The sequence below is a fragment of the Urocampus carinirostris genome, chromosome 1 (genome assembly GCF_059441175.1).
Source record: "Urocampus carinirostris isolate Australia breed hairy pipefish chromosome 1, RoL_Ucar_1.0, whole genome shotgun sequence".
In the NCBI taxonomy this organism is placed as follows: domain Eukaryota; kingdom Metazoa; phylum Chordata; class Actinopteri; order Syngnathiformes; family Syngnathidae; genus Urocampus; species Urocampus carinirostris.
In genome coordinates, this window is record NC_142349.1 from 48,691,220 (window position 1) to 48,810,674 (window position 119,455).

Genomic DNA, 119,455 nt, shown 5'->3' on the forward strand with positions numbered 1-119,455 from the left:
CTCAGCCAAAACTATATGGACACTGACGGTGGACTCACACCAGAGCAGTTATTCTCAATTATTTTCTGTCACGCCCCCCCCCCCGATAGAAGAAATCCTCTCGCGTTTTTCGGGACACTTGAGAACCTGCTACGCTTCGTGTCTACACTTCATATTCAATGCTTATACTCTGTGTTTAATGTCCTACGTGGAGGCTAAATGTAAACAAAACACTCGGCCAGTCAGAACGCCACAACCCCCTTGTGTAGTGGAGGTGCAATTGCACTTTATTGCAGGAAGAGTTGAAAAAAAGTACCCTGAAGTTCAAAGTGCCGCGCCCCCCTTGAAGGAGCCTCGCACCCTACATAGGAGGGCCCGCCCCTCTATTTGAGAAGTAGAGCCATTTCATTCATGCTGTGCCGAAACCTGACTTTCTTCCCTCCTTCGACCTGCACTCTCATTAATCCACCAAACCGTGCCCAGGGCTAGTTGCCTCAAAAATATACATCATCGAACACTTGTTTTGCACTTATTTTTTTAGTCCTGATCACTTGCTATATACATCACTTGTGAAGTCATGGCTACATTTCACGTGGCAACTGCTTTGTGGCTATGCATATGTGCAGGCAATCTGGCCCACCCCCTCAAGCATGCCCATCTGCGGATCGATTGTCTTCACATCACCTCTAAAATCTGTACCTTAGCTGCAAACGTTCTTGGGCACAGTACAATTGCCCTGCTGTGAGTTTGCCCTGGATCTAACTTTATAATTAACCAGCAGATTTCAGGATTCCAAGCGGCAATTCAAGAGCTGTGATGGGTTGTTGATCTTCAAGAACTATCACCCTTGATTAACTGTGATTTTCCAAGCTTAATTTTCGCCAATATCTTTGCAAATGACAGTTGGACCAAGCCAGTCTCCCATGCTTCTTGAGTCGCAGAGCTCTAAAACCAAACGGCTTTCCCATCGCAAATGGGGAAGAGGGAAATTACATATGAAAACACCAGTTAATTATTTAAACAGACTCTTTGGTAAGTAGTTAAAACTTATCAAAAAGTTTAATTTCCACATTTGAGGTCACCATTAAAGTTGATTTTTGAATACTACAGCGGAAAAAAACTCAGACACTCTACTTCAACTCTTGCGGTGCTTTAAAACAAATGTTCAAGAAAACGTAACAGTATATGAACACATCCATTTGGTGTGATGGTGTTAGCGCACCATTCCTAGGTTAGCCTGCTGGGTCGAAGCTATGTTAAGTTGGAAGTCTCCCCAGAGCAAATGTGGATGCAACTGCAGGCTTATTATGGACAGAAATTGCTTATGACGGGGATGAATGAAACACTATAACCAGGGGCCGGGAACGTATTGCTCTCGACCCACGTATGGCTCTGTCCATGATTACGATCGAGCCAAAATTCACTTTTTCAAGGCTAAAAGTGCAACACCATGTTTTTTCCTGTACCGGCAGGAGCACTGTAGTGCTTTTCTACCACTAACACTGGTATAAATTGGTGCAAATTGTATCTTTGAGTGGTCTGGTTAAAACTCAACCCAGTCTTTTTCTCTCTCTCTGCTTGGTTTGGAAGCTTCTAAATAAGCTCAAATGCTGGAAAGTTCACAAAAAAATTCTTATACCTTTACAGCAGATAAATAAAACCTGAAATTGAATAGTGCCTTTTTACTGTAAATAATTGCTGCATCGTTGACTTACAGAAAGAATTAATTGTGATTATTGTATGATTTGTTTGCTGTTGGAATTGTTCAAATTGTAATTGTTGATTTCAACGGTTTTCTGATAATAGGGTAATATTCAGAATCTAAAATGCGCCATCCTAGAAATTTTACTCTGATGATTGTGCTAATTTGTTCACATAAAAAAACCAAGTAGACACAAAAAGCAAAATATGAAAAACACAAAACAAAAACAAATCTCGGGCAACGCATTTCACATCTCACATCCCGCCTTGACTACTGCAATGCTCTCCTCTTCGGCCTTCCTCAAAAGTCCCTCTATAAAATTCAGCTGGTTCAAAACGCCTCTGCTCGCATCATCACAAAAACATCTTCCCAGCAGCACATCACCCCCGTTCTCCAACAGCTACACTGGCTTCCTGTTCAGCATCGCATCAGCTACAAACTCATCTTATATACATATATGGCCATTCACAACCTGGCTCCTCCTTACCTGTCCGACCTTCTCCAGGTGCACGTCCCCACTCGCTCCCTCAGATCCTCGTCCTCCCTCCGACTGTCAGTGCCCCCTGCCCATCTGAGCACCATGGGAGCCAGAGCCTTCAGTCGCGCTGCTCCCAAGCTTTGGAACAATCTACCTCCGGACCTCCAAAACTGCACACCTCTCTCCACTTTTAAGTCCCGTCTAAAAACACACCTGTTCAGGACTGCCTACAACACATAGCTTCTCCATTTCTTATGTTTTTATGATTTTATGTCTTGTTTTTATTTATTATTTCGTTTACAACTTTTTAAATTGTATTTTTCTCTTTCATTGTTTGTACAGTGTCCTTGGGTGGCCTGAAAGGCCCTTTTAAATAAAATGCATTATTATTATTATATTATTTCAGAATGCAATACATCCATTTTTTTCAGTCAGACCATACCACTTTAGATTTTTGCTTCAATGAATTGAATATGTTTACATGTAGTAAACTTTTGTATTAACGTGACTCGATTGTACATGCAGTTCAAAGAACTGGTCAGTCATATACAGTACCTGTACAAGACATTCTACTGAGGAGAAACAAGTTTGAAATTTGCCAGGATTAAAAAAGTTATAGACATACCGACAACTGCGTGAATGCTTTTTCAAACACTAAATCTCACTATAGGTCAGCGTTTTGTTTTCCCACAACTTCTGTCTCACACTCGACCCAGAACTGTCTGCGAGCTTCTCAGGGCTCCATGGACGAGCGAGAGCAAAGAGGTGGGGGAGAAATGGCAATTGAAAAAGTGATTGTGAAATGTGGGAGCGAGAAGTGTTTGGCAGTGGTCTTCTTGTTTGCTCAGTAAACTCCAAATCCTGTGTGTGTGTGTTTTTTTTTCTGCTGAGGGAAATGCCCGCATTGTTGGGCCTGTAGACCGTGGTTACAGGCCAGCCTCAGACCTGGCCAGCCACATTGCGACAAAGAACAAGATGAAGGTCAGCTAATATAGCAGTTAATTCCACTTCCTGGTCCCCATGACACCCGGGCCGTCTCTATTTGAAGATCCCAGACCCCAAAGTCACTCTTGGGGTTTGTTTTTGTCCGTGAGCAATGCAGATATGAACGAGTCCGATGAAGAGTGGATGGCAGAGAGGCAGCGAGGTGGGAGGAGAGTCAAGCATTTAGGAGGGAAATTCCATGGCTGCTTTTTTCCCCATCTTTTGTCATCGATTTAGCAAAAATTAGATATAGTCACTTGGACTCTTCCTTTTGAATTTTAGGTTTAAGGAACAGTGGGGACGTAACTATGCACTTGCTAAACTGAAGAGAGCAGATACATTCTATTTCTACATCAAGTCAAGTCAAGTCATTTTTATTTGTTTTGCCCTTAAGAACAAGAAGTGTCTCAGGGCTGTACAGAGTATTATTACACCATCCCCTTATCCAAAATCTACATGAGGACCAGGAAGAGGATTTAACTGCTATATTAGCTGACCTTCATCTTGTTCTTTGTCGCAAAGTGGCTTGCAAGGTCTGAGGCTGGTCTGTAACCACCGTCCACGAGCCTATCAATGCGCGTTTTCCTACTTCTTTGAGCTGGGCATAAGAAGAAGAAGAAGAAGAAATTACTTTTATTGTCATTCTTTGTAACCATGCACACAGAACGAAATGTCGATACACCTGACCCGTACAGTTAAACTATAGCAGCCAAACAGGGCGCAGGCACTTTCGACCCAACTGCTGTGTTGGGAGTCATTAGGTGACCAAACCCCCCAATTCCAACCCTTAATGCCGAGCGTCAAGTAGGCAGGCAATGAGTACCAATTTTGTAAGTCTTAGGTATGACTCGGCCGAGGCTTGAACCAGCGACCTCCCAGTCTCGGAGCGGGCGCCCTACCATCTAGGCTACCCGTTTGTTATGATTTCACCATCTCAATATGGACTTCTTTTCAGGTGTCTCCTTCCAAGATTTCTGCAAAATATACCCGTGACAACAGTGTACAGTTTTTGCAAATTCAAGCACACAAAACGCCTTTTGTGGTTGAGTGAAAGCCATTATTGGGTCTGAAAATAAATTGAAAAAAAAGATCAATAGCCTTACAAAAATTCTTGATGTAATTATTTTCAAAATGGCACAACTTTTATCTTACTACCACTCAGCGTTAAGAAGACTGTAAATGTGCTCGAAACGTTTGGAACAATCTGTATTTTAAATTAAACAAAATATCAATAGAAATACAGAGCTTCTCAAAACTGATCTAATCCTCAAGAAATGTTTACTTAAAAAAACGACCAATGTTTTATTATGCATGGTGGAGCGAGAGAGCGCCCCGGAGGGAGATGAATGACAGTTTCTTCAAAAAGCCTGGACAGACATGAAAAAGGACAATTTCACGAGCCGGTCGTCTCACTGCGCATTTAAGTGAGCGCCAGAGAATGCACATGGGAGTCGGGGAGGGTTAAAATATACTACACGAGATCCAAAAGCCAAGTGGCTTAATCCTGTATGCAAATGCTAATGAGGAGAAAGCGCTATGTCTGTGTGCACTCCCCTATCTGAGATGGGATGGAGGCCTCTCTTGTGTGCTTTCTCCAGGATGCAGAAGAAGAGCTTTTGTGGCCCCGTGTAGTAAGCCAGAAATACAGCTTTTGAACCGCGAGCATTGAAAGAGACAGAGGAATGGAGAGGTTTTGTGAATTGGCGATTGAAAGAAGAGTCGGGGGTTGGGTGGACTCGAAGGTGTTAGTGTCAAATGCAGTGGGTGGAATGCATTGGGTTTATGTGTGTGTGTTCTGGATCGGGCCTATACGTATCGTGCACGTCCGATATCAAGTGCCTCTTTAGGCTTCCATTACATTCAGTTCCCACTCCTCTACTCTGCATAGAATGACTGCTAACAAAGGTTCGGGAAAGAAACAGCCACCCAAACGTAACTTCCGAGCGAGGTTTTGGGGATTTTTCCACTCACGTATTTAGAGTAAAAGTAATACATTTTTACAAATGTATTTCACATGAATCTCTTTGACGTAATATTATAACAACTTTCCCTTTATTTTCCTTATAATATTAAGCTTGGATAGCTTGAGAAAGAGAAAAATGTGGCGAATCAGCTCAAAAGTATTGCAATTTGTCTTTGTATACTGTACAGATGCTGCCCTACTGACGAACAAGATAGGTTCCGGACAATCGTTCGTAAGTTAGTGCTATATTTTGTATTGAATTTATTTAAGGTTTATACAAGTTTGTTTAAGGTTCGTGTAAGTAAACTATTGTCTCATCTCATCTCATCTCATTAGCTGCATTGCTTATCCTCAGTAGGGTCGTGGGGGTGCTGGAGCCCATCCCAACAATCATCGGGCAGTAGGCAGGGGACACCCTGAACTGGTTGCCAGCTAATCGCAGGGCACACAGGGACAGACAACTCGCTCATTCACACCTAGGGACAAATTGGACCGGCCAATCCACCTGAAATGCATGTCTTTGGAATGTGGGAGGAAACCGGAGTGCCCGGAGGAAACCCACGCAAGCACGGGGAGAACATACAAACTCCGCACAGGAAGTCCGGTAGCTGGATTTGAACCCACACAGGAGGTTCCCAAGACCTTAGAACTGTACCGCACATGCGCTAACCACTGCGCCGCGGTGCTGCCCGTAAACTACTGTTTTGTACTAAAAAATAAACATCTGATAAAATAATATGCTCTTTAAAGATGAATAAAGTTAAGTTTAACTTACTTTTGGAATATGAGCTTCAAGAGTAAAGAGACATCCTCCTCAGAGGTAGAAAGTGGAAACGTTTTCTCAACAGCATCAAGTTTTCTTATTCTACTTTCATTTGAAAAGAAAAGGCTCGCCTCTTCTTTACAATTTACATCAACCATATTGAATGGATGCACGAGATATTAAACAATAAAAATGTCAAAGATAATAATAATAATAATTTCCTTTGTATTGTCATTCTTTGTAACAATGTACACAGAACGATATGTCGATACACCTGACCCGTTGTAGCGGGTCGATGCAGCCGCAGCCAGAGGGCGCCCCCATTATACCAATTAGGTATGTCTCGGTTGAGGCGCGAACCAGCGACCTCCCAGTCTCAAAGCGGGCACACTACCATCTAGGCTACTGAGCTGGTCTTAGTGCGCTGGAGATACAATATAGAATGTTTACACACGAACTAGGAAGAAGAAGCCGAATTTGTTCTTCGGTGTGGACTCTCACAGCGCCACATACAGAGTATGTATACATAGAGTGGCAGAAAGAAGGACTTCAGTACTGTCCTTTACTCGGAATAAGGTGCACAATACATAATCTAACTTCAATATCCGGAAATTTTTCGACATACCAAGATTTTTTTTTTTTTTTGAATGGTCGTAAGTTGGGGAACGTATATTAATGTGTTTTGTGTACAAGGATAAGAAGGGACTTTTTTTGGGGGGGGGTCTCAAACTCACTTCATCTCTGGGGGCCGCTGCAGCTAGGGGATGCGTGAGGTTAGGCCAAATCAGGTTTTCCACCAAAAAGTTCAGATAAAAAGAGTTTAATGTTTTCATATAGCTTTTTTTCCTACACAAAAAAGATCTAAAATTATAAGTAAAAAGAATTCATATGAATATATATATATATATATATATATATATATATATATATATATATTTTTTTTATTTTTTATTTATTTTTTTACTTTGTCGGGTATTTTCTTTTGTATTTTGTCATGTATTTCCGGGTGTATTTTGACATTATTTTCTTTTGTATTTTGTCTTTTGTTGGGTATTTTGTTGAGTATTTAGTTGTGCATTTGGTCATGTATTTCGTCGTGTATTTTTTCGTGTATTTCTTCATGTATTCTGTCGTATGTTTTCATTTATCTTCAATGTATTCTGTTATGTATTTTTTTCATGAATTTTGTCTTGTATTTTGTCACAACAATCAAAATTATTCCAATGAGAGAGTTGCCCAGTTACCTGCGTTTTTCACCTTTAGGTTGATCTGCGATGAACGAATAGGTTACTACACCTTTTAACCAATCGTTGAAAAGATCAGCCTCAACATTTTAAGAACATTTAGTTGTGACAAAATATATGAGAAAATACACGACCAAATACATGACAAAAAACATGACAAAATAAATACAATAAACCAATAAACAATATGGATACTTATATTAAAAATAGCATTTATGTAATACGTTTTGGTATTACATGATTTATTTATGTGTTTATTTATTTATATAGCACATATTTGTTGAACTTTATCTATTTATACATTAATTCCTTTATATTTTCAGGATTGGTTCTCCAAGAAAATGGTGCTAACTCCACTTCTGAACGCGTTAGCGACGTCACGTTTTGGCGAGCAAGGATTAACTCCGGCGCCGCATAAGGCCGATGATGCAAATCAGCCTCTGTGATCCTCTCGGGTGTTCCCTCATTCTTCTTCCCAAACAACTCATCGACTTAAGTGTCTTGGGCCTCTCAACTCTGGGCAAATTCATTTGGGTAGGTTTCCATTATTTATTGCTCTCTGAGTGTAATTTCAATCAAAAACGTAATACAATATGGGTGTATGCAGTATTAGAACGTGCTTTGGTTTTTCTGTTCATTTTAATGTTTTTTTTTAAAAAGGTGAATATATTTTATGATCTGCTATCAATTACTATCTAAACTGCACAATCCTTTTATAAGGTACATTTGAGAAGGGACATTTTCTTTTTGCTTTGGGTAGCAGGTTCTTTTGGGTGGAATGGTGGGTCCTTAAAGGAGTTGAGAACCTGAGAAAAAAAACTGAAATGGGCTCTGTGCTAATGTTTTATTCCCCATTTCAGTGTTTGAGCCAGAAAATAAGCATTACTGTTAGATTTTAGGGTCCATTTTTTAAAAAATTCCTTGTTTTCACTTTGCATTAGTGCTGTGGCATGACTTGTAACCACTGCAGCAAATATTATTGCTACTGCTTTGAAAGAAGAGCCAAGTTGGCCTTTTTTGAAATGTTCTCTTTTAACCACACATACTTGACAGTGCAATGCAATAAATAAAATCAAAAGATTCACGACAAGTGTATCACTAAACAAAATAGCATTATATTTGCCAATCCGCCACATCATGAATGATTTATACAAGATGTGAAGATTCTACAAACCATAACACTTGATCAAAACAGCCGCCCGGCACCCATCCTACTCCATGTCGTTTGCTTCCCCACATAAAACAGAAAGTATAAGTATCCATGGATACCAGTAGCAGGAGAAACCTCCTGATCTGATACACCTTCATCGTCATATCGCTGTTGTTTTCAGTGAGTCCTGCTGCTCCTCAAAGATGAGCGTTGATTAATAGGGAAAAAGGCTTGATTCTGTTCCAAATCTTTGAATAGTTTTTTTTCCACATTCACATTGCACAATACATTATTCTAAATATAATTGGTTACAGTTGGATACATTTCATTTTGATAATTCAATATTGATTCATAAGCCCAGATGCAATTTTTTGGATGCTTTTATTAAAAATAATTGTAAAGGGACATAGTGTATTATTGAATGCCTCATAAAAAAAACTTTATTATTTTTTAAAAACAAGATTTATTTGAAAAATAAACAAAATACGTGAACTGTCATATAAACATGCATTTTTGTTGGTAACATTTGTATTTATATTGCAGAACATGATCCTCACCTAGAGGGAGTTGACATAATTGTCAAAGGTTTATTCTGCACATTCTACAAAATAGTATTGAAAACGTGCTCTTTCCTGGCAACTAGAAGAGCATGAAACACACCTCATCTTTCCCTTCTTATGACATCCCTCTGCTATAGCCCTGCATTTGCCTAGCACGCAAAATGTCCTGAGTTTGAGACTGGGTGGAAATATATTTTGGCGTGGAGAGGGATGGGTACCACCAGGCTTTACTTGCCTAAGACACACCACAGGTGCCCCCATGACCCTAATGGTTAAGTTATCCAACCAACCAACCTACCAATCAACCAATAAGGAGAAACGATGGATGCCAGTGTACATACACGAACGTTTCCTTCCAGTTGTCGGCAAAGCACAGAAAGGGCACGAAGGCCGTTGTGCCTGGGAGAACCTCATTGTTCCCCTTAATGGCAACCGTGAAACAGGAAAGCACAATTTGTTTTGTCCTTATTCTGAAGCGTCAGGTCTGGGTTTAACAGGAAGGCAATGGCAAACGCAACACTGAAAATTTCAAAACTGATGTATTTGATAAGTCCATTGTACGCTTTTTGGACATCATCCTGAAGTGGAAAGGTGTCATATGTTATCTCCCTGTGCACACTTTAAAACAGTGGTTCTCACATTTCCAACTAAATGGACCTCCTGAGACCTTTAAGCATCTCTTATTCGATTGCCATCATATCACGGCTAAGCGGAAGAGGACGTGTGACATCAGAATGAATTGTTAGCAGACGTGCTCACGGATGCTAATGTCGTAGCGTATCTAGCAATTTGAAAGTTATCTTGCAACCGGAGGCTGAAGAGAGTTTTTCCCCCTAAATATGAACGAAAACCAAAACCTCACTTTCCCTCTAATTAATGTGTTCTGTGTTTTCGTCCGAAGTGGTCTGTTGATTTCGATGTTACGCGGATAACGTGGAAACCGAGCATCCTCGAAGGAAATGAAGATGAATGAATTGACAGTTCGCAAGCGGAGGAAGCTGATAAACGAACTCGGACAAGTTTTTATCCGAGTGTTTTACTTTGTAATCAATACTTAAGTAAACCACAACCAAACTCAGTTTTGCAATTCACGCAGGGGGGTTAGCATTTTTCAACACATCAGCAGCTGCAGAAGATGGCGTGCTGTGCGCCGTGTGCATGTGTTAAATAAAGAAATAGAACAAGCTATGGAGACTGTGTCTATTAACACACTGTGCCCTGTGGTCATTAAAATATGGTCATGCTAAGAAGAAGAAAAAAACGGTGGTTCAATTACACTCCTTTAACAGAAGATGGCGATAATGCCCAACTCGATTTCTTCCTTTTCATTCAACCGACCCAGTCTCAATTGTGTTTGAGAAGGCCCATATTTAATTATTATTATTATTTTTTTATTACATTTCCCCGTTTTTCCTATATTAATGCGTCCCAAGAAAGTTAGTGATAAGGGAAAGGAAAAATGGGAAACAGAACCAACAATGATCAAGTAGAATAAGGAAATGATTGTGAAATACTACAATATTGTATGAGTGTCTACCATTGAAAGTACTCATTAAAGGTACCATAAATGGTTTAAAATGTTATATTTCTAGCCTTTTTACCAGTATATTGATCTTTGTTATCGATATCAATTAAGGAATTATAGTTGTTTGGGTAGACAATTTGTATTATATTACTTGGCATATGTGGCTATTTTGAAGCTGTGAAGGGGGAGATCTGGGAGACCCTCTACAGCACATGTTCAACCTGGGCCTGGAACAGGGGAGGGTCCCCCAGCTGTGGAAAACATCCTGCATCCCCCCAGTCCCAAAGAAATCAAGACCTGAGGAACTCAACGACTTCAGGGCGGTCGCCCTGACATCACATGTGATGAAAACCAGGGAGCGGTAACTATCAGAGGAGAATGTGTAGAATTTGTCCAGACCTACAAATACCTGGGTGTGCAGCTGGACAATAAACTGGACTGGACTGCCAACACAGAAGCCCTATGCAGGAAAGGTCAAAGCCGACTGTACTTCCTCAGAAGGCTGGCGTCCTTCAACATCTGCAAAAAGCTCCTGCAAATGTTCTATGAGACTGTCGTGGTAAGCGCCCTCTTCTATGCAGCAGCGTGTTGGGGAGGCAGCGCCAGGAAAAAGGATGCCTCTCGTCTTAATAAACTGGTGAGGAAAAACGGGCTCTGTTGTGGGCACAGAGCTGGACAGCCTGACAACTCTAGCTGAGAGACGGGCACTGAAAAAGCTGCGGTCAATCATGAACAATTCATCACATCCACTATACAGCATCATCTCCAAATGGAAATACACCTTCAGTGACAGACTGCTGTCACAGTCTTGCTCCACAGACAGACTGAGGAGATCATTTATTCCCCATGCCATGAGGCTCTTTAACTCCACCCGTATTTATGTATTATATTCCTTTTACTTATTATTGTTTTGTTTTCAACACAAGGATACTGCTGGAAGTGTGAATTTCCCTATGGGGATGAAAAAAGTATATATCTATCAGATTCAGATTCAAATTCAGATATACTTTATTGTCATTCGTGTGCACGTGTATACAGAACGATAATGTCGATAAATCTGACCCGGAGTTTCCTTGAGCGTCAGCCGGGATAGATAAATTAACCATGTCCTCGTCAGAATTATAGCCAACCTCATCCTTTTTAATATATATGAAAAAATAGAAATAAGAACAATAATGAGTATAAAAACGGATACAATTTACCTGCAGATGAAATGAGTCACAACATTAGCTTTTCTGCTGGCTTTGATCGCTTTCATCTCTACAAGGAGAATTAACATTTTAGTAAAACAGAAACAAAACAAAAATAAATCCAAACAGCTTGACAACATCAATCACATTACTGTGCATGTTGAGAGATTTGTCAGCTGGGGTTATAATGTTTAAAATTAACTTCTTTTGTGGAGCACCAAAAGATGTGTCTTACCATTAGCAGCTCTCTCTGTAGACTGCCAACAAAACCCGCCTATCTTTCTAATAATATGAGATGTAGGCTTATATGCGAATATATATGGTACTTGAAGTCTTTTTGGTTTTGCTGGACACTTTGTTTAATGAAAAAATATTTTACCATCTCTGCTTAAATCTCTAAATTCTTTCATAAGTTTAATTGGATATTTTTTATTTACTGGACTTGGGTCATCAGGATGTTATGGTGGGTCCTCAAGTCAGACTAGTAGAGAACCACTGGGCAAACCTTTGGATTGGGTTAAACTAAATAAGCAATAGAGCCCGGCGAGGAGTTTTGGAAATCTTGGTTGAACTTTTTTACCAAATACAGTCTGCAATCCAACACCTCGACAATACATGAGGAAAAAAAACAATGTTGGCCAGGCAGATACCCAGTCCGTTGGATTATTGAATCCGCTATAAAATTCTGAGTGTGTCAAAAAGAGAAGCGAGCCTCTTAGTCATTTCTATCAAAGTTTATGATGTTTCCTTAATAAATGCAAACAAAATTCTCCTTCTGGACACTAAAGGGCAGTACAAGATATACTATCAGGTTTAGGAGGCCAAGCCTAGTAGATTGATTTGATATGGGCTAGTTTTATTGCCTACGCATGGCTAAAACCTTTCATTTCATTTTTATTCATTTAAAACCAGTACAAATATTAAGGCAAAAAAATATATTTTTCAATAGCTCCTACCTGAGTTTGTATAGCTCGGTGAGCTAGTTCAGGTGTAAAACTTGGCCCGCGGGCTGTAGTTTGGTATAATTAGGGACAGGTGTGTGTTGAATCGGCTCAGGTGTGTTGTGTTCCTAATCCCATTGGTGCCCTCTGGGGGTAGACGGCGTGCCAGATTGTGATAGAATAGGGAGATAAATGATGCAGTTTGGTCACTTTGGGTCTCCGTAGTTTGTTTTCCTAATACAGCGACATGTAGTGGTCAAATAATACCCAAACTGTCCCTTTAACAAAAAAAAAATCTCTACAAACATCACAACTCCTGATGATTGGAAAGAGAGGCTAAACTTATATTGTGCCATTTCTATGAAAACCAATAATGTTGGCTAAGTTGACATGTTTCACACTGCCAGTAGGAGCAATGAGCCAAAGTTAATGGCAAACGCAGCTTCTAGTTTCAAGGTATCACTGCTGACTTACCAGGTTGGTTGCTTGAGTATTTTGTGCCAAATATCGCAGGAAGACTCCATCACCATCCTGTCTATTCAGACCGACTCGCGTTAGAAACATGCTCACAAAGTAGTATTTTGTTTTAAAATCCCCAAATGAATAGTGACTGTTTGCCTCCCTACCTTAGTAACATCTGCAGTTTAGATTCAACTTCCAGGTGACAAAAGGCTTTTTAGATTCCTTTATTACTTATTGATTTTGTTCACGTGTCATTTGTAAGTTAATTTATTGGTTATTAGAGGATCCATATTATAAATTTATAGTAAGTAAAAGGCTCATTGCCCATAAATAACAACTATTGTAGCATTTACCGGTAATTGATTATTTTCAAGGTTGAAGTTGACAAATGTAGTCGAGATGACCTTGTGTATTTCAGTGCTTAAAGGGACATTGGAGATTTTTCAGAATTCAGCGCATCCTAGTGGTAAAAAACGCCATTCGTCAAAAAATACAATATCGTTAAAAAAAAGCATAGAACACTAACTATCAAATACACAAGAAAAAGTATTGTTTTTCTGAGGTGAAACCAACTGACGTTTTTTCAAATGAAAGTAGGTTCATTTTTAAACAACAGATTCGTAATTATAAATTGGGGTGAAGATTCATCAGGTCACAAACGACCAAAGTAAAAAAGTATAAAAATTGGTCAAAGCACAGTGAGAAGCAGACCATTGTTCGTAAACTGCTTCAGTGCTATATTTTGTATGTTTAAGGTTTATACACGTATGTTTAAGGCTTGTATAAGTAATCTGTATTGTTTTGTACTAAAAAATAAACATTTCATAAAATAATATGCTCTATAAAGATAAATAAAGTTAAGTTTAACTTCCTTTATGAAGATGAGCTTCAAGACTTCCTCCGTGGTAGAAAGTGGCCAAAAAAAGTGATCCAACCATTTTTTCAACCACATCAAGCTTTCTTATTCCATTTTCATTTAGAAAGAAACAGCTCGCCTCTTCTTTACACCAACCATATTGAATGGATGCACGATATATTAAACAATTAAAATGTCAAAATGAAAACATATTTCATGGGTATTTAATCGATGCAGTTATTTTGCATTGTAAAAAGACACAAATTGTACATTTTTCCAGCACAAGTTCTATTTTTTTTCCAAAGAGCTTTATTTCTGTTGAAATTACTTTCATTACATCAAGCGGTTCAACTAGCAACGACAAGTCAATACTTTTCATTTCAGCCATCTATTATAATCCAATGTCAACGTAATAAAAGTAAAAAAAGAAATAGAATGAAAACAAAGAAAAAAATGCGCACAAAAAGCGGCGGTGATTCACACATCATTAAATATATTCCTCTGATAGACATGATATATTAGTATTAAAAGATATTTAACCACCTTTTCAATTTTCCACCAGTGTTCGCCGAAGAATGAAAATGAATACATGGAAACTTTTAGTCCGCATTTTCAAAGAAAAAGTGACCCCTTTTGAGAAAAATGTTCAATAACGGAAGTTAAACTTATTTTGCAAGAAAAGAAGTCTTAAATTAGGGGGTGGTGGGGGAGTCATTACATTCTTCACATGTGCATGCTGCTCTTCGGTGATGCACTGCGTAAAATCTGTTAATTTATTACTCCACATATAAAACCAAATAAAAATACAGCCAGCAGTCACCCATCTTCATTTTACTGTAGTGTTTTGTTCGATCCTTGATAGTTTATTTTAGATTGTGTTTCCTAGAAATACAAGGGACCCTACTTATTTTAAAGAGTTTTCTTTTGTGTGTATTTGGTTTGGCTTACGACTTCGGCGGATGGAGAACAAATATTAAAGGGACAATGTTTATATTTTAGAATATCCTAGTGGTAATAAATTGAATCCATTAAAAAAAAAGAATACAGACGCTCCCCTACTTACGACCGTTCGACATGTGAAAAACGGTCGATACGATCATTTTATTTGAGATGTCGAAAAATCTCCGGACATTGCTATAAGTTACATTTTGTATTGTGTGCACCTTTTTCAGGGTACAGGACATTACTCTAGTGCTTCATTCCGCCACTACCGGTGTATGGCGCTGTGAGAGGTCAGCCAGCATCCACTCTGAAGAAGAAATCCTCTTCCTAGTTCATGTGTAAACATACTATACTGTATCTCCAGCGCGCTAAGACATTTTTGTTGTTTAATATGTCGTGCATCCATTCAATATGGTTGGTGTAAAGTGTAGAGAAGAGGTGAGTCGCTTCTTTTGAAAAGAAATTGGAATAAGAAAGCTTGATGCTGTTGAGAAAATGGTTGGATCACTTTTTTTCAGCCACTTTTTAACACGGAGGGGGAAGTCGCCTAAGTTGAAGCTCATCTTCCAAAAGTAAGTTAAACTTAACTTTATTTATCTTTATAGAGCATATTATTTTATGAAACATTTATTTTTAGTACAAAACAAACAGGTTACGTATACAAGCTTTTAACATACTTATATAAACCATAAACATACAAAATATAGCACTGAAGCAACATACGAACAAATTCAACTTACCAACGATCTCGTTCGTAAGTAGGGCAGTGTCTGTATTGTTTAAAAAGTTGAATCAGAGAAACTTCTAAGGCCCTTGAGGACCAGGTTGCCAACCCTTGATATAAAATCATAGAAGTACATTTTTAAAATACTCTTACATCGAGGCTTTTGCATTTATTTAACTTATTCATACTATAGAGGGAGCTAACATAATTGAAACCGAAAACCTCGTGAAAGTCTGGAAAAAAATATAAAAAATTTAAATCGAGTTTGGTCGCTCAGAATCTCCATCGTATGTATTTTTCCTTGTGCTTTATAGCACTCGTTTTCTGTTGCACGACATAATATAGTGACAACTTGCGGTGAAATGATTCTTACAGTCCCTGTAAAAAAGAAGCATCAACTACAGAACAACAACTGTATTTGAAGTTTCAATTTAAAAGAACAGTCTTCAGCAGGTCAAGGTCATTTAGACTCCCATCCCAAAAATAATACAACTTTTATTCACTGTATGAAGCGTGTGCAGCGGTGCACCTAACACAATGTTAAAACACTTGTTTTGTGAAATAAATACAGTAAGAAAGATCGAAGGGGCTTTATCTCACTACACACTTATGTCACAAATTGGTTACTTGTTGTGTGATTTGATTATATCATTATACAACTAAAAAACAGGTTAGGTGATAATAAAGTTAACAGGTTGGTTTCTCATAAAAAAGTAATACACACATACATTCAAAACAATTTATCAGGGAAAGAAAAATTATTATCTGTACAAGTGGCACGTTCCAATAGTTAATATCACACACGCATTATAAGTAACTATACATGTTTTTTGCATCAAATGGCAAATAGGGTTTAAAAGCCATTTAAGAAGGAATATGAACATATCTCATATGCTCTAAAAAGTCCACTAGTCAAAGTAAGTGCAGGGTTGCCGTGTCTGTTCTATATCTAGTTGATGCTAGCACATCTATCTTGGGTCTATGTATGCACATCACATTACTTTACACTGCAGAGTTCACAAGGAAACCTGTTGTTCATAAGAGAGGGCCTGTGGTAGCATGTTTTGCATTTTTTTTGCAACATTTGAGGAACTAGAGGTGTTTATCAATTGACTCTAGGAGGATAACATCAATTTAGGACATTTTCTTGAGAGCAAAATCACAGAGGTTTAAAGGATTTGAATGTATTACGATGTAACATCAGGTGCAAACTCTGCAAACAGACACTCAGGAACAGAATGACCATATTATAAGCTCCTTCACATTTTTCTTTTTATGAAGTCACCCTCAGTCACCCCTCCTACTTTTCTAGCACTGCTTCTTCCAGTTCTTTACAAATCAGATTTTTCATCCACCATCTAGCATTTCCCTCTCTTGTCGCGCTGCTGGAACTTCCGAAGTCGGCGCCCCCAAAGGTCCTTCCAAGGGATGAGCAGGCTCCCCTTGTCCGCCACCACTCCGCTTTGCCCGGGGGAGTCGTCCTCATCCGAACCCATGAGGAGATATTTCCTGCCAGGTTTGATTTTGGGACACTTGCAGGCCAAGTCCTTGGCACGCACCCACAGAAGCTGGTCCCCGCGCCGGATGCGCTGCTCGCCCTGTTTGTAGACTGATATGATGTTGACGGTGAACTTCCACCACTCGCCTGCCTTGTCCCCTTTCAGAACGTGGACTTGAACAGCTGAGAGAAGACAGCAAAACAAGTATTTAAGGATGGAAAAGACACTGGACTGTAGATTTGCCATTACAGGTCAAATCGGGCCTAAAAAAATCCGTCCCAACCCAACTCGGGCGCGAAGGTATTCTAGCCCGAAACAGCCGGAGCCCGGCCAATTTACTTGATTTGAGGGACAGAGCCCGAAGCAAATATTTAATATATATATTTGGTTTTAATGACTCTGCATTTTTCCACCTAGAAAGACTTTTCTAATGTCGCACAGCCATTCTAGTTCATTCATTCATTTTATTGTTTCATTCTTCGGTAGTTTCTATTTTTTGTAATCGTTTGACTTGAGTTTTTGCTGTGTCGGCAGTATGTCATTCAACAATTGTCAATCGAATGCCGTTTTGACTGTGGCGTACCGATGTACAGTATGAAGCACTGTAAAAAATGCTCCATTCAATGTTCAGTACATGTACCTTGGATGACTTCAATTCTCCGTGCCATCTGACTGTCTACTGGTAGAATCAAACATTCTCGAACATTTGAAGTTTTCTGTTGTGGTTTCTGTGGTAGAACTCCAGACTAAGCTTCAGGCTTAGGTCTTCAATCGTGAACTTCAGATACTGTAACATACCTTTTTCTTTATTGCCCTCTTTTGATTTTCACAGCAATTCAAATGACAACATGCGGTAACTTTTTTTATACTGAAAGAACAAAACTAAGTCATCTGTGTTGTCCGTTAATTTACAAGAAAGGCTCTCCTGCCAAGAACTATGAACATCTGTCAGGCATTTCTTCAAAAGGTTTTATGTTGAACACAATTTCGTTTATGAATTTACTCATATGTTTGCTTTGGAAAATGTTGACTTGACCAAACATCGATTAATCTCTGTTTTCCAGGACAAGACATTTGAATTACAGAAGCATAGTTTTGAGGTTTGAGGTTTTCATTTTGCCAAGGTTTTTCTAAACCACATGAGTCAAACTCATGGCTCGCGGGCAAAATGTGGGCCACCACATCATTTTTTTTCATTTGCGAGAGCTTAAAATGTCGGCGCATTTAAAAATAAACAGGTCAAAAGAGTGCTTCGACAAAACACTACAATTTACACATAGCTTGTTGACTGTGATTTCCTCAAAGTGACGGGCCAGTGTCACTAAACGGCAGTATTTTGTTTTGATGCCAATGGGTGGGATTGAGAAATAAATAATCCTAAAAATGTTTCCTGATCGTGCTTGTATCTAGACTTGCTCATATTTCAAGCAAACGTTCCGCATACGAAAAACTGTAAATAAATTAGTCTGTTCCCAGCCTCCTAAAAGCATCCTAGTATAACATAAACAGCTGAAAAACACATTCAAATAGTACCAACTCAACAATAATATATATAAGATGATGATGAAATGACTGTAATGAATGAGGAGTTAAATTTACTTTACATAACTATTGCATTTAGATACATTTATAAGCTACATCAGGCCCTTTGAGGACAGCCATTACGCTGAGGTGGTGCTTGATGAAAATGAGTTGGACACCCCTCCGCTAAATAATAATTTTCCAAATAGGAAGTTCATTAAAATATTATATTTAGGTTGATCGTGTGTAAGTACCCTAAGGTTACTGAAACAGTATTCTCGTTTGCCCACGTCCCTGCGTGCTAGACGCATCATTTTTGCTGGGGACGGATAGTGTCAAATCAACGTGCATCCCCGGGACGCAACTTTTTGGACACAAAATTGTCATTATTACCCGATTACTTTTTTTTAACAACAATTTACCGCACTCCAAACTTTTTGTCAGGCAGATCCGCCATTGTTGTTTTGGTCTCGTGGTTCGAGTTTTCGTCTGCACGCCGATCTCGGCAAACGAGATCTCATTGCTTCGAGATTACGTCATTGTTGTGGTGGTTGTCGTCGAGTGAATGTGAAGGTTAAGTATTCCTCCGAAAAAACAATTAGTATTAGGTGAAAATCAACACAAAATTGGTAATTTATTCAGTGTCAGTAATAAGTCGAAACATAATGCAGAAAGTGCTAACAACAGCAAAAATTCCGGCACGAAAAAACGTCGGAGAAATTCTTCGGAAGATCACGGAGGCAAGGAAAACATGTGTGTTGAAGCGAATGATTCGACGAAAGAAAATAAACAAATGAATACTCCTAGCAAGTAAAGGACTTTTCTGCCAAAATGGACTAAATTATATTCCTGGTTACGCTATGAGGAGGATGATAATGGAGGCTACATGTACCCAGCGTGACAAAAAAAAATGGATTGCATAAATCATTTCGCAATACAAACTCCCAGAAAAGCACATTGGATCGGCAAAACGACAATGAAAAACCACAAATTAGCTATGGAAATTCCGTTGCTGCAGGAAGAGAGAGGCACGTATGAACGGATACAACATCAAACTGCTTTGTATTACCAATTAACTGTGATGATTAAAACTGAATGAAAATATACATTAATATTTCAGCAATATTGTTTTGTATAATGTACAATATTGTGAACTGAAAAATCTGAAGTGATAACTGCTTTGTATTACCAATTAACCGTGATGATTAAAACTGAATGAAAATATAGATTACGATAATTATTTCAGCAATATTATTTTGTATAATGTACATTATTGTTGTGAACTGAAAAGTCTTAAAGTGATAACTGATTTGTATTACCAATAAACTGTGATGATTAAAACTGAATGAATATATAGATTTATATTATATATTTGTCGCCGATTTACAATTTCAACCTCGATAACACTAAATTTTGGGGACCCATAGATCTCTGTTGGGACCCATAGATTTTTGAGCACGCGAGTCCCTGGGACCCATCACTTTTCAGAGGTAAAATGAACACTGCTGAAAGCATTTTAACTACAAGACAAACAAACATTGATTGGCAGCACAACTGTCTGCTGAAGTTTAACTTCTCGTGAGAGAAGAGTTACAGCTTCTTTGCCGCCGGAGCCAAACAGAATGTTTCTTCTCATTACTTTAATTGCGGCAACAGAGATGCGTCTCTGCAGCGGATCTGGCCTTCATGTGCCTCCAAATATGGCTTTCATTTCAGCTGTGTAATTCATATTTATTTAAAAGAGTGCGAACAATTCTCATCTTAAGAACACTGGCTGGACTGACAAGAAAATTCTTAAAAAAACAGATGAATGTGCTTGGAATCATGTTATTGCTTCATTTGCGTTCCATGTAACCAGTCTTGGGGAATAACAGAATACATGTAACGGTGTTACGCAATTAGGATACAAAAAAGTTTTAATTGTTTTCCGTTACAGTAAAAGAAAAAAAGACCTAATCAAATAACAGGTATACATGTTTCAAATAAGGATTATTTTGCAGGATTACAATTTTTAAAAAAAAGTATATATACACATACATAATGCGATAGACAAATTGTAGTTAACGTAATTTCAATTACGGGCACTAGAGAGACAGAGAAGTACTTGGATTACGTTACTGGTTACATTTTTAATCAGGTAACTAGTAACTGTATCTGATTACATTTTTAAGGTAACCCTGTCAACCTTGAGTATCATAAACAGTGTGCTATGTTACTCCATTCGCACCACGCATAAACCTCGGTTTGCAACAGCAGACTCCCTCCAAGATAAGTGTTCATGAAGGAAATCGCATTTTATTTTGTTAACATCGTCTTATTTATCTTATTACTGTATTTCGATGTTCAATCTCTATTTGAATCGGTTACTAGTGACCGTGAAAATGTGTTTTATAGCTATTTAGGGTAATTTTGGATGCTTTTAGAAGGCCGGGAACAAATCACAGTAATCACTTGCTGTATAGTGGTTTACTTACTGTGTTTTTGCTACTTCGCGGATTTTCATAGTGCATTGTGGTCTGCATCGTGATTGGCTAAACAGTGGAAGATGTTTTCTATTGCCAAAAAAGTTGTAAAAAAAAGTCGGACCTTTCTCCCTGCTGAACTTGCACTGCAGCCACAGGCACTGCCTAGTGGCTCCCTAGCCTTTTTTCAAAAATGTTCGATAATGAAAAACATACGGTTTCTGTAGGACAGAAGTGGAAGGTAAGTATAGTTTTCCATAACGTCCACATGATGCCAGGAAAGTATCATGTAAATTAAAGTGTAACAGGTAGTTAATCCACACAGTTGAGCAATAAAACAGTAAGAGAATTTTAAAATGATAATTTGACAGAAGATAATTCTGTGGTAAAAAAATATATCATTAAGTACAGTACTTCTATTTGTTAAACAAATACTGTAGATTGGGTTCATTCTTGAGTAATACCTAATTGCATAATTAAATAAATAAGTAAAGATTTCTACTTGGCGGTTCTGGCTATCACAGGTCGTTTTTGGAACCTAGGAAGAATAAGGGATTACTGTAAATGGTTTTAAATGAATTCATATCGGGAACATTTGTTGGTTACATGAGCAATTCGAGATACTGGCACGATCTTGGAAGAAATTAAGCTTGCATGTGTAGGTATCACTGTAATATGCATTTTTGCGTCTTCGTAACTCTTATCTGATTATTGCATGACACATTCCAAGATCTTTGCATCTCTGGCTCAACAAAATGACTTTTTGGAGATGATGGCCAGCTGATTCGAATGAGGCAAACAGGACGGAGTGGGGCCAACGGCCGCATATGTGTGAATGCACAATATCGCACACAATATCAGAAGAAAGAAGGTTTGTTGGGCACAGGAAATCAAGCTCTCACAGCCCTGCCATTCAGTCGCGGCCCTCTCCTTCATCCGCACACATAAAGGCCGCGTGAAGAGGGAGGGTCGGGAGGAGAGGCCACTGTTTGTCTTCCCAGCCACAGAATAACTTCTAGGACGATCAGAACCTAGTGAACGATCCCCGTTCTGCTCCCAGAGCCCTATCCAACTCCCCAGCGTGAGAATCTACTGGAGACAGCGCCCTCTCCTCCGCCGCGTCCTTGTCTCGCTTCCTCTTCGTATCCTTCACCTTTCTTCCTCTTGAGTATCTTCTCACTTTGTGTTCAAACAGGCACAAATCCCCACACGTCCAGCCACTCGCCCGGAAACTAAATAGCCGCCGGCAAAAGAGGCTCACTCAGCGGCGGGTCAAAGACTGTGTATGGCAAAATAGGAATTGGGGAGGAAAAACAAAAGTTTTGTGAGAGGGACCCATAAATGCGAAATCGCACCACGGCTGCCAAATGAGACGAGCCGGCGGCCAAAGCTCCCGCCAGATTAAACTGTCTCAACTATGGCACTTCGGCTCGACACGGCGTGCCATCAACGGGCTAATGACATCGAGGCTCACTCCACGGCAACTAAGGGTGGGCGTAACGATCCGAATATCGATATTATCGATACTGAGCAACAGAATTGGGGATAACAGCCTTATGAGTAACGCCCTCACTTAATGGCGTTATTTTTTTCCAACGAAGTTGTCTGACTAATGTTTTTTTATTTTGAGTTTGCAATGACGTTAACTTTACTGACGGTCAAAAGCGGTGCATCACGTACGTTTTTTGTGAGTATTTATGTACATTTTTTGTGTTTACGTACGTTTTCACAAATGGTTTTGGGTGTGTTCACGTACAGGCTGATTGTTATTTTATTATACTGTTTTCTGTTTTTGTTGCACTTGTTACTGTTGTTGGTGAGGTTCAATAAATATTACAAGGTTATATTTCACAACTATCTTTCTGACCATATACTTCTTTATCAATCGATGAATTACTTTTTTTCATGTAAAAAAGTTTTTAATTTCCTCGATTTAATTCAACTATTGACGTTTTGGAAAGATAGAAAAATATTGCACATGGCAACAGAATTGTCTATATTATGGAACAATAAAAAAAATCCAAGTGTTTTTTTCAAATAGTTTGACAATAAATAAAAATACATACAAATTTATGCTATACACCTGCAAATATGTAAGATCCAGAAAACATCGTATTTTGTCGATGCTTTTTTTTTACGTTTTTAGCCTTTTGGACATGTTTAGCTTTTTAATTTGTTTTAATTGCACTAAAAAGAGAAGCCCTCCAATTTCATTATACTTGTATAATGACAATTAAGGCCATTCATTCATTCTTGCATCAAAATACGACTTGAGGCGCACTTTGTCCGGTCAAAGTGCCACTAGAGGTTCGTCGCTAACCCAGAAGAAGGTTGCACGATAAAATGTGGTCTTGAGTCGCCCTCTGCTGGATTTAAGTGACACTACAAGCAGTTCCTCGCAATGTGACAATTCAATTCACTCTTATTTGCAATGATTTTAACGAGCTGATTGGTGAATTAATCACATGACATCGAATCGATGAAGAAAATCATTGCCAACGCTTTTAATGATGGATTTTATCAGTTTGTTTTTGCAGCCCTGATCAGTATTGGGTAAGTATCAATCAATACTACCTTGTATTTGCCTACTTGAATCGGATCGCTACGCAAAATTCCTTTATCGTCTCCCCCTAGTGAAGACCACCATCTCATCCGGTTATCAGCTGAGAGCACCACAAGACACCTGCTAGCTTGGACGAAGTCACCAAGGGGGTTCCTGCGCCTTTGACCGCAACCCCGGCACGTCGGTAAACACGCGAGGCTTTGATTCATTGTTCTCCAGGCTGTGCACGAGGGAGGGAACGTATGTTCCGAGGAGGACGTCAGGCGAGAAAATAATCCCTTTGTGGCGGCCGTCTCCGTAGCGACGGCAGCGTTGAAAACCAAAGATGGAATCAACAAAACATATTTCTTTCTCTCCAAAGCGGCCATCCGTCACGTCTGCTTAATTTAACACCTGTTTGCGCCCCGAGGAATGTTCACTGACGGCAGAACGCGCAACTGTGTTTAAACAGAAGGCCCCTTCCCGTGACCCCTGGGGTTGTCGGCATGGCCGTGCAACCCCCGCCTGCTAATCGGGGCCAGAGCAATAAAAGTAAGGCGACAGGCCTGAGAAATGAATTAAACCCAAAAGAAAATGAGATGGCACTATAGGAAAAAAGGCTCCAGGAGGAATCATCTCCTTCTACAGAAATTTCAGGGGGACAACCAGCAGGAATTGTCTGACTTGTTTGACTCTGCCTGACTTGAAGGGGTCCTCCCATACAAAAACAACAAATGAGTCATAAACTGCAAGGGTCCTAAACTTTTTCCAGTGAGGGCTACATAACTTTTCCCTTCTCTGTTGAGGGGCTGGGTCGGTTCGTCACAGAAAATGTGTGACGATTGTGAGAACATCTAATTCTAAACTTTTTTACAAATCGTGATTTGTCCGTGTGTGTGTGGGTGTGTGTGTGTGTGTGTGTTTGTATGTGACGTATAGGCTTCAAAACAGCTGGACCGATTTGTATTAAAAAAAAGGTACACAGTTGTACACTCGCCTCCGCGAGTGTATTTCGTTAGGTTTAGTGTCAAGGCACTTCCAAAAAATACCAACAAAATCCTTTGATTCCACAATAGAAAAGTACTTTATAAGATACATTCAGCAACATTTTTGGCTATGATATATTTTTCTAAATATTAAGTGAAATATATATTATATAAAAACTATAGTTGCAATTTTCATGGCCAAATTCGATTCGATATTACAAAATAATGACAGATTCAAAGTGGAATAACATTCTTTTTAATGAAATTTTATCAATTCACAAGGGCAAAATGAAATTATTTTTGTTATTTTATTAAAATCTAATCTAAGATCCAAATATCCATAGTATCGACAGTAAGCAATTGGATCAATTCTACTGTCCTGGAACTGATACTTCACTTCTTCAACAGTGTCCTCAAAGCGCCGCTTCGATATGTACAGAGCACAGTCCTTCTCTCTCATCCAATGCCCTTGGCCGCTCTCTAAGTTCATGCCTGTTAGTGTGACTGACAAGCTAAATATGACAGAGGAAAATAAGAAATACAGCGCGGTGTGGACTTTTTTTTCAACAACAGAAAAGGAACATGTAAGGCGTCATTTGTGTGGTAAAGTTTTCTGCTACTGTGGCAAATTACAAACACATGAAAAAGTTGACACTACAGAAAGCAACCAAATATGTAAACATCTTACTGTCCCTGAACAAAAAACCTGTAAATCCGTTGTCAATCTGGAAAAAGAGCCAAAAGCGCTTGTTCGTTACATTGCAGTTATTTTGTTTTGACTTTTGCCCTGTAGCAACTATTGTAGTGTAGAAGCATTTCTTATTTATACTGTTAACGGGTTTTTAAGATTGTATTGTTAACACTATTTGTACTTTACGACTTTATTTTTAAAATATTGTGCAACGGCAAGTGTAGTTGACATGTTTGCATTGTTATTTTTGTATTTTTGTTACATTGCTTCTTTTTTATTAGACTCTCCTGTTTTTTGTCTTTGTCTTTTGTTTTTTTCTTACACTGTTAACGTTTGAATTGTAGTTGTTTAATAAAAACTGGAACATTTTCAATGCCTGATAAATTTGTGCTATGCTAGTTGTAATTATAAACTAACTGAAGCGGGAGGGTTCAACTATTTAATGATCATGACATTTCCAAACAAAAAGTATTGGTATCGGATCGGTATCGATTGGTACTTCCATGTATTCCCTTGGATCAGATCAATACTAAAACTCTCAGTATCGCCCAACCCTACAGTGTGGCGTTTTCTGAAGTACTACAGAGGTTTTGGTTGTAAAATCCAGAAATAATGTTTCCCTGTCTCTCTAAATTCCAAACAATAATTCTTTTCAGGAGCGAATGTCATCACTTCAAAAGAAAGGACCATAGCAAAGCAGAACAAAGCAATTGCGTGACACAACTACCGCAAACTTCTGCTTGAGGTTGTTGAATGCAGAAGCTCATCAAAACATCTTGGAAGAATAGGAGGAGACCCACAAATCATTTGGAGAGGTTTTGATTGGGCCCTAAAGTATTTTCAGGAAATCCATTTGGTTGTATTTTTATCAAATTTCGATAAGTTGCTTAAGGAAATGTTGTTGTTTGTTGCATTTGAAGAAGGATTGTGTTTGTTTACATACATTTGTGGGAATTACCGGTAATGCATATACTTAGAGTTCATATAGTGCCAATTAAAAATGATCTCTTATTAAATATAAAACTTTAATAACGATTTCTAAGATAAACCAAGGGTTGATTCATCTTTTGCGTTTAAAGCAACAAGAATCTGTTTCACATATGTGGGTTGGCTAGCCCCGTGCTGCATCTCTGGGCTGGGGGTTGTTGGTTGTCCTGGTGGCGTTGCTTCGGTCCCTGGGGCCAGCTCTCGGTGGGTGCTGTTCCCGGGGGTTGGATTGCCGTGCCCGGGTGCCACTAGCGGCTCAAGGGGTTGGTGGAGTGGGGCGGGGGGATGAGAGGGGATACTGCCATGTTAGAACCTCCATCCTTTTTGATTATGATGTGGGTTTTTTGTATGTTCAACTCTACTGTCGCCTACCATAATTCGTGAGAAAAATCCCCTTTAAGATTATTCAGATGATACTGGTATCTGCTGCTTACAATTTTCCTATGATAATTAATGCTCATCCCTCCTTTACTCTTCTTCAGAAGATAGGCACTAGCCTCTGTGAAACAAAATCTGGTGAAGGAAAGTGGCAAATAGAGGAAGACCATGTGCTTGTCAGACCTACCACCCCAGCCTACCCAATTATGTTTGCTTTCTGTTTCAGCCTGCTGAGTTTATGAAGTCAGGTATCACAATGCTTCATCTGCTATTCACCTCTGTGGGTTTCTTGTCTGCTTGAACCAGCTAGTCAAAGATACGTAGGAATTGCCAGAGTATTATGAAGAAATATACTGAAGAGCACAATTTCATGAACACATATACACGCACATAAAAAAGCAGCAATGATGCCATAATGTATCATCTCACCTCAGATACTCTGAGCTCCTGAAAAAAATATATTAAGTAAGCAATCCCTAGTAATCACTACTTTTAACGCGTTTTACTTTTCAAGGTTTTGCTAGTTCACGTATCTGCATAATGCATTGTGTTCTGCTTTATGGTTGGCTAAACAGTCTCACCGCTTATTTTTATTTGATGGCACGGTAGTTATTTGTAAAAAGAGAAATAATATAAAACGTTTATACAGTACTTTTATTCGTTAAAGAAATGCTTGAGCCTGTAAGGAACCTCAGTCCAGAAGAGTGCAGTCCCAAGAACAGCTAAGGTACTGCCCAGAACCCTCAAACACCCAGGCCTCTGGTAGAGCGAACTGAATGTAAATACAACTCTATCCTACTCTGCTAAAGTACTTAGTCACATTTTTACTTAAGAACTCTGTCCACACCTTTTTTTTAACCAGTATTGGTGACAAAAATGGATCTTATGTGACTGCACAATGGAGACCAACTTTAGGTTGTATGTGAATAGTATGGGGCAGTGATCTGAACAGTTTTTTTGTCCTGATAAAGTAGCAATATACGCACATAAGAATCTTCCACCGGCAAGTAATGACATGAGGCCTGATGAAAGTACATCACTGTTGAAGTCATCAGATGCAGAGAAGTTCATGGTGTGGATGCTCCGCGCCTCTAACTATTTGAGACATTTGCTCCATGCATGAAATGAAATGATCTGCATTTGTATAGCGCTTTTCAAGTCAATGACTTCCCAAAGCGCTTTACAATGGGCTCCACATTTCCCAATAGCGGCCTTGCAGCCATGTAAGGCGCTAACCTGCTTATTGGGGGTATTAGGCGTTCAGTGTCTTACCCAAGGACACTTCGACATGTAACACGGACGAGCCGGGATTCGAACTGGGATCCCTTGATCCCAAGACGAGCGCTCTACCTCCCGAGCTACTGCCGCCCTGGGCAAAATTTTGCATTATAGAATCACTCACCAAAGTCTTTTTTGCAGTACTTCTTCATGGTGATCTTCATTTTCCCTTTGAACGCTTTACAGTGGGATTCACAATCTGGAAAATACAGGAAATATGCATTTGGCAATGTATTTATATAGTGCAGCAAATGAAATCACACAGTGGTTCATAGCAGGGGTTGGCAACCCAAAATGTTAAAAGAGCCGCCGTATTGGACTAAAAAACAAACATGTTTGGAGCCGGTAACAATTAAAAGCTTTATATAAGCCTTATAAAGAAGGCAACACATACGCTATTACATATATACAGTGTACACTATATTCATTGGAAAACGTTAAGAGTGTTTGTGTCATGTTTGTCCTCCTACAGAAACCATATAGTTTTCCATTATTAAACATTTTTTAAAAAGCGCCAGGAAGCGAAGGTGGACCAAAAAGCCACAAATGGCTTTGTTGCCACTTTTTGTTGACCCTTGGTTCATAGCAATTTTTTTATTTGATGGGTCATAAAAAAAGGAAAGTGGGAAATGAGAGTATCCATTTAATTTTGTTCGCATTTTTAACAGGCAGTGATTATGTTCCCGCTTAATTTAGTTTCAAATGAATGCTGCATATCAAGCGGTAGACAATTCTTTTTTTAAAGGACTAAATACTTAAATGTTTTTTTATAAAATGGCACGATCTAATTAAAATGAGGTCACATGATAAAATGTGTGTTCATTTGAAAATTGGACAGTACCTTCATCATTGTATCTCTATTGAATGTTCTGCTTGACATTCAAATTTAATTCACCCTAAAATCCAATTACAGTTCAACATACCCAGCATATTTGCACTGGACATTAATAATTGATTGACAGAATAGATTATGTGTTTATTTTTTGACTAGTGATCCCCAAAAATAAATGAATGAATATAAAATATTCAACATTCAAATTATTGTTTTTAGGTAATATTATAAGAATGTCCAGTGTGTAAGTTGCAGGACATTTATTTAATTCTAATTGAGTCTGCCTACCTCAAAAATACTGGTGCTCACTCTGAAAATGCCAAAAATGCAGATCTTAAACTTAACAATTGTACACAACTACTGCTTGCCTTCCTCTATTCCTGAGCCACTATTTTTACTTTGGGTCCGTTATCTGGATAGCGAACCATCAGGGATATGCTAGTCATTCGGAGGTACACAAGGTCAATGCATACCCCAATAACAGTTAACCGTTGACAGATCCCTTAACCATCTGGGATGTCAGGGCTCCACTGAGGATGCAACTCTGATGGTTCCTAGCCCAAGTCAAGTCAAGTCATTTTTATTTGTATAGCCCTTAATCACAAAGAGTCTCAAAGGGCTTCACAGGTTATTACACATAAGCAGTTTAGGTTATTCATATGCTATAGATTAAGATCAGCACCTCCAAGTCCACAACCATGGTGCACGGCCAAAAAACAGTGGCATGCTCTTTCCATGCTGGGGAGGAGATCATGCCTCAAATGGAAGAGATCAAGTACCTCGAGTAAGGGTAGGATGATACGGGAGATCAACGGACTGATTGGTGCAGCGTTTGTCATTATGTAGTACCAGTAACGTTGTGTTGAGGTGAAAAAGAAGCTGAGCCAAAAGTCAAAGCACTTGATTTACCGATCCAACTTTGTTTCTACCCTCACCTACGGTCACGAACGGAGGCCAATTGGAGTTTGACCGAACTAAGACTTTGCTAAACATTGCTAAACCTTTTTAAGACTGCCTATCAGTTGTCACTATGGAGTATATTGTTGAGCTATAATTTGAAATACCTTATAAACCTCCCGCAAGCCCATGATTGGGATTCCCAATGTCCCACTTTCTTGCATCCGTTGTCCAAAGTAAGCTGGCCACAGTGGAGGTTAGGTTAATCTTAAGATAATCTTCATGAGGTTTGGAAGTCAACGGCTAAGGCTATATGTTCTATCCTACAGCACAGAATATTTTGAATAGTCGTCAATTTATTACATTTAGTGACAGGATGGAGAGAGACGACTGCTTTTAGTTTCATAATGAGGGAACTGGTGGTGAGACCAGAGGTCTAAAAAAAATCAAAATTGAAATCATTTGTTCTTTCCACTTTCCACTGACTGACACAAATTGGAAGCAGATCATCATTTTGTGTTGAGCGAGCTCGATCTGCGCGGTAGACTTGTGCTGCTTTTAGTGGAGGGTGGGAAAGCTGGGCTGGGCTGTTTTAAAACAGGAAGGTGGGAGGAGTTGAGCGAGGGAGGGGAAGTTTCTGCTCCCCTGAATATGGACAAACTTCATTATATCTTCCAACTCTTCGTCCAGTCGCCCCCTTTCTTCCCCATTATACTCTGTGTGAATGAGGTTGCCTGGGTAATCATGGAAGAAGAAAAAACGCCCCCCCTTCTCCCTCTTAAAAAAAGAGACGTTTGGTTTGCGCTTTGAAGAGGATTGAATTCATGTATCTCAGGAAAACATTTTTTTTGCATGAAATGCTTTGCAGTGAGATTGAGGCGATGTAACATCAAAAAAAAAAAAGAAAAAACGGAAATTCCCAAGTAAATAAAATTGACGAGTCCATATTAAGCATGCCGAATTTCCATGTGAATGTGGAAGGAGGCTGGTTGGGCCTCTATTTGCCTCTGGGGGCCTCCATTACACCCTCCTCCTTTGATAGGCGACTCTGACATTGCGCCCCTCCGAGAAATTGCCGCGCGCTCAGAAGCATTACACCCGCGGCGCTCATTAAGGTCCGATCTCCCGTCGGGAAGACAAACGCCCCCATTGTGGCGCCGTGCAGGAGCGCCACGCTCATTCTTCGGGGTCGTCGGAGGACCACACGGCTTCTAATTTGGAGGGTGGTGCCCACACACAATCCTTCACAATGTCGGGCCGTAAGTCTTTATTTGTCGTCGGGAATTGCAAATGAGTCACCCCGCGCAGGAATAAAAAAGCGAGACTGAACGGCATGACTTGGGGAGTCCCAGCTTCTAATGTGGGGGGGCTCCTACTTGAGAAATGCCTGATTGCTCATCATCAGTGGTGTGCACAGGTAGGTGGTGCTAGAGCTCCTGCCCTTCTGCTAAAGAAAGTGAAATGTTATCTCTTCTAACAGTAATTAGGAAGTGGTTCAGACATCAATGATGACTTCCCCAAACTTGATTGTAAAATGTTTAAAAAGGTGTTAAAAGGATTTCATAAATCAAATTTAAATTGACTTCAACATACGTGCATATTTAAATATTCAATGCATAAAACTTAGACTTTAGTTATATTTTTTATGAATGGGATAAAAGATAGCATAGAGTAAAAGGATAACGCCCTTGTTTTTAACACAAAGTGAAGATTTAAAATTTTGTACTTTTGGTAAAACTTGCTCTCTCTGATTTTCATGACTGGTGATTAAGACCTCTGTTTTGTCCCGGTTAAGCTGTGGGAAGTCCTCTGCCATCAATGCCTTAATGTAAGATCCTCTTCCTCCCTCCATCTCACAGTACCTGTTGCCCATCTCAGCTCCATGGGGAACAGAGCTTTCAGCTGATCTGCCCCCTAACTCCGGGATTCATTACCAGCTGACTTTCGAAATTATTCTACCCTGTCCATCTTCTAATTGGGACCCAAAACCCATCTCTTCCAACGTGCCTAGCCATAGAAAACTACCTCACATGCCTCCCTTTTTAATTGTACACGGTCTTTATTTTTGTATGTATCGCTTGTTAGTTTAATTCTAGGTTTTATACTCTGTGTACAGTGACCTTGGGTGTCCTCAAAGACACTTTGAAATAAAATGTATATCCATTATTATTATCATTATCTAAAGTACTTGTTAAAAGTATCTTCTATGACTTGTGTCATTAGGGGATACGGCAATATACAGCTTTGTGTCATTTGTGTAACTATGAAATCTGACCAAATATCTCCTGATGACATCCCAGATTATACACTGATTAAAAAGTCCAGGGCCAAATCCAATCCTGTGGTGATCCTAAAACAAGGAGAGGGGTAAAAGAGTACAGGGGTTTATATTGACTTGAAACCTAAATGCTCCAACCCTAAAATAATTCAAAAGGATATCCTTTTAAGGGGGGCTTAAAACGCATAAGCAAAAAGTAAGTCAACATATTCTAAATATATGAACAAAACACTTGGTAATCCAAAGGTATCATCCCTCATGGTGTTTATTAAGAGTGGGGCAACCAGTTGCAAACTTTCGGCCCATTTTAAATCTGACTCAGCCTAATTGAGGGAACTCTCTAAACAACAAGTTCAGAGAGGGCCTGTACCTAATGAGCCGTAAAGGAAACATACTCCCCCCCCAAAAAAATGACACCAAAGCGATGGGTAAACACTGCCGTGGCACACCGTCTTTTGCAGCCCCATGGTGACTCTTGTAGGAGCAAAGGCACAATAGTGTCAGCCTGGGTTGCACAGTCGGCCTTGATTGAAATACAAACTGGTGCAAATGAAGCATGTAATCAGATTAAGGGTGAAAGCTTAGAGGGGTTGCTATGCAGGCGAGGAATACAGGCAATGACGCCACAGGGGGGGCACAAATAAACGGAGCATGCTGATGTGGTTAAAGGATTACAAATAAAACATATGATAGTTGCCATGTTTTATTAACAATATTTATGCAATGTCCATTTTTGAATAATGTGAGGGATTTTATTTGAATCACCATTTAATCAGAATGTAATATATTTCCAAACGTTTAAGATTACCATTAGGTGTATTCCTCATTGTGTAAAATACCGTCCTTTGTAACTTTGTATTTAATTTAATGTTATGTTGTGTTATTTTATTTCTAATTTATTCTATTCTATTCTGTTCTATTCTATTCTATTGTATCTAAATTTCAATTAGCTTTTTATGGGGATATTTTTTAAAGTTTTATTTCATTGAACATACCTTCGAGGCGCTGTTTTCTACTTGCTGACGCCATCCTTCTGCTTAAATCATATTAATAGCCTCTGTCAAGCTCATTGTGTGAAAGTATGTGCATTTCAGAGACACTCTTAAATAAAAGTTTCTTTTTTCATATGTTTTGGGTTTGGGTTGGCAATGGTCTTTTTTTGAAATAGGTATTTTCTCACTTTCACCACTTCCATGCTACACTGACAAAATACTACAAGGAAGAGAATGAAATCATTAACCCCAGGTGTGCCATATACAAGTTTGGCTCAAAAGCTGTAGTTCCACATTCGGCCAGAGTCGGAAGCATATGCTCATTTTTCCAATTCAATGTTTGGCACTCCAGCGCGTAGCAGCCCGGCAGCACACACAACAATTTTGGCAGCCAACGATCCACCCCTACACTCAGAAAATGAATACCATCTTGGCAGCAGATGGTGCCACCGTAATAGATTTATGACCGGTTGATAGAATCGGTTCGTATAGTAGGTTGCACGTTACCTGTAATTGAAAAGTTCCAAAAGGCTATTACGTTTTTTTGGTTTTCAGATGCTAAGAAGGAAAAAATACTCATGTAACAACTAGTTATGAAAAAGTAACTTTAAAACCAGCTAGAATAATCCAGTGAAAACATCCTTCGGTCCATTATCTGCACCACTTGACCTCATTAGGGTCTCCAAGCTATCTTCAGGCAGTGGGCAGGGGACAACCTGAAGTGGTGGCCAGCCAGTTGCAGGGGACACTGGAAGCTGGATTTGATCCCATGACCTCAGAACTGTGCCGCGTACGCGCTAACCACTCAGCTGCCGTGCCACCCGGATGAAAACAGACTTTTGATAATTGTAATGTTTGATAAGAAGGTAAATACATAAATACAGGCTATTGGATAGTAAACATGACCATATGCACATGAAATCCATAAATAAGAAAACAACAAATTTCTCTGTGTAAGGAAAAAAAAATGGAAGTTGAATGTTTGCCTGGTTACTGACCTGACGTGTCATCGTAGCTGCTGTAAGTCGATGTAGGGGATGCAACTGGGATCTCTGCAGCACAGAGAGGAAGCGTGTCATTCATCGTCATTTAAAGAGAAATGTCAACATGTGTTTTGTTCATCAGGGCTCTTTTTCCAGCCCTGGACCATAAGTAACATATCTCCGATCGTGCATAAATTACACCATTGTGGTTAAACTTGAGTTTGTCTTCATGGCCAGGCCCAAGCGTCTGTTGTAAATGAATTTTGTTTAAAAGCTGTAACTGTTGTCGAATGGCAGGGCCACGAGAGAATCGAATTTACAGTGGTAACTCTTGAAACGAGCACCTATAAAACACGCAAATATCAGTTTACAGGTTTTTTTTTTAACCAAAATCTATCACTGTATACCAATGAGAATACAATTCACGAGCAGTTCTAGAGGCGACCACTACAGACCGCTTGTGACTGCTTATCGCAAGCGTCAGCTCGTTCAGTTCGCGCATGCAAACTGCTACAAGCAAAAGTAAATAAATAAATTGTGCTGTAATTTTTTGCGTTGATTTAAAGTTATAGTTACTTCAAAGTGTATGAATACAGTCAGTGCTTACGTATCATCAACAGTCTCTTAATCTCGTACCTGTCAACCTATTAATGATTGGAAGTCCTCCTTACAAAGCGATAATAAACTGTACACAGACAAAACAGTACCTACTCGCAGTAAGACAGACTAAGGATATACGGCGACATTTTTTTTTTTTTTTGGACTATCCACCTGTCATTGTTCTGTGTATGTTTTCTATTGTTTTGCCCGGTGGAGGATTAATTCAATCCCCCTCTTGCGCAGAGCAGCCCAGAGACACGCTCTGCGAGGCACTCTGCCCCGTGCTAGGTAGCGCACTCAGTGCTGTGCGGGTGGGGCACTGAATTTATTTCGCAACACAAATAAAAAGAAGCACAGAACAATAACAGGTGGATTATTGTTTTTTTTTTTTAAATCAGCGAAATGAAATGTGAAAATTCGGGTTGATTTAATTGGAAGAACTGTATAAGTATATGAACTCATAATTAGAGCATACTGTGGTTTCAGAAGGTTTTGATTTGTGAATCTATTTTTAAGAAAAACAAGGCCCAACAAAAGGCCATGCTTTTACTGGGCGGAAAAATATTTACAATTCGATGAAGCACTGTGATTTATTTAGTACATAATATGTATTTATGAAGTCCAGATGTCTTCACAAGTGTGATAAAATCCACAGTGCGGGGGATTTTGACAATAGCACCATTAAACCACAATGCAAACCACAATAGTAATTTGTTCCATTTACAAGTTTGAACGTTTTCTTTTGAATGAAGGGAAAAGGCAATTCTGTAATGCTTATATTTTGTTTTGCTCAGTCATACTACATATGATGTATTTATTTACTCTAATTGTACTTTTTCACAACACATTTTGCATTTTTCCAGTAAAATTCAAGACAGTGACATTTTTTTAATCAAACTCTTTTGCCAAAAGAACCATTTTACCTGGGATGTTAATATTTTACTTTAATTTTCTTACTGTCATTTTTCAATTTAAAAAGAAAAACAATTTGCAATATTCTAAGTGGAATAATACAGTTAAAAGGTAATTTTCTCAATTGAAAAAAAAAATATTTCAATGGCATATTAAGTAAAATAAAGCAGTTATAAAGGTTCATTTGGTAGCATTCAGTGATATCCGGTGAGTAAAATTTACAATGCAATTATTTTCAAGAACTCTTAGGGAAAGGACATGTGGCAAGCTCATTATCGATTACTTTGCAGTATTATTTACAGTGGGTGAAAAAATAAGTGAACAGTCAAGTTCAGAGGAACTAGCATGGGCCCCAGACAAGAATAGCTAGTTATAGCTAGCTAAAGCATCTTACATGAGTAACTATCAGAAGAAACTAGCTAAATTTAGCAAGAGCAAAGCAGAGGGAGCAATGTTTCTTCATTTACTACATGTATGACAAACATACAGCCCGCGGGCTAGATGCGGCCCGTTGAATGTATAATCCGGGCTGCCATAAATTTCTGATTATGTGGTCTATCTGATGAGAAATTGGACATTAAATAAATAGCTTGTGAACATTATTCAGGTATTGTGTTCATAGTTGTCAATAACTTTTTTTGGTCCATGGCCCGGTGGTTGCACTGGACTAGGGGTCACGAGCCAGATATGGCTCTTTCCAAGAGTACATCTGACTCTGAGATAAAGTTGTGTCATTTCAAATTTAGTTGGTGTGAAAAGCATGTATGCACATGCAAAGCCAAATCTAAACTAAAAGGCCTTTTAGTTCGGACAAGTATATACGGGGCATACATTGCTATAGATCCTTTATATGGGAGCTCATTATGTTCACTGTTTAGATACTTTATGATGAAAACCAACAGAACAAACTGTAAACATCCATTAATGCCAGCAGAGCATCCAGAGCAATTTGATTGGGTAAGTCATAGAGATATTGGCAATGCACACGTAGAGTAACCACTCCCTTCTCTGGCTATAAATATGTCAGTATACTTCTCTTTGCAGTATTTTGTAACATTTTTACAAAAAACATACCTCGCACTGTGTTTTTAAACCATTATTTACGACAATAACGAACTTTTAATCATTTGGCCCTTCCATCCATTGGACTATGAAACCCCTGATCTACTCCAACTGTATGTCTTACTCTGTTGTTGATGATGTTAAAAAATATAACCAGTGAATGTTATAGAATATCCTTACAGGCATTTCTCCACAATTTGTGTATAAATATTGAAAACTTGAATAATTGAGAAGCACTGCAATAGCATAAGGTGCTCCTCTGGTGGTAAATGCAAACTATGAATGGTGGGTCTGAGCCTAGATCCAAACCAAAATGGTCCAACCATAAGTGGCTGCCTGTTATTAATAATATTTCAGGGGAAATTAAAATAAGGGGGAAATTATCAAATTAATCATTCAATACTGGTCGGTTTTTAGCTGGAACAAGACTTTTTGATCCCAAAATTGGATCATTTAGTCATTAATCAAGTTATTACAGGGTGAGATCTCAAACCACAGATCCTTGTAACAGTGAGAGACCACACTCAAAGTTTTAATAAATGTATTAGTATCTGCAGACTGTTTGCATTTTGTAAGATGACCACTTAATGCTTTGCCCTATTCCTGCACGTTTTAGGCACTCGTGAGCGCACAAAATGATCTTGAAAAGAAGGGAAGGCTGACTGTAATTGGAGGTTCTCTGACATTTCAAAGCTTTCATCTGACTGGTGTTTTAAAAAGAAGTATGTGAAGTCATTATACAAGTATTCTTTCAGTACTTGTGTAGATGGCTTTCTGTAAATTTGACTTCTGTAGAAAGACACCAGCTGATTTTTCAGGCATCTATCTGGTGGTCTATCTGATTCATGGATTTCTTGTGTTTTAATGGCTTTTATTTTGTTTTTGGGCTCACCGCCTTTTTAAAATTTTTAATTTCTTCAGTACCATTTGAAGAAAAAATCCAATGTTAGTTAGGTATTTTGCAGATCGAAAAAATATCTGCGATTTGTATACTTGATTTTTAATCTTGGGTGTGCATTTGCCAAGACATGATGTTTAGATCTGAAATAATTCGCAAATATATTTGTGGATATGTAAAACGCATATTTATATACTTTTGAGACAAACGTCTCCCCATATGAGTGTTTCGTAATATTATGATAATATGTAGCTTACATTTTCAGTTGCAGGTAGTTTTTCTCATTAACATTTACCTCTGGGAAAACGCTACCTTGTTTTTTGCATGGCCCATAATAAATGTCCATATTTGATACATAATCCTTGCACTAATACGCATTTCATAGTGCCCTGTTTAGGTGTAGCATGCACTTGTCCTGTAGGAAAATGTCATAGAAACCAATGTAAGCTGCCGTTAATCTTGAGGCAGGAAGAAATTAAATAGCAAATGGAAACCCCCATAGTGTCAGCGTCATTTATAAGCAGACTTGTTAAAACACATGGCACTAATTTCAAGCATTTAAAAGCACTTCACCCAAAATTGAAACACTTTTCAATCCTCGAAAACACGTCATTAAAATTCAAGCATTTTCAAGTACTTCAAGCAACCCTTAGCTTTAAACTTGTTCAGTCAGTAATGAAAATGATAAAACGAAAAGCATTATAAAATGCAGTGCATTTACTATACATCTATCGAAGCTTGTGTCAGTAGAGAAACGGGCTTACTTATGCAGGGTGCAATGGGAGAGCGACTTTGCTGGTATCCCTTGGCGCATCGGTTACAGGTGATTCCGGCAACCCCGTCCTTGCAAGGACACTGACCAGTCGTCTGGTTGCATGTCTTCCCTGCGGCTCCGACAGGATGACAGTCGCACGCTGGAGAGAAAGAATATAGACAGGAATTTCTTATTTAAGGTGCAACAATAAGTAAGCCTGAGTAATAGAAACGCGACTCTTCTTGTCACTGCAATTTCCGTAAAGCTGGACTACAAGCCACTCATTTCTAACTCCATTTTAAACACTGCAGCTTTTAAATGCAGTGCGGCTTGTTCTTTGTTTTTTCGCAAGCCGCATGGTTGCAAATGTGTAGGCAGCGACTCCAGGCGCATGCCGGGCCCTTCCCAATAGACAAGATGGCTTTCTTTCTTCCTTTCTTTTTAATTCTTAGGTCTGCTGATACTATGAGCACTGGGTGCAAATTCAAGTTAACATCATGTCTTCTTAATCATTTTTAAAATCAAACAATAAAGCCATTGAAACTGTAAAACGAACACTCAATATTCTTCCATATAATGGAAATTTAATGAAATATACTATTATAATTGAACAGCTCCTCACCTTTGACCAGTTGAAGAAAAAATACAGATACAAAAAAAGAGATATGAATACTGTAATAATTTTCCACGCTTTGCATTTATTTGATCAAGTGTTCCGGCATCCCAGCATCTGCAGGTATCAGCCTGTTTTTAAACATCTCTTGCACACACGAATGTGGTCAGGCACGTCTGACGCTTTTCAGATTGAGTTTCATTGCGAAGCTTTTTGGCGTAGACGTCCTCGAAAACACTGGTTGAATAATGCGTCTCGTGAATGCTTAAGTGGAATTCGCTTCAAAGTCATATTCGGCGGTTAGCTTGGAAGACTGCATATGTTCCATGTAAGAAATGTTGCTCTTTTTATTACCGAGACGCAGAGTTTTATGTGCAGATCCAGCTTTATTATAAGCATTGAAAGTGTTGCGCTCTACTTCAATTTTTATAAGATGATTTAAAGAGATCACCGTCTCAGTATTATGATTAAACGTGGTACTGCAAACCCCCCACCCCTCCCCAAAGAAATTTAATCCGGTATGTTAACATGCAGGGAATAGTCAGATTGAGTCAGGATTTACGTTTTTCGACTAATCAGTTTACATCAGTGTTCTTCAACTGCTGGGCCGGGACCCAAATGTGTGTCGAGGACCCGTTTTCAGTGCTTTGGCAAAATTACGCCATTAAGGAAAGAAAAAACAGAGGGTCAATTACACTCCTTAACGCTAGATAGCGACATGGCCCTCCGCAATCTCTTCTTCCTGGTCAATCAAATGGCGCTTTCCCAATTGTTTGTAAGAGCGACCACATCTCATTTTATTGTGAGTGAGTTGGTTTTATTTCCCCTTTCTGCTCATAATAATGGTTCCCAAAAAAGTTAGGGATAATGGGAAAGGAAATGAACAGTGACAGCAACGATCAAGTCCAATAAGGATATGATTATGTACAAAATGGTATATGAATGTTTGCCATGGAAGCGCTACTGGAAGGTACAGTAAATACTTAAAAAATGTGTTTAAAGCTTTTTATCAGTATATTTATCTTTATTATCGACATGATTAATTAATTATCATTGTTTATGTTCACCCTTTATTAATATTTTGAATTTGTTTAGTATTTTAAAGCAGTTTCAGAGAGTCGGCGTATACGAGATCTAGGCTTATGCCAGTATCTACAGTACATTTTGGTTTTGCTGTTCATTTTGTTTTTGGAAAAAAAGGGCAATATATTCTGCAATCTCTGTTTTTAACTGCACAATCTTGTCATTCGTTACGTTTGAGAAGTGGATTTTTTTTTCTTGATTTGGGTTGCAGCTTGTCATTAGGGTGGAATGGTGGGTACTCATGTCAGACCAGTTGAGAAACACTGGTTTACATGACCAGTGACCAATTGGAAGGGTTGACAGCACGAATAACGCAGCATCGTTAGCCATTGTTTCCACAACAACGTTTTGGTACTAAAGGTGTCTTAAAAAGTTAAAAGTAGAATACTTTCTCGATTAAGTATGCATTAAAAATGCCAAACTGAGTTCAAAGAGCCCTGATGCTTTTTTTTACTACTTTTTTGACTATTTCTATCTTACTTTTACCAAAGTTGTTTGGGGCAGATCACATTGGGAAGGGGTGGGGGGGGGGGGGGGTTTGGTGAGTGATATTAATCTTTGTCCCTTTGTTTTTTGTTAGTGTAGCATGAAAATGGGAAACGTAAGAGTAGGTTTGTTTCAAGTATACTACAAATACCAACCCAAATCCCCCAAAATATGAAAAAGGAGAATTCATTCAAACGTGTTTAAGAAATGCATGTGCAACATGAGAAACTTGACAGAGACTGCAATGATGATTTAAGCCAGGAGATGACGGCAGTGTTTAAGAAATTGTAAGCCCCTTTGATTAGCACATAATTTAATTAATGTCACTCATCACAATAAATAAAGTACCGGTGTTGTATCCTCCATACTAAAAACCTTTGTTGTGCTTGTATATTTTCTTGCCAGAGACTTGGCCTTATAGATATTGACCAATTTATGTGAATATTATTTAGCGAGTTAACCAATATAAGTGCACATTTGTTTCTGAACAAAAGGCCTAGAGTTCTTAGTGGCACAAACAGTAAAAGAAGAAATTGAGCAGGTGCATAAGTCATCAGGGGAGCTGAATGGGTTAAGGTGAACAATTAATCTGACAATGAACAGATGTACTCAACCATAGTCAGAAAAAATCATTAATACACATAGAAAAAAATGATACTGTAAACAAATGATCAAATCAATAAACAAAAAGTCTGGACGAAAATATATGATAAAGAAACTGGTTAAAAGCTAAACCAAACAGGTGACTCTTGAGCCTCCATTTCTAATCAACATCAGTTTCTGAAGTCCTGATGCCATCTGGCAGGCTATTATTGAGGCGCCAGCCATAATAGCAGACAGCAGCCCATCTGTAAATTTTTGTAGCAGCTCTTGGAATTTAAAAGGGCCGCTGCCAGAAGATCTCCGGCCTCCTGAGGGTTGATTATGAAAACCATATCTGTCTGATATGATAGCCCGGGTAACAAAGGGGTAACAAATGGTAAATCTGTCGTAAAAGACATGATTATATTTGGAAGGAACAAGAAAAACAAAGAAGAAGTTAGATCCTAAACCCAAGCCCAAGTTCTGACCCTTATTTCCGGCTAGGTCAGGGCTAAAATGTCAATCATTACGTTCAGGTCGGGCCAGGCTTCTCTCTGGCTAACTTTAAGAAACAAAACGAATATATGTTTAATAATTTGTACACTAAAACGAAGTGAGGATACAAAAAAAAATAAAAAAAATTGACGTGTCGTCATCGTTCTTCTTTGTCTCGCTGCCTCTCTCTCTCTCTCTCTCTCTCTCTCTCTCTCTCTCTCTCTCTTTCTCTCTCGAAGTGCTGCGCTTGATTCTTAAGGACATACTGCTGCTGTGGTTTAGTATCTAATTTTCAACCTGTCGAAAATGACGGACGGCCTTAATATTTTCCCTTCAACTCTTAAAAAAATCCATCATTTTGAAAAATTTGCGGTAATGTAACCTCTGCAGACACACATAAAACCATTTATCTATTCATTGCGTCACTTATCCTCACTAGGGTTGTGGGGGGTGCTGGAGCCCATCTCAGCCATTTTCGGGCAGTGGGCAGAGGAAACCCTGAATTGGTTGCAGGCCAGTCGCAGGGCACAAAGGGACAGACAACTCACTTGCTCAGTCACACCTAGGGAGAATTTGGACCGGCCAATCCACCTGAAATGCATGTCTTTGGAATGTGGGAGGAAACTGGAGTTGCCCGGAGGGAACCCACGCACGCACGGGGAGAACATGCAAACTCCGCACCGTGGGGCTGCGCACTAACCACAAAGCTGCCGGGCCGCCACATAGATAAAATAAAAGAAGCAAATGTTTATACCGTCTTGTTTGATATAGATCTCATTACAAATGACGGGCTTTGATTTGTAATAATAAATCACCTCTCCTCCTCCTGAGTCCTCATAAATAGAATATGAAATTTCAGGTTTTCTTCGCACTCAGTCTAGCATATGAAGTTAAATGGTCAGGCTCAGGCTGGGTGTTCTTTAATACTGTGAGCCTCGGTTGGGTTGGGATGGATTTTTGTGGACTAGATCTTACCTCTAATTCTCCGAGAGTCCATTCGTCACAATTCGACCAGTGCGGATGATTGGGGAGTAAACTAGACTGTATTTGACAAAAGCGGAACGGGATGAGTGACAAAAGTGAATAATAAATAGCAGTAGTTTAACTAAGTTGGCCTGTTTTTGGTCACCTCAGGAGAAAATTCAGTTTGGCTTTAATACAAAAGCAGCCAGCTGGCTTCAGAAAGATGAGGGTCTCGGAGCAAGTCTGGTTACTGATCCTGCTGTTTAGAGAGATTTTGCAAACATCAATGGATGTCGCTTCATCATCAGGCTGAGGAAAAACTCACCTCACATTAACCTGACGCCAGATTCAATAATTAATTAAGTCCTCTCCAAATGTGTGAAAATGTTTAGACTGGTGGCTTTAAACAATGCTCCAAGGGCCCATTGATAAGTGTGGGGAAGGGGGCTGTTAAGGCTTCGCTCTGTTTTTATAAGAGCTTTGACTTAAGCTGTGGGTAATATTTATTTTTAGCATGACTGGTGGTAGTGGAACCCGAAACGGGCTCTTTACAGCCTGAAATGGTAGCCAACAATAAATGATCAATTGAACCACCTTTTGGTTCAGGGGTCTCAACACACAATTCCACACTAGTTTAAAATGTATTTATTTTTGCACATTAGTAAATTAATTGTCAATTAGTAATCATAAGAGTGTGATTAAAATGCGAGACATGTGTCCAAAATGGGCATTTTTTTGCACCCAATAAATGCACTGTGTAAAAATTGACCACCAGATGTGCTGTATTTTGTGGTGCACCCAAAACTAATGCAACAAGGCACAAAGAAGATTACAAACTCAGGGACTCAAAGTGACTAAACCGCACCATTTTTCTAATCTTTTTTTTTTTGCCCAGTATTTCACAAGGTTTTTGTTACCAGGCGGACAATCATGTCAGCTCCCTCTAGGTGAGTCTCGTGTTATGTGTTAAACTTAAATTGTAGTAGACATTTAAAAAATGGAAAGAAGACATCAATAGACTTTGAACTTGCAAGGAGGACCAGGAGATAATTACATCCCATTCCCAAGCCCTCCTCTGAGCCCCCTCTTAGTAGTAAATCTTACAAAGATTACAAAAAAAAAACCATAGGGGTGTGGAATTCAAAGAACAGCGACATGATTGAGTGATAGGATAATTATGCAATTTCCAAAACAACGAACAACATTGGACCCTAACAGTCAAAAAAAAGGAACTAACATCCTACGAAATCTGCTTTGTGATTTTCCAATATCAAAAACCGAAAAGAATGTTCTTATATGTGAAATAAATACATATTTCTTGACCTATGATCCATTACCCGTGAAACGGATGACCTGAAGCTACCACTGGTGGGCAACCGCTACATTTAGGACGGTCGTATTTTAATCATCCTGGAGACCTGGCTTAACCCGAATCCAGACGCTCTCTAACTGCTTTCTAACAACGAAAGGAGAAGCCCTCTTATTTCTATGTTTTTTTGTAAAATGACAACAAAGACCCTTCATTTGACTGAACTTTTGTGTTCGCTGTTTTTATTTGTAGGTCTATCGTTGTTATTTTGTTACAGTCGTAGATTCTCTTTTGGTAAGGTTGACCCTCGATGCTTCTATGAAGGTGTGACGATTTTGTGTGTTCTGGCATTCAAGATGGCGACTGCGCATGGATACATGCTTGCGGCGAGCTCTCCAGCTAATCTTCTATTTATTGCCGTTCTCTTGTCTTTTTTGCTTTCACTTTTGGACACATGTGTGGCCAAAAACACTTACAGTAGGGACGAACTTATTCGGTTGGGTGGGCGTCTAAATTTCGATTATTCGGGCACTTTTTATACCGCCCATGATATACCGAGCGAACTTAAAAGAGACCCGGCATCCTTGTGGACAGCTATTCCTCTTAAAAAACGGCGGCGGCGGCCCCGTAAAGAAAGAAAACAGAAACGTGGTTGCCGTGCAGCTAGATGTGTGAAGCGTGTGAAGTCCAAGCAGCAAGATGGACGCGAGGATGTAACTAATTCCACCATTCATTCCTCGCCGGACAACCGACGCTTTGAACTCAGCGCTCACGAGCGGCCACAACGCCGGGAGCTTTTGAAGATCTCGACAAAGACTACAAAGAGTTCAGCTAAGTCAAATGATTCAGCAAAGCTGAAATTTGGTCTGTTAAATATTAGATCGCTTGCTCCAAAAGCTTTACTTGTTGATAACATTATTCGTGATTATAAACTTAACTGTATGGGTCTTTGTGAAACGTGGTTACGCCCGGATGAGCACTTAGCGCTAAATTATGCCTCTCCCCCAGACTACGAGAGTAGTCATATAGCACGCACACTGAAAAGGGGTGGTGGTGTTGCGCTAATCTCTGAAAAATCGCTCAAATTTAATACACGTACCTCTAATAATTACAAAACGTTTGAGGCTCTTGTGATGCGGTCCCCTCAATTGTCAATTGATGTAATAACTATCTATCGTGCACCTGGGCCATACACAACTTTCTTAGACGAATTTGCTGAACTTTTGTCTGAACTAGTAACCTATGCAGACAAAATTATAATTATGGGAGACTTTAACATTCATATGAACTCCCCACACAGTTCACTTACTATTGCGTTTAGTTCTCTAATTGATGCATTTGGTTTTACTCAACTGGTTGATTTGCCAACCCATAAAAATGGGAACACGCTAGACTTGATTCTGACTCGAGGAGTTTTAACCTCAAACATTATGGTGCTACCGTGTACTACTGTTATCTCTGATCATTATTTAGTGACATTTGAGGTGCTAACTAAATGTAAAGTTAATAAAGCTGAGGGATCTAGCGGACGCAATATAAGCACTGGCACAGTTTCTGAGCTCTTTGAACTCCTTCCTGGAGCAGTTGCGTCCTTTCCTAAATACAATGGCTCGATTGACTCACTCATGAATGAGTTCAATACCACCCTGACTAGTGTGCTGGATTCAATAGCGCCCATAAAACTAAAATCACGTCCTAAAAGACGCACACCTTGGTTTACTGATGAAACTAGAACCCTTAAAAAAGAATGCAGGAAGTGGGAGAGAAAATGGCGCGCTACCAAGCTTGAGGTTTTCCATCAAACCTGGTGTGACAGCTTGTTAAAGTATAAAGCGGCCCTTGCCTCTGCAAAATCGGCCTACCTTGCGAAGGTGATTGCGTCTCAAAAGAACAACCCCAAAGCCCTTTTTGACACTGTAGCATCGCTTACAAGGCAACAGCCTATCGCAGACAGTTCGACACACTCTGCTCAGGACTTAATGGTCTTCTTCACTAAGAAGATTCAATGCATACAGGAAGAAATTGCAAAAGATATTGTTAGTACCACACGTATTAAAGGACTGAAATTTACAGATGCACGACAGGGTGGCTGCCCTGGGAAAATGGCCGGTTTTAGTGAACTGTCACTTGATGATCTCAAACAAGTGGTGAATGCGGCCAAACCGACAACTTGCCAGTTCGACCCGCTCCCAGGTTCACTTATTAAAAGTCTTTTTAGCGTCCTTGGGCCTTCAGTTCTAAATATTATAAATACATCACTCTCCTCAGGTGTAGTTCCAGCAGCTTTTAAGTCCGCCGTTATTAAACCCACACTGAAACGACCCAACCTTGATCCAGAAATATTAAGTAATTACAGACCTGTGTCAAACCTACCTTTCCTCTCTAAAGTACTCGAAAGAGTAGTGGCACAGCAGCTGAATGCTTTCATATCGGAGAATAACCTTTTTGAATCCATGCAATCAGGATTCAGGGCTAACCACTCTACTGAGACAGCTCTGATCAAGGTAACAAATGATCTCCTAATGTCAATGGATTCTGGCGCTTCATCACTTTTGCTGCTGCTGGATCTTAGTGCTGCTTTTGACACAGTGCGCCACAATATCCTACTAGAACGGTTGGAAAAATGGATTGGTCTCTCAGGAGCTGTCCTCTCGTGGTTCAAATCCTACCTCTCAGATAGGACACACTGTGTTAAATATGGTGAAACGACATCTGAGCCCTTTAATGTTACCTGCGGTGTTCCGCAGGGTTCAGTGCTCGGCCCCCTACTTTTCAACATTTACATGCTTCCGTTAGGTGATATTATTCGCAAGTACAATATCAGCTTCCATTGCTATGCAGACGACACTCAACTATATCTTCCGTTGGAGGAATCTTCCACACTAAACTGTGGAAATTTGGAGGCCTGTCTCACTGAGATAAAAGAGTGGATGTCACTCAACTTCTTGCGTCTTAACTCTGAAAAGACTGAAATGTTAGTCATTGGTCCTTCTAAATGCCGGGACTTATTCTCAAAAACTGCTGTGAACATTGACAAATGTCACATCACACAGAGTGACTCAGTTAAAAATTTAGGTGTCATATTTGACCCTGAACTATCCTTTGAGATGCATGTAAAACAAATTACTAGAACTGCCTTCTTCCATCTTCGCAACATTGCTAAAATCCGTTCAATACTGTCTCAGTCTGATGCGGAAACAATAATTCATGCATTTGTTACCTCCCGTCTCGATTACTGCAATGCACTACTCTCCGGTCTCCCGAAGTCCAGAATCAAGTCTCTTCAGCTAGTACAAAATGCCGCAGCGAGGCTCTTAACCAGGACAAAAAAGTACGATCACATAACACCGATTTTGGCTAACCTGCATTGGCTCCCAGTTAGCCAAAGATGTGACTTCAAAGTTCTCTTAGTATTGTACAAAATCATACATGGACTTGCTCCCTCTTATCTTTCAGATCTGATCTGCCACTATGTCCCGGGCCGAAGCCTACGATCTGAGAGTGCTGGTCTTCTGATGATCCCGAGAGCAAAGAAGTCTTCTGCTGGTTCGAGAGCGTTCTCCATCCGGGCACCGGTGCTGTGGAATGCTCTTCCCCCTGAGATTCGATCTGCAACCTCAGTGGAAATGTTTAAATCTAAACTTAAAACTCACTTCTACTCCATTGCATACGAATAACCTACTCCTCTTGTCGGTTGAAAATAGTTTGTGTAATATAGTGTAACAATCTGTGAAGCCCTTTGAGACTCTTCGTGATTTAGGGCTATACAAATAAAAATGACTTGACTTGACTTGACTTGGTCCCCATTAACCGCGATTACCAAGGGATTACTGTAATCCTCTGTAGTTTGGCCTTGAGTTAAAGGTATGTGCTCTCCTTGCACGTATGTAACTGTGTTGTGTGGCTTCACACGTTCACACGTGCTACAGGCACAGATCAGTGACCCGCTCACACCTCAGCTTGTGTTTGTTATCTTTGTCTTGTCAGTCATTCACAGCGGACCCCAAATAGCTTCATGGGTGTACGGGTCAGTTCACCAGTGCAGAGACAGGTGCTTCCTTTATTCCAAACGTTCCAAAGAATTCCTTTAATACCTCAAGCATGACGCTATGGTATTGACTGGTAACAGTGTGTGAATAAAGGGATTATTTTACTGGAATTTTTCACGAATTTTCAAATCAATGTCTACGGTCTGGTGGCAACCTTACTTGTTCTCTTTAAAAGAATGACAAAAAATGAGCTAACATTATGGGAACAGCAACTACCATATGCAGTTATGAATAAATAAGCATGCAGATATCTACATGTACATGTTAAATTTAATCATTTGTTTTTCCAAAATTGAACGTTTATTCTGGTTTAGTTCATAATTAATAATTAAAATAAATAATAAACAATGATAAATAATAATAAATAATGAAAACAAATAATAATAATAAATAAAATAAATAAATAAACATATTATATTGTGTCCCATTTTTAAGCTCTAAATTTGACAATACTAATTTAATAACTCTAACAAGAGCTAGCCCATTTTTTTTGCATGACATTTGATAAATATTGAGATAAATAAATAGATAACAAAAATAGTTGGTACTGAAAAATGTAGCAGGCTATTTGAGCACAGTACACATTAATGCTTTATGCTTTTTTATGAGGGGAATACACACTTAAGGACACTGGGACAAGAGTGGCACCACATCAACATTTCTTAAAATGACCATTTTCTATTAGATATAGACATTTTTAATGGCGGCCCATCCTGATGGGCTGCATGCGACTCACTTTCTGTAGTTTGTGCATTCCCAATTTAGACGAAGATCTGTTATCTTCCCAAATAAAACATGATAATAACAACAGTAATAACATGCTTGGTGGTACGAGGACACCGACAAGGACAATAAAGACTGTTAAATGGAATTCATGATGTTACTTTTGGGGCCATTCGCTTCTCTAATTTGTATTTTTATGCTTTCTGACAAGTACTATTAAGAAAAACTTGGATTTGGATCACGTGTTTCTCAACTAGTGGGTTAAGACCTACAAGTGGGTCGCAGACCCATTTTCAGTGGGTCACGGGCCTTTGCCACGGAAAAATATTGCTAAGAACAGAAAAAAAACTGAGGGTCATTTAAACCCCTTAACAATAAATGGTGATAATTCCCTGGAAATGTGAGCTGACCCCCGCCATTTTACACAACGGAAAAATAATGTATGAGCTATGGATTTTATTATTTCAAAAACAAAGCCAAAGACATAAAGTCTTATAGATTTCATTAAAAGTGATACTAATTGAACATAAGAGGGAATACAGTATTAATACTTGAAGTCGTTTTAGTTTTTCTGGTCATATTTTTTATATAAAAACTGTATTTGGGGATTGTATGAGAGTGTGCCGACTGTGTTGTATGGTGCCGAGACTTGGAGTCTGAAGGCAGATTTGAGAAGGAAATTAAATGTTTTTGAGAAGTGTTTGAGGAGTATGTTAGGAGTGACAAGATTGGATAGATTGAGAAATGAAATTGTGAGAGACAGAACTGGAGTCGTGGAACCGAGCAAGCGTGTTGATAAGAGAGTACTCTGTTGGTTTGGGCACATGGAGAGGATGGATGAGGAGCGAATGTTGAAGAGGATCTACAGAGCAGAAGTAAATGGAAAGAGGAGGGCCACGATTGACGTGGATGGATGGTGTTATGAGTGCACTGCAGGAAAGAGGTCGAAATATAGTGGAAGGTAGAGCTCTTGTTGGTGATAGAAATGAGTGGAGAGGTGTTGTAAAAGGATAGTGGGATGTTTAGACGTGTTCTAAGGGATGGGCAGGGCACCCGTATGATCCGGCAGGGGTAAACCAGTGAAAGCTGTCAGGTCCTGCTGTTGGACAGAAGAGTGTGTCATGTCACCATGACCCGAGAGACATGGCCACTTTCGTGTGTCCCGTTTTATCTGGAGAGACGAAAGCATGACCAACTTGGGTGCCGAGGTGCTTAACTTGTTTGGGGCTTTTGGGTTGGCCATGGTCAAAAACAAAATTGTGTGTGTTTCTTGCTACCTTTTCCTTTTTCTTTTTCATTTTCTTTGTTTTAGTGTATGTGTTTGTCTTGCTGTCAGTCACCCCTCTCGAGGGATGTGACCAGGGTAGATAGATAGATAGATAGATAGATAGATAGATAGATAGATAGATAGATAGATAGATAGATAGATAGATAGATAGATAGATAGATAGATAGATAGATAGATAGATAGATAGATAGATAGATAGATAGATAGATAGATAGATAGATAGATAGATAGATAGATAGATAGATAGATAGATAGATAGATAGATAGATAGATAGATAGATAGATAGAATTGTATATTGTACTATGAAAGCTTTAAAATGCATCGTTTCATTTAATAAATTTAGGAAGTAGAATTATTTTCTTTATTGCGATCGGAGATTGTTAGTAAAGTAAGATGGTGGGTTCTTAAGTCAGACCAGTTGAGAACCACTGTTCAGTGGAAGTTTTTTAAATCTAGACCTAAGACCCACTTCTATTCAATGGCTTATAATTGATGCCCACCTTATATTTTTCTGTTCCTGTCTTTTTCCGACTGCCTGGCTGGTGGTGATACGAGGGAAAAGGACGATTTGAGATGAATCAGCGGACCAGCGTCTGGACCTGAATCATGTAAATGCCTGCATTGACCAGCCGGCAGACATGAGAAGCTGTGTCGTTGCTGTTATGGACTTTTTAGACAAACTTCAACATATTACCTATTTATTTCTTTTATTGATGTCCACTATGTTTTGTGAACTGTTACCCAATGCTAAATCTAGTGCACCCTGGTCATCCTGAAAAGGGGATTACCCCTTGTGAGGCCCCTTCTCAAGGTTTCTTTTTTCCCCAAGCTGAGGTTTTGAGTTTTTCCTAGCCTGCATGTTGGTTTAAGATCAGGCGATGGTGTAACTGTAACTGTAATCCTATGCAGTACAACATGGCGACTGCGCATGGATACATGCTTGCGGCTCGTAGCTCTCCAGCTAACCTTCTATTTATTGCTGTTCTCTTGTCTTTTTTGCTTTCACTTTTGGACACATGTGTGGCTAAAACCACTTACAGTAGGGACGAACTTATTCGGTTGGGTGAGCGTCTAAATTTCGACTTTTCGGGCACTTTTTATACCGCTCATGATATACCGAGCGAACTTCAAAGAGACCCGGCTTCGTTGTGGACATCCATCCCTCTTAATAAGCGGCGACGGCGGAGACGGCGTTCGGAAAGGAAACGCGGCTGCCGTGCAGGTAGATGTGTGAAGCGTGTGAAGTCTAAGCAGCAAGATGGACACGAGGATGGACGCGAGGATGTAACTAATTCCACCATTCATTCCTCGCCGGACAACCGAAGCTTTAAACTCAGCGCTCACGAACGGCCACAACGCCGGGAGCTTTTGAAGATCTCGACAAAGACTACAAAGAGTTCAGCTAAGTCAAATGATTCAGCAAAGCTAAAATTTGGTCTTTTGAATGTTAGATCCCTCGCCCCTAAAGCTTTACTTGTAGATAATATTATTCGTGATTATAAACTGAATTGTATGGGTCTTTGTGAAACGTGGTTACGCCCGGATGAGTACTTAGCGCTTAATTATGCTTCTCCCCCAGACTACCAGAGTAGTCATACAGCACGCACGCTGAAAAGGGGTGGTGGTGTTGCGCTAATCTCCGAAAAATCGCTTAAATTTAATCCACGGACCGCTAATAATTACAAAACGTTTGAGGCTCTTGTGACGCGGTCCCCTCAATTGTCAATTGATGTAATAACTATCTATCGTGCTCCTGGGCCATACACAACTTTCTTAGACGAATTCGCTGAACTTTTGTCTGAACTAGTAACCTATGCAGACAAAATTATAATTATGGGAGACTTTAATATTCATATGAATGACCCACACAGTTCACTCACTATTGCGTTTAGTTCTTTACTTGATGGATTTGGTTTTACTCAACTAGTTGATTTGCCAACCCATAAAAATGGGAACACGCTAGACTTGATTCTGACTCGAGGAGTTTTAACCTCAAACATTATGGTGCTACCGTGTACTACCGTTATCTCCGATCATTATTTAGTGACATTTGAGGTGCTAACTAAATGTAGTGTTAAAAAAGCTGAAGGATTTAGCGGACGCAATATAAGCACTGGCACAGTTTCTGAGCTCCTTGAACTCCTTCCTGAAGCAGTTGCGTCCTTTCCTAAATACACTGGCTCGATTGACTCACTCACGAATGAGTTCAATACCACCCTGACTAGTGTGATGGATACCATAGCGCCCTTAAAACTAAAATCACGTCCTAAAAGACGCACACCTTGGTTTACTGATGAAACTAGAACCCTTAAAAAAGAATGCAGGAAATGGGAGAGAAAATGGCGCGCTACCAAGCTTGAGGTTTTCCATCAAACCTGGTGTGATAGCTTGTTAAAGTATAAAGCGGCCCTTGCCTCTGCAAAATCGGCCTACCTTTCGAAGGTGATTGCGTCTCAAAAGAACAACCCCAAAGCCCTTTTTGACACTGTAGCATCGCTTACAAGGCAACAGACTACCGCTGATAGTTCGACACACTCTGCTCAGGACTTAATGGTCTTCTTCACTAAAAAGATTCAATGCATACAGGAAGAAATTGCTAAAGATACTATTAGTACCACTCATATTAAAGAACTGAAACTTACAGATGCACGACAGGGTGGCTGCCCAGGGAAAATGGCCGGTTTTAGTGAACTGTCACTTGATGATCTCAAACAAGTGGTGACTGCGGCCAAACCGACAACTTGCCAGTTCGACCCGCTCCCAGGTTCACTTATTAAAAGTCTTTTTAGCGTCATTGGGCCTTCAGTTCTAAATATTATAAATACATCACTCTCCTCAGGTGTAGTTCCAGCAGCTTTTAAGTCCGCCGTTATTAAACCCACACTAAAACGACCCAACCTTGATCCAGAAATCTTAAGTAATTACAGACCTGTGTCAAACCTACCTTTCCTCTCTAAAGTACTCGAAAGAGTAGTGGCACAGCAGCTGAATGCTTTCATATCTGAGAACAACCTTTTTGAATCGATGCAATCAGGATTCAGGGCTAACCACTCTACTGAGACAGCGCTGATCAAGGTAACAAATGATCTCCTAATGTCAATGGATTCTGGCGCTTCATCACTTTTGCTGCTGCTGGATCTTAGTGCTGCTTTTGACACAGTGCGCCACAATATCCTACTAGAACGGTTGGAAAAATGGATTGGTCTCTCAGGAACCGTCCTCTCGTGGTTCAGATCCTACCTCTCAGATAGGACGCACTGTGTGAAATATGGTGAAACGACATCTGAGCCCTTTAATGTTACCTGCGGTGTTCCGCAGGGTTCTGTGCTCGGCCCCCTACTTTTCAACATTTACATGCTTCCATTAGGTGATATTATCCGCAAGTACAATATCAGCTTCCACTGCTACGCAGACGACACTCAACTATATCTTCCGTTGGAGGAATCTTCCACACTAAACTGTGGAAATTTGGAGGCCTGTCTCACTGAGATAAAAGAGTGGATGTCACTCAATTTCTTGCGTCTTAACCCTGAAAAGACCGAAATGTTAGTCATTGGTCCTTCTAAATGCCGTGACTTCTTCTCAAAAACTGCTGTGAACCTTGACAAATGTCACATCACACAGAGTGACTCAGTTAAAAATTTAGGTGTCATATTTGACCCTGATCTATCATTTGAGATGCATGTAAAGCAAATTACTAGAACTGCCTTCTTCCATCTTCGCAACATTGCTAAAATCCGTTCAATACTGTCTCAGTCTGATGCGGAAACAATAATTCATGCATTTGTTACCTCCCGTCTCGACTACTGTAATGCACTACTTTCCGGTCTCCCGAAGTCCAGAATCAAGTCTCTTCAGCTAGTACAAAATGCCGCAGCGAGGCTTTTAACTAGGACAAAAAAGTACGATCACATAACACCGATTTTGGCTAACCTGCATTGGCTCCCAGTTAGCCAAAGATGTGACTTCAAAGTTCTCTTAGTACTGTACAAAATCATACATGGACTTGCTCCCTCTTATCTTTCAGATCTGATCTGCCGCTATGTCCCGGTCCGAAGCCTGCGATCTGAGAGTGCCGGTCTTCTGGTGATCCCGAGAGCAAAGAAGTCTTCTGCTGGTTCGAGAGCGTTCTCCATCCGGGCACCGGTGCTGTGGAATGCTCTTCCCCCTGAGATCCGATCTGCAACCTCAGTGGAAATGTTTAAATCTAAACTTAAAACTCACCTCTACTCTATTGCATACGAATAACCTACTCCTCTTGTCGGTTGACAATAGTCTGTGTAATATAGTGTAACAATCTGTGAAGCCCTTTGAGACTCTTCGTGATTTAGGGCTATACAAAAATAAATGACTTGACTTGACTTGACTTGACTACTTTGAGACATTTTTGTAATTAAGGGCTATACAAATAAATGTGATTTGACTGACTTCCAGATCACCTCATGCATCAAAATTCGGTCTCAAAGCGCCCTCTGCTGGACCAAAGTTCTACTACAGGTTTATCGCCAGATCAAGGGGAAATTCAATCCACTCTCTCATTTGCTTTGAATCAACGTGCTGCATAAATTGCGCGACACAACGCGTCGATGATAAAAATCCGTTATGCACGCTTTTAATAATTGATTTTATCGATTTGTTGTTGCCGCCCTATTCGGGAGTGCTTTTCGTTTACCTTTGCAAGCTCTTCGGTGCGAGATGGACTTGCTCATGTCCCTGTAGAAACCTTCCTTGCAGTAGTGGCAGTGTCGTCCAGCAGTGTTGTGTCGACAGTTGAGGCAAACACCGCCACTTCTGCGGCCCGAAAGCTTGTACAGCTCCATGTTAAAGCGGCAGCGGCGTGCATGGAGGTTGCAGTGACAGGCTGAACAAAAGAAATGAACATGCCACTTTTAGACAAGTACCATATTTTCTTGACTATAGGTCGCAGTTTTTTTTTCACAGTTTGACCAGTGAGGCTTACCTGTGAAATTATTGACACATTTTTATCAGACATGTTATTTTACATGTTATTTTCACACTAAACTGCAACAGAGCGCTCTGTGTTGCTTATTTTAACTTTGCTCTGTTGTACCTTTTAAGATGACATTTCTGTTTTCAGTGTTGGGTTTTATTGAATAAATCTCCCCTAAAATGCAACTTAAACCACTGTAGTGTGACTTATATATGTTTTTTTCTTCCTAAGAATGCATTTTTTGGGCTGGTGCAACTTATACTTCGGCACAACTTACAGTCCAGAAAATAAAATATCTTCATTTCGACACCCTTTGCCGTTCATAAATGACACGCCAAGCAGTCGAAGGATCTCACTTTGTTTTTGCTAAATGTCACAAATCTCCAGACATTGCTATATACCAGCTCAGTAGCCTAGATGGTAAGGCGCCCGCTTTGAGACTGGGAGGTTCGGGTTCGCGCCCCGGCCGAGTCATTCCTAAGACTTAAAAAGTGGTCGGCGGCGCCCTCTCTTGGCTGCGGCTGCATCGGGTCAGGTGCAATCGACGTTTCGTTCTGTGTACATTGTTACACAGAATGACAATACAAGGAAATTATTATTATTATATTATTATTATAAGGTACATTTTGTATTGTGTGCACCTTTTTCTGAGTACAGGACAATACTGTAGTGCTTTTTTCCACCGCTACCGGCGTTTGGCGCTGTAAGAGGTCACCCAGGATCCACCCGGAAGAAGAAATCCACTTCCTCTTGGTTCATGTGTAAACACATTGTACCGAATCTCCAGTGCGCATTTTTTCACAATTTAATTGTTTAATATCTCGTGCATCCATTCAATATGGTTGGTGTCTAGTGTAAAGAATTGGGCCGACAACATTCGAGAATGGACTAGTGCTAACTTTGCCCTGACCCAGGAACACATTTTTGAATATGTAGGGCAATTCATTCATTCATTCATTCATTCATTCATTCATTCATTCATTATCTGCACCGCTTATCCTCAGTAGATTTGCGGGGGTGCTGGAGCCCATCCCAGATATCTTCAGGCAGTGGGCAGGGGACACATTGAACTGGTTGCCAGCCAGTCGCAGGGCACACAGAGACAGACAACTCACTCCCTTATTCACACCTAGGGACAATTTGGACCAAACAACCTGACATGCCTGTTTTTTTGGCAATGTGGGAGGGGGTTTACGTTGTCAATAAATGATTTTGATCATGGTCACACTTATTTGACAATGTGGTAAAAATAATGTGATAATAAGATAAAAGCTAAAGCCTTTCCCTATGTCATCAATACCCTAATACCCTCAGGAGCCGCATGCGGCTCTTTAGCAAAAATGTTTCAACTTGAAAAAGATGGGAGAGGGAAATGTAAACGTATAAACATGACAAAAACACTTTTAGCATTTCCTAATTCTGTAAAAATGCGTAGAATAAATGTTATACTTTAACTAGGGGTCTAACTATAAGGTGAGAGGAAAGATCAGCTGGTGCGAGTTCAACGGTGGGAAGTAATTGCTGCTTTCTCACCGGCATCGGGTTGTAAAAAGACGGGATAGTTTTCGCTTCAAATGCAGCAAACTCAAATATTGTGACGTGAAGTCGCGACTCTCAGGCTTAAACTGGTGCCCGGAGAACTCAAATGAAATGCAAAACTGCGGCACATCTCTCTTTTGTTTTTTTTTTCTCTCTCTCCCGTCTCGCCTGTGTTAGAGCTGAGTTATGTGAGCCCAAGTTCCGCCCCTTTAAACGGAGGAGCCTCACAAGCCAGGCAGGTCTGAAGGGCCATGGTCTACGAGGGTAAAAAGGGAAAAGTAATTGCACAGAAATCATACTCAAAGTGAAAAAATTTGATTTTATTGACTTTTCCTTTTAAAAGGCTGCAATTTTATCTTAATAAACGTATGCCGCGTTTATTGGACTCTTTTTGTTGCCAATTACGCACGTTCCATTTTTTCCCCAAACCCTTAAAATAAAATGACAAAAAAGAAAGGATTTCTTTATGGCATATTTTTAATTTTATAAAAGCAATGAAACATACTGTAATTCAATAACATTGTAATGAAATTAAACTTGAGGCTGTAACCTTCAACAGAAAAGTCACGTGGTGCATCATTCTCAACAGGATGTGCTGCATCCAATTTAGTCATTTGATGGTAGGCTATTATTGCTCATCTAAATACATACAGCATGTGCTGTATTTTTTCACAGTTCACGTTTCCCAGGTCCCATAACCGCATGGGTTGTCAGGGTATCGATGAGGAGGCAACTCTGGACAGCTTTCTCCACTGTTAACGGTTCTTGGGTTGTGGCAAAGTTGGCACCAGTTCATTCTTTAATGTGGTACACCCAATTATTTTTCGGTCTTCCTCTCCTCCCACTCCTGTTTTTCTGTGCTGTTTTCCTTCCTACTCTGGTCTCATGCTTTCACCAGGCGATTGACCTGATCTCTAAGTTCCTGATTATTTCCTGCCAATCCAGCAATATTTTCAGCAAAACAGAGGTTAATGATGTTGTGCTCCCCAATCCTGCCTGTAGTTGTATTCATAATAAGGTTTTGAATTTTGCGGCTCCAGAAAATTTTGTTATTAGCCTTTTTGGTCCAATATGGTTCTTTCAATATTTTGGGTTGCTGACCCCTAGTCTAATGGGTATTAATCACCGGCAAAATATGGTAATGTACTAGGCAAACTTTAAGTCCTTTTTGTGTCACGGTTGCCATGGCGCCCAATTGGCCCCGCCTGTGAGGCGCCAGCTGAGGCTTGTTGACCGATTGGCTTCCCTGCTTTTTAAACCCAGTCCTGTCACTCTCCTTTTGTCAGTCCGTCTGCGAATCTTCGTGTATACTAGGCTAGCCTTTTTCTGACCCTGACTCTCACCTGTCCGGTTTTTGCTCCTGTTTGTTTCCAGCTACGACCTGTTTGGATCCTGACCACGTCTACTCTCCCGTCCCGGCTTACGACCCATTTTTGATCCCGACTACGTCTACTCTCCCGTTCTGGCTTATGTCTCGATTCCGACCCCGATCACGTCTTGCTCTCGCTGTCCCAGCTACCGACCAGTTTTCCGCCCCTGACACCGCCATCGCTTGCGACAGAAGATCCACTTCCGTGTTCGGATCACAATCCGAGTACGAGAGCGACTTGCTTCCCGTGCACAGCGAACACCGGATCGTGGGCGCAGCCCTTCCTCTCTCTTTTCAATAAAACCTGTGGTAAACGTCACGCAAGTGGGTCCTGTTTCCGTTCTGGTCCTGACATTTTTGGGTACAATAAAAGTTCACGTCATACATCAATAAATACGGTGCATTTAAACTTTCTATCTTTTTGGTCCTAGTGCCTGTTCTCACAACTTTGTATTCCTAATTAGTTTGTTCACGTTCAACATACATTAGTGATATTTTCTATCATTTCTATGTGATTTCCACGTTTTACTATGGGCCCAAATCCGGTGTTTACAGTTCATTTGGGCACCGCTCACGTTTCCTCATGCTTCACTAATCCCCCCCATTGGAGTTTCTCACATCCTAATGTTATTGCACAGAGATGAAGGCTTCTGATAACACTGCCGCATATGCTGCAATAGCGTCAGGGCTCAGAATCGCATACAAACGAAATCACACCTGCCAGAAGGGACTCGGGCCGGCAGGTGGCGGGGATTCGTGCACACACCCCTCATAAATAGGGGAGCCCATTACTAAAGAACACACACACACTGGGTCACTCACACAGAGGTGTTTGGCAGCTGTCATGAGCTTATCTCCAATGGTTTCCCTCCCTGGGGCTGATGGAAGGCACAAACTCACATATACACAAGCACTCGTTTCCTTGTCCCAATCCCTCTTTGCTTTTTACTGCTTTCTTATCTCCGATGTTATCTCTACTTAAGGGAAGTGTGTGAGAGGGAAATTAAATTAGGGGTTGGAGGTGGGGTGGGTTTTGTATTTTTCATATGGAACAATCGGAATTCTCCTGGCTCACTAATGAAGATGGCATGTATTAAAATTGTATCTAAGTCAGCCATATCAAACATGTAGCCTTTTGGATGATTTGATTCAGTCAGCCATCAATTTCTGAGTAAAAGTAATAATTTAAAAAATAAAATGCTCCTTTTCACCGCTAGAGGGCAGTAAAGGTGTAAAAGAGAAGACGTCCAGTCTCATTTTATTGTTCTTCTTCTTCTTCGGGTTTAATGGCAGTTGGCATCCATCTCTTTGGTGCATTACCGCCCCCTGGCTTTATATTAAAGACAATATTGTGCCATATATTCTCAGCGTCAGTAGGCCCAGCCGAGTAGTTTGATATGATGTTATTGCTCTTTTACTGTTAAACGCTCATTGTGTAATTCCTTTTCATTTATCTTAAAGCCATATGACAATCAAGGCAAGCATATCTTCTACCTGAGTTTTGGTTTGTGATGTTGTGATAAGTTGCATTTACTTAACCGTGAAACAAATTGTTAACACATTCAATGCCAAACATGAAAATTAATTTGTCCATTGTTTAGTACTGGAAAAAAACCTTAAAAATTTGGCGTTGACAAAGCCAAACTAAGTTTGACAGGCCTGCTCTATGTCATTCATATTTAAAGTATGATTTTGAAAATACCCAAATGATTCATCTGGTCGCAAGAGGGCAGTAAAGGATATATAGTAAGCTTTAGTTGGCCCATTCTTGTAGTTAGACCTGATGTATTCTAATCCTATTGCCAATGCACTGCTATTTTTCTTATTTTGTATACTGTGTTTTTTTATTCATTTCAACCTAGTAAAATAATTGGGGCAAAAATGTCATATTTTTTCAAAGCTCCTACTCGAGTTTGTATAGCGTGGTGACTGGTATCAGGTGTAAAACGGCATTCACTGAACTGTTAAAATAAACCCGTTAACACATTCAATGCCAAACATGAAAATCATATTTTTCTTAGTGTTTGTGATGTGTTATGCTCAGAAAATGTCCCCTGTCATCCATGAATAAAATATGTTGAGTAGAATACTAAAGTTGACTGAATGAAAAAGGATAATATTGAAAAACTACGGTAAACTAAATATATTAAGTTGACATTCTTTTATTAATCCGGCCCGCTTGAGAACATGAAGTCTGGATCCGGCCCCAGAACAAAACTGAGTTTGACATCCCTAATCTTAGCGAACAGTCAGAGACACCCGATCACAGAAGATTATTAGCATGTAATTGATTTCCTACAGGAAACGTTACTTTTAAAGAAGAACATTCTTTGATAAATGGTGTCAGGGGATGAATAAAGATTATCTGTACAACTGTCCCCAGGCCCTTGTAGTAAATGCTGGGCTATCTCACTCACACTTTTCCAGCAACAGCAATAACGTGAACGTTGATAAGCCAGATGCCACCTTTGAGCATGTGCCACCCAAATATACAAACTGTCAAATGTCGCTTCGTGTATGATCCAGTTTTTCTGGGTTTCCGCATTGGGGATTTTTTTTTGAGTAATATTTTGTTCTGGGCTTAGAACATTCATTTTGTTTTAGGTTTATTTGTTTGGTTAGGTTGTGACCATCTATTTTAAATTGGAGCAAGAAAATAAATAATCCTCAACATAGGCTTTAGTTTTTTCACAATGCATGGGTTTAATTCCCTCTATTTGTATGCTTTCTTACTCTATGTGGGTAGAGGGACGTTTTTAGAAGGTTTGTATTCAGGTTTATACTCAGTGCTCTTTTTTGTTAGCCTGTCTATGGATTGTTTTTTTTGTGTCAGCCTCAAGATAATCATATTTGCCGTTATGAATTTGTTACATTTTTCCTATCTTAGTCATATGTGGTGTGAAATCATTTTTCATCCGTCACTTTAGGGTCTTGAATGTGTAGTATAGCTGCCAGAATAAAAAGAGCTTCACTATAGACTGTAGTAGCTTTTAAAAGTTATGTAGGTGAAGAGAAATTTACAACGCAGCGCAAATGTCTTGCAGTTATGCTTTGATTTTTGTGAAAAGGGCCCACTTGGAATGATGTTCTCCACTTCTATTTATGTTCAAGGGTCATCTATCAGGCTTAGTGGATGAACCACTTGGGTGGGTGTGCATACGGGATGGAAATTAAATTCCACATTTTGACAGAGGTGGGTTTTTTTCCCTTCTTTTGCCTCCTAGTGCTGAGAGAACAATAATGGAGAGTAATATCATTACATGATGATCTGTGACATGAGCAATGTATTTTCAAGAACAAACGACTGAATGGAACTATGTTTTTACTGCGGCCATTGTTCATCCAACGTGAACAATCGGATAACGCCGCTCTCTGTGTGGATGAGAGGCTTAAATCAAACCGAACACCTGAATGAAGACATCCCTACTTTTTGAAACAATAATGACAGGGTTGGATAATTCCAAGATGATTGATCTGAGGATTTATAAACAGCTTTTCTAGTGCCAATGTTTGGCTTGTGTACTTAGCATTTTTTTGAGCAAACCTTGATGTAAAATCCTCTCACGTGTACCCAGAAAAGGACTTCGTTGGCCATCTCATGGAACTTCCAACATGCTTACATAATAGCAGTCAAGTACACATGGGTGGTTGCTTTAGAGTAGGAGTGGGCATATATTTTGTGTGATAGGTTGCATCGGGTTAAATTATGGTACAGGGGCAGGGTCAAGATGGCATGTAATGATCTTTTTTATCAATGCAATCTCAAACCACATACCTCAAAAATATACCAGGAAAAAGTATAATATAAACCTATCCAGTTTTTCTCATATTGTTCCTGCCTTTTTAAAAAGACATATGTCTGATTTTTGGCCATTTGACTTTCTTCATCGTAAGCACTCCATTTATGCATTCTTAAAAAAATGTAGAAATTCTTAAACAACAGCAACAATACACATGTATGAATAAATAAATGTGCATATATCTACATGTACATGTCACGGTTGCCCATGGCGCGCAATTGGACAGACCCGTTTGGCGCCAGCTGCAGTTCGTTGACTGATTGGCTTCCCTCCTATTTAAGCTCACTGCTCTCACTCACCCTTTGTCAGTCTGTCAACAAACCTCTGCACCCACAAGACCTGTGTTCTGACTCTGTCTGGTATCTTGTTTGTGTATCCTGTCCGGTATCGATCCCGTCTATTAGGTTTCTTCTTACACCCAGCAATCGCCAAATCACTGGCGTTTGTGTTAATGTGCATGACTGCCACATTACCGTAAAATAAGGCTTGTGTGAGAAACGTAATGCATCTGGGTCCTTCTCCTGTTCCGGTTCTTGACAGTACTGTACAAGGTATATTTTATTTTTTGTGGTTCTTATAGACTATTTGATTGGTTTGGAAACACTCGTAATAAAAGCAAAGTAATATTATATGTCCAATTTTTAAGCATTACATTTGATTATATGCATTGACTAACTCAAGGGCTAGCTCCAATTTTTGCATGGACTGATAAACATCTTGAAAAATAAACTAAATAGCTAATAACAAAAATAGCACATACAGATACATTTTTCCAATGTTGAATGTTAAAGTGCAATCTGGATGTGGTTTTCAACACAGGGAATCAATTAATCTAGCACTTATGGCTCAGGAAAACATGACATTATCATATTATTGCTTTTTCTGCATTTTCAGGAAGAGCAAAGCACATTTTTGCCTGTTTTGACAGTCGGGTCAGACTTTTTATAACAGCGCACAACTGAAAAATGTGCACTTTTTTCAACAAATATTTTCTTGAATGCAGTACGCATCAATGCTTCATGAAAAACGTATTTTTCATTGGAAGAAAGACACACAAAGGGCCACTGGGGACAAGAGTGGCACCAAGTCAACAATAAATTTAAAAAAAACTATTTTACATAAAATCATATTAAATATTTCATTCAGCGGACCAGATTAAAAAGCCTAGTGGCCCATATGTGTAGTTAGCCCTCAACTTATTTTTAATTTTTAAATTTTTTTCAATGTAGCAGCAAGTCAATTTTAAATGTAGGAATCCAATGTGAGTTTGTAAGATCACCTAAGTGACAACATTTTTAATTTCATTTTTCATTCATTTTCTTATTAGTGGCATTAGTAAATATGATTTGACCATTTAAAATAGGAGGCGGGATGTGTGCTCAAAGAGGTGGTATAATAATCAAAAGAAAAAGAGGTATACAGACAAAATCCCAAATCAAGCACAAAAGAAATAAAAAAAAAAAAAACTAAAAAAATGTATCTCAGCTGGCGTGTAGTCGACATGGAGCGACAGCAGCAGCAAAAAGCAACCGGGGGAACTGAATAAACACTCTTTCACAAAGGCAACATCACACTTATAAAACAGACAAGAAGTTGCAAGAGATGATTGGCTCACACGAGTGAGTAGAGCAAGACACATATGAACAAGATAAGGACAGATGAGACAAAGGCACAAGACAAGAAAACAGACACAAGAAAACAGAACGGGACAGCTAGGATTGTAAGGCAATATAATCACGGGTTTCTATGACATAACTGTGAACCTTTATGTTTTCCATGTATTTTATTACATTATTTGTGATCAATTCAAATTGAGTAAGCCGTATAACAATTGGACCGAGCTCTAGTTTGAATTGTCTCGGGTCACAGACGACAACGTCATCGGAGATTGCTAACATGTATCCTGCTTTGTCTGACTTGTGAGTAAATAGGTGGTGCGTGTTAGGAAGGTTGATTGTCTCTTAATGTTGGCAATTGCAATTATTAAAGGGGGGAAATTGGCTGAGGTTGAAAGGTATGCTTTAAATAAGACGAATTTTCAAATAACCCAAAAATCAAATAGGATATAAATAAATACAAGTATAAATGGTTAATCATCAACCAAAAATAAGAGCAAAGCAAATTAAATTGATAACAATGTAATATTATACAACAGAGGTGTCAAAGTCAAATGGCCCAAGAGCCAAATCAGAAATTAAGCTAAAAGCCGAGGGCCAGACTGATTAGATGTTGACAAATTTTAGTCTTGTAAACCTAATGGTACTTACTGAAAACCTAACAAATATTTTCTTATGGCTTCGACAGTGAACTTTAAATGTCACCAAGCACAAAAGACAAATATATTCCCTATAAAATCTCTATTTATTTTTATTTATTTTTAATTTGTATTCTATATAAAGACCTAAAATGAACACTATATCAAAGTACTACATCAGTAGTCTATGGTTTTTATTTTAGCAAAAGTGTGCTAATTGTAAATCAAAGAAGGAAAAAAAGTATTTTTTGTCATTCATTCAACTGAAATATTTTGGGAAATATAACTGGAGGTAATTGGAATAAAAAGGGCAAAAATCTGTTATCCGAAAAATGAATCAAGATTATCTGAGGGGCCTGCAAAACCTTCTTGCAGGCCGGCTGTGGCCTGCGGGCCTTGAATTTGACATATGTTATACACCTTTTAAAAAAAATCCATCCATCCATTTTCTGTGCCTCTTATCCTCACTAGGGTTGCAGGGGTGCTGGAGCCCATCCCAGCCATGTCCGGGCAGAGGGCAAGGGACACCATGAACTGGTTGCCAGCCAGTCGCAGGGCACACAGAGATAGAAAACTCACTAGCTCATTCACACCTAGGGACAATTTGGACCGGCCAATTAACCTGACATGCATATTTTTGGAATATGAGAGAAAACCGGAGTGGCCGGAGGAAACCCACGCAGGCACGGGAAGAACATGCAAACTCCGTTCCGTTCGGGTAGGCTGCGGTAGCTGGAATTAAACGCTAGACCTAACCACTCAGCTGCCCCTTAAAGCAAATCATTTAATTAAAAAAATCTTAGTATGGATGTTTAATCCTTGACAGATTATACCCTGCCTATGGAGAATTTGGGGTCGCGAGGACAACAAAGGAGCAACATGCTCTACTGAGAACGATTGGTTTTACAAACTGATTTGAGTGATTTCACTGCAGACAGAAATGTAAACTTTGTAGGGGAAAAACGTTTGATTCCAATCCTGGCTGAATATGTTGCCGCTCAAATTGAGCTCAGGCAATTGCCTTACTAAGAATACACGCTGTCAGCATGGTATCTCTGAAACAAATAAAGCCCGTGCCAGTCCAAAATGTATCATTTATCGATAGAAATACGTCAGTGGTGGGCCGTCAGGGCCTGCAAGGCCTCCCTAAAAAATATTGGAATCATGTGATGTTAATTATATTTTGTCCACTTATACTTAATGAATAGTTCCAAATGTCTGTCAGCTTCCTTTCATCGCGTTTCCCTGGTTGCGCTGCTTCCTGATGCTTTCATATTCAAGCATTAACCAGTCACATTTCAGCCATTAATCGTTGCTAGGCTCAGAAATCTACCTTGGGGCCTTTACAAAAAATACTGAAGGGCGTGTACCATTATATTGGGCTTCTAGAAGGCGCAACGAAACGTCAGCGATTGGACAAACTACAATTGGCTAGAGAGGGCAGTTATCCACCAAAGCGATCACACCCACAAACTTACTTGAAGAGAACGAGCTGCACAAGGGAATATATTGTTTTGGTGTCAACCCAAAATGGCTGAAGGAGGAGAAAAAAGGGATTTGCTCGCAGATTCACTTTCAACGCCATTTTCAAAACAGATTTTTCGAGAAATGCTCGACATCATTAAGAAAGGTCTGACAAATCCGAAGAGAGCAAGTGGGAAATGGCTTTGTCCGCCACTTTCAGAAAAGAGATCTTGATCCCTAGCCAACCTGAAGTTTGGGCCAGGTAAGACCATGCTAGGCTTATTTTTTAAACAATACTTTCTAAGTTTGATTCTTCAGAAGACATCATTTTAATTCTATTGACCTTATTTATCTAAAAGTTCACACCACAACCAGCACAAAAGGGCAAGGACTAACCTGGAGGTTAAAGAGCAACTACTTGTCTCCCAAGGGAAAGATGCTATCAATCTAATGACACCACTATTGCCAATTACACTGTGACATCTTTCTTTCTAGTACAAGAGTACACGGACAAATGTTATGAGCTCCACTCCACTCCGAATAATTCTTTTTTCCTATTGAAAAGGTTCAACTTGGAATATTGAATGAAACCAACAAAATCCATCTTAACTTTATGGTGACTAGTCCCCCTAAATGCTTTTTTGGATAAATCACAGATGTTGGTGGTTTGAAAAGTAGTCCACCGACTAAAGCCTGGTAATTCAATACAGGTAACCTGAAAACTTTTAATGTGACGGGGAGCGTTTCCCGTACCTTATGTCTTGTTTGAGATCAATAATTGGAGTAATTAAGAGACCTGCATTTGCGGAATGCGCTACCTTAACAGACAGTGAATATCATGTACCCAAATGGCATCATTACACAATGATGCCATTTAAGTTTGGCAGACACAAATGTTTGAAGGGCATGATAAAAAGCTGCTTGTTAACAGAAAGTCAAACAATAGGTCAACTTTATCTTCACATGAGATAAATGGAAACATAAATGTGTTGTTGAGAATTATTCAGAGAACTTTTAAGGGTTTTCTTTTAATTTGTTCGCGTGAGTTTCTTTTTGAAGTTTTCCTCTTTATGAATGACCTTTAGCTTCTTTCCGTGTAGGGTATAATAGCCCATGGGAACAGTTGTGTTTTCCTTCCTCAGTTTTTTTTAAGTTTATTTTTTTCATTCATGAGAAAGCTGATGAAAAGTCTGATCCCCCTTCTTCTGACTGTCATTGTTCCAAACTGTGAATGCAGTCATATTTTCTTCAAGTAAAATATTGACTGGTTGATTGTTTTTTTTTTTTTGTGCCTAAATTATCGTATTTCAAATCCAAAAATGAACGGCCCCTCGAAACTTTTTGTGATTAAGATTCAGACAAATAACTATGACTTGACTTCCCTGTAGACAGACTGTAAATGATCTATCGACTAGCATGAGGCAACTTAAATTGATGCAAAACTGTTAGGCTGTGGTGAAAAGCAATTAAATGGAGAAATTCTGTGCAGACGGACGGATGGACAGACAGACAGACAAGGTGGGTAGATAGATAGATAGATAGATAGATAGATAGATAGATAGATAGATAGATAGATAGATAGATAGATAGATAGATAGATAGATAGATAGATAGATAGATAGATAGATAGATAGATAGATAGATAGATAGATAGATAGATAGATAGATAGATAGATAGATAGATAGATAGATAGATAGATAGATAGATAGATAGATAGATAGATAGATAGATAGATAGATAGATAGATAGATAGATAGATAGATAGATAGATAGATAGATAGATAGATAGATAGATAGATAGATAGATAGATAGATAGATAGATAGATAGGTAGATAGGTAGGTAGGTAGGTAGCTAGGTAGGATGTCAATGGCCAAAAGAGAATTATTAATCTCATCCAAATTACAATTCAAAAAGGTGCAAACACAATGATTTGCTACTTTACTGTCAATTTTGCAAATTGAATGACAAGCATATCATACATTGGCTCATGCAGGCTTACTTTGAAAGTTTTTTTGCACTGCAGTAAGAATGAAGTAAGAATGCCACATTTTTATTTTTCAGGATTCCAGGAGATACCTCATTTTGATATCAATAACATTAGTGTGTAAAATTCTCTACAAAAAATGACTTGACATGAGCTTTAAAACTAATAAGCTTACAATTGGATTTTTCAGTTTGGGGCATTTTGGGTACAAAGTTTTTTATTCGGGGGTACAAAGACTCCAGTGACACTTAAGGCCAGAGTTGGAGGTAATGAGTGAAAAAACAATCATCTCAACAATGCATTATAGGGCCTGAATATGTTTGAAATTTGGTTCTTCAAAGCTTGATTCCAGGCTTTTGATGTTTTTTGGGAGACAAAATTGCTTGCCTGAAGAGTTTTCCATCTTGGCAGTTAGTTTTGGATTCATATATCCCTCCCGAATGTGGGGTTAAGGTGCTTGCGGTCTGAGGCTGAGGGGGATGTTCTTTCAGGTCTTAAACTGCACCAAGCATCTGTGAGACTTTTCTGGTCAATGTTCAGTACTAAGGCAAATGCTTCCCGCTGAGCAGGGTGGTTATTATAACAGGCCGGCACGTGCTGTGCTCCCCTGTGTAGACGAAAAAGGGAAGGGGCAGGGCGGGATCGAGAAGTTGGGAAGCCCCTGGGCTGTAAATCATAACGCTGAAATAAAAATCCACATTGTGGTGGCATGTTTATTGTGCTTTTCTGCTCTTTGCTCCGTTGATCTAATCCAAACAAGCCAGTGCTCTGTATAAAAAGTCTCCAATATGTGAATTAACCCTATATGTCCAAAATAATAAAAACACAATTACAATAATACGACAAAACTAAATGTAAAATGTAGTCCTTAAAACAGGCACCAAATTCAATATTTTGCTGTGACTGTGAGTGTTTTAAAACCAAATTGATGAAACTAATATATTTAAGTACAAAAATATAGAATTGTAACTTATATATATCTGCTTGTATATTTATTAATAAATGAAGAAAATTCACAGGTATCAAGGACAGGCCCCGTGGCCAAATGTTTTAACCCAAAATGACTCGCCACTCCAAATAGTTGCCCACCCCTGTAATAGAGGATGACTACACGTTCTCCAGAGAGGAAAGAAAAAGTCAGGGAATTGTAGCTATGCAGTCACGATTGTTTTCACGGAAACACCACAGGTCGCCCATTGAATTTGCACCCAAAGTTTGTGTCCGTTGCTAGGGGGCTTCCAGGACGTTACTACCAGCTGAAGAGGAAAAGGCTCAGTACTTCCTGAATCACTCGCGCTCCTGGCAACCTGTGCACTGACCCTTCAACATTATTAAAAAGAAAATAAAAGGCTACCGACAACGGTGAGGTGATTTACAACACCCACGGTTTAACCAACCCCTTCCCCATTTTTCATGAAACTATTGAGCCTCACTACAGTTGTTTTCCACATGAGGTTTTGTTAGGAGCGCATTCCAATAACGGAGCTGTAATAACGTCATCAGAATCAGGAAACCAGATGTATTTACTCATAAAGCAGCAACTAACAATGAAGACGGGATTTTCATTGTGGAAATTAGATGAGCGACTTAAGCTGACATTAAGTAAGGGCCTGCCTGGAAGTTAGTTCTGTGCTTCTACTGCAAGAAGTAATCGTGTGCAATAAAAATCTTTGAGAAGACCCCTACCTGAAAAGATGCTGAGTCAGGGTATTGGTACAGCCAGTACATTACCAAAATCACATTCTATCATTATCGACCAGCCCACTTGCTGGATAAAACATTAAAACTACCCCACAAACCTGAACAAAACTTCAAGGTTAGTGCAAAGCATGAGTCACAGAAGTGGAAAAATGACATAATTCGTCCAAAGTTATGACTTTCGACTGATAAATGGCCAAGAAAATATTGTTCAATTTTACTATTAGGTGGTGGAGCCGAAAATTTCTGTCATTGCCTGTTACAGGCAGACCATACAAGCTTGCAACTGATTTTTCATTGCTTGAGTCACGGTCGAACACTTCCCCAACCTCTTAAACCTGAAAACTGCCGTTCCACTCATCAGTACTCACCATTAAGCAGAAAATGTTTTACAAATAACTTATCTTTTCAAGTTGGTTGACCATGCCAATCTACTTATGCAATCATCCATTATCTGCATTATTTATGCTCACCGGGGTCGCGAGGATTGCTGGAGCCCATCCCATCTATCTTCGGGCAGTGGGCAGTGGACACCCTGAACTGGTTGCTAGCCCGTCGCAGGGCACACAAAGACAGACAACCATTCATACACTCACTCATACCAGGGGTACCATTTGGAGTCACAAATTCACCAGCCATGCATGTTTTAGGAACGTGGACGGAGATCCGAGTGCCTGTGAGAACATGAAAACTCCAAACAGGAAGGCTGGTAGCTGGATTTAAACCCGTGACCTCAAAACTTTGCTGATGACGCACTAACCACCCTGCACACTTTCATCCAATATGTTCTCAGCTTGATGAGTTTCGAATCCCGTGTTTATTTGTTTCAGATGTAATCCTGACACTCCACGACATAAAAACTTCATGAAACAGAACCCAGACACTCTATGCATTGTCTGTCTGAGGTCATTCTTTTTCCCAGTGGTGAGCTGAAGTGGGAACCAGACGCCCTGCGCTATCTCTGACTCTATCCTGAGAAATTGGGCCTCGATGTCTGTGTAAATAAGCGCAAACACAACCAAAACCTGCCATGAGGTCTTCATTGGGTTTACGTCAGCGGTTAAGGTTTTCCTGATAGAGGAAATGGTCTCAGATAGAGATACTTTCTCTTATTCGTTTCTATGAGAGTGAAGCTGAGATGTGCAACCTTTTGTTTGGTACGTAACTTTGGGATGATTTTGTTCGCTCTGAAAAGGTGCATCCAATCCCGTATGACTCCGCTCAAGGCCCAGATGCCAGCCAAAAAGAAGGTCTGGTCTCAGAGAATGGAGCATAGAATAAAGCAGTTGTCATTAACCCTGTTGGAGCTAACGAACCCCACCCGTTTCTTATGTACATTCACTAAACCCTTCTTTTGTGAAAAATAATACTTACATGTTTTTTTTTTTTTTTAAATCAAATTCAAGACATGTACTTTTTCTTTTAGATCTGCAACTACCCGAGCCAGATGTTTTTACGCATTTCCTCTATTCTATCGCTGTTGGTGTCATTTTAAAGCAGTAATTGGGATAATTCATCTTCAGCTACTGTTCCGACGGTCTGATCTGGTTTTCTTTATCTTGAATTCAACAGGCATTGTGTTTTTTTTTAATTCCCTATCTTAACGCAGCTTCTTCAAGCGTTCATTTACTTTTTTAGGAACTTAACACTGCAAATCTTGCAAATAGGACGCTGACTTCAATACCGTTCTGTGATACATGAGAATCCATATCGTAAATATTCATCTGACCACTTTCTTTTCTATTTTCTTGACATAGTATGGATTAAAATATGAAGGGAGTAGTTACTGAGGGCACTAAATACCAGGCAGCAATGAGTGGCTACGCAACGGCTTGTGATCACCTGCAGCCAGTGATGGCCTAGTGGGGCATCTCATTGCATATGAACATGATGAATCATTGTGATTTGACCTCCGCGTGATAGGCTCCATCAAACCCCTAAAACTGACTCACAAGACCCAGGGGTTCGGTCGAACCCAGGTGAAGAACCAATTGAAGAAAGGCAGGAGTAGAAACCCAGAAAGGAAATACCAAGGCATTAAAACAAAAACGATTTGACTTTTTATATTACTAGACATGAGAAGAACATACGAACCCCGCACAGGGAGATTGGTAACCGTGATTGAACTTACAGTATTATCTCCGAACAGTGAGGTGGACGTGCTAATGGTAGACAATACCAGCAATGCAGCGGTCCCCAATCTTTTTCAAGCTGAGAGCTACTTTTTGTTACTAATTAGCGCAAAGGGCAAATATATTCACATATAAGGGTGTCCATATGTGCACCTCCCACCAGAACACCCCAGGCTGCAGACTAATGATCAACTTTGTCGTCGTTTCATCGGACTTGCGCCCACATGTTTTGAATACTCAAGCCAGGACAGGGGCAGAGGTGTCAACTGACCACCACCTTTGATTAGTTGTCTCCGATGGCGGGGGAAGATGCTGGTACAACCTGGCAGACCCAAGCGTGTTGTAAGCGTCTGTTGGGAACGTCTAGCAGAATCTCTGTCAGAAAGGGTTTTAATTCCCACCTCCGGCTAAACTTCACCCATGTCCCGATGGAGGCGGGGATATTGACTTGGACACGGTTCATGGGTCCATTGTTGAGGTGCCTGATAGAAACTGTGGCCCAAAGGTAATCGGTGCCTGCCGTGGTGACAACCCTCACAACCCTTGGTGGTCACCGGCAGTAAAGGAATACCTTTAAGCTGAAGAAGGAGTACAATTGGGCCCTCCTGGGCTGTCAGACTCTAGAATCAGCTTGGAGGTATCAACTGGCCAAGTAGAATGCGGCTTCGGCAGTTGCTGAGGCATAAAACTTGGGCATGGGAGGAGTTTGGCCAGGCCATGGAAGGAGGCTTCAAAAAAAATTCTGGTCTACTAGCTGTCCTTTTAGGGGAGGAAAGCGGTGTGCCATCAACACTGTGTATATGTAGATGGGGCGCTGCTAACCTCGACCCAGGACGTTGTGAGGAAGCAGACCCTGTGGACTCTGAGGTGAGCTCGCATATCTCTGCAGTTGAAGTTGCCTAGGTGGTTGATAAGCTTCTTTGTGGCAAGGCCCGAGGGGTGTTGAGATCCGCCCAGAGTTCATTAAGGCTCTGGATGTTGTGGGCGTGTCATGTTCGACACTTCTTTGCAAAATCACATGAACATGGGGACAGTACCTCTGGACTGTCAGACAAAGGTGGTCCCCCTTCTCAAAAATGGGGACCAGAGATACTTTCCTACTACAGTGAAGTCATACTTCTCAGCCTCCCTGGGAAGGTCTATTCCGGGTTACTGGAGAAAAGGGTCAGCCGAGAATTCGAATCTCGGATTCAGGAGGAGCAGTGTGGGTTTTGTCTGGGCCGTGGAACAGTGGACCAGATCTACACTCTGCAGGGTCCTCAAGCGTGCATGGGAGTTTTCCCACCCAGTCTAGATGTATTTTATGGACTTGGAGAAGGCATTTGACTGTGTTCCTCAGGGAGCCCTGTGGGTGGCTGCCTGCCTCGGTATGGAGTAACGAAAAATCTTATCCGGGATTTTTGGTCCCAGTATCACCATTCTAGTTATCAAATTAACAAGTTTCTTGAATCCTAAAATGTGGAACCAGCAGCTAAGTGATAACTTTTTGTGTGCAAACTGACACAGACAGTGATCTGTGATAGGTCGCATCATAGAAGAAGAGCAGGCTTGGGCTGAGAAGCTAATCCATGAGGCGTGTCCCTCCTTTGGCCTCTTCCATCAACCCTTTTACTGCCCGTCTTCACACTTTCCACAGAGGCTCGATCTGTGCACACCCCAAGTGGTCTTAATGCTGCACAGTTTTTGCTGTTAGACGCCATCCAGACACACTCTGTGCAAAATCAGCGAAGACACACAAGTGTGCGTCTATTTTGGCTCTAAAGCAAAATGTAGCTTGTGGAAGTAAAAGTTAACAGTCAAAGACACCGTTTGAACTATTACAGGCGCAAGACAGTAAAGACGAGGGAAGCAAAAAACATTTTAAAACGTTTTGCGTCTAAAACTCAAAACCAGTTAATAGTTATTTATGGGATATTTTGTAAGGATCATTATTTTCTTGTACTTTTTTGAAAAAAATAAATGCTCTACAGACATGTACTACAGGGGGTCACCAACATTTTCAAATGTGAGAGCTACTTTTTGTTACTGATTAGCTGGAAAGGCTAACAGTTTTTTATGCATTTCTAAAAATATATATGTTATTATTAGGTTATAACTCTATTATTTCCAGTTTGTTATTATTTGAAGACATTCATGATACTTGTTATTCCTGCCATCTCATTCTTATTGAAGATTTAATCATGGGGTCACATTTTTTCTCTACACTTCATACTCATTCTTACGGCTAGGTAAGTCAAACGCGCCCCTATTTGGCGGAACCTCGTGCCTGCCCAGTATTTGAAAAACACTGCCCTGAGAACACCTGAGTACCCCGTGGGCAGGTTCTGAAAAGCTTCCAGTGATGGATCATTATGATTTTCTAATAAACTTGATATGTAACTGACAGAATAATTTAGTGGTTGACTTGATTTCTAATATCACAACTTGGTGGTAACATAGTAACAACATGGTAATAGCATAAGTTGTTATTTTAGAAGTGTATAATAAAATGGTAGTCCTTTGAAGCATTAAGTATAGACTAGTGATACAAAATGAACTGTTTCAATCAGCAAAAATTCAATCTTAGCAGACGACATTTTTAAGACGTCGTCAACATTTTTGCTGGCCCCTTTCTGTCTTGAATTAAGCGCGCAGCAAAACAACCAAATCATGCAAGACCCAGAGGACAGTCGGCCGCAACACATTAGGTCTTTTGATTTTTATAATCTACAAAATACATTTCTTTGTTTGTCATTTGTGTATGAAGAAAAATCTTGTTGTTGAAGCCAGACAAACTTATGTTGACTCGAGGCGACAATGTGAAAGCCAGCTTTGGAAGCAATGCTCTAATTTGTGCAGTTGACTTAAGCCCCAGTATGCATCATACAACAAATACGAAATTGACTTTTATCTGTAAGTTCTCAGCCTTTATTGTGTAAAAAGAATGTATTTTGCTCTTTTTATAGGCGATATTAGATATGTTTTCATAAACTTTGAGATATTTTTCTGACATACTTATTTATGGGTGACGTGCTGTCAGGTTAGTGGCTGGTGAGGCGCAGTCAGTTCTGTAAATATATGAACCTAAATCTTATTCATCATTTGATTGACCGACAAAAAGCAATATATTAACTGTAGCATATATATACATTTTTGATTGTCTTACATTAACTTAAAAAGCTCCTTTTTAATAAAATCAATAAAAGATAGGTCATCCTTGTCACGGTCGCCATGGCGACCAGTCTGCCGCGCCCCCGAACTCAAGCTGAAGCAGATCAGCTGATTGCTGGTCTGCTACTTAAGGCTGGGTTGTGGGTTTGGCGGGCGCTGGCTCATTACACATTCCCCGGTCTGCTATGCCTTGTCCTGTTTTAGTTTTTAAAACATTTTCCGTCTGTTATGCCCTGTCCTGTTGAGTTCGTGCCGGAGGAACTCTGTACCGTTCTGTTCTGATTGTGAGAATGTTTTTGTTTGTCTTGTCCCTGACTTTTGGACAACTTTTATTTTGTTAAATAAAACTTATGGATCGTCACGCAATTGAGTTCTCCCTTCCTGCCTCCTGCCTCCGTTCTGGTCCGATCACTCCTTCCACTCCACTCCGCCTCGTGACAATCCTCTATTTAGAAAAAAAAAGTCCATGCAATGAGAAAAAAATGATGGACGGCATACCTTGCTTTTAGCTTGCTAATAATATCACAAATTGTATTGTTTGGGGCAAACGTGTGTCTCACTATCGCCCTCTGCTTAGCACAGTAATGCGTTACATACTAAATGATAATAATCGTATTCTTGAAATTAAATGATCTGCATTTATATAGCGCTTTTCAAGTTAAGACTTCCCAAAGCGCTTTACAGTGTGATTCACATTTCCCAATAGCGACCGTGCAGCCATGTAAGGCGCTAACCTGCATATTGGGGGTATTGGGGGTTCAGTGTCTTACCCAAGGACACTTCGACATGTAACACGGAGGAGCCGGGATTCGAACTGCGATCTCTTGATCCCAAGACGAGCGCTCTACCTCCTGAGCCACTGCGATGTAAGAATTTAGTGATTTTGGAAAATAAAAGTAAATGAGAAAGAACGTTTAACGCTCAATAAATGTAACAATTTAATACATTTTTTACTTTATATTTCCATGATGACTGGCTGAGCCTTACGGGCCTCCCCTGACCGCATGTCACTGGTATTTATATCACAAATTTTAAAAAATTGAGACACAAAATCACAACATTTATATAATGCTTTAGTATGACGTAAATGAGAGTAGGGGTTACGTTTTTGAAATGAAGTGTTTGAGGAGTATGTTAGGAGTGACAAGATTGGATAGATTGAGGTATGAAATTGTGAGAGACAGAACTGGAGTAGTAGTGGAACTGAGCAAGCGTGTGGATAAGGGAGTACTCGAAGAGGATCTACAGAGCAGAAGTAAATGTAAGGAGACCAAGAGGAAGGCCGCGATTGACGTGGATGGATGGTGTTATGAGTGCATTGCAGGAAAGAGGTCTCAATGTAGTGGAAACTAGAGCTCTTGTTGATGATAATAATGAGTGTATGTATGATGCGGCAGGGGTAAACCAGTGAAAGCTGTTGGGCCCTGCTGTTGGGCCCTGCTGTTGAACAGAAGAGTGTGTTGTGTCACCCTGACCCGAGTGACATGGCCTCTTTCTTGTGGCCCATTTCATCTGGAGGGGCGAAAGCATGACCGACTTGGGTGCCGAGGTGCTTAACTTGTTTGGGTGTTTGGGCATTTGGGTTGGGCAGGGTCCCCCCCAAAAATTTTGTGCGTGTTTTTTGCTACTTTTTCCCATTTTTATTTTCTTTGTTATTGTATGTGTTTGTCTTGCGGTCGGTCACCCCTCTCGAGGGATATGACCAAGGTAGATAGATAGATAGATAGATAGATAGATAGATAGATAGATAGATAGATAGATAGATAGATAGATAGATAGATAGATAGATAGATAGATAGATAGATAGATAGATAGATAGATAGATAGATAGATAGATAGATAGATAGATAGATAGATAGATAGATAGATAGATAGATAGATAGATAGATAGATAGATAGATAGATAGATAGATAGATAGATAGATAGATAGATAGATTGTCATGGTCGCCTTGGCGACCGGTCTGCCCCGCCCCCTGGGCACCAGCTGAAGCAGTTAAACTAATCGCGTGTCTGCTATTTAAGGCTGGATTGTGGGCTTTGCGGGGGCTGGCTCATTATATATACACATTGTCCGTTCTGTTATGCCTTGTCCTGTTTTGTTGAGTTGGAAGAAGCCTGTGTTTGCACGTTTTGTTAAAACCCGTTTGTTCTGTCTTGTCCCTGAGTTATGGACAACTTTTATTTTGGTAAATAAAAGTTTTGGATCGTCACGCAATTGAGTTCTCCCTTCCTGCCTCCTGCCTCCGTTCTGGTCCGGTCACCCCTTCCATTCCATGACAGAGATAGAATAGAATATTCTACTTGCCTTTTTGGTTATTGTGTCTTTTTCAACTGTTTTTTTATAACCTCATACATTGGCTGTTTTCTCATTCCTTTTTTCATATGCAACAAAAATGTTTACTTTGACATGAATTCTGTCTCCGTTTTTTTTCCTTAATTTTTCTATTCTCTCTTTTTATCCCTTTTCTAGTCCTCCTGTAAAATCACAGTAAATCGTTCTTCCTTTTGTTGCACAATGAACCTGAACTTAATGGGTAAACAATATTTTTTCAACTATTTCAATGGCATAACACACAAACTCAATTTTCATACTTTCATTCAACCCAACTCTTTGATCTCCGGCAAAACTAACATAAAATGCGACAGAAACAAAATAAAAATAAATCCAAACAGCTAGCCAACATCATTTTTGCCGTTCCATGCATTCCGTTACTCCCCAAGCCTGCACAAAATTTAATAATTTTATTCATATTTAGTTTATTTTGTCTTTTATTAGCATATTTGGTATTGGAGTAATCCAAAAGTAATTGAAAGTAATCCAGTTAAAGTAACTTTACCCAACCCTGCTAGAATCACTACACACAGGAAAAAAAAGCAATAGAATTTCCCTCATCAACTGTCAAGGACCAAATAGAAAGATATGACAGGCAAGGAATGCGGTTTGGTGGCACGCTTAGAAAGCAGTCATCTTGAGAAAAAAAAAGAAAACTTCAGGCTGCCACAAACTAGCAGCAGATGTTAGCATTAGCTGCGTTAGTGCCCATCAATGTTTAGCTTCCGACAGGCTAACTGACATTCCCGCTCGGGATTTCCTGATTTCCAGTTCACTGTTTAGCATTGTTTTTAACACAAGAAGCAAGCAGTTGTATCAATAATGATGATATGAACTCCTCTTTTGAAAAAAATTAACATGAAACCCACTGCCACTGATTGATACGGGCGAACAATACAAGCAATTTGCAGATACCTTACAGAGCTAATTTTATAAGGTCATGAATAATTATCAATTTCATAAATTAGAACAGATTGGGTGTTTTCCTGCGGCACACCTGACAAGCTCTTATGTCACACCGATATATTGTGACATACATGTTTTGTTGATGGAGTTGTGCACGGTTTTATTTGTCACATGGGCTAAGCAGCTGATAACTAGAATTTTACTTTAGCATAGCATCTCCAAGGCCTGGATTTGCTTTTCCAGTTTTGCTGCGAGAGTCAATGTCTCGCAAGTGTAGAGTAAGGTGGAAGTAACCAGTGCTTGCATTGGTCTAAATTTTGATTTCGCTGCTATGTTCTTGTCCATCCAGATCGGCTTAAGTCTGGCAAGTGCGGCTGGTTTGAGCTATCCTGACCATGATTTCTGATTCCAAACCCTCTTCTGATATGATAGCTCCAAGACATTTATATTTGGTGACAGGTTCTAGCTCTCTGTGGTTAATGGTGATGTCTGTGGTGATACCTTGGAGGTTGTCGAAACTGTTGCAAACTGCACAGACGGAAACTTCAATGCTATGGTCACATCACAAGATCATAAGGACTGACCAAGACAGTTCTTCTGGCCACAGTCCAAGGGGGAAGTAGGAGAGGAAGACTGAAAAAAACCTGGCCCGACAACATTAAGTAATGGACTGGTCCCAACTTTGCCAAGACCCAAAAACAGGCCAGGGGCTGTCAACAGTGGAGAAGGCTGTCCAGAGTTGTGTCCTTATTGGTGCCCCGACGACCCATGTGGTTAAGTGAACCGTGAACCATGATATGTTCTGCTACACTATTGAATACCAAGAAATAATGATGGTGCCCAAATATTTTACGAGGGTAGAGATACTTATTCTGTTTTGAATATTGGACACATGCAAAGACAATTTCATTAGATTCCAGTATGTTATTTTGACCATTATTGCGCAATGTTGATTGTTGTTCTGTGCAACTTAGCTGAAAGATAGTTTCATAGTAAGTTTGAAAGGTAAACGGGTAAGAAACTAAAAGGGAGATAGATGGCAGTAAAAGTGTAAAAAGCTAACTATATAGTCAGATAGAAAGCTCAAAGAAGCAAGATAGTTTGCTAGAAAGAAGGCCAAAATTTAGCTTGATGTCTAGCAAAAAAGATTAAATCTTAGCTTGATAGCTTGCCAAAAATGTAAAAATCTAGCTAGACAGCTTGCAAAAAGGGTAAAAAGATAGCGAGCTACAGAGCTGAAAAAAGTAGCCAGATATCTCACAAAAAAAGTAAACTTTATGTTCATTTAATTCATAAAACCTGTACTGTATATTGGAATTTAGTTTGTTGTATTTCCTGTAAAATAAATCAATAAAAAGACAAATTGACACATATGTTTAATACATGAATAGATTCTCATCCTACTCCCTTAATTAAATGCTCAAAACAATTATCAATACTCTAATAGAATATTTTTGTCCCTTAAGCCCATGAACTGGAGTGTATTTATTTCAATTTCTAAAATAACAACTTTTCATGTTATTGCTATATTGTTACTGTGTTATTTCAAAGTCTATTATTAAAAATAGGGTTAAGTTGACCCAGTCAACTAATAATAAAAAATAATATTACTAGAAAATCAGAATGACCCAGCACTGGTGAGCTATTTTCAGAACAGGTCTGCGGGCATCTTAGTTTCGCAAGGGGTACTTGGTGCCCACAGGCACCACGTTGGAGAACCCTGGTTTACATTATTGCAACTATCAGCCAATCATATTGCTATTTTTTAAATTGCACATCCTTTTGGGTGGTTCTGATTTTGTAACATAGGAGATTTGATAAAAAATAAAAGGGCAGGTTGGAATTCTTTATCTGAGGTTTGTGCTCTCTCCCCTGTTCTCCTAACAAGTTCAAAATCCATTAATGTCTTCTCTCTGTATTTTGAGTGATTACTTAACTATAAATTTATCAGGGGCAATAAAAAAAAACATTACAAGCAATGTTCCCTCTAATTTTTCACGGGTCTGAGCGTTCACACAAAGTTGGTGAGCAACGCTTGAAACAACAGTGAGCAACAGCAATCCCAAGTGTGGCAATTAAGTCATTATCAAATATGTCCAAAACTTGACATCACGTTACATTTTGCTGAGTTTCCGGCAATGCAAAACATTTTCTGACTTTTGAATGAATTGACTAATGTATTATTGCAAAGGTTGTACGGCCTACAAACGTCATTTGTTTTTACAACAATTCTTTCACAAGATTTCCATTTTTTCTTCCTGGTATCTTTTGTCGCATAACACTAACATTTTGGGGGGCTTATTTAGCCGGTTAGACGATACACAACTGTATTTAATCACATTTTTTAGTGAACGTACAATGTTGGCAACACGATTGACTTGGTATAATTGGAAATTATTTGAATGCAACACAAACCTTTTCTTCTTTTTCCCTGTTTTTTCTATTTTTATTTTTTTTATTCCTTTTAAAAATCTCATCGTGTTTACTTTTTTCCTTTGTTTCTTTCTTTTCCTTTTTCTGGCTTTCTTTCTGATTTTTTCCTTCTTTTTTCTGTTCCTTGTTTCTTTTTTTTCAGCTTTTCACTACTTTTTCATTTTTTCAGTATTTTTCTCTTTTTGTTCTATCCCCCCTCCTTTAAGTCATTTTGTGCATAATTTTACATAATATTTGGTCATATAGGGATGAAAGAAGCAAAAACAACCTGAAGAGCCGTTTAGGACCCGAAAGAGCCGGTTCCTTTTAGTGAGCCGAGCCGAAGAAGGCGGTTCTCGAAAAACTCTACTGACTTTACTCAACTTCGTTCAACTTCGACCTTGACTTAAAAATACCGCATTTAGAACACAACGTCAGGGGAACCCGTATTTTTACCTTCATGCACTGTAATTTTGACTTAATTCGCTTCTTAATTTCGAGCCCTAATTTTTGTGAGCTGGCTAGATTTTCTTGCGCACAGAAAAGCTCTGGGTAGTGCGCAATTGCGCACACACGCAGCTTAGAGGGAAAATTGCGCTGGATAGATTTTCTTGTGCGCTGAGAATGTGCGGGCAGTGCGCGATTGCGCACGCGCGCAGCTTAGAGGGAACATTGATTACAAGTGTGTGTGATAAGATTCCCTAACACCTACCATCTGTGGAGGAGCAGTGTTCTGACTCCTGGCCCCTCTAATTGGCCGAGCAGAATCCCTGGAGAAACTTAGATTTAATACAGAATCTTGTTGTTTATTTCACTATCCATATTTGGTTACAACTGGTTAGAGAAAAGATCGGACCTAAAAAAATCCAGCTCGACCTGACCCGGCCTGCCGTTATAAAAGCCCAAACCAGCCGGAGGCCAGCCGATAACATTGATTTGAGGGTCCAACCCGAAGTAAATTTGAGGCTACACTTTGGCTGAAGTACCCACAGCAGCGAAGTGCAGCTTTAGGTTTACGTTGGGCTCGGTCCCTCAAATCAAGTGGGCAATCAAGTGCAGCTCCTAAGTGCAGTAAAGTAAGGTTACTTCAGAATAATATTACTCAAAAAGAAGTAAAAAGTAGTCATCCAAATAATCACTTGAGTAAAAGTAAGTGCGCCGAAAAGCGTGCATGCTGTGCAGATCCTGTAGGGAAAAAAAAACGCGAAAGAACAGCTTGGGCCAGGCTCAGCCGGGCTGGCCTAACCCGCCCCGGCCCGACTTAAAGATTGACATTTTATGCCCAAACCTATGCTCGGGCCCAAGATCTAACCTCTACTACTGCTTGAGCATGAGATAAAATATTAGATTACACTCATGAACAACATAACAAAACAATTGAACTTTCCGCTTGAGGCAGGACTGACATGCCGACCTAGGAAGGGGAATCAGACCTGCCCTGGCTGAGGTGTTTTTTCCCATGCCAGCCATTTAACACTTGACCACAACTTGCTCCAGTGACAGTCTAAGACAGGGGTCAGGAACCTTTTTGACCCAAAGAGCCATAAAAGCAAAAAATGTTTTAAAAATAAATTGAGAGAGCCACATCATATATTTTCAGACAAAATTGAAAAAACTGCCAAACACGCTCTCTAGACAAAAGCTAATTCTTCAGCACATTCTATTTCGCTGTTTGTCATTTAATGATTTAATTAAATGTATGAAATGATAATAATGCCAAATCATGTGTCCCAAATCAATGTAAATATGCCATTTACAATTTGTCTTCAGCCGTCAGTTAAGAGTGTTGAGGCAATTTTTTTCCATGAAATTTGTCCTTAATAACGGTTTCAAAACAATGTGCATGCAAAGTTCTTTTGTAAAAATGTCACAAATTACTGCAAACAATAAGCATATCGTCATATTCACTTTCGGTGTTGACTGCACTGAGCGAGAGAGAGAGAACGAAGTGCCTTGCGCTGTGTGCAGGGATCCGCCCACCTGTACTGCTTGCCCAATCAAAGTCGTTTGCCAGCGTTTTTATTTATCAGTTTAAATGGTTTCTTATCGAACTTCTGCGTTAAGTTGCTTCGGCTTTAAATGGACCAAAATCGGGATGAAATCAATTGACTTTGGAACGCCACAGAGAGATGTGCAATAGTTACATTTTATTTCAGAGCCATATCTACTCATGAAAGGAGCCATATATGGCTTCGGAGCCATATGTTCCCTACCCCTGGTCTAAGATGAAGCCAACAGAACCACAAACAGAAAGCAGACTCATATTTCTGAGGTAACCGAGTAAGAGTCCAAAGAGGTTACGAATAGAAAGTACCTTCTGTGCAGATGTAATAGACCACCTTCCAAACACACTCGCACACACATGCACACAAACACATGTAAAAAAAGACAAAGAAAAACAAAGATACTTAAAATGGACAGTTCCTTTGGTGATGCAAAGGTCACTGCTGGTTACATTTCCATTCACTATGTGGTCGGCGGCCACATTGTTTGACTTTTCCGCTGCGGCAACCCTGAGCAGCAGTCAAGCTTAGGCATGTTCTAGATGACTGAGATTCGGCAGTCCATCTAACTGGCACTCTGCTGCTGATGGGATTTTCAAGGGTGTATGACTTTCAACCCCGTTGGGAGGCTGAAAAATGTTCCCCAACCTGCTTCACACCTGTTTTCGATCAAGCGGTGCAGGTTTTATGTTTGCTTTCACCTGGAATCGATTTTTTCCCACATACTAACTCTCAGCTTTCTTTCTGCGCTTAGTCCACTCTTATTCCCATGTAATCTTTATTATTAAAGCATACTTGTTGATTTATACACCACAAGCAAACATAATGTCCAAATCCTAAGGGGAAGCAACTAGCGTAGTCATTATTGGAGATCCAAACAAACAGCCACAACAGCAACGCACACAGTTGCTATCTACAAGCTATGGTTTTACATTTAAAGTATTGGTTGTCAACATCATTTTACTGGCACACTAGTGATAGACAATGAAAAACAAGCAAAAGAAGAGACATGCAAATGGGACATTGTCACCATAAATTTTTGAAATGATACTTTGCTCCAATCACCTCGGCAGGAGCTCAAATGAGACACAGATTGAAAATTGGTCCTGTTGAGCCAAACCTGTTTACACAAAGAGGAGACGGGCAACACAATCAGTATATCAACATAATCCAAGCGTTCACTCCCATCAAAGAGGACAAGCAGTGGAACAGCTAATGTCTCCATGAAGGTTCGTTTGTGGACTTCAAGAGGCTCCTTGCATAATGTCCAAACTAGTGTTTCTTTCACTTACTGACCTGCTGTCACGCAAAAAGCGTGTTGAGAAAAGAAAGAATGTCATGTTTTTAAAAGCCCCTCATCTTGTTTTGACTATGAAGCCGCAGGCCATAACTTGTAATTCACAACACTCTTGATTTCCAAAAGTTTTCTTTTGGTTTATGAGCCAACATGCTCTGCATCCATCTCCAGCACGCTCCACATTGTTAAATTATTTTCTCAGAGTGCATCTCACCTCCCCCTTTTTAGAACTATTGAAGTAATTGTCAAACTCCTGAGAGGAGAGCCAACTGGTAATTGACAGAATCACGATATTATGAATCTACTTTGTATGCAACTCTTTGACTCTTGTACAGACATCTGAGCATACTATAATATGTCTATACCGTTTTTGTTTTTGTCCAAAAAAGCAAAAGAATATTTAGGCAATCCTTACTGCATCTCAATCCAAAGGTGTTTGATGTAATGTCAAAACTCACCACTTGATGGGAGACATGGCAGGTCAGAATATAACACAGCCTAATAATTTTTTCTCAAGACACGATGTCCCTATGTTACAAACGTTTAACTTAAAGTCATTTACAGAAATTAACAACCAGGAAAATAAGAAATTGCACTTGCCAGCAAAATCCTCTGGAATGCATTACAGCCTAGCATCATTGATGTCCAAAGATTGGATTAAACATTTTTTTCATTTGTTAACAGTGTAAAGCAGGGGTCAGCAACCTTTTGGGTGAGGAGTGCCACTTTCAAATTTCCTTGTGAATCAAATTAATGACTCGCACAACATTTTTTTATATCCAACCGAGCTGTCATTTTACAATAGTCCAAATATACAACATGGATAGATCGTATAACTGACCTATTTATCTAGCACTATTCTTGTTCATCAATAAACTAAGAAATGAATGTGAGCAACGCGTGGAAAGGCCTTTAGATATCCATGACTTCAACTTTTGACCACAAGGATCAACCATTCTTTATCAACAATGAACTATAATCAAAAAACAAGTGACATGGACAGCTACCATAGAAATGAAATCTTATAGCAGAAAATATCAAATTGAAACACACACGCACACACACGCTTTCTGCCAGCCCCTCCTCTTGACGTTCAACACTTCTGGCTGACATGGGGATGTGTTTTATTCTTGTTTTTCATTGTCTATTTGTTAGGCAAGCCACCAAACAAAACCTCCGAGTTCGAAAAGAACGCTTCTTTAATATATTCACATTAAGTAAAAGATTTTCCGTGCTTTGCTATGCAGTGAGCAATGCCGTTTTTAGCAGTGACAATGGTTTTTAGGGTCTGTGTTTGTTTGCCGTACCCGGACATAGTGCGTTTTAATGTCTCCGCCTTGTCAGACTCGTCCTTGAATTCATGTTCAAGATTCGTTACGTATTGACGTTTAACCCTTGATGTGCGAGGTACAACGCTCTCGAGGCATAATGCACAAACAGCACGGTCATTTTTTTTTTTGCACAAAGCCCCAGTCATTTCCCCACGCCGGCTGAAAAGAACGACATTTTTTCGCTGGAGGAGCCGCCATGATTCATTCGTTTATCACGCGCCTCTGTTTTGATGGCTGGGTTAAAACACGGATCTCTTCTCCTCTCCTCTGCGCCGCGCAGACACACACTCACAAACGGAGCAGAGGAGGAGGGGCGCGACTTTAAAGCCTCTAAACAACACGGTGCGCAACTGAAAATGTCTAAATTTCAGGTAAATGCGCTTTAAAAAAAAAATCATTATTATTTTGCCGTGAGCTCATGTGTCACTGGTTTACCCCCTCGCATGCCACTGCTGGCACGCGTGTCATAGGCTGCCGCCCCATGGTGTAGACCAGGGGTGTCCTTTGGTCGCGGGCCGAACAGGATAAATATTTATTGAATACACTTTCATTTTTTTTTAAATAAAAAAATAAATATGAATTTAAAACAGTCAGGAATATTATTCCAGAATAAACAAACCGAAACATGAAATGGATTAAAAATCGTTGCGCTCCATAAAAATATCTCCTGTCAAAACTAAAAACATAAAAATATGAAAAAACGGAAAATATAAATAAAATGTGTTTTTCACTTTGGGAATTTGCTTTAGTGAAAAACATCTTCATATTCTTCTTTAACTCTTCAACGTTCTGTATCTTTTCTCTGGATTCAAGGTTTTTAGCTTACTCTGAAGTTTTGTCTTGGAGTGCTGTTTTACATTAAATTCCTTAATTACGGCCCAAAATCTCCACAAATAAGACACGCGGGTTTACTGGCAATGTCAGTTAGCATAATTTTCTCGGCTATTGTGGTTTTTAGTATCCGAGTGTAATTTGAAAGTTATCAGGGTCATTATAGTAGATGTATATAAAAGGATTTCACGGGCCGGATATAATTGTACTGCGAGCCGGATGTGGCCCTCGGGCCGTGAGTTTGTCACATGTAGTGTAGAGTGACATTGGATGCCACAGTCACAGAAAATTTACAAAATTGTACAGCTAAGAAATGTCGCAAATCTTTGATAGTGAATGTCTTTCAAAAAATTACAGATTCCAAAGAGAACTTTGTTTCCTGAGACTCAGTCTCTAAAGCCCAAAACCACATTCACAATGCTCCACAGAATGTCCCATTTCTGTGAAAAGTGTAGAGAGAGGTGAAGGAGTGAGCCCCGTTTTACAAAGACAGGTCGGGATCACCCTGACTTCTCCCTAGTCACAACCCATTTGCATTATTGACTATTTAGAAGCAAGTGTGGGAGATAATTAACAAATTATATGTCTTTATGAAGTATTGTGAAATTGAACATAAAATCTTACAGAGGCCGGAGACGTAGTTGTTAGGAAGACAAGGAAGAATAAACAAGAGTGAAGCGCAAAACTTCTCCGGTGGAATACTGATTTATTCTTGGAAGTTAAACACTACAGTTTATTGTTGTAACCAGTTCCAATGTTACTGTTTTGAGGTGGGCTAAAATAAAGAAAAGGAATGAAGATTTGTCGCAAAAAAAGCGACCTGAAGTGAAGATATGGTAAGCAGGAATCTTAGAATTACATTAGGAGGAGAAAGATAAAGAAGACAGAGTAGGTAGTTTATAAATGAATTTTGGTTCTTACATGAAACACATTGGCATATTCAATGTTTCCTTGTGTCTTGTCTGGCGTTCTCTTCTACCTGCGTTTAGTTCCTCTGTCATGTCAGCAACTGAGCTCCCTCAACCTCATGCATACTTGTTTTTTGTTTTTTATTATTTGGCGTTTTTGGCTCCGCCATGTCATTAACAATTGTTGCTGTCACAACCCCCACATGTCCATGTCACATGTTGTAAAATTTTAGTAAAATCCCTTGCCATCTTACTGGTGTGTATTACTTCTGATTCGGCTGTGTGATACACACTCAGACCATCATACTTTATAGTTTAGAGAAACCAGGCACCAGTAAGTGAAATCATCATTAATATCACCATCATGTCGCAGGGCTTAGGTACAAAACAATAAATACCTTTGGATGATTATTATTCTGTTAGTACAACTAGGTAATTTTCCGTTGTCCATATCTAGAGGCTGATATTGCGTTGTTCGAAGCCACAAATAAAAGCCTCACCTGTTCACTGACCTAAAGTATCACAGAGGCAAGAACACGGTACACAATGACAAGTGAGAGTGATAAAGGCTACCATTTCAAACTCTGCCTATTTGCTTGGCAGGCAAAAGTTTCCCACCCAGTTGTTTTAGCAGCCCATCAGTCAGGGTGGCCAGTGGGTGGGGGAGGGCTCACCCGCCAGCACTGTGTCACCCCCTACATTGCACGCACAGGGAATATAAAGTAGATGCCCGTGTTTTTTGGATGGTTTATGCATGGTACGTTTTATTGCACTCTTTTTGTTTCATAGAAAAGGTGCACACTGCACATTCCATTTTTTTTTTTTTTTTAATTACATCAAAAATGATTTTTTTCATTTAATTTCTTTAAATTTATCAAAGAAATGAAACATACTGTAATTCATTCATATTGTAATGACGTTAAACATGAGGCGGTATCCTGCAATAGAGTAGTAACATGTGGTGCATCATTCTCCACAGGATGCGCAAAATTAAACTTAGTCATTTTGATGATGGGCTAATTTAGCTAATATAGCTTAAGATGCTTATGTAAGGCTTTGATATTTTTGCAGCTCCTGACATTCTTGTTTTTAGGGCAAAAATGACACTTTAAACCTTTTTGATTGCCAAACCCCTGGTTTAAAACAATATTGGGCTCTTGATGTTCTCTTTATGTGAAGTAAAACAAAGCATAATGACTGGTTGCCAAGTGATCTCAGTGCAGGTATTGACAAAAAACCATTGAAACCAAATTGATTTAACATATAAGTATTTTCTCAGGAATCAAACTAACACATATTCACCCAGAGCGAATTGGAAGGTGAAATTGATGAGCTTTTTCTTTGAGTAAAATCCAATGACATGCTGTCTTTGCAAGGGGCCAATGGCGGAGGCCAAGGGGACCAAATTGTTCACTTGTCCTGTTTGCAAACCAAACCATTGTCACAACTCGTTACTCTTCCAACTTTGCTTCACACTGCTCAGGGCTTTGACTTGTAGATGCAGCCCCCCTGAAAGAACTCGCCCTCTCCCCACCTTGCTCAGCTTGAAAAAATAAATATTACAGCACTGCATTCACTTGCACTGAACTCTTGAATTAGAATTTAAATGGCCTCCCACTGCGTTCCCTTTCTCAATTGCTGGCCGTTTTCTTTTGTCGGTGCCATGAAATGTGACTAAAAGCAGCCTAATTGATGGGCCAATCTGTGATTGTGACTTGCAAAACAAACACAACACGCCCCTCTAGTCAATCACTGCACTTTCAATGTTGCCTTCCCTCTGTAGTGTTGGGGGGCATGCTCTAACCAGCATTACACTAAAATGTTACTGAAATGCTAGAAATATATAAAATTGTATGTATGTATGTATATATATATATATATATATATATATATATATATATATATATATATATATCATCTCATCTCATCTCATTAGCCGTACCGCTTATCCTCATTAGGGTCGCGGGGGTGCTGGAGCCCATCCCAGCCATCTCCGGGCAGTGGGCAGGGGACAACCTGAACTGGTTGCCAGCCAATCGCAGGGCACACAGGGACAGACAATTCATTCGCTCATTCACACCTAGGGACAATTTGGACCGGCCAATTCACCTGAAATGCATGTTTTTGGAACGTGGGAGGAAACCGGATTGCCCGGAGGAAACCCACGCAAGCACAGGGAGAACATACAAACTCCGCACAGGAAGTCTGGAGCTGGATTTGAACCCACGACAGGTTCCCATGACATGAACTGTGCCGCACAAGCGCTAACCACTATATATATATATATATATATATATATATATATATATATATATATATATATATATATATATATATATATATATATATATATATATATATATATATATATTTATATATATATATATATATATATATATATATATATATATATATATATATATATCTCATCTCATCTCATCAGCCGTACCGCTTATCCTCATTAGGGTCGCAGGGGAGGCTGGAGCCCATCCCAGCCATCTCCGGGCAGTGGGCAGGGGACACCCTGAACTGGTTGCCAGCCAATCGCAGGGCACACAGGGACAGACAACTCATTCGCTCATTCACACCTAGGGACAATTTGGACCGGCCAATTCACCTGAAATGCATGTTTTTGGAACGTGGGAGGAAACCGGAGTGCCCGGAGGAAACCCACGCAAGCACGGGGAGAACATACAAACTCCGCACAGGAAGTCTGGAGCTGGATTTGAACCCACGACAGGTTCCCATGACATGAACTGTGCCGCACAAGCGCTAACCACTATATATATATATATATATATATATATATATATATATATATATATATATATATATATATATATATATATATATATATATATATATATATATATATATATATATATATATAAAATAATAATTATAATTTCCTTTGTATTGTCATTCTTTGTAACAATGTACACAGAACGAAATGTCGATACACCTGACCCGTTGTAGCGAGTCGATGCAGCCGCAGCCAGAGGGCGCCGCCATTATACCAATTAGGTATGTCTCGGTCGAGGCGCGAACCAGCGACCTCCCAGTCTCAAAGCGGGCACACTACCATCTAGGCTACTGAGCTGGTATATATATATGTATGTATGTATATATATATATATATATATATATATATATAGATAGATATAGATATACTGTAGATATATATATAAGCCCTGCGACTGGCTGGCAACCAGTTCAGGGTGCCCACTGCCCGAAGATAGCTGGGATGGGCTTCATTTTGTTTTGCTAATATGTATGAGTTATACTTAGTTTTCTGTGGATGATTTACAGTGAAGAAAATAAGTATTTGAACACCCAGCTATTTTGCTACTTCTCCCACTTAGAAATCATGGAGGTGTCTGAAATTTTCATAGCAGATGCATGTCCACTGTGAGAGACATAAATTAAAAAGAAAAGTCCAGAAATCACAATGCATGATTTTCTAATGATTTATTTGTGTAACACAGCTGCAAATACGTATTTGAACACATGATAAAATGAATGTTAATATTTGGCACAGTAGCCTTTGTTTGCTATTACAGAGGTTAAACGTTTCCTGTAATCTTTCACCAGGTTTCCACACACTGCAGAAAGGACCTTGGCCCACTCCTCCACACAGATCTTCTCTAGATCAGTCAGGTTTCTGGGCTGTCGTTGAGGAACACGTGTTTGAGCTCCCTCCAAAGATTTTCGATTGGGTTCAGGTCTGGAGACTGGCTGGGTCATGCTAGAACCTTTATATGCTTCTTACAGAGTCTTCCTGGCTGTTTGCTTCGGGTCGTTGTCGTGTTGGAAGACTACGGCCCATCTTCAATGCTCTGACTGAGGGAAGGCGGTTGTTCCCCAATAACTCATAATACACGGCCCCAATCTTCCTCTCTTTAATGTAGTGCACTCGCCCTGTCCCATGTGCAGAAAAACACCCCCAAAGCACCCGGATGCATTACAGTAGGGATGGTGTTCTTCAGATTGTACTCTTAAATCTTCCTCCAAACAAGCTTTGATGAATTCCAACCTAGAGTTCTATTTTGGTCTCATCTGAGCACAGAACTTTCTCCCATGACTCATCTGTATCATCCAAATTGTCATATGCAAACGGGCCTTGACATGTTTAAGCAGGGGAACCTTTCATGCCATGCATGATTTCAAACCACGACGTCTTAGTGTATTACCTACAGTAACTTTGGAAACGGTGGTCCGAGCTCTTTTAAGGTAATTGACCAACTCCTGTCGTGTAGTTCCGGGCTGATTCCTCACCTTTTTTAGAATCATTGAGACCCCACTAGGTGATATCTTGCATGGGGCTCCACTCCGATTGAGATTGACCGTCATGTTTAGCTTTCTTATATTAAGTGTACCTTTTTTCACCAAGCTGCTTGGCAATTGCTCCGTAGCCCTTTCCAGTCTTGTGGAGGTGTACAATTTTGTCTCTAGTGTCTTTGGACAGCTCTTTGGTCTTTGCCATGTTACAAGAGTAAGTTTTACTGATTTTATGGGATGGACAGGTGTCTTTATGCAGCTAACGACCTCAAACAGGTCTAACTGATTCAGGATAACACATGGAGTGCAGGTGGACTTCGAATAGGCGGACTAACAGGTATTTCAGTGTCATAATTCTCAATGACAGGTGTTCGAATACTTATTTGCAGCTATATCACACAAATAAATTGTTAAAAAATCATGCATTGTGATTTCTGGATTTTTCTTTTTAGTTAATCTCTCTCACAGTGGACATGCACCTACGATGAATATTTCAGACCCCACTATGATTTCTAAGTGGGAGAAATAACAAAATAGCAGGGTGTTCAAATACTCTTTTTCTTCACTCTATGTGTATCAAAAATGAATATAAACACAATCATTCAATTGTTTACTTTCATAATTTGATGGTAAAAATCAAGGAGAAGTACTAAATGAGTATTTGGCTCACCGACGCATTCGTTGGCTTCCCTTGCCGTGGCGCGTTGCCAGGGCCGGTCGTAGTGGAAAGGTTTGCATCTGTCGCACTCGGGCCCCGCCGTGTTGTGTTTGCACTCGCACACCAGATGACCTTCTCTGTCCTTGACACATTTGGACGCGTGGCCGTTGCACTTGCACCTTCCGCCCACCTGCAGGTCTGACACGGCGTAGTAGTACGAGTCTCGGGCCAACTCCGAGTCGTCCTCGTTCTCGTCCCCGAAGGTGTGCAGTCGGCTGAAGATGACTTTAAAGGTAGTCCCAAAAAGATATGTTTTTAATCCATTATTGACGGAACGTTGTAGTGGTTTTTTTCCCACAATGATGAAAATTTGCTTTGACTAAGACGCGAAGATTTTAGACCATCAGATTGTGTTCACAATCCGTGCCTTGTTTTTGAACTCTCAGCACAATTTTATTCCATGCATAAAAAATATAACTGATACTGGGTTTGATCATCAAAAGAGTATAGCCAGAGTCTGCCATACACTCTCTTGAGCAAACACAGAGATGCTGATGCATGCTTTTATATCCTCTTGTTTGGATTTTTGTAATGCCCTGGTCTGCAGTCTTCCCCAAAAAACATTTCCAGCTTGCAGCTACATCAAAATTCAGCAGCACAGGTGCTTACGACGGATTGACTTCCTGTTTGCTTAGAAGATGCTTTTACCAGTTTTAAAATGACTTCCTTTTATTATATTTATCCTCACAATCCCTGAGGTCCTCTGGCAGCGGTTCGTTAACTGTTCCTAGGGTGAGGACCAAAACCTATAGTGAGGCAGCATTCAGTCACTATGGTCCTCGCCTATGGAAATGCCAGAAGACATCAGGTCCGCAGTCATTGTGGATGTGCTTCTCTGAGGCACTATTCCTCACCCTATTAGTCTGTGCCTTACAATAATCCTATTTTATTTCTATTACAATTTATTATGTTTTTACTGTATTCAAACCAGTGTGTGTGTGTGTGTGTGTGTGTGTGTGTGTGTGTGTGTGTGTGTGTGTGTGTGTGTGTGTGTGTGTGTGTGTGTGTGTGTGTGTGTGTGTGTGTGTGTGTGTGTGTGTGTGTATAAGGTGTTTTGGGATGTTGGGTGGGAATAGAGGCGGGAATTATATATACATATTTTTTTTCTCATTGTACACTGAATGTTTAATAAAGCATTTGTGACAATTTATTGCCTGAAGAGTGGTTTACAAACAAATATGAATCTGAATTTAAACTATGTTGCCTGAAAGTTGACCCATCTGGCTTGTTTGTGCTAAAGCTGTAGCGTCATTCAAGGAACACAACACTTTCAAAATGGGGAATCCCATTAACACAACATTTGAGCCAGCTCAACAGGGATTGCAAATTGCACGTTTCTGTTTGGAGAAATTGCAACTTTGCATACCCTGTTGCTGGGGGCCTTGAGATTGTTTTGTCGGAGAGTTGTGTGCCCCCCAAAAGCTGCATGGGGTAAGTTTACCTGCTGCCGTTTCAGCGTGCGTTCTGTGTTTGCCTTCAATTGTGGCTTTTTGTCTGTGTTTTTCTCGGGCGTGTGTCGTTGTTGGTATAATTTCGTCCGGCTAACTCTCTGTTAGCATCGGGACTGCTGAGGGATTTCCTGTTTTGTTTGCTCCCTGTTGGCACTCTTGTCTGCCCACCGCGTGTTGTTTAGCCAACTAGCCTGGCTTAAGCGCCTGTTTTGCCGTGTCCCTTGGTTTATACCCGGCTATCTGCGCTTTTGTCGCCAAAGCTGTTGACGCTTTTTGTTGTTGGTTCCCAGTTAACCTGGTTACTGCATGTGTGTTTTTTGACTGGCCAGCCTCACATTTTTCCCAAGAGCCTGCAGCCACCTTTTGTCTACCAGTCTAGGTTAGCCTAGGATAGCACATTTTGGGCTGCTCGCTATTTGTTGAACCATTACTGCATCCAGCTGCGATACAACGCCAAGGCATTCTCCAAAAAAATGAACATGATTGGCTTGAAACAATTGTAACCTCTTTGGGTAATTAACACGTAAAACAATATGGCGACTGGCTTGCTAGGCTGCTGGTGTTCCTACGATGAAATCAAAGCTTAAAATGGCAAAAACGAAGGGTGAGCTGATTGATCCAATTATCAATGTTATCAATACCAAGTGAGTACTTGGATCGGATCAATACTATTGTCTGGAGATCGATACTGTCTTCCCATTTTAACTAACACTATAATACTGTGTTGTTATACATACATTACAACTTTTTAATTTGATACAATAGTAGTTATACTTTATTTGCACTCCTGATTTTATTTTCAAAACATTGTGTAAAGAATGCTACCGTATTATCCGGACTACCTGCACCTGATTATAAGACGCACCTTCATAAATTCACTGAGTATTTTATCTTTCCACATACAAAGCGCATCAGAATATACAGAGCATGAGATTGAAACAGAAGATAAAACATTGATTTCATAAAACATAAATATTAGGAGAAATGGTTCCTCAACTAAATAAATCAATTTATGTGTAAGCATTTATTTTATAATTTCCTTATAATAATACATTGTCAAATTTATATCCGGCTCCAAAAGGCGCAGTGTATTAGAACGCACACAGTTGTTACTTATAGTGTGGAAAATACAGTATTTTAGTTGTCTTGTTGACATTGTTATACAGTATTTGTATTTTCGTTACGTAGCTGCTATTTCGGTTTGTCTCTCTTGACTTGTTGTGAAACAGTTGCTGTCGTTGAAGTATTTAAATTGTGAAACCGTTGAAGGATTTAACCTTGTATCGTTTACACTATTTGGACTTTTACTTCATTTTCAATTATGGTGCAATTGAAAGTATTATACTTTTCATATTGACTTAGTTATATTTGGATTTGCGTTACATTACTGCTTATTGGTTTGACTCCCTTCACTTTTGTTCTGAAACAATTGTGATAGAAATATTTATATTGATTTTGGTATACTGTTAAAGTCTGGGTTGTAGCTATTTAATAACAAAATAAACAATCTTAGGCTGTTTTTACTGTCATCATGAACTCGAAGAAGTAAGGTGTTAAATTATTCAATGATCAATGTTTGTTATTTATTTGGATGGGATTTATTCCCAAAATCCTAGTATGTCCTACCCATAACAAAGATAAGGCATGCTGTTTTCGAAATGCATTATCTCGGAAAATATACCAATGAAATACACATAGATTATATGAAAAAACATGTATTTTTGCTCACATTGTGCATGTTTAACCCTGTTTAAGCCGTTTTGGATTTTAAAAGCATACATAAACAATATACATGTGTTTGTTGCATTTAGGCTTCTTGGCTTTGTCAGGAATATCTATTTTAACAAAATCCAGTATTAAAAAATTCACTACATTATAAAATGCACTAATTGAAATTGTTAAGGTTGCATTCTTAGGGTCAGTTTCAAACCAAGATTATTAAACACTGGCTCCAGTCGAAACTGAAAGCATAAGCAGGCTGGACTTATAAGGCATTAATATACCTAATATTAATATCAGTGTCATTTTTTGGCATACATGCATCTTAACTCATGCATGTTGCTCACATAGACCTTGACTCTAATTTTTTTGTTGTTTTAGGGGGGAAGAGTAATTTCTGTTAGTCCTTCTTGGCTGTTGATTGCTGGGTTTTGTGTTTTGGCATGTTGTGTGTTTCATTTCAAATTAAATTTCTATGGCTGGATTTATCTTTTATCTTCAGCTACTTTTTTGTAACCAATTACTGCAAAGTGCACCCAGATTGATATGAATTTCTAAAATAACTGCTTGTCATATTCTGACCATGTTATTATCGTGTTATTACCAGGTACTTTATTGGAAATAGGGAGATATAGACTCTGTCAACTAGTAAAAAACAAATATTTTACTAGAAAACCACAATGACCCAGCACTGGTGAGCTATTTTCAGAACAGGTCCGCAGGCACATTTGCTGTCCTTAAGGGGCACCTGCTATAGATGTTATTTTAGTTAATCAATTAAAATGGGAAAAACGACAAAATATTTAGCAGATGTGTTGAAATACCCTTACATAATAGTCAGGTAAGAAAAGAACCTTTTATTTACCTATGTAATTCTTTTTAGGTTTTTTACATTTTTTAATATTAAGATTTTTCCAATTTGAAATTGAGGGATGTACTAGCAGAGAAAAGAGCCAGAGACCACAACAAAATATGACAAAAATAAATATCTATATATTTTCATGGATAAGGAAGACAAACCAGGTAACCAAGAGATGAGGATTTTTTCTTGATGACGTATCATAGTTTTAGCGTCTTTTACATCTGAATTAAGACAAAGGTTGAAACCAACCCGTTCACAGGGAACGTTTTACCTTGTGAAAAAACACAAAATGGGGGTTAAGAATTTAGGAATACCTTTAATATCGGTGGCCGTCACCCAGTCTTGCAGCACCGGCGAGTTATCGAAGTCGTGTGCTGAGGGTCTCCCGTCAAGGGTGCTGAAGGCGATGAGACCCCCGGTAAGAGGGTGCATATCCGTGTGTGAGTCCGTGCAGATGGCCTCCTGCTCGTTCTGCTTAGTGATGGCTGCCTTGTTTTGCCGGTTGTACATCTTTTTGCACTGGGTCGAGTAATACTGAAAAGGGACCCAGGACTTGCCGTAGTCCATCGACTTGTAGATGGCCATGGACTCGGGTCTGGGCGAGCAGAACTGCAGGCTCACATAGGTGACCTCGAACTTTTTGCCCAGGGATAAGGTGAGCGTGACGTTTTGAGGGTACTGCGCGTAGTTCTCCGACTGCCAACAGGTGAGGTTGTGCGGGTTGTTGAGGTCAGTCAAATAGGCTGACGGGTGAGACCTTTTAGGGTCCGCTGCGTCGCAAGTGTGGCAGTCCCGCGTCCTGTCGTCCCCCTTCTCGGACACCACACAGTACCTGGCTGCAGGAGAACCGCAGGTGCCGGAGACGCGCACGTCCTTGCCGAAGGCGGAGTTGACAAAGTCGGGAATGCACCTCCGGGGGTTCCCATTCTCGTCGTAGCACGGATCCGGAGGGGAGGACTGGGCAGCGAACATGCTCAGTCCGTAACCTCCAAAGACCCCCCGGGTCACAGTGCAGAGTGTCACTAAGGTTATCCAGACCCTCCAAATCCGTGGCATGGTAATCAGTGCGTCGCAGTGACTTCTCCTGAAGTTAGAGGGGATGGGTGCGGGGGTTAATCAGCAACATTGAAACTAAATAAACATTTTAAATAGACATTCTTACCAGCAAAGATCCCTGACTCAAATAAAACCTAATCGGTCAATATGTGTGCTGCAAAATGAATAAAAATATTAACAATAACCTTTCCAGTTTATGCCAAAAAAAAAAAAGATAAAATTGGGGGCCCGTTCAGTTGGCACTGAGTTTCTCTGCATGCGTGTACTTGTGTGTGTCCACACTCAGTTACACTTCTGGCCACCCTCAGTTCTGTCTGGCCCATTCCATCTGTGATGGGCTCAAGAAAAAGGGGGTCCTCTAACTCCTCCAAAAAGAAAGACGGCCTCACTAAATTACTGCTGGGTGACAGCGACATCTTGTGGTCAAACGTAGACAATAAACAAAGGCCAGATAGATAGATAGATAGATAGATAGATAGATAGATAGATAGATAGATAGATAGATAGATAGATAGATAGATAGATAGATAGATAGATAGATAGATAGATAGATAGATAGATAGATAGATAGATAGATAGATAGATAGATAGATAGATAGATAGATCGATCGATAGATAGATAGATAGATAGATAGATAGATAGATAGATAGATAGATAGAGCGCAGGGGGCCACCATGAGACTGGATATAGACCGGGGCACAAAGCTGATTCACTCCGATTCTCGGGATATTCAGTTTAACCATCTCATCTCATTAGCCGTACCGCTTATCCCCATTAGGGTCGTGGGGGGTCTGGAGCCCATCCCAGCCATCTCCAGGCAGTGGGCAGGGGACACCTTGAACTGGGTGCCAGCCAATTGCAGGGCACACAGGGACAGACAACTCATTCGCTCATTCACACCTAGGGACAATTTGGACCGGCCAATTCACCTGAATGCATGTTTTTGGAATGTGGGGGGAAACCGGAGTGCCCGGAGGAAACCCACGCAAGCACGGGGAGAACATACAAACTCTGCACAGGAAGACTGGCAGTTTAACCATATTAACACATATTATTGACACTTTAGACTTTTTCTCACGACCCTGATTCCTTTGGGTACCCTCTTGGGCACTTGATGCCCTACGCAGTGCGCTTTATGCGAGTTTGCGGGGCTACGGCCCTGTGGGGCTAACCACTCCAAAATGAGGACGAAACAAAGAATGTGATTATGCACGGTCTGTTGTATGGGTTTATGTGCATTGAAATATGATTTACACAGTTTATTTCACTAACTATAACAAAGTGATTTTCAGGCAAGAATGGCAAGTTAACAAAAAATATTGAATGTCTAGAAAATGACGTCCAAAAAAAGTTGTACTTCACTAGACACACCTGCGGGGGTCGCTGCAGTGTCGTCAACTTGTGCCCAGGTGTTCTGAAAGCGTTGACGAACAAGTGTCGGGCAAGTTGGAAACAGGTGAATATCTTCAATAACAGCCCAAATGCTCTACTTAGTCATAAAAGATATTCTCTGCAAACATTTGATAAGTGTGGCTGGAAACGAATGAAAAAGGTAGGTCATTATTAATATTTTATTGTATAACGTGGACGTTTTCGTTATCACGTCTAGTGAAGCAAACTGGTGCGTCCAGCCTGACAAGTGTCGCTGACTGTCATGTTCCTTGTTGCTTTAAGGACAAGTCAATGAACGCTTTCACTTCGATGACTTCTTTATTACCCTTAAAGTCTTTTGAGTGCCCTTCATTTTACCGTCAAAATCTATTTTAATTTATTTGAATCGTCGCACCCTCCACTGAGACTTCACCAGGACATGTTTGTACCCAAAGAAATGCAGAAACGAATCGGGTTTTAACTACATTCGTGACTGTTTTGACTTGGTTCATTTTAGAAACCCCTGTCTTCCACTTGCATTGTTTCTCTTTTTAAAGGGACAGTGAGTATTATTTAGCACCTCCTAGTAGGAAAAAAAACTTAATTCGTAAACAATACATGAACTCTCATATGATGGTACATTTTAAAAATAATCCTTGGTCAAGAATTTTTTATTTATTTTACATAACACAAGCTCACCCTGAAGGAGCTGACATTGTTGTCCCTGATTTTACTGCTGAAAAATAAATGAATAAAACCTTGCGAAAGGCGGAGTAATAAAATGTGAAAAACAATTGTGAGGTTTGATCACTTTGAGTCTCCGTGGTTTGTAATCTTCCTTGTGCTTTGTAGTACTCGTTTTCGGGTGCCATACACAATACAAGCAAATATTACACAGTGTCCCTTTTAAATTACTTAATATAGCGTAGATTATATGCCCAAGTATACATTTTAATGTATGAATCTCAATAAAAAGGAGAAAAACTATTCATTTTTACATACCTGTCGATCTCAGCCAATTGCTCCCCTTATTAATGGTTGCAGTTGCCTTTATTAAGCGCTTAAAAAACCTTACAAACACATTGCATTACTTATTTACCCATCGCAAGACTCCGTAAAATACCTTGACAATATTAGCAATCTGCAATGATTTTGACGTCTGCTAACAGTGACCAAGACTATCCGGAAAGGTCTGACAAAAAAAATAACTTGTTTTAAAAAATATATATTTATATTTTGTTTCATACAGAAATTGTTATACGGCTTACACCACATGTGTCAAAGTGCCGGCCCGCGGGCCACATCCGGCCCGCCGTGTAATCATATCCGGCCCGCAAGACCATTTTAACATTATTGTCATTGATGGCCCGTCAATATGAACAACACCGTCTCATTCCTGGACATCATATTCTGACGTTTTAGTCACTGTACCTATTCTTTCATATATGACGTACACTATACTATACTATACTATATACCATGGGTCGGGAACTTATGGCTCGCGAGCCAGATATGGCTCATGCTAAGAGTACCAATGGCTCAGAGACAAATTTAATTGCATGCAAATTTTCTCCATTTCGTTCAAAACTTGAGCCATTGATCTTGTTCAGATACACGCAAAGCCAAACCACAGCTGAAATACAAAGTAGTGCTTTTCAGAATATATAGGGCACGTTTTCACTACAATTTACAGTCAAGGTGTCACACAAAACAAACTTGTTTTGGCTGTACAACGCTAAAGAATCCTTTATAAAAAAGCTCACTATATAATCTGTGTTCAGTGTTCAGATACTTTTTGATAAAACCACGGAACAAATTGTAAATACGCCAAAACACCGGAAGAGAATTTAAAGTTATTTGATTGGGTGAGTGGGAGGGATGGGTGGAGCTATGCAAAAAGTGCAAGCACTCCCTCCCATCTATCGCCCTACTCCGTCTGCGCCAAAGGTAAGCACTTCAGGCTCCCTGTTCTCAGAATGTTGTGACGTTTTTACAAAATAATTTGTGTAGCATTTTCATATTTCTACTTTTGGCAGGAAATATATTAAGGACAGCAAAATCTTTTGGGATATTTCAGTTTTTTTTGATACATACATTGACATAGGAGCAAAGTAATTTGAATGTTATTTTAATGTTAAGTTGTTTAAGTTAAGTTCTAAGTTGTATAATTTAACAAGATATTTTTATTTACAAAATAATAAATACTGTATTAGTGATTTAAGGTTAAAATTCAATATTCTTGTCTGTTTTTATTCATATTTATGTTCCAAAAACATTCAGTTCAAATGTGTTCAATAAATGTTTATCCTGGTTGGCCCGTGACCTTAAGTGTCTTTTGAATTTTGGCCCCTTGTGCAATTGAGTTTGACATCCCTGGTTTACACAATCTGAAATGGTCCAAAAAACATATAAATTAAGGGAAAAATGTTTAAAATGACAGGTTTTATTTTTTTGTTGGAATTCAAAATATGAAGCTTATACTAAATATTAAATATATAGATCAATTAAATGTAGAACTACTTTTTTTCATGTGACTCCTTTTGCAAAAACATGATTCCGTTGTTTGCACTGCAGTGTAATTTATATTTGTTCTTATTTTTACATAACCTACCCATAAAGAAATTCATACAACACATTTTTCCCACACTACTCTATTTTTTAGGATTGACTTGTAAGGACAAATGAAGTATTGATTTTTATCTTTTGACATTTGAAAAAAATATTTTTTATTGTCAAAATGTATTTTATTTTGAGATTTGGTTGGCTGGCTTGTGCACTGATGTCCACTCTGTTTAGATCAAATCAAGTTAATATCTCCGATGCAAGCTCTTAGGGAGGCTGTTTTATGTTCTTCACATATTTCTCTAACTTTGTGTCCCTTGCCTGCTCCATGTGAAGCCGATCAAGCACTCAAAAGATCCACCATGAAGAAGACCAGGCAAATTGATGTCAAGAAGACCTTGATTTTGGCGAGAACATTTCACTTCCTTCACTCCTGCGCCAAATCCTGCCTGCTTCCCTTCCTCACATTGTACTTCCGACAGCTGGGCCTCTCTTCCGAGATGACTGGCGTCATCATGGGTACCAAGCACCTCGTAGCGCTGTTTTGGCGACCCCTGGCCAGCCTTCTCATCAGGATGTACAACAAGAGGCGTGTGGTAGTCAACGGCTCCTTGGTATCTTCAGCCGTGGTGGCGCTAGTCATGCTCCTATTTCCACCTGTAAATCTGCAAACGCACATCGACATCTGCAATGGGACAAACCTGACCCAAGTGCCCATAGTTTCTGCTATTACTGTTCCTGCAAACAAAACCCATCTTGCAATGGGCAGAACTTCACAGTTTCCTGTGTTTGGAGAAAACAACACGGCGGACCCAAAGGAAACAACTTCTGCTGAGTTCCAAAGGACCCTCGCCATTGTGAGGAAGAAGTCCAAATTCAAGCGAGACGCGGAACAACATAAAGTGAAAGGAAGGTTTGAATTTTTGTCCAGCTTGAAGACGATGGACGCTCAACACCAGCTTTTCTTCTTGATGCTTATTGTGGTGTGCGTGTGGGAGCTATTCTCCGCACCACTCGAGTGGACCACAGACGACGGCCTGCACGATTATTTGGATTTGGCAGATGCTTCCGAACATTACAGCAACGCCAGGGTGTGGACTTTCCTCGGGGCGGCTTTCGGCATGGTGGGAGCAGGGCTCTTGGTCAGTAGGTCGGACTGTCTAATCCTCGGCCAAACCTCGCGGAGTGCTGTGCATTTTTTCTGCTACGCCGGCGCTTTGGCGCTGGCCCTGCCGGTGGCGACCTTCCTCCCTCTTTACCCAGACAAGAATCATGGCAAGATAAACGGGCTGAGAAAGGCTGTTCAGATTGTCCGCGGATCCCAGCGTGCGACACTCTGCGCCATCACTGCTCTGATCATCGGGGCGGCCAGCTCGGTCGTGGACGACTTCCTCTTGTGGCAGATGCAGGATCACGGCAGCAGAGAGCTGCACATGGGGGCGGCTCTCGGCACGGCAGCGCTATCACAGGCAGTCTTCCCTCTGCTTTCTGTCCGACTGACAAGACTGCTGAGCTCCGGGAGGCTGCTGGGGCTGGCAACGGTCACTCTTAGCATCCAGTCTTTCTATTACTCTTTCCTGTGGGGTCCATGGGCCACTCTGCCAGCTCAGTTCTTGAGCTGTTTCAGCGCCGGAGCCTTTTTGTGGGCCGTGAAGGTGCAGAGTGAGGACGTCGCCACACCCGGGATGGAAAGGAGCATTAATAGACTCCATCAAGTTTTGTCTATGGACTTGGGGGGCATGCTTGGAAGTTTTACTGCAGGTTACGCGGTCCGGTGGTGCGGGATAGCGTGGCTCTTTCGAGGTGTGGCCGCTGCTTTGGCGCTGTGGTCCGTGTGTTTGCCTCTGCTCCAGTGGAACGCCCCTCAACAGTACAGGATCAATTATTCTCGTCTTTTGGCGGCAGGCGGTAGTGATGACAGTGACTCTGATTCAGAGCCAGAGAGGGACTGGCTAGAGAAAGCGATGGAAGATGACTACGGAAGGGGACTGCATCGCTAATTCTGGCAGAATTTCAAAGTTTACAGCAAAGCACTCTTTGTGTCTTAGAGAAACTCAACTCGCATCAACATCATAGCTTTGCCCTGAACACAAACTATTCAACGCTGTGTACAACAGAAGATCAGCTAGATATGCCCAAACCGATTTGTTCTCCCTCTCGTTTTAGGATTTGTCATTTTCTGGAGTGAAAATATAAACTTTACACACCAACATTAATGCGTAAAACTGTTGAGAAACACCCTTTGTGAATCTGCAAACACATGACGTGTACACAAGGTGAGGTTGGACTACTGTTGTATCCTGTCCTGTCGCACCCATTTAACATCTTATCCAATCAAATAGTATAAATAATATAAATATTCTAAGAAGTCTGTCCAATATTTGCCCTTGAATAGTAAATTGCTTTCTTTTCACCCCGTCTGTTGTGTTGCTATCGATTTACGAACTCGGGTCTTCAATTATTGTCACATGCCGGCAAATGAAGGCCACTATAGCTGAAATCACGGAAAGCCTTTCAGGAGTTCGATGTGCAAAATCAACTCATCCAGTTATGTTCTCTATAGTAAGGCTACTTCAGGTAATTCTGATTAGATAGGCACCTCTGTTGGTCTAGTACAGTGGTTGGCAACCCGGGGCTCAGGGGATGCATGCGGCTCTTTAGCGGTTTTCCAAAAAAGGTTTACAAATTGAAAAAGATGGGGGAGAGAAATATATACATTTTTAAAATCTGTAGAATTTAATATGCCTTTTCAAAAGGTTGCTAATTTATTTTTATCAATGCATGCTGTTTTTTTATTTCACTCTTTTTGTTGTCCAGATAAGTGGCATGTTAGGCACCTTTGTTGTTTTTTTTCTAATCCTCAAAATATAAAAATTAAATAAAAAATCGGATTTCTTGATTGTAGTATTTTGATATTATCAAAACAATTAAACATTACGTAATTCATTAATAAATTTGAGGCGATATTGTACAACAAAGTAGTATGTGCTGCATCCAACTTTGTAATTTTAATAGTAGACTAATATAAATACACACAGCATGCTCATTCAAGACTTTAATCTTTTGCGGCTCTTGACAAATTTGTTGCGGAGGTTTTTTTGTTTTAATATGGCACTTTTAACATTTTGGGTTACTGACCCCTGATGCAGTGCCATAGTTCAAGTTCAGTTCACTTATCAAACGGCAAGCATCTCCACACTACCTTTTTCACCCCAACACAGTGGTGACACTCACTTGCAATCTGTGAACATTCAACTGTTCTTCTATTTTACATAGGGAGCTGCTTGTATCAACAATTCAGGTCTCGCTTATATATCAAGCCTAAATATAAAAAGATAGACCCCTCTAACACAATCCATTTCTCTCATATCTCAATTTTATTTAATTTGAATCATTATTCTTCCTAATGGAGTTTTAAGTGTTTCTTATTTTATTGTATAGGGCTTATTGAACTCAGTTGGTCTTTCAACTTTTTAAAGAGAATTCAAACGACGTACCCCTTCTTTAAGAAATGGTCCCACAGGTTGCATGCCATGGAATGTATGTGCCACTAGAGGGTGTCTATGACTTGCTCAGAATCGGCGATCTTAGTCCTGGCAGATCCCTCGGTGTTGGTACGGTCTGCGCATCCATGCTCGGCAAAAAAAAAACCCTCAGCTTTCCCTTCATTTCCTCTCTTGCAAAAGCAGCGCCTCGGAGGTCGTGTTGTGTTTTGCACCTCTGAAGGAAACCGACAATGGAATAATAGACCGCAATCTAAACCAACTTTTTGAACTAGGTGCAAATGGATAAAGCAAATGACAAATCAGGTGAGCTTGTTTTGTAGTCATTCTCCCTTTTTTGTATCTTCGAGTAATTGTTTTATTTCATGACTTTTAAATTCAAGCTCTGGTTTAAAAAGTCACCATGTATTTTGATAACCATGTGATAACTGACCTCACAAGAACTGCAGGCAAACATGACTAATCGGCTGAATTTTCTTGATGAACTCTAGACCAAGTTGCTATTTTACAAACCTTTACCTTAACATGTATCGGCTATCTTGCGTTCACATGTATTCTCGGATGCAAGTTGATATTTGGGATTCAGTCAGCACCTTAGATTAAATGGATTCAAAGTGACAGGCTAAGCAAATGACGCCGGGTCAAAGTTAGCGATGGGTAAGGCATTCGAGAAAATAGAAACAGAAGAAGACATTAATAATTAAGCATCAATGGGTCAATTCCCATGCAGAGTAATGATTTTTTTTTAATTAATTCATGTCTGTGAGTCTTTTAGATGAATGAAGGGCAGAAACGCCACGTGAAGGTCCGGATAACATCAATTAGTGACTCATGCTGTTAGTGTAAATGTCCCTTTCAGCAAAGCAGGGTAATTAAAAGTAAATCTCGGCTCTACTGGGTGACTCATCTCTACTGGTGAGCAGTAAAGAGTAGGAGGGCGTCGGGAGGAGGTGGCCTTGCAGGTCTGCAATTCAGTGACACAGAAATTATGGCTTCAATTACATTGATAACTAAAACCTGATGTTTATTTTTAAGACGTACCGATGCCTTATTTGTTTCTCTTTAGCTAGTTTTAATTACTCTTGATTACATTTTTGCTCCTTCCACTAGAGTGCTGTCTATTAGTTACACCAGGGGTGTCAAACTCATTTAAGCTTGGGGGCCACACGATAGAACAAACATTTTCTCGGGGGCCGGTTTAGTAGATTAGAGAGAAAGAAAAAAAAGAGAAAGATAGGGAGAGAAATGTAGAGAGGGTGGGACAAAAAAGAGAGAGAGAGAGCGTGAGAAACAAAGGATAAAAACAGAAATAGTGAGAGAGGGGGAAAGAATGAAATCCAAACAGAAATAGAGAGAGAAAAAGAGGAGAGAAAGGGGAAAGCAAAGAGAAAGAGAGTAAAGGAAAAAATGAAGAGAGCGCAAAAGAAGGTAAAAAGACAGAGCGAGAAAGAGACAAAAAGGAACAGAGAGAGAGAGAGAAAATGGAGGAAGAGAGAGAAAGAGAAATTAGAGAGAGAGAAATACAAGTGCAGCGTTTGTGAGAGGCACGTGGCTTAGGCAACATCAAGTGGACCTATTTCAACCTACAGCTCTCTTTCTCTTGCGCTTCTCTGAGCGTTGTCTCGCGGGCCGGATCCAATCCCCTAGCGGGCCTGATCCGGCCCGCGGGCCGCCTGCATGACACCTGTGAGTTACACCTATGCCAATTGTTCTCAAACAGGGTTATGTGGGATTTTAAAGGGACACTGTGTATAATTTGGTGCAGGGGTCAGTGTCGACCCCATTTGAGCTCAAAGTGAGAGAAAAGTGGATAAATAAATAGAGAAAGAAAGTAAAGGGGAAAAAAAAGAAAGATGAAGGAGTGAGAGATGGAGAAAGAAAGAGAATGAGAAGCTCAGCAAAGGAATGAGAGAGACAGAAAGAGTAAGCCTAAAAAAGAAATAGAGAGAAAAAGAAAGAGGGAGAGAGAAAGAAAAAAAAACATAGATGGAAAAACAGAAATAAAGAGAAAGAGTTAGGAAGCATCCTCACAAGGGTCGGGGGGTTTCTGAACCCATCCCAGCTGACTTGGAGCAGTGTTACAGGGGACATCCTGGACTGGCCAGTAAGCAGTCTCATGAAATAACAACAATTTTTAATTATATTTGTGATTTGTTTATATGTCCAAATAGTTCAACAAACCTCAATAGAGTTATAACATAAGACCAAATGCGAATCCTTATATTGTACAGTACATATATATAATGCTAGTTTATAGTATTTGTCAGAATTGTATGTACATGAGTGGTCTAGGCTGTATTCTTTCGTTTCCCAAAGATAGCTTCTGCACTTGGCTGAAGACGAGTGCCATTGAAAATAGACGGATGGATGGAGTTTAGCTAGAATAGAGTCCATTGAGTCCCATTTGTGTTGATTGGGCAAACTAGCCATTTTCATGCTACAACAAGCTAATTGACTGAACAGCTTGCAGCAGAATTGTCATTAGTGGGCATTGCAGCATAAACACAGTTTTTTTTTTCATTACAGACCTGATTACAGTTTCGGTAAATGGGAATTTATAGGGAAAATGTCCTTTTTAAAAACTTGCATCTAAATAGTGAGTGTTTGGTTAGCCATCAAAGGTAAAACTGAACACCATGTACATTTTATGTAATCTGGACAATGTCTCACTTTAGCACCCTAGTTGTTTAGCTGTATGACATTTTAAAACGTTTTGAGGACCATAACAAATGCAAATTACATTTGGTCTACTTCATTATTTTCAAGCTCACAGCCTCACATCTGTAGTCTGGTTAGAAATATTTGACATCAATGTGTAATTTACCTTCAGTATTCTTTTTTTTTTACCAATATTATATACTTGTTTTTTTTACTATTGTTATTATGTGTCACTAATAAGGTTACCATATTTCAGGCTAAAACATTTTTGAAAATAATATTTGAACAAGTTTTTGTGTCGCACGGCAACCTAGGAACATTGTGTTTGAGATCCCTGGTTTACATCGTTTGATCTTTAGGAAGGAAAGGAGGAAGGAAGACAGGGAAGAAAGAAGGGGGGGGGGAAGACAGAAAAGAAGGGTAAAAAGGGGGGGAGGAACAAGTGGAGAAAAGATGAGGAAAAGGGCAAAGACTAGCAAACAAAGAAGGAAAATAGGAAAGAATGGAGTAAAGAAAGGTCAAAGAGGAAAGAAAGAAAGGAAAAAAGGGGGAAATGAAAGAAAGGAGAAAAGAAAATAGGAAAAGATCATCAGAGGGAGGAAATAAAGAAAAGAGGATAAGGAGGGAGGAAACAAAAAATGAAAATAGGAAAGAAAGGAGAAAAGAAAGATAAAAGAAGAAATAAGGGAGAGAAGGGGAAATGGGGAAAAGAAAAAGGAAAGCAAGATCAAAGGAGAAAAGAGGAAGGAAAGAGGAACAAAAGGAAGAAAAGAGAAAATAAGGAGGAAAGAAATTAAAAAAAGGGAAAGAAGAATGGAAGGAAAAAGAAAATAACGATAGAGGTTGTAAAGAAGGAAGGAAAAGAAGACACTGGATGAAAAAAAGTGGGTAAACAAGACCGAGGGGAGGAAAGAAAGAAGGGAAAAGGATCAAAAGGAAGAAACAAGATAAAGATGATAAAAAGATGGAAAGAAAGAAGGAAAAGAGAAAAATGAAAAGAAGAGGAAAATTAAGTTAAAAATGAATAAGGGAAAGAATGAAGGGCAAGAGGAGGGAGGAAAAGAAAAGGAGAAAATAAAAATTGTAGAAAGAAGGAAGTTAAAAAGGGAAAATAATACATCGGGAAAGAAGGAAGGAAATCAGGAAGCAAAACAAAAAAAAGAAAGTAAAGAAGAAACGAAAGAAGGGAGGAAAGAAGGGACGCAAGAAATAAAGATGGAAAAGAAACACACCTGTTGTATTATTTTCAACAAATGTACAAATTGTGTGCAATAGTCTTGTTTATCTTTGGTCAGATGTGGTCTCCATGGCCGATTCATCGGTTACACTCGAGGTCATCGAAGAAGAGCTGCTCAAAATTGAACGACTACAAAACGTGCTCGTACGCAGGGAATCAGAACTGAGATACATGTAAGACATAATAAGATATCCTATGCACCCAATTTCATGTTTTTGTCTGTGGTTGTTACATGGTTGTTCAGAAGCAGCCGGATCGATAAAGTACCCACAGCACTGAAGCTGCAGTAAGGTACGTTATATTTCATATCCATCCCTCAGGAAAGTCTGACGATCCCAGCATGGAAGCAGCCACGTGTATCATAATGTGATAAGTGTAAGGGTTCTCAACTGGTCTGACTTCAGGACCCACCATTCAACCTTAATGATAAGATGCGATCCAAATCAAGATAAACATTTTACACCTCAAACGTATCCACCAAAAAGGATTGTGCAGTTTAAAGCAAAGAGAGAAGAATATAATTCACGTTTTTTTTCCAAAAACAAAATGACCAGAAAAACCAAAACAACTTCAAGTAGTGTTTATACTCTCATATAAGCCTACATCATATCTAAGCGCACCCTTAAAACAGCTTTAAAATAGTCATACTAAAAGAAGTTAAAAACCATCATTAATCGTGTACCTAAACATCGATAATTATTAGATTATGTAGTTAATAAATATTACGCTGATAAAATAAAAATATAACATTTTAAACCATTTATCGTACAGCAGTGCTTCAATGGTAGACCCTTGTACACCATTTTCGTATTTTGCAATCATTTCCTTATTCAAATAGATTGTTGTGGTCACTGTTTTCCACTTTTCCTTCACTTTTTCACTAAGATTCTTCTGGCCCATTATTATGGGCAGAAAAAGGAAATAAAACAAAGAAAATCAAATTAAAATGAGATGTGGACCCTCACAAACACCCCGATTGAACACGTAGAAAAGATCGAGCAGGGCATTATCGCCATTTACTGTTAAGAAGTGTGACTGATCATCTGTTTTTTCTTCTTCTTAGCATTACTTTGCCAAGGCAAAGGGCCCCAACCCACTTTTGGGTCTCGACCCACCACTTGCAAAACACTGAGCTAAATCACCAACTTTCAGAGTGTTCTTTGACTCAGCTCTACTTAAAGAATCTCTCAAACTGTCAAGAAAGGCTGTCCTTTGTTTCACAGAATTATAATGCCGCAAGATATGTATTGATTAAGGTTAATGTAGGTTGTGATAATCCACTGTCAAATAATTGTGGGTGATACTGGAATAATATCGATCCAATCCAAGTAAATACAGGGTAGTATTGATCACTACCGATATGATGATACTGATACTTCTTGTTTGGGAATGACGTGATATTGAATCATTGAGCCCGTCGCCCTAGTTAGTTAATTGTAAAACATTTTAGGCCGTAAAGTGTTTTTTTACATATAATATATATTTTTTAAATGTATATAAATTAGTGCAGTGGTTAACACATTCCCCTAACATGCGAAAGGTCTCTGGTTTGAGACCGGGTGGAAACATTTGTTAGCCTGGAGAGGGCTGTACTTGTCCAAGACACACCCTATGACCCTAGTTGTTAAGGGACTGACCCACCCCACCCAATATTATTTAGGGGGTGGCACACGCAGCCCCACAGTGCAGAGGTCCAGGGTTGAAATCCAGCTACTGCAGCCTCCCCCTGTTCTCTGCGTGCCTGCGTGGGTTTTCTCCGAGCACGGTTTCCTCCCACATTCCATAAGTTGCAGGTGGGGTCCAAATTGTCCCTAATGAATGAATGTGTGAATGGTGGTCTGCCTCCATGTGACCTGCGACTGGCAACCAGTTCAGGGTGTCCCCTGCCCACAGCCTGAAGATGGTTGGGACGGGCTTCAGCGGCCCCTGTGAGGATAAGCGGCACAGAAAATGGATGGGTGGGTAAATTAGTGCGGAAATCTATCAACTAAAAACACCACTCTCTTTAAATACTGGATTCCAAAAAGAAAAGAAAAAAGGAAAAGATCATCAGAGGGAGGAAATAAAGGGAAAGAGGATAGGAGGGAGGACATAAAAATGAAAAGAGGTAAGAAAGGAGGAAAGAAAGAGAAGAGGAAATAAGGGAGAAAATAAAGAAGGGGAAATGGGGAAAAAAAGAAAAGCAAGACAGAAAAAGAAAAGAGGAAGGGAAAGAGTAACACAAGGAAGAAGAGTAAATCAAGATGAAAGAAATAAGGAAAAAGGAAAGAAGAATGGAAGGAATAAGAAAATAGGCATAAAAGGTGTAAAGAAAGAAGGAAAAGAAGACAGACTGAATGAAAAAAGGAGGAAAAGACAGAGTAGATGAAAGAAAGACAAAAAAGAGGATAGAGGGGAGGAAAGAACGAAGGACAAAAGGATCAAAGGGAAGAAAGAAATAAGGTAAAGAGGATAGAAGGTTTATGACATGATAATTATGGCAATGATCAAAGGGGGGCAGTAGCCCAGGATGTAGAGCGGTCGTCTAGGGACCAAAATAGGTCACAGGTTGGATTCCTGGCTCCTCCGAGTTAAAAGTCAACGCGTCCTTGGGCAAGACACAGAACCCCTAATACACCAGATAAGCAGGTAGTTGCCTCGCATGGCGGACTCTGCTAGCATTGTGTCAGTGTGTCTGTGAATGGGTTGAGTGTGAAGCGTATTGTAAAGCACTTTGGACGTGCCTGGTGACTGTTAAAGAACTATATAAATGCAGTCCATTTAGCAATGTACCAAGATCATCTGAGATACCGTAGAAAACGTTCTCAATGATCCATCCGGCCCGCAGGCCTTGACTTTGACACGATGGTTTTGTCATCATTGCGAAAATTAGCATTATATCAGCGATTCAGATTCATATTTAGAAACACTTAAATTTCGACAACATACATGTAATTTTAGTGCGCAGGTATAATATTATATAAGACACATTTTCTGGGGCATAATGAAATAAGCCCATTCCCACCCCAGTCCTATTCAGGTTGTTGATTTTATTATGAATGTATTTTTGCACTGGCTGAGTGTTACATTTTGTAACTGAATGTATTTTCCTCACACAGGTTGGATGACATTCAACTGTGTGATGAAATCACAAGTCTGAAGCGAGAGCTGCAGAAACTGGTCTCGATTCCAGGTAGAATCAGAACAGAAACAACAGAGAGTTTTATTTCTCATGCATCTATTAAGACAATTCTTCATCATTAGTTTGAGACACTTGCAAGAACTGCATGAACTGAAACTCGGAATTTTGAAGGTTCATTCCTCTTCTTTTTTGTCCATGTGCTGACAAATGATGATAGCACCCAATGAAGTTTGTATGACGTGGAAATTTTTCAAATATGTTGCTATATCAGCGAAGAAAATCACACAGACCACAGTAAAGACTGCTTCAAGTGAGGTTATGAAGACTAAAAAACAATTCCTCAATGATTTTATATTCATTTTCAAAAAAACTGGCATTTTACCAGGGTTTCCTCAATTTTTCCTTTATGAACACCATATTTTTTTGGAATCTAATTTGTTTTACACTAAAACTTCTGCCTAATCCAGCAACCATCTGACAACCCACTCCAACCTCCCATCCCTATACTACAGATATCACCCCCGTACAGACAGTACTTGCAGTAAATAGTCAGCATTTCTTGTATACTATTTGGAACTTTTCATTAAGATGTTTTTAAAAACACCTAATGTTCAAACACATTGAAAGAAAATGCCTTAAAAACCAAAATCGCTTTCTGTAGGTGTGTTAAGTTTATAGTTTAGTAGACACTTAAAATAAGGAGAGAAGATATCAATGAATTTTGAACTTGCAATGAGAACAGGAAACAGCCCAAACCTCTGAAAATAAATTCCAACCTGTAGTAAAAGCCCTCCTCTGAGCCCCTTTTAAAATGATATCTCCTGAGTTACAAAAGCAGATTGGCTCCTAGATCAAAGAACAGCAACATGATTGGCCAATAAGGGCAATAATGTGCACAATCGAATGAACAACAATAAAGTAATGGTCAAAATAAAGAACTGGCCTCCTATGCAATCTGTTTTGCAGGTGTCCAATATTAACAGAACAAACCTATTGTCAGGTTCAAAACGATTTCTGGATAAAATAAGAGACTTTTGAGTTACAATGAATCTTATTTACTAAAGAAAAGCAACCACATTGAAACAAGGCAGAATTGCGTTTTTCGATTGCTATGAAATAATCCCACAGACTGAAGCGTGAGCCTCTTTCTTATACTGTTTCATAGATTTCTGATTGGAGGATAGAATAAAACACGCGTACTTAAGCGCATTCTGATTGGTTTAGACAGGAATCACGTATTTAAATGCAGTGTATATTCCTGGTTGCTAGATGGCGTGCGAGTATAATAAATGATACATCACAGCAGTTTGCACATAGATGAGCGTCTTGGGAAAATTACCAGTGGCCTCCAAGTTGTAGAGACAACGTTCCTTTGGCTTGGGAAACTCATGCTCCTGTCCTTGGGTTGTATGGGTTTGGCGAAAGGAGTTCTGTGCACCTGTTTGATAACAGATAGGGAGCCCATCAGTGGCCTCCAGACTGTAGAGACAAAGTTCCTTCGGCTTGGGAAACTTACTCACCTGACCCTGTAGGGCTTTGCATAAGATTTGCAGGAAATAACAGTGTATTTTTATCGAACTGACATTAAAGTGGAAGCCAACACAAAGGATTTCCTAAAAATTAATATTATGTAGGCCCCAACGAGTCTGAACACAACAATTCGATTAATGTATTCGTAAGATAAGAGTTAAGAAGCAAAAGAAACCTATTTTTTTATCCTTCTCTAGCGGCAGCCTCTCTGAGACTTTGTGTCGAGGGATGATAATATCGATGTTCAAAGTCCTAGGGAAATGAGGACCCAGGTGTAGAGGTGGATCGTGCTGATAATGTTCTTCAAGGCTAGAGAATAACAAAATGCCAGGGAATTAAAGGCGATTAGCAAGATTGGTATCCACTTATTCTTCTAGACAGGCACCAATACTTGTACAATGACACAAATATCACTATGAGGTTTGTGTGTTGTGATAAAAACACAGGAAACGAAGACACAGGATACGTGAGAAACCGTGGGCACAATCGAACAACAGGAAGAAGAGCATGTTTTAGAAATAAAACCGGAAATGTTCAGAGAACCTTTTACAAGACAAACTTCGCCGCTGTCTTGGGGATAATACTCTGGGTTCGGCTAACCATCTATCCAGTTTTAGACTTGGGCCTTCACTCCAGTCCGAATTAGTGATGTGTTGTTGGCTTTAAAGTTGTCGAGTATAAATTGCTTTTAAATGTGGAAAGCACAAAACTAAACTCAAAAAGCCAGTGGTCAATCACCTTGATGTTCAAATCCGCCGAAGCGCCCCTTGACACTTGTGTCCGTGCCGTAAAGCACAGCCCGTGCAAATGGCGTTGTCTCATCACCCACAACAGAGACGAACATTGCTTTATTGACTTCTCATCTGATCTGTTCCCCTCATCACTTCAGCAGTGATCACGTAGTTTTGTATTTTGACCGACGTCCCACTAAACACTATCAGCAGACAGGTGGTAACATAAATTTTTGTTCCTCTCGGCAATGTTAGAAAGAAGCTCAACATTGTTCCTTCCGTTTTGGAATTCTCAACTTTTATCCTGTTCACGAAGTAAGAGATCCTGCTTGCCGAAAACAATGACACAGTCAATAAGTCTTTTTAAGAGTTTTCTATTTTGTTTACCTTTTTGTTTGTCGATGAGCTTGTAGTTTGTGGGGTGAAAGTGGCGGACAAAATATTTTCCCTGTTTCGATTTCTTAACGAAGTCCAACTTTTCTCAGCAATTCCGTCTTGAAAATGGCTTTGACAGTGTATCTGTGATGCAATCCATTTGTTTTCCTCCTTCAGTCATTATAGGTTGACAAAAGCCCATTACATCAACATAATAAATTGTATTTGCTTGTGCAGCAGCTTAATGGCGGGCGGTTGACGCAGTCAAATTGGGGAATTGTCACTTATCAATTACAGATATTGATGGACAAAATAAAATTAACATCACATGATTCAGCAGAGAAGCCCTTGCTGGCCCTCACGGCCCACAACTGACACAATTACAGATCAGCTGCTTTCTAAAAGAGAGCAGTAACAGGTCCTCAGTCAAAATCTGAGGAACTGTCATTTCATCATCCCTCAGCGGTTTACTGTTCTCAGATCCCTTAGCCGCCTGGGTCTTCGGGGCACCACTGAGGATACAACTCTGGACAGCTTTCTTCACTTCTGACAATTCCAGCCCTGAGTTTGGTTGTAGGAAATTCGGCACCAGTCTATTCCTTGATGTTGTCGGTCTGGTGCTTTTTCTGTCTCCTTTCCTCCTGCCCTGGAGAATTATCTTCACCAATTCTGATGATTTTGGGATGCAACCATACCACTGCAGTTTTCATCTGCACACAGTTGACTACGGTACTTTGTGGGGCTAATGTGCCCTCTCGTAGTATTTTGTTTGTCAGCTGGCACATATAGCTGATGCCTGGAAGTTTCCTGTAGCATCGCATCTCCATGGTGTCACGACCCAGAATGGAATCTCGGACCCAGTTGCGTTCGTTTTAAAGGAATCTTTATTGGCTTGAGCTGACAGAGCTGGCTTTGGAAGCCGATGGTTGTCGGTCGCTAGCAGCGTTGGATGGAACGGCAGTGACAGGTAGGCAGAATCAATACGTCTTAGCGGGCAGGTCGATGGCCAGGGCAAGAGGGTAGATCGTAAACGCGGGGCAGAAACAGGTCGGAACCGAAGGCAGGAATCAAAACAGGAGAGTAGTCTTTGGTACTTGGTAATCTGGCGAAACACACAGGAACACAGAAGTACGGTCTGACGTCCTTCCCTGGACGCTGACCGCTTAAGAAGAGAACGTCAGCCAATCAGAGAGCGCGCTCCAGCACGCCAAACGATTGCCACAAGTGTCTTCACTTTGGCATCATGACACATGGCCTGGATTTGCCTTTCCAACAGCAACTGTCAAAAAGGCATATCCCAAACAAATTCACACCACTTCTTCACTCAAATTTTAAAAACGCATAGGGCTGTTTTTAGAAAAACAGGAGCCTATACACAAATGACTGACCACACATGTGACTGATAAACAGAGCAAGACAAGTCCAAGGAGGATCGAGCAAGGGAGGAGGATCTCCTGCAGCAGATCAGCAAACTGGTGGAGACCAGAGACTTCCTTGTGGACGACGTTGAATTTGAGCGGCTCAGGTGAAGTGTTTTACTTGTTAAGCCTTTGAATCTTCTGCTCCTTGTTTGTTGGCAGAAAAAGGTTGCGTCATGTTGTGTAAACATATCAAGTTATTATCGCTGACCTGCTACTTTAGTGTGTTTGCCTAACGTTGTTAACTTCTTATTTTTCTTATTTTCTTAGTTCAAGTCCTTTTATTTTTTCAATCTTCTATATATTTCAAAATGATCTTTTTTGTTGGTTTTTATTTTATTAACAACAGGAAACAACAACAAATCTGCACAAAAAAACAACTATATAGTAATACAATACATTAACATGTGGCCAAAGGGAGTAGGCCAGGGATGTCAACCTCAGTTAAGTCCATTTTCTACTACATAGTTCTGGCCTTCCTAGAATATCAACAGAGAAGGTACCATAAAGGCTGGGCGAGGTAAGAATGGCCAGAACCGTGTAGTGAAAAAGGGGCATTAGACTCTGGAGCCGGATCCAGATTTTTTGTTATGAGGCGGGTCGGAACGGTGAATGTCAACATAATTTATCAGCTTACCGTAGTCATATTATGCTTACTGTATTCAGCCGAAACGCAATACATTTATTCTACTCACAGAAATTGGGGAAAAAAGTGGTTGAGTGCAGTTTTACACCTGCACCGACTCACAATGCTATACAAACTCAAATGAAAGCTAAGTAAATATATTTTTTTTTGCCCTAATTGTCTTGTTTACATCCGTCCATCCAATATCTGCACCGCTTATCCTCAGTAGGGTCGCGGGGGTGCTGGAGCCCATCCCCGCCATCCTCGGGCAGTGGGCAGGGGAAACCCTGAACTGGTTGCCAGTCATTCGCAGGGCACACAGAGACAGACAACTCACTCAATCATTCACACCAAGGAACAATTTGTACTGGTCAATAAAACTGACATGCATGTTTTTGGGATGTGGGAGGAAACCGGAGTGCCCGGAGAAAACCCACGCAAGCACGGAGAGAACATGCAAACTCCACACAGGAGGTTCGATCTCATGACCTCAGAACACTCCCGCACACGCGCTAACCACTGCGCTGCCGTGCTGCCCTTGCCTTGTTTACAATGAATTGAAAAAATACAAAAGTTTTAGCAGTGCATGGACAATAGGGTTAGAATACATCAGATAAAACTAAGCAAAGCCTACTAAAGCTGCGAGTATATCTTTTATTGCCCTCTAGCGGCTAGAGGGATCTTTTTTTTTTTTAATAAAAATGACCTCGAGACTCGTTGTATGTCTCTGTGTGCCCTGCGACTGTCTGGCAACCAGTTCAGAGTGTCCTCTGCCCACTGCCCGGAGATAGCTGGGATGGGCTCCAGTACCCCCGCGACCCTACTGAACGTAACGGGAGCTGAAAATGGATAGATGAATGGACCTAGAGACTTGTCTTTTTTTTTTTTTAAATACTCACGAATTCAGGGGGGAAAATTATGTAGATAATATTTAATCATTAGTTAATCAGAATTAATCGTTTTTTAAATATTTACTTAGCGCTTTAATGGCAGTTTCCTTCTTTGGATCGATTGTTGTTGTTCCTCTTATCTTGTCTAACTTTCTTTCGAACGATAATATTATGGGCAGAAAAAATGGAATAAAACCAACAAAATCACAATGAGATGTAGGCCCTCTCAAACTCACTGAAACTGAAACAGGAACAAGAGATCGAGAAGGCATTAATGCGATCTCCTGTTAAAAAGTGTAATTTGCCCTCTGCTTTGTTATCTCTTCTTTTTAGCATTTATTTGCTAGGGGAAATACCCGCGAGCCACTGAAAACGAGTTTGCGACCTACTTTTGAGACCGGACCCACCAGTTGAGAAACATTGCACCCTATTTTATACACAATCGTAATGGTTTTCTTCTGTAATTGAATAAGTGTTTTTATATTGCTCTTATATGTACTTTCCCAAATCTCTATGCGATAACTTAAATAAGGCAAAATTAAGGAGCTGTACATTGTAGGGTTTTTTGGTCAAATATATGTCTGCACCTGCTCATCACTGAAAGTATGGAACTCCTTAACTTTCACAGAGAAAGGGAAGAAGACGGAGAAATGGGATCAATACTACAGCCCGAGTTCCAAAATACTTTGATGGCAAAAGGTGAGCTTGAGGAGCCATTTATCGTCACTTTGTCTGCATTTCTTAATCCGTGTCATTCAAATCAGTTGCACTGCAAGACCAGAAGGCGGTGTCCAAATCTCCGCACACAAGGAGACCGTTTCTCACCAAAACCGGATTAACTCTACTGAAAGACTGCTGCGGCGTCACATGCTCCATCATGTAATGTCATTGTGTGCATGCATATTAATGCAAATTGAATGCATTTTTAAAAGTCAATGTATGTGTCTTTGAAGTGTGTTTTTAAAAAGTGATTTATTTTATTTACATTAAAAGATTGTTACTTCAGGTGTTTACATACAACAGTACTCAAGTCACCATATTTCAAATGTTATCTTGTTGAATGGCAGAAGGCTAAGGTATTTCAATGGCATGATAACTGTTTGTCTGGGAAATTAAAATAAATAATATCATTCTTAAAGCCTCAGTCTGTAATATTTGACCACTAGATGGCAACGTTGTCTAATGCGAACAAAAACCAGTGCTACAGCAAGCAGCAAGACGAAGACAAACATGGCAGCGACCTTAGGTATGGGTTTCACTATGTAAAAGAAATCCAAATATCTCGACCTATATTTTTTTATGAAAATTAACATTGGTTTGATAGTTCATGTATTTTTGCCTAGTCTTCAAATGAGTGTTGTTTCTTTTACTAAATTTAAGATTTTTAGACCACTTGAAGGCACAAAATATTACACACTGTCTCTTTAAGGGGGGTATTCGTCTTTTTAATTTCTATCGGCATTTAGGTAATTCGGCGGCTGGGTGTATAGCGAGGTCCAGGGTTAAAGTCTGGCTACCGCAGCCTCCCCGCGTTTAGTTTGCATGTTCTCCCTCTGCCTGCATGGGTTTCCTCCCAGATTCCCCAAAAATGCATGTCAGTTTAATCGGCCGGTCCAAATTGTCCCTAGGTGTGAATGAACAAGTGGGTTTTCTTTGCATCTTTGTGTGCCCTATGAATGAGCAAGTCATCCAGTTCAGGGTGTCCCTTGCCCACTGCCCGAAGATAGCTGGGATGGGCTCCAGGACCCCGTGACCCTACTGAGGATAAGCAGCATATATAATTGTGACATTTTATATATATATATATATATATATATATATATATTTGTAAACAGAAACAAGAAGAATAAATGTATCTTACATTTATTCATATTGTGTAAGTATTCTATGTACAATATATGATATATATATATGTCACAATTACCCATTGCCCTCACCTGTGCCCGCTTGTTTGGCGCCAGCTGCTGCTCGTTGCCAGATTGGCTCCCCCCTATTTAAACTCAGTGCTCTCATTCACTCCTTGTCAGTCCGAATCTCTGCACTTGCAAGGCAAGCATTTTGACTCTGTCCCGTCCTGTCCGGTATCCTGCTCGTGTATTCAGTATCCGACATAGATCCCATCTGTCCCGTCCTCACCTGTATCCTGTTAGTGTATCCCACATCCGGTATCGATCCCGTCTGTCCTTTCCGGTATCCGATATCGATCCCGTCTGTCCATCCTCACCTGTATCCTGCTCGTGTATCTGGTATCAATCCCGTCTGTCCCGTCCTGTCCATTACCCTACTCGTGTATCCTGTATCCGATATGGATCCCATCTGTCCCGTCCTGTCCGGTATCCTGGTGGTGTATCCGGTATCGATCCCGTCTGTCCCGTCCTGTCCGGTATCCTGGTGGTGTATCCGGTATCGATCCCGTCTGTCCCTTCCTCACCTGTATCCTGCTCGTGTATCCTGTATGGATCCCGTCTGTTCCGTCCTGTCCGGTATCGATCCCGTCTGGTATCCTGCCCGTGTATCCTGTATCTGGTATCGATCCTGTCTCTCCCGGCCTGTCCGGTATCCTGATCGTGTATCCCATATACCAGGGGTAACGAACACGTGGCTTTAGAGCCGCATGCGGCTCTTGGCCAATAAGAATGTGGCTCTTTGCCTCATCTTATACTGTGGCTCTTTGCCTTGTTTCATGTTTAGTTTTTTTTTTGTGTGTATTGAGGGTGGACTCTTTCCTTGAAATCAACACAAGAACAATACTTGTTGTTTTAAAACAGGAGAGGAGTGTGTTATGGGAAATAATACCTTTTTAATTGTGTGTGTTTGTGTGTGTCTGTCTGTCATGGCAGTTCAGTGCGTGGTGTGGCTCTTTGACACTCGCAGTTAAAAATTTCAGCTCTTTGTGTCAAACTTGTTCCCCATATACGGTATTGATCCTGTCTGTTCCTTCCTCTCTGGTATCGATCCCGTCTGTCCCATCCTGTCCGGTATCCTGCTCGTGTATCCTGTATCTGGTATCGATCCTGTCTGTCCCGGCCTGTCCGGTATCCTGCTCGTGCATCCCGTATCCGGTATCGATCCCGTCTGTCCCGTCCTGCCCGATATCCTGCTCGTCTGCCCCTGGCTTCCTGTTTTCCTGCGCCTGACTTCCCTGCGCCGCTTCTTCTGCCCAGCGATCGCTGAATCGGTGGCGTTTGTGTTCCCGTGCATGACTGCCCCGCTTCCATAAATGAAGCTTGGTGTGAAAACGTTACGCATTTGGGTCAACCGTCCGTCGGGTTCTGACATGATATAAATATATATAAAAATATATATAAAAATGTTAGCACACTATGTATTTGCCAATAGCACTTTTTACCCACAACTAGGTGCAGACACACTGCAGT

At 40.0% G+C, this 119,455-nt stretch overlaps 3 protein-coding genes across 4 annotated transcripts; 2 read left to right on the top strand and 1 right to left on the bottom strand.

Moving 5' to 3' along the window:
* Positions 1-14,005: 14,005 nt before the first annotated feature.
* Positions 14,006-96,369, bottom strand: ntn1b (netrin 1b). The gene is made up of 8 exons (XM_088343221.1): positions 96,163-96,369; positions 95,315-96,084; positions 90,921-91,193; positions 54,280-54,468; positions 38,026-38,175; positions 33,805-33,858; positions 27,932-28,006; positions 14,006-17,144 (listed from the first exon to the last, which is right to left on the bottom strand). The coding sequence occupies exons 2-8, from the start codon at positions 96,054-96,056 to the stop codon at positions 16,822-16,824; spliced, it is 1,806 nt and encodes a 601-aa protein (XP_088199347.1). The 5' UTR covers positions 96,057-96,084; positions 96,163-96,369; the 3' UTR covers positions 14,006-16,821.
* Positions 96,370-97,455: 1,086 nt separating this feature from the next.
* mfsd6l (major facilitator superfamily domain containing 6-like) lies at positions 97,456-102,390 on the top strand. Of its 2 annotated transcripts, none has more exons than XM_088343223.1 (2): positions 97,456-97,513; positions 100,327-102,390. In XM_088343223.1, exon 2 carries the CDS (start codon positions 100,353-100,355, stop codon positions 101,988-101,990), a length of 1,638 nt encoding a protein of 545 aa, XP_088199349.1. In that variant the 5' UTR covers positions 97,456-97,513; positions 100,327-100,352; the 3' UTR covers positions 101,991-102,390. The 2 variants fall into 2 exon arrangements, with proteins under 2 accessions (XP_088199349.1, XP_088199348.1); XM_088343222.1 differs by having other exon boundaries at positions 97,458-97,609; positions 100,327-102,389.
* A 1,165-nt stretch (positions 102,391-103,555) lies between these two features.
* On the top strand, positions 103,556-117,216 carry LOC148374989 (bMERB domain-containing protein 1). The gene is made up of 6 exons (XM_088343224.1): positions 103,556-103,799; positions 107,447-107,561; positions 110,487-110,560; positions 114,556-114,670; positions 116,707-116,777; positions 116,843-117,216. The coding sequence occupies exons 1-6, from the start codon at positions 103,775-103,777 to the stop codon at positions 116,959-116,961; spliced, it is 519 nt and encodes a 172-aa protein (XP_088199350.1). The 5' UTR covers positions 103,556-103,774; the 3' UTR covers positions 116,962-117,216.
* The last annotated feature ends 2,239 nt before the right edge of the window (positions 117,217-119,455 follow it).

Coding starts and splice junctions, on each gene's coding strand:
- ntn1b (XM_088343221.1), bottom strand. CDS start 96,056: ATGCCACGGATTTGGAGGGTCTGGATAACCTTAGTGACACTCTGCACT. Junction 28,007..33,804: donor CAGCTACGATGACACGTCAG/GTCAGTAACCAG, acceptor TGTATTTTCCAG/ATTGTGAATCCCACTGTAAA. Junction 17,145..27,931: donor GTACTGCAAAAAAGACTTTG/GTGAGTGATTCT, acceptor GTCTTCTCTCAG/CTGTTCAAGTCCACGTTCTG.
- mfsd6l (XM_088343223.1), top strand. CDS start 100,353: ATGAAGAAGACCAGGCAAATTGATGTCAAGAAGACCTTGATTTTGGCG.
- LOC148374989 (XM_088343224.1), top strand. CDS start 103,775: ATGGATAAAGCAAATGACAAATCAG. Junction 103,800..107,446: donor TAAAGCAAATGACAAATCAG/GTGAGCTTGTTT, acceptor ATCTTTGGTCAG/ATGTGGTCTCCATGGCCGAT. Junction 116,778..116,842: donor AAATACTTTGATGGCAAAAG/GTGAGCTTGAGG, acceptor CATTCAAATCAG/TTGCACTGCAAGACCAGAAG.